The 121,896-nt window shown below is 38.9% G+C and overlaps 1 protein-coding gene and 2 long non-coding RNA genes across 3 annotated transcripts; 2 read left to right on the forward strand and 1 right to left on the reverse strand.

Moving 5' to 3' along the window:
- Positions 1-22,391: 22,391 nt before the first annotated feature.
- LOC124173943 (vegetative cell wall protein gp1-like) lies at positions 22,392-23,318 on the forward strand. Its single transcript, XM_046553108.1, has one exon. It carries the CDS (start codon positions 22,392-22,394, stop codon positions 23,316-23,318), a length of 927 nt encoding a protein of 308 aa, XP_046409064.1.
- Positions 23,319-23,741: 423 nt separating this feature from the next.
- LOC124153317 lies at positions 23,742-81,327 on the reverse strand. Its single transcript, XR_006863617.1, has 3 exons — positions 81,019-81,327; positions 61,215-61,310; positions 23,742-24,738 (listed from the first exon to the last, which is right to left on the reverse strand). It is a non-coding gene; the product is annotated as an uncharacterized LOC124153317 (long non-coding RNA).
- A 17,221-nt stretch (positions 81,328-98,548) lies between these two features.
- Positions 98,549-100,384, forward strand: LOC124153318. The gene is made up of 2 exons (XR_006863618.1): positions 98,549-99,432; positions 99,931-100,384. It is a non-coding gene; the product is annotated as an uncharacterized LOC124153318 (long non-coding RNA).
- Positions 100,385-121,896: the final 21,512 nt, after the last annotated feature.

Genomic DNA, 121,896 nt, shown 5'->3' on the forward strand with positions numbered 1-121,896 from the left:
TGAAACGCACGGATTGCCTGGCCGATAGTAAGTGACGCAGAATCCGCGTCAAGTCTCCCGATCCGCTCGGAAAGGGAGACTCAGAAACACCCTGATGGGCCCTGATTTTATCACGGCTACTTGGTTTTTGTAAACTGTGGATGATTCTTCTGTCAGATAATTACGAGTATTTTAAAAAGGTGAAAATTATGGCTACTTGTTTGTTCTTTCCTTGGATCTGGAGCACTTGACTCTTTACAGGAGAATGAAGCCAAATCCTAAGATCCTAGTATCATTATTCCTCTTCTGTAACTCTCATGGTAATACAAAAAACTGCACAAACACCACAAGATGCTTCCACACGCACACCATCCAACATACTTAACAATATATCACGCAATGAACCAGTGATTTCCAAATTCAGGTATTTACGTACTCCACACAAACCAATGCACTTCACAGTGCCTAACGAACGATTTGGATGCTTTAGATGCACACACTGCTTCCTTCTTGTAATTGGGAATTAGAAATAATCACTTCACAAGATGGAAAAAGCACACCACTCAGGAATGAATTCCAACACCATCGTCACATGGTTACCTAGCAACTGAACTATTTTCTGAGTGGCTTCGCACCGATCCGAAATTTTCTCCACCATCAAATCTGAACTGAGTCATGCTGAAGGCCTAAAGACACGACCTCTTTCTACGGATAAGGCAGTACACAACCTTTTTAGTCCCTAAGCAAGAAATCAAATACTGGCAATCCTTTTGAGCAGGAGTAATGCGTCGTCTTAACCGCACGAGTAAATGTTAGCGATTATTCATGATGGTTTCGCACGGAATCCAGGGTAATTCTTCCCTTCGAGAGCATTTCCAATTATAATATGGAGCGAGGGATGAAAGACCAGCGCTCACCGCGGCATGCGATAGAGTGAACTCAAAATTGAAGGCATACGGTGAAACGGGGACTCATCGCCATTAGGTGAATCAGAGTCACCTATGAGACGTAAAGTAAGGGAGGCAGTGCACCAGCTGTTGTTCCACGTAAAATAAAGGAAAGACAGGAATTTAACCACGCGCGCAAATGCGATTACTCATCAAGCTTTATTCGTAGCCCCTCCATAACTGACTTCTTCTTGACCTAGGGTGGGCATACAAAGACACTTGGTTAGATAGTAAAAAACGAAAGTATGGAGCTTACGGGATAGAGTTTGCTCTGATTATCGATAGGACGTGGCCCATCTTTCTCAAGGGAGTCGCTAGAGAAGGTTTTCCTCTAGCAGCTACACGTCTGCTGAGATGACCACTAGCCCAGAGGCAACCATCCCCTGACCCTCCATTTTTCGGCATTAAGAGACATTCCATAATGTCGGCCAGTAGCCTATGATGAAATTAACTTTAAGTATTATTCAGGCGCAACTCACAGCCGATTTATTGAAATTTTTTCTTTCCCAAATGGCGCGAATTGACCACAAAATAACAATACATGCAACACGCATGCCTCACCGGTATCCCAAGGCATATTTTTTGAAAAATTAATCCGCGCTCTAGTTTCATATGAATTTAGAACAGAATATATTTTTTTAAACAGTGTGATTAATATAGTTCGTTATGATTCTGGAAAAAAGTGATCAAGAAGTGCCTCTATTTTACTATCATCGCATTCCTCCCTACATTATCAGTGCCAAATCATAATTTGTGACATATATTTAATGAATCACTCTTTCTCTCCCCTTCGTATTTTTCTATCGATGCTAATTTTTATTTAGATCGCGAATCGTAAAGCATCGAATTACATATAAATGTGAATAGAATCTGTATTTTTTCATCACTGGTAATCTATGAAAGAACTACGTAAAAGATAAAATGTTCTTCGACTGGTTTTTACGTACGATCAATTTTTATTTGGCCTCTACCCTCAACTTTTTTTTGTCCGACATTCTAGGACTAGGTGTCCTATATGCTTCGCTGAAATTGGGCATTCAATATCATCGAAAAATATTGGACACGATGCAATTCCTCCAATGACTATCAATCAATGAGCGATGGTGCTAACTTGTATTTTTTCTCAATTTTGGTTATCGCAAATATTTCAATATATAACTGGGGTTGGAATCAAAGTTTAAATGAACTCGTGGGCTTAAGTTTTCGCTGCAAATGCCAACCGTAGATTTTTTTAAATAAGACTCACTATATAAATTTACAGAGGTAATTTTGAGTAAATCTTCCTATTTCAGGTTCAAAATTTTTGCGATGAAATGTAATAAAATTCCCCTTTGGTAAAATCCTTTTATATCTATCTCATAAATGTAGCTAAAGGTGCTGTTGCTGCTTGAGTCCCGTAAGACTAGACAGAAATGACTGCCGACGTATTTCATACACTGGCCAACTGCACAGCAATCAGTCTTTCCGAGAAAAAATTCTTGCTCGTTGCTCCGATGCCAGCATTAGTAATTTATAATTCCTGCAATAGTTTTAGCTCTAGGATAGTTTGAGTCGGAATAGACAAAATAGGCTGAAAATGTACACACTTACTGTAATAATCAGTACTAGCTATGTGCATGCATTTCTTGGCGTGTTATAACTCATGCATGAATCAGATAACATGCTAAATTTTCCTTTTTCTATGATTAACTCATAATTTTGTTTGCACGGTAGCGTGTTCTTATCCTTGGCATTATCCTAGTTTCTGAGCTAATCACATCTCATTCTCTTGTGTGTGCTTGGCCAGTGTCCGGTGAGAGAAGGCGTGTCTGATTGGTGTCTAGGATGAGTGCTGATTGCCAATTAGTGTGGAATCACCCCGTCCCACTCACCCTGGTGGTGCCTTAAACGGTATTTCGTAAATTCAGGAGGCATGTATAATGGCAGAGTGATGGGAATAGATAAGTGTACTTCAAGATATGGCAGTGAATGCTATGAATAGAGTGTTTTAAGATATGGCAGCCATCTATCTGAAATAAATGGGCGTTTGGGGTAATGAGAATCCTCCAGGGAGTGTTGAGCCTTTTCACCTGGTGATCCAAATCGACTGAGGGATCTTACACTCAGAATAAAAATTCACAATAAGAATTCGGTAAATAGAGGGGAAAGATAGGTTGCCTCTTAAAAAATCTCTCCCATTCCCGATTTTATCATCACCCCCTAACACAGAACGACCACATATGAAAAACCTTTTTCTGTTGTCGGAGCGCGATTATGGAACAGTTATCCAAAAGTTGTGAGGGATTCTGTCTCTCTCTGTCTGTTTCTGAGCAAAGATGTTTTTCACCACATAAAAATCCGCGAAAGTGTATAACTTGTGTTGTTTCTTCTTCTCTTTTATAGCATCATTTTATTTTCACTTATAATGTATCCGCCGATCCATATATTTCCCATATACATTTTTGTTAGTTGTTTAGGGCAATATCCGCGGATATTTGGATCCGAGGTATCCGATCCGACCACCCCTAGTGCTTAGTATCTCACCATTGGAGGAGTTCCTTTGAATTACTCTTAACATGCCTCAACGTAAACGACAATACCTGATTATCTCCTTAATATCCCCCAAGGAAAACCACAGAAATATTTCCACTGAGAGAGAAAGACAGTCGACTAGCAGATTCGATGGTTTTAAGCATTTGAATACAGTTGAGCTTGAAAACATATTTAGCCTTATGACTGACGAGCCCATTATCAGAATAGTATTTAATTTGCATTGAGAAGGATATCAGTCCTTTCTTTGAGAGATTCGGTTGACTAACAAGGGGAGTGTCACAGAAGTGGGTCTTGGATTTCAATCAGACTTTGTAGTGTCGCATTCCATCGGGAGCTGACCACGGATCATCCCCCATATGAAGTTATGTAACCAATAGTTTAAACAATAAACAAGGTTAAGCATTAACAGGTTTATAATTTTCCCTCAGAAATGCGGGCTCAATAACGTAAATGAAACTAGGCTACCGATTGAAAAAATGGGAGAATATCTGATGCTACCACATTGCAGAAAGAGATTTCAACTCATAAAAATAAAATTTTCATTGAAAATCATGGAAATAATGATGAACAGCAGCCTTTTGTAAAATGAAAGGTAGAAAAAAATTATGCCGCGGCTAAGAATCAAACATAGGATCTCCGGGTAGGAGTCAAGTACCGTAACCGCCGCTCCTAGTTGTTGAGACCGTATTTCTGAGGGAATAAAACCAACCTGTAAATGTCTAACCTCGTTCTTGTTAAAACTATCGGTTATATAACCCCATATGGGGGATGATTCGTGCTCAGCTCCCGATGGACTACGACACTACTAAGTTAGATCGAAATCTGAGACCCTCACTTCGCCACTTTCCTTGTTAGACAAGAGGAGGAAGTACTAGGCTAATATATTGAGGCAGGATTAACATATGGAAAGTCGCGGTGGGTCTAACTAACCGGAAAGGTTTTTTAAATGAATAAAAGATACTGTCATACATATATTATTTAATTTTGGAGAGTTTTTGCTTATTTGTAATAAACCATTGCAAGCATATTTAAACTAAGAGTGAGAAAAGTATATAAATTCTTTTCTAAGTAATTTTACCAATGCATTCTTGGTTTAATCTTAACAACAAATACTTTTACGGTTCATGAAAACACTTTTGATTAAAAAAAAGAGGTTCTCATTTATAAAATGACATACTAGAGCAATTATCAATAAAAATAAGTATTAAACCACTGGATCATATGGAAAAACAATATGATAACTTCTTTTTACTATCGCCAGCTGTCTTATAACTATCACGCCTTTTTATTACTAAAACCCAGATTTTTTCCAATCATGTGAGCATCATTACTCGTTTAAATTCTCGACCAATACGACCCGACGCGAGTAGTTACGTAACTTATTCTTGCACGACTACTTAAGGGTTGACATCAGCTGAAATTTCCTGGAAAATGGATTCAAGCGGAAGTGGCGTGTGGAAACTGATTGGAAAATTGGAGAGGAGGATGGGGACTAATATTGGAGAAGAAATCACGTGACATCGGATTTGCAAACAAATAACTAAGTGACGCATGAGAAATAATTGCATTAATATTTATCTTGTTCAATGCGGAGTGTCCTTTGGTAGCATATTTACTTCGCAACCGCACTTGAAGAGTATTTATCTACATCAGAACAAAAATTGCACCCGTTTGTTTCAATGGGTTCAAGCGAAACACAAACTTTGGTAACCCGTAACTCGGAAAACGTCATTTAATTGTGACCCAACTTTAGCATTAACTAAGTGCTTATCTTGGCAATGCACGGTTCGAGCTTCAATGACATGTCTGATGCAGACAAAGAGATAAGATCAATTTAGTAAAATGCGGGCATAACGGACAAGAGGTGTCGTATAATTTCGCTCTTAGCGTCTTTGTACTCCAAATCTCACAATTTAAGATAATAATTTACAATTGGTAGTTAATTTATCAAGTATTCATCCTTGGCATTTAATTTGACCAAATTGAGTGCTTTAAACAGGTGATTGGTAAAGCTGTGGACATAATCGGCGACGCCAAAAACTACGAAATTATAACCGTAAATTCTTGAAACGGCTGAAGTAATTTTCCACGCCGATTCGCCTTTCAGTATCAAGACTCGCAAAGTAATATCAAGACCTGTTCTCTTAAGAGCTTACTACAGCTATTTGTATTTTATTATAATGAGTTTCCACAAAGTGAACTAGTCAAAAATCGATATGAATTATTTGCTGGGGGACCATAACTTATGTTATTAATAAATGAGTTATTGCTTTCAGGGTTCTTGTAGTAAAAAATATCTTCTAAAATTCAGTTAAGGAAAGCGCAAGAATTTTATGTTTATATTTGCAAAAAAAACAATACTGCAACAATACTTTATTGAATTTATTATTTAGTGAATATTTTTATGCGCAAGTAACAAGGTGAAATGATGACAATGACACTATGATGGTTTTTGCTGTATTCAAAATATTCTTCATCCTTGCTAATGCTCGAAGAAACTGATTACTATCGCTACTATCTGTCAACGAACTTTCAGAAACGAGAGAGCTGAGGAGTGGGGTTGGGCCAGGAGCGCATTCAAGCATTCTTACGAGTGGAAGAGTTAAAATCATCGAAAGTGAAAAGGAGAGAGATGAGGAAGTCTAATAGAACGTCAGTTTTACAGTAAAAGGCTATCGAATGCAGCACAGCCAGCACGAATGAAGCTTGAAGCGGGTGGGCGGGGCATACTCCCTCACAACGTTGGTGGCTCGAGGAAGACCTCATTTGAATTTCCATCATCTCGCTCCTCAGAAACACATGTCGAACTGTGCAGGGAGGTCATCACATTACTTCCAACGCCATCGCAGGGCACATTGCTAAACAGGCAACAGACAAACAACAGAAATCATTAATTTTTATCGTACTAAGAGGGCCATTAACTTTTCTGTCCTCAAATATTGTTTCATGGAAAGAACTTACAGTTATTACCCGCTATCAGGAATAAACAACATATTTTTCTATGCTCAAGTTTATAACTATCGTAACTTATACAAAAAACTGCAATTAATTAAGTGTATTTACTTTTGATTTGAGATAGAAAAGAGAAATTGAGAATGAGCGTTTTTTAGCGTTGCGTTTTCTTTTTCTGATCAGTATACTTTTTGAACTGTCAGTGAAAAAAGTTTTTGCGTGAGCTAGAAGCTCTTTTACTGCAATAGAACACTATTGAATAATATTTAATGTTCCTCCGACGTCAAAAAGTATAGCGTAAGCCAAGAAAACCCTTCAATTTCAGCGAAGTCCCCTAGTATGTCTTGTTAGCACTTACCCTTTTCGACCCTTGATAGTGAAAGAATAACACTGGTTGGCATTAAAATCCTCCCACGAGGGTGAAAGGGTGTACCGGATAGATTTCGAGATGCTGATTACGAATATCTCATTAAGAAAGTTCCAGCACATAAAGTTTTTTTTTTTGACAGGTTGACGTGTTTCCATAATCAATTGGAAATTTTTTTGACAGATGTATTTTTGGTATTTAATTCGTGTTTTCCGTCTTTTGAGTGCATAATTCTCAATTTTTATTTTAATCCAAGAAATGTTACTTGGCTACATCCCAGGAACATTCTTTTCTATAGCTCAAGACCCCCGGAAACGTACCCCTACCCTTGGGTTGCATAGATTTATTGTCATTCTACACTGCACACACTAAAAGCTAGGCGTTATTGACGGATAAAGGTTTCGTATTCTACTTTCATTCATTCGTCGGCTCCCTTTCGTATAATTGACTGACAAGTGAAAAAAGGCCCCAGGATGTACACCACATTGTCGCGTGAAACAAATGTTTCAGTTTCGTGTTGATCATGGTGTTACAATGTGGTGTTATGCTGTGTCGTACACCACGCCACGTCGTATATTGTGTTAAACGAACATGCAGAGAGTTTGCAACAATTCGATAGATTCATTCTGCTATATATGTGGGGAATTGGTTTTCAAGGGATGAAGTAGGCCATTGCCTACGACGAATTGTCCATTTATCATTACATCCAATCGGAAAATTCAAAATGAACGAACTCCACATGTCTTTACGCGTATGCTTCAAAACAGTCCGTATTTAGTGGTATGTAAAACAATTGAACCGCGGCGATTCCACTTCATATGTTATTTTGAGGCAATCTAAACAACTTTTAATTGATTTATCCTCAACATTAACTATATTTCCATTATGATCGTTAGATCACTGAATAATTCCAATCCAATTTTCATTATTTTGCAGCATATTAATTTTGAAATATGCGAAAAATAGAAGGGAAAAGTTATTGGTTTGATATCATTCGTCAATAGAATTATAAAAATTTGGCTAGCAGCCCTAATTATGGCTCACTTTTCCGTGAAATTCAGACCAGATTGCTCGTGAGCGACGCGAGTGGCAAATTCTTAAACCAAGTTTAATATGGGGTGGATGATGAGAAATCTAGAGGGCGCTTTGATGGTCCTCTACTGAAATATTCGCGAGCAAATTTATTGCATAGGCATTTGGAAAGAATCAACTAACCATTTCACGACATGAACATCACCTAACCGCAGAGCAATGCTTTTCGTGCCGTCCCTCGGGAGACGGAGAACCCAGCGAAGCACAAACAAAAGAATACTGAAGAATACCACGGATAGACCCTCCTGAGAAAGGAGTGAATTGGCAAAACTATCTCTTTAAGAGAGCTTTAGTCGATACCCGTAACATATTCGAGAGCAGCGCCTAATGCTATTAACACAGTACTCGTATTGGCCAAGACAAGATGAATTATTTCAAGGGACAATGCCTGGGGGGGAGAGGGTGTTATTTACGAATGAAAATTATCGCATTCTGAGAGCTGTTAGTTATTAAAGTGAAACGCTGGATGAGTCATTCATTTCACGAGGTATGGTACGATTGTGACATTGAAATGAACCGTTCCCGAGAAAAAAAAGCCTTAAAAATGAGCCGTTACTCGCGCGGAGTAAAAAAAAAATAATTACTAAAAGCAAAGGATCACACGCCAATACAAATGCCTCACATAAACAGTTATATTGCGCTCCTAATAAAATGATAGAGAATGGGCAATGGATTTTCATGATCGAGCTTAAACTACTACATCTTAACTTTATACCTGATACGTTCAAAATAAAGTTCAATAAAAAATAGGCTTGGGAGACTATTTCTAACAATCCCAAAAATTTCGAATCGCGAAGTGGAACATGAGATTAAAAGTGGCAGTATCTTTTCAATCTCTGATTAATAATGAAATAATAAAAACAATATGGTTCATTCCGATTGTTAGGCTGTCACTTATTGATCTTCCAAACAATGAATGTATTAGATAACACTGACGTTATCCCACTTCGATCCCAAATCCGCAAGCACAGAATAAGCCTCCTCAAACACTGCGCGGGACTTGTCGAGTTACAGACTGCAAGGAATACGTCGCATCGGAATATACTCCCAATTCGGCAACTTTTGAATTATCCGTAAGAATGAAGCTGCAAGCATTTGAATTTTTTCCAGTCGCGAGTAACTAAAACGGAACCTAAGAAAAACTCCCAAACGATATTTCACGTCCACAATACGATCTAAGTGCTAACTGGAATTGCAGTCTTCGACTCTCAAAAAGGATAAGTTGCCATTAATCCTCTGGGCTACTAAGACTATCACTGAAAGAGAGACCGCACTTACCGGCAATCGCCTCGATGGCATGGTTCAGTTGAGTCATTCCGCGATGTAAAAAGAGTATGGCTGTACTCAGTTGGGGGGTCAGGAGGGGACAACTGCCCCCCCACCAGAAGCGAAAATTAATGTAATTCAAAACGAAAGTTAGGAACAAATTTTATTTTGAAGAAAAATGGTTTGAGCATTAAACGTGTACTTAAAGAAATAATTTGTTCAAGCAAAATATTTAGAAAATGAACGACTACGGCTTGCCCCCTTCCCTAGTTGTGATCCAGGGTAGACCCTTGTCTCGGTGGTCTAGGGATGACTACTGTCACTATGTCTAAACATAGGACATAATACTGAATGCGGGTGAGGTGACGCCAAGATGCTGGTAAAAGAAGAATTTATTTAAATTTATTTTAATAGATTCTTCACTCTCAGCAGTAACGGAAATGAATATCTTAAAAATTTATAAAAACGTGATACTGTCAATAACTCGAGATTTTAAGATCGAGCAGTCTATATCCGTCCAATAGCTCTGCATTTTTTATGGTTCCTTTATTGAAAAATAGAGTGATCGCCATTTAGGCAAATTGCAGTCGCCTATCTGCCCTTCAACATGTCGCTGGGGTGTTTGGCATGGGGGGACAACAAGGCTTCAGCTTTCAGCATGCGACATGATCCCCGGTTAGTTGTACGTAAGCGGTGTCTTAATATTGGGCTAGGTTAGGCGATCTGTCGTAGACGTTAAATAGTGGAATCCTGGCAGGCAGTGTGAATCACTCTAAGACAATAGCAACTTTTCCCAGCCAAATGGTTGTTTCCTGGGAATTTCAGGTACACTTACATAGTTATAAGAATATATAATTCACTTTATTCCGTCATGTCATAGATGGAGGGTTTGAAAGAGGGTGGGGGTTAATTAGGGTTAGGAAGGACGCATTTTGGCAGTTGGTGTTTGTGTTGGTGTCCGGATGGTACCCAGAGGCGGTCTGGCCAGTTCGGCTGTACGGCGATCGCTCTCACAACGCTCGCTTCTATTGTGAGGTGTATATGAAGAGCGTAATTAGAAATGAAGCAGATTACTTGAACTTCAGTTTTATTCCGATATTAAATTATAAGTTTCCATTAGTTACTTCAATATAAGAACTTACATGGGTGAGTCTCCAGGGCGCGAGGGAGGTTAAACGTCCCTAACTGGCTGCACTTGCAACTGACTACGTATGCACCACCCGTGCACCCCAAGCACCAACTGCCAAAATGCGTCCTTCTCACCCCCCTACCCCTAATTAAACCCCAACCCCTTTTAAACCCTCCATCTATGTCATGACGGAGTAAAGCGATTTATATATTTTCAAAACCACCTGTACCTGAAATTCCCAGGAGACAGCCATCTGGCAGGGAAAATTTTCTATCGTCTCAAAGTGATGCATAACATTGTTTGCCAGAATTCCGCTTTTCAACGTCTTCGACAGATTACCTCACTTAGTCCAACAGTATGACACCGCGTACCTACGACTAACCAGGGATCATGTTGCATGCTGAAATCCGATGTCTTGTCACCCCCTGCCAAACACCCTTCTGACGTCTCGAACCTTTTTCCATTGAAAAACCGTGAGCAATGCAGAGCTATTAGAAGGTAATGGACTGCCCGATCATAAAACCTGGAAATATCGCAGATATTCAATAAATTATATATGTTAAGTTCTCACCGCGCACTCCCTGCCCCGCTCGCTTCTTCCTTCCCTCCCCTTGCATCCAAGATCGTTTTCAATAATGCGTAGACACCCACGAGACCCACTTAACTGAAGGGGTCAGGTAAGTGAAAAATGGGACGCATGAAGCAAGCCTTCTTTCGCTGCACCAACTACCGAAGAGGACGGAAGCGGACGCGACTGAGTTGCCGACGCTGGAGTCAAATTCCAGGAGCAAAAACCCAATCCCATTTAATATTAGCGGATGGAATGCATTGAGGTAACCCACGTCCACATTCACGTTGGGCCTAGACAGGTTTTTCTTTCGGGCTCCTTCGCGAGGTTCATCCTCTCCGCAGATTTTATTGCAGACTAATTTTTGAAGCGAAAACTTCCCATTGCGCGTCACGCACTTTGTTTCAGAGGGGTAAAAAAAAAAAACTCGGAACTCTCGTGATCGTCACCTCAAAACCGTCATCGCCTCGCTGTCAACGAAGGAGAGGGAAATAAAGAGATAAAGATTTTTGAATTTGATCGTTCCACAAGCCTGAAAATATATTCTAAAGCAAAAAGGGTCGCTACGTTTAGTGTTGGCAATATTTGGTCGATTTCGTTCATAACAATTTAAATTAAGCTCAATTTAAAATTAGATTAGGACATCATATATTGATAAAATAAATTAAATCTATACCCTAGTGACCACTATTAAGGGTTAATTGGGTATCACTAAACTTGTTATTTATCTCTCATACTCCATCTCAGAAGTCGAGTTATCTTTTCATTTGAATGAATACATACCAATCCAAAAATAAATTTAAAGTAGAAACTCATTTATGCATGTGGGAAAAAATTTAAACATTCACATTTTTCTCACGCACATCTCTTGGGCTCCCCTTTATAAATACATACATGAGGGTAATAAATACAACTTTTATGCAATGAGGCTCATGAATTCAAGTAAATTAGTAAATCTATTAATTGCTTCAGACCTGAGTAATCTTCTATATTATTTCTACTGTATAGATACCTTTTTCTCAAATTATACGCAACCAAACTCGACAAATGAGGAACCAAAATGTACAGAATTTCTCAGAGAACATGCGACGGCATATCTTACTTCCGGGGATCGGGTTGGTGTGGTAGCTAGAGTGTTGGCTTCCCACCCGGCGGGCTCGATTTCAAATCCCGGCAGTGGCAGGGAATTTTAAAAGATTGCCCGATCCCTGCTCGAGTGCTGTGTGGAGGACATTTCAAGTGCAACACTCCGTCCGTCGGATGGGACTTTAAGCCGTGGTCCCCTTGGCGCCTTTCGTTAAGAGCAGGCGAATGCCGACGCCGGGTTTCTCTCCACCCTTCCTTACCTACCCTACCCTCATGGCGCAAATGACTTCAGCTGCCAGTCCAAATGCCATATCTTACTTCCTAAATATTGCTATTGTTTCATAAAATTGTTTTTAAGTAGTAAAAAAACGGTAAATATTCCTGACGTTAACGGTGCACAAACTGATACATTTGTTCATTTCCAACAATATCTCGCATTCTTTAAATAACTTTTATCAAAATGCGGCTGATTCCACATTTAAGTCTCCTGTTGATACGTAAGTATGAGTTATCATGTGCGTTTAACAGACAATAGTGTAATTACTTCCAGAGCTGTGATTAAAGAGGTCCTCTGACCTCAATTTGAAAATGAACATTCCAATTAAATTTGCATATAAGACCCTGCCTTTTTTTCTACATTTTAAAATTAGAAACGCGCCTATCTCTTGTGGACCTGCATTGAAATGAGCGGGGAGCGGGCGCATCACGCTCGTATAACTTATTACCATAGAGTAAGTATATTCTAGAGGGCTCACGGCATAGGAAGAAATCGTATCGACAGTTTTAATTCTCAAAAAGCAGGAAGATGGCACGATAGTAGCTAGCCAGAGGCGAGAGGGTCTTTTTCTTCAAGGTCACCTCGCCTATCCCCTTTCCTTCCCGCTCCCCGTCTTCCAAATTCTGTCAGTCCCCCAAGCATCGAAGGAAGGGAAGACGACGATGTTTACATCGGCCTGAGAGAGCGCCCGGATCGCGAAAAAGTTTGACCAAAATCAGATTTTCGTTGGATGTCTTTGAAAATTGCTCTCTACACGTTTTTTGGCATGCTACTTTCATTTCTGCAGTTGTTTTTGCGAAAAAATATTATTTTAGGCGATACGTGGAACTTTAACTTATTACATGTATATGGCTAATTGTAACGCTGACTGCATAGACGAACGCAAATCATGATAAAACATGAAAATAAATGATAATTAGTTATGAATTATGAGTTATGATCTTTGAAATTAGTCAATAAACATAAAAGGCTAAAAAGAGGGTTGTTGGGTTCATTGACTTACGTTAAAGAGGTGCGATTTCCATATTTCGTGAGGTTCTTCTGTATGGACTAATAGTAATTTTTAAATAAATGTCAAAACAGTATTTAAGTGACTCTTCTATTCTCATATAAGCATGGTTAATGATTTATAACTTTACGGATTATGTATTATAATTATTCATCATCAGATTCTTCCCAATCCCACCCATCCCTTTCTTCACATTCGCTCGCAGAATTTTGAGACTCTAGCAAGACCAAGAGATCACGAACCTCCTGCGAAAGATCTTTAAGGCCCCGAAATTTGTTCAGTCGGTTCCTAATGTGCTAATAAAAGGGTTCGATGTCAGGATCAGTCACCGGAAAATATCCTCATTCGTATGAATTCGAGATATTTTTCTCGCGTAATGCTCGCGGTATTTTCTAATATCTTTATTGCGAGATTCCTGGGCCTCCTCCGATAGTTCTTCAATAGGAAGAAGAGCCGACTCGATGAAATCTGCACCATTTATGCACTTTGTGCTCCGTGGGTGGCATGTAAAACCATCCATAATGTCTCACAAAATTTTACGCTGTATCTAAGCAGAACTTCTTAAATTTTACCGGATCAATCAAAAATCCGCAAGACAGAGATCTCAAAATTGTTGAGAATTGAAAGATTAACTCTTCTTCAACTCCTGCAAATTACTTGACTTCAAGCAGCTTCGTTTTCCTAATTTTGGAGCGCGTAGTAACGTCAGTGAATTGTTTACTTGGCCTACCCCTTTGTATATCGGATGTACCCTGTTAAAAAATGAGACTACTAGAACAATATCCCAGGGGACCCCATGTCACCATTAAAATACTAGGAAAATACGAACCCGGGGTGCTTGGAAGGTTGCGAAATACATCAGGGAAATCAACCAGTCCAACCAGTTGCCATTTCTCTAAAAAAAGAGATTGATCGTGAACTAGCTCGCCATCTTCTCTCGTCGGAATAAAAAAATTTCATGTTCAAAAAATTAATAAGCTCAAGTTTTGCCTTTCATCTCCGTGTAATCTGAAACAACCCCCTAGATATGCATTCAAATTCCTTTTTCGAGCAACTATGGTTTTCTCTTTTTTCTCCAGCATTTTTCCGTGCAGTTCTCGCCGCGTAAATGTCCATGAAATTTTTGACAGTCAACAATAATTACACAGGTTTGTAAAAAGCTACACAACAGTCCTCTTTCTACAAAGTTTAAATATAAAATAGAAGGGAAAATATGAAAAATAGTGCGTGCCTCGTCTCAGACCAATTTAAAAAAACGGAAACTAGAAACGGAAATAAATGAAACATTGTATACCTGCTCAATAATCCTTATTTATGTGGTTGTCAGGAACTAATAAATTACTGAATCACATTTTTTAGTTATCACAGCACTATAACTTCTTTGTGAGATCACTGTTAAACACAAAAACTGTGGCCAAAATAGGACTTCTCAATTAGTAATGGGTATGCGTTCAAATCGACAGAAAAGGAGAAACTGAAGGGTACCAAAATGTTTTTTTGACCGTCTTAACGGGGTATGTCCACGGGAACATCTAATATCTAATAAGAATATTTGTATAAATTTGTACTATTTCAAACTGCTCTAAAACATCAAGCCTTGTGCCGTTACTGAAGGGGTGGAGAAAATTCTGGTTGAAAATGACAAGAATGAAAAGTCTGTACCAAATGTTTGGCGATAAGTGACGTTTCATCCCAGTTTCCTGCACCTTCTATGTTCTTTCATTCTCATAATAAAACTTCTGCCTGTTCGACCAATGAAACTCAAGTGGCATGATTCACAATTAACTTTGTAAATGCCGGATTGATGGATGGGTTCTATTTTGTCTTTGTTACGACGCAGAACTTCACCGAGAGTGCAAGGGTTGTAAAATGAAACATTGAATTTATTTTTGGGGAATTTGTTTGCAAGCCTGTTGGAAAGGTCTCCCACAAAAAATGACCGGCACCAAGTTTTAGAATTCTCTGTGATGGGGGAAGGGAGCAAAGCTGTGAAATAGCTCGCGTTTTCAACTTTCTCTGAAGGATTTTAGTTTAAGTATTACAGCTGTAGCCATTTGAAATTGCAATTGATTTCATTGTGGAAAGTTCACAATTGAAGTTGACTCCATTTAAAGGTTTATTGACCAATCTATGTAACATAGAATGGAAGGATGATAACTTTTGGGAGGTCGGATGGCATCAGTAACTCGGAATGATTGTATCACCATAACAAGGGTTTCTGTATAAACCAAATTCATGTTTGTCATCAACTATGGATATGGAGAGATCGAGAAAGTTTAGGTGCTTTTTGGATTCTATTTCTGCTACGAAGGTAATATTAGGATGTCGAGGATTTAAAAGATTCAGAAAATTACCTAATTGTCTGATAATTCCGGTCCAGCGGCAAATGATGTAGTCAACATACTTAGCGGTACCAGAAGATGTTAGATGAGATAGAATGCCCGAATCAAATAATTGGCGTTTTGAATTGTCCGTAAATATTTCGGCTATTACAGGTGAAAGGGAATACCACATCGCAAGGCCGTCTGTTTTGTGATAAATGTTCTTATTGTACAAAAAATAATTTTGGCTGGCACTCTGTTCCATTAGACAATGAAGTTCACAAGACACACTGATTTTAATATTGTGGTCTCTCAATAAGTAACAAAGTTGTTTGTACAGGTACAGAAGTAAATAGATTTTTTAGGTCAAATGAAACTAGCTTGGAGTTGGATGGTGACGTATGAGGTGTTGAAGTTTCTGTGGCAAAATGATGGGGCTATTAATATTATATTTTGGTGAAAAACCAGACAATTGCCTAAAGATGATATTTAATTTAGGGGCTAATTTATAAAATTACAGCAGGAAGATAAAGCTTTTTTAACACTTTTTTGGAATCTATCCGTTGGATCACGGGGGAGAATCACGAATGAGGTGTCCTCCAACACATCATCACATTTGGCGATGCATGAGACCTTATTACGGATTAGCACACTGTTCCTTTTTACTGCTTTGGAAATAATAAAATCTTCTTCGTTTACCTTTTAATTGATTGATCAAAATCAACTTGGTTGTGATTAACTTTCATACGGTGAGATGTACTTGGATTAGCAAAGGTAATATAATTATATATATTGCACAATTTTATTTTCCTACATTCTCGCGCCGGAGGGCTACTTGTACGTCGACTCCGTCGAAATGTTTTTACATCAGATGGAAGTTTTTTAACCTTCTATAAACACATCACTAGTTTTTACTCGTTTTACTCGTCGGGACATAAGTCCCCAACAATGGAGGAAAATGAGGGTTACACCTCGGGAAAATCATTGATAGATGACATTTCAGCCACTCAGAGGAAGTAGTCAACAGGTCGGTTGCAGTTCGAAGTTTTGACTTACAACTTTATGTTGCATGATCTCTGCCTTCTCTTCGTGTTTCCACCGCGTCCGTTGCCTTTTGGCGAGAACAGTTTCGACAAAAGCCAACGGACGCGGTGGAAACCCGAAGAGAATGCAGAGATAATCTGATCAACGCCGCGAAAATCTTCGAACCTACTTTATGCTGCATGATTATAACAAATCCTGTATTATTGTTGAAAATCTGTATTTAAATGAATAACTTGGTATCAAAGACAAAAAATAGGTTTTGGACTGTTAAAATGTGTACGAAAAGCAATCAATATCTAAAGACATAGAATCAAATGTTTTATAACAATTAATGAATGGATAACTCAAGATTCTAACGCGATAACATATTTTAGACTACGAATTAGGATTCCCCATGAGGCCTACGAAGCAAATTTTGCTTGCAGTTTCGATACGCAAAACTGCATAATAGGAGGTTTAATTCCGAAAAGGGGGAGGGCGGATAGTTTTGAATCGCCTTATTTTTCTAGTGCCGCAGCAACTTACAATTAGAATAGGTATGCCGAAAATACTCCATTCGATATTGCTATATAAATGCTCACCGCGTAAAATGTATCTTTGGATATTTAGTTTTTCGGCCCCTGGGAGAAGGGATTCATTCATATAATGAGGCAAGAATTTAAGCAATGAGTGAACCCGGGCCCAATTCCAGCCGCTATTTGTTTTATTTTTAAGAACCTCAACTAAATGCTAACGCTTAAAACAAAACTTTCCTCAAACGACAATGCGTCTTGTTATTGACGAGACGACGATTATCACAACTATGATCAGAATAAGGTCTCAAGGAAAGACAAAAACATGCATTAGATGATCCCCGGCCCCATACGTAAGACCTGAAGTAGAAAACTGGTACAGCCGAAAGAAACCTTTCCATTTTCGACGTGGTAACAGAATGGGCCATTACTCATCCCGCTATCGAGCAAACAAATCAAGGTCACCGACCACCCCTATTCCCAAAAATGCTACTGCTGATCCATACCTCTTTGTGTTCGTTTGAAGCTGCGCGCTTAAGAATTCATTACCAAATACTTTTAAGCTTTAGTTACCAACTGTGGTGAAGAGGCTATGACCGTTAGCGAAAGGCAAACAGTGCATTGTTGTTCAGTGTAGAGATCCAATCTCGCATTCCCTTTTTATTGTAATATTCCGGCACTTGGTGTTGTAAATAGCATTTACACTTCACCAAAGTGAGGTATTTCCTATCTGAAGTTCTGAAGCACACTACGCGAAATGTATTTCATTCGATATGTTGATCGTTCAACGATGCGATGACCATCAATAAGATTTATATTGTCTCTTGAAGCGAAAAGATCTTCCCTCACGGAAAATCTCTTCCTCGTCAAAACAAAACCCTCGCCTCGCCAACCTATCTGATGGCAAAACGAACTCCTTAGGAGGCGGGAGCTTTCTGCGTAGACCCAGGCCAGTAAGGAAAGCCTGACGAGGTGCGGCCATTAAAAATGCATAACTCCCTTTGTAATTGAGATAAAGTTACAATTCTTTCACCAAAAATAAATTTATAGTTTTGTCCAAATTTCATACGCAGCATATATGGACCTATATCGTAAGATACGAAAGTTAGCAGGCGATTGATTTTTACCCTGCAAAATTCCAAATTTTTCGTCCGAAAGATATGTAAACACACATAACAACGTTGAAACTGAGTTATGAACAAATTAAAGTTTACTAGTATGGAAAAAATGTGCTATGAACATTTCCTGCAAGTTTCAACTTTATACTAAGAACAGTCTACCGGAAAATGGATTAGGAATATAAACTCGGAAAAGTCAAGTAACTAGCCGAAATTCGAGAAAATATTTTTTATAAAAATTGTTATAAACAAAATCGAATAACTAATGTCTCCACTTAATGTAGCAACTCTTTCTGCTTCAGAATATATTTTTAAACTTGTGGAACGAGCAAATTAAAAAAATTGCCAAAATTCTTCTAGTGACATCTGGTTAATCGCTCTAGAACTACACCAAAAACGTATACGATTTTTGTACGTGTGGTGAGCTCTCTATATATACTTACTCTATGTTATTACGTACGTATAATTATTACGTATTACTTAAATTTCAACTGTCAACACCTTCAATTTGTGTTACTTTCATCATTAATAAATCATTTTGACTAAATGTATGGAAAAGCTGGACTGAATAGTTATCTTAACATTCCATTGCGAAACATGAAACATGACTCGGGTTTCAACAATATATCATCTTCAGGTGCTCCTACGGTCCCGCAGCTCTCTTATATACATATTCCTTGTCAGGAGTGGGGAAGAAATTAATATTGAGGAAAGTAGAATCGTCATACTCACTGTATCTCTGCACCCAGATGTCGTAGAGAAATGAATTTTTAGCTCATATGAAAATTAGGACTTCGATAAGATATCAATTAATTTTATTTTGCTCCGTTTTCTATCACTGTTAAGTTTCAAATTTCACAAATATTATCAGTAATCTTTTATCGAATGCTCTCCCTCGTAATCGCTATTTAATTTTATTTCAATAAGGACATGTTTAACATATTGTAGCGGAGGAATCATCCATGACAACGGGGATTATTTATTTTAACGACGGAGAGATTTGAGTAAATAGAGGATTGAGGAGATTGTGTTTTGAGAACGAGGTGAGAGTTAATGTGTACGACTTCTACTGAAATAAAGGTGTTAAGTGTTCCGGAAATAAGAATAGTTGTTTTTTTTATTGGAACCCTCGCACGTAACAATATCATTCCAAATGCGTTCATCGACCGACTGAACTCAGCAAATTTGATGAGGCAGAGGACAGTTATATCATCGTTTGCCAAGTTGACTCCAGAATGAATTATATTCTTTAAATAATTTTATTTTCCAATGGATTCAGCTCCCTGGAGTTACAAATGTAGAATTTTCCTTATGGAAATCATGGTTACAGATATTTAAACGTAAGGAAAAATACTTTTGTTGCCAGCGTTTTTAAATGACCTTAAAATTTTCCTGTATTTGATTAAGAATTTTTATTGTCATTTTTTCCGTCATAGACACTAGTCGAGGAAATGAAGCTCAAAAAAGTGCAAAACCTAGCAATTTTTTCAAACTGAATCGATTTGCATAACAATTTGGGACTAGGCTAATCTTACCCTCTACTTCGAAATCTTTATCATGCCTATGGGCGCTTTTTACTTTTTTAGGGGTGAAAACTACCCCTAAATGCCAAAAGTTTAAAAACTACACTTTAAAACTTTCATACACTAAAATGTAGGTTGCATTAGCTGATTAATGATTGCTTTATGCTTTTTGGACATTACTTCATGATATTTAAACCCTTAAAAATCAACCCTCATTCGGGGTTAAGGAAAAAAAAATATTTACCACAAAAATTACATTTTTCGTCAAAGTGTCCTAATTTAAGAACGATGCCGATTAAAATATGTACTTATTTCATTTTGCAATTTTTCAACCCTCAAAAACTACCCCTTACAACATTTAAATGCTTATAAACTACTTAAAATAGGTATAAGTTGGAAAAAAGTAAATTTACACACAAACTATTATTTAACCAGAATTACATTATATATTTACTTGCGTAGAGATATATATATGTATATATACATATAAAAATAAATATTTTAATCATCTTCACCTTATACAATTACCTTGGTCCTCGACGTCATCCTTGCAGGAATAGAAGGATCAACAACTTTGCCATTTCCACGTAGTAATATATTATTAATTAAATATACTTATTACTTACTATTTTTATTAAATATAAATTACTGTATGGAAATAGCAAAGTTGTTGATCCTTCCATTCCTGGCATTATGGATTTCCACAAAGTTACGCCCTCTAATTATATTGACGTCGTCCTTGTCTTCTTTTATACTGGACAATCCTCACCAAAGCACCCAGAGCAAATCGAATTGCAATATAAATCCACTTTTCTACGACCACATGAAATGACGCACCCTTTCTTGTGATTATAGAAAATCGTTTTTAGAAGTTCTTCCCTAGCAGGCGGTCTGTTCATTTTAAAAGGGTGAAATGGTAAATAATTAAATGTATTCACATGTGCATATTACATATAACACAATCTAACGGATACTGCATGGCTTCCAGTATTCCTTCTACACGGATGCGGACACGATACACGCGTGCGAGCGTACACATGTGTATGTACACATGTAATGGGTATGCGCGTTTATTTTGGAGTACATTTGAGTGCATACGTCAGTTCCGAACGTGTAGCAAAGAAAGTACACATCGGTTTTGTAGATTATGATAGCAATCTGAATTGCGCTGTTCGAATTTTTCGAAAAAAATTAATTAATTTAACTTTCAAACATATCTCCTTCGTTTGCTTTGTTGTTGTTAAATTGTTCATTTAAAATATTTTTTAGGTTCTTTTAAGGGCTACTAGTTACTCTTTTTAAGGTCCTTTTAATTCCTTAATTTTAAAGGGGTTAGTTTAAAGGGTTTAAATAAGATGGGGCTCGCTTGTAAATAGAGACATAAAACGGCCATATCTCAATAAATATTTATCGTTAAAAACATTCGCTTAAAGCAAAATCTGTGAAATTGCATTTGCTACAATTTGTTACGCCAACTTTTCTCGTATTTCCCGTATTTTATGTCTTCCATTATTCCCCAGGTGAATGTTTGTCCTGGTATCCTCCTTTTGCTGAATATCTTATTTTTTATTGATTTTAACTAACATTTGGCCATTTCCATTCCGTTTATATCGTTCGTCTTTACATCCCTCGCTGTCTCGGCTATGACTACTGCTGTGGGAAAATCCAAAGGTATAGGTATTAATCCTTTCTCGATGGATATTGCCTTAGAAAGCATTCTTGGATTTAATTGATGGCCCTCTCGATATAAAAGCCACATTGAACCAGTTTTTTCTAGACATGTGCCTTCATGCTTATGGTCCTAAAATCTTAATACTTCTCTGCTCTCTTATTTTTGAGAATAGGAATACATTTCTCCTCTATAAATTACTAGCTATACCGTAGAATGGGGTGACTGTGTGATAGGGGGTTTACTTTGTCCTTTTTTGCATTTTACATCTTGCGTCGCGACCCCTCGTCTCGCTAAAGACATTCACTGCGCATTTCATTTGTCAGACATGCCGCGCCATGTTGTAATAGCCTTCTTAGCACGTGTAGTTAGAGGTGGAAAGATTATTTGCTTCTTTTTTCTCAAAAAATATCTTTAAAAAGCTATTTTTCTAAAACATGGTTTTTAAGGAATAAAAATGGAGTCCGGCAAGGTGTAGGTACCGTAAATGTTCATATACGTTCATTTTTTCTGCTTTAAGATTTAATATTCATTGAAACACTTTGTGGCTTATATCCAAGACGATGAAAGGTTGCGCCATCGTAGATTCAGCTTTGCCAAAGCATAAAATGCTTGTAAACTAAGCAAATATAGCTTTTGATTGGTAAATTGTTACATTTTTTACTATACTTTCTAGCCAAAAAATATGCCACAAGGTAAGGTACGTGTAAACATGCAAAATTGTTAATAAATCACCCCATTATACGGTATTCATTATAAATACAGATTTTTACTGATTAGAGTGAAGTGAAGTTCATTCAAACAGAAAAGGGAATTCCCTTGTAAGTGAATTTTTCATTTATTGTAAGTGTGAATGCGATTTCAATACATTTGCGAATGTTAGTAGTGATAAGTAATATTTTCGAACGTTAATGGCGACAAGATGGCAGATGGGGGATGGGAGAGGGGAGGGGATTTGAATGCGAAAGGGGAAGGATCGGGTTACAATAGGTGATCAAAGATGGAGGGGGAATCCCATCCCCCGTCCCGTCCCCCGTCCCGTCGCCTCTCCCGTCCCTCTCCCGTATGCCCTTCCGTCCCCCCTCCCGCCCACCGTGACGTCCCCCCTCCCGCAACGTCCCCAATACCGTCCCGTCCCCCTTCCCGTCCCGTCCCCCTTCCCGTCCCGTCCCCCTTCCCGTCCCCCGTCCACCCTCCCGTCCCCATTCCTCCCTCCCATCCACCGCCCCGTCCCCCTTTCTGCCCCGTCTCCCGTCCCGTCTCCCGACCCTCCTCCCGGATCCCCTCCCGCCCCCCGTCCCGTCCCCCGTCCACCCTCCCGTACCCCCTCCTGCGCCGTCCCCAGTCCCGTCCCGTACCCTTATCGTCCCCCTTCCCGTCCCGTCTCCCTTCCGTACCCTGTCCCGTCCACCGTCCCGTCCCCACTGCTGCCCCGTCCCCGTCCACCCTCCTGCCCCGTCCCCCGTCCCGTCCCCTTCCCGTCCCGTCTCCCTTCCCGTACCCTATACCAACCGCCGTCCCGTCCACCCTCCTGCCCCGTCCCCCGTCCCGTCCCGTCCCCTTCCCGTCCCCCGTCCCGTCTCCCTTCCCGAACCCCGTCACGTCCCCCGTCCACCATCCCGTCCTCCCTCCTGCCCCGTACCCGTCCCGTCTCCCGACACTCCTCCCGTCTTCCCTCCCGTACCCCGCTCCGTCCCGCCCCCCGCCCCGTCCCGTCCCACATCCCGTCCCACCTACCGTCCCCTGTCCCGTCCCGTCCTCCTTCCCATACCCCTTCCCGTACCCCTTCCCGTACCCCTTCCCGTCCCCCGTCCCGTCCACCCTCCCTCCCGTCCCCCATCCAGTCCCCCGTCCCGTCTCCGACCCCCCTCCCTTCTCCCCTCCTGTCTCCTCTCCAGTCCCCCGTCTCCCCTCCCGTCCCCCGTGAAAAAAAACATGAATAAAAATTTTAAAAACTGATTTTCGATGCAGTGCTTGGATGAGCAATAATAAAAACAATGCAAGAAGACAATGCAATGGCCATGATGCATCAGGATTATGCAAAGAGGTGAGATTAAATGAATGTATCTAAACTTGTTTGGAAAAACTGAAAGACGTTGACTTCATTTTTCATTAGTATAAATTAGGCTAAAAAAGCAAGAAATCCTTAATGGCAGAATATGCATCATGAATTAAAAAAATAAACCCATGTGGATATCGTTTTAAAAAATTGAATTGAATGTAGAAGAAATTATTGATTAAATGAAATTAATATGAAAAATTAAATTGAAAGTAATATTGATTGGTTGTCCTTAAAAGTTTATTTCAATGTAATACAAATTTTGGACTGTTATTCATACTTAAGCAGAGTTGGTTTACACAGAAGAAAGATAAAGGTACTCAGGACAATATTTGTGGAGAAATTTACCTTAGTGAATCTATCAAACGTTTCTACATCATCCTGATAATGCAATTAAATTGTTGTCACCTTCCTTCTTCTTCGTATTGACATGTTTCTTCTCCTTTCAGTTGTCTGATGGTATCTCTTGCAATGCCTACATTCCTTAGGCCTCCGGAATGTCTGAGCCTAGGGAGAGAGTGGGTTAGTTCATGCAAGGTAAATAAATGATCCTTCCTCCAAGACATAGCACACTGCAATGCAACATATGGAAAGTCACTGTGGGAAAGGAGGAAATTAACCGTTTCACATTCAAGTGAGATAGTTTCTAACCCATGCACTGCAATGGTATGCTGTGAATGCCAAACCTTGTTTCAACATAAAATTCTAGATAACGCTCTTTAAAATCCTAGCCTTACTCGACGCAATAATTCAAAACCCTGAGGGCCAAAACTAAGCTAGGTGTGAAACTGGGATCCTCTTGTCTTGAGCCTATGGAGAGAGTACATGCAAGGTAAATACCTATCCCCCAAGGAATTGCATAAGCTCCATTGCAGTATAAAAGTCACTGTGGAACAAGGAGGAAGTTACTACTTTTTCATCCAAATGACAGTTTCTATTCCATAACCCTGCAATGGTATACAGCCCATGTCAAACCTCAGTTTGACAAAAAGTATAATTGACTCACATGAAATAACCTAGTCTTACTTGGCACAATGATTCATGGTCCTAAGGGCCCAATCTAAGCTAAGTCACTCGCATTCTTCTTCCTGGAGTGGTCTTCTTGTCCTGGAGTCTCTCTCTTCTCCTAAATTTGGAGGACTCGGGAATCACACCCATCCTTTTGTTTCTGTACAATCAAAAGGCTCAAAATTTTTCCTCAATCAAACCCATCAGAGGTTCACACACTTATTGCTTTTTTTCTTCTATCTTCTAACTCTCATGATTTTGCTTCATCCTCCACGCAATCCTAGAAGAGAGTGGGTAAATGACATGAATGAAAAATACCAAACTGTAAGTTATCCAAATATGTATCATAAAATCGAAGAAATTATAATACATAGTATACATAAATTTCATCAATATGGTACCTTTATGCCAGTTCCCTATGTTAGCTTAATATATGTATACCATTTGTGAATGCATATTGTAACCGTTGAAATTTGGCAGGTTACATAAATTGGTTTGAATGGATGTGTTTGAGGGAAGGAGAGCTTCATTTATTTGTCTTATATAAGTTTGACCGTGTGTGTGTGTGTGTGGGTAGTTCAGTGTGAATGGACTTGTGTGTAATGCATTTCACCTCCCCCCCAATTCCCCACCTCCAGATTTTGGGGTTTTCCCATCACCTGACTGTGTATGAGCTGGAATCAAATAGAGAAGAGTGCACTCCTCCTCACCCACCCACACCCACCGAGGAGTGATGGTGCAAGGCTGCCTACGACCACCTGATTCTCCTTCACCTATACATTCCCCCTCTACCCCAAAATAGATAAAACATACTTTAACTCCCCCCATGGTGACTTACCTCTAGAAATAGGCCTCTTTCTCATTTTCTCCCCACCCTCCTCACCCCCTGAAAACCAACCCTCTTTGAGGCATGAAACCTAAGGAGCCACCAGCTGTAAGAGATACATCAATCCTGGCCTTATCATGCTGCCGGAGGCTCTGCCATTTTGTCAGGGCAAGCGGCTCATTACATGAGTGGTCTATGGAGAGAGAGGGAGAACCTGGAGGCAATGGAGTTTGGACCGGAAAGGAGGAAATGAGCCGAAAAAGGAAACAGGAGAATAAATGGTAGATTTCCATCATCAATAAGAAGAAGGTCAACCCATGTCATCCCACTGAGTATTCTCTCAGCCCAGGGTGTTTAGATGGTTCAGCGATGAGATATGAAGTGAAACACTTTGCAATTTCCACATAAAAATTTATTAAACTACAGTCGATATATTTTGTGGGAGTCTTGATAATTCTGTAGTGCAGCGAAACATGTCGACTGTAGTTTAATACACTTTTATGTGGAAAGTGCAAAGTGTTTCACTTCATATCTCATAATGGATCTCCACAAAGTATCTGCCTCATCCATACAATTTAGGCTCAGCGATTCCCGAAAAGGAGCCATTTGAGGACGTCATCCCTCAGCCGTGAACAGGACAGGAAAACTTGATAAGCCGAACCACAATCCGGAATTGTATCCCCAAGTAAAGAAGAACCTTCACTCAAAACCCTGATCTAATGTTGTTGAGGAAACCCAGATTCACCCTCCTCCCCAGAAACGAAGAAAGAAGATGCCGGAACCTATGTTGAAGAGCCTTTGCCATTGAGTTTTTTTAATTGCATTTATGATTCTATCCTCTTTTCCCCTCCCCCCTTCCTTGAGTGATTGCGTGCACTAAAGTTTTTTAGGACAGGGTGTACTTTTCTATCTATAAGTATGCTTAAGGTTAATGTTTTCTTTTTGTTAACTAATTTTTGGGTGTTCATGTCTTGGTGAGAAACCAGGCCAAAGACTGATTGGAAGGAAACTTCCTCTTTTCTTTTTGTTAAGTGGTCTTTGTTTTGTTGATTTAATCATTTTGGTAATATCCACTGGCCAGTTTGATGTTCAAAGCAGAGAAAGATATTGAACAATTTCATGTGTTCTATGTGTACCTTTCCCTTTTTTCTGCATTAAATATTCTGTTGAACTCAGAATCTATGTTATAAGCTCTCATTTTTTGTGTACCCCAATCATCGCAACGAGCCTCCCCACATATTAAGAGTGTAGTTTTCTTCATCAAAGAAAACACAAGGCATGGATTCCAATTCGTTACCCATGATTAGTGCATTCATAATATAGAAATTATTTTGTTTTAGAAATTCCAGTTTAGACGAATGGCAATGGTCAATTTTAACCTCATTTGAAAAATGTCACATTGGTGCCCATGCAATGCCACTCGATGTGACGTCACCTAGTTTCTATACGAGTAAATAGGAGTTTTACATCGTCTGAGATTACCAATGCATGCATGAGGCACAGAGCTCAGGGAAACATCTCTTAATAATCAAGTATTTAAACTTCCTGTGGCCTGAAAGTTTCCCTTGTTTGATAGGGTATTAATAATCCTTATTTAAGCCGAGCGATACCTGCTAGCAGGATAGTCCGCTTCCTGCATCACAGCAGCGCACATATCCTCAACAAAAGGTCACCTCACACGTCGACAGCGGGAACCATAATGACGTCACACGGGGTTTTCCCAGCATTCATACTTAGCCGTCGCCTTTTCGCGCGCTTGAAATTTCTCACTTTTCATTTAATCGCGAAAAATATATATAGTAATTTAAAAATCTAAAAGGGTGAAACACGTACTCCAGGAGTGATAACCTTTCGATTTAGGCAATAAAAAATAATAGGAAACCACCCTATTGTCATACATACCCTTCCCCTCTTTTCCTCCCTTCTCTTTCTCCCCTCTTTCCAATAAACCAACCAACCCCCACCTCCTCATGTCACAATATGTATTTAGTATGCATGCATGCTATTTTATTCCATTGATCGTTGAGCAACTATGTACATAGTTCATCAGAGCTATCTTAAAAAGACCCAATTATCATTGAGTCAGTAAGCCTTTACTTTTCACCATCTCCTTAGAAGTGAGTATGTCAGGATTATCACAAAAAGACTCATTTGAGGACAATGATTTCTTATTCTTCCCTGCCAAGGAACTCATGCAGTAAGTTCATTGCTCAAGAATTATTCTCGAAGAAATTGACAATTTAACACGAAGAGATTTGCTACTTGGTGACCTTATGACACTCCTTTTTGTGTAAAAGATGACAAATAAACATATAGCATTGTTTTCCGGATAATCCTCCGATAATTTATCTTACAATATTGTATTCAAGATATATTTCCAATATGGCTAGCAGGCCACTTGGAGTTGCTCGTGAAGGATAGTTACCATAGAAGTGGGAAACTTTGAACTCGGAATTCATGGTGACTAGGAAGGAAGAAGCGATGTACAAAGTGATGGTATTCATATGTAACAGCAACCAATGGAAAGAACAATTTCCGTATACTACAGCCAGTAGCGTGCAGGGGGTCCACACCCCCCACTCGAAATATAAAAACACTATTATTTTCCTTCATAAAAGAGAACAAAATATTGAAAAATCATGAATTTACAATAGATTTCTTTGACAAATGAAGTTTTTTCGATTATGAAAAATGTCAAAAATTAGTCAAAAACCCTCTTATTAGGACCCTGTTTTTAAAAAATTTTCCCCTTGGTTTTGGAGCCCTTCTGAACGAAATTCCTCGCTATGCCACTGACTACAGCTTTTACCCTGCTCGACAACATTGATCTTTATGTGTACCCTAATGTGTTTTAGACCAAAAGCATCGTGTGAATGCATACCTCAGCAAAAAGGTTTGCATGGAGAGGAGATAGTTAAGTGTTGAATCATATGAGCTATATTTGGCATTTAGAGTAACAAAAGGTGTGCCTACCCGGCAGGATGTCCAACCACAGAAGTTCTATACCGTGACATAACAAAGTGTAATGAGAAAACGATGTAAAGGACGCGTCGGGCACAACCCGAGGTGGCACTACGCACTTTGGGAGCATGAGATGCACCAACGTACAAACTTTGGTTGCAATCCGTGGAGTCGTATGGAAATGTATAGTGGATAGACAAACAGACATCCTGCCTTTTTAAGGGGTTATTCGAAAAGGTTATTACGGAGGTATTTTTAGATTCCAGTGCAGTTTCATGGAATGGATTCACTAAATAGATAATAGAACCATAACACATTATTAAATTGCATAAGCTTTGAAATGTTCACTTTTCATAGTATTTTCTCTCACGAAATATTTATTTTCATTAACTATTATCTAGTTTTTAAGAGCCAGAAAAGCGACAAAATGCATTTCCCGGTATGCAGTTTCTGAAAATTTTCCGGGGTTGGACCCCCGCATTCTCCCATGATACGGACCCTATATCATGAGCCCCAGCCTAGCTAGGATCGGGTGCCGTAGGGCAGCCGATCACCTCAGCCCGCCCAGAACTTTTTCCTCTCCTCCTTATCACACTGCCACAAATGGGGCATCAGAATATCAAGTGAAACCTTTTAAAAATAACATAAAAAGTATTATTAATACAATAGCACCTGAAAGTATTGAATTTCCTCGTTCAAAGCGGCATATGCTTTTATCAGCATAATAATATAACATTATTTACTTCAGCATAATCTATGCAGACGACTCAAGAAAAAGTTGATACTGAATTTTTTTAAACGACTAAAAGTTATTAAACCGAACGTAGTCTAGGCTACGAGTAGCTAGGGGAGACTGGGGCACAGTGGGACACGGGGTACAGTGGGACAATTGATTTATTTAAACAATTTACTCGGTCAAAGAGCAAATGTACTAAAATTAAGGATGTCTTGTCACGGGAAATAATGCACAAAAACTTTATTTCATAATGTTAAGTAGCTTCGCATAAATGTTATAAAATGTGTTTTTGCTATAATTTTCGCAACTTTCATGTTGTGAATATTTATGCAATTTTCCTAATTTTAACAAGCTTCATGCAAAATGACTTGTCGAATACATAATTTAGAGACTGTATAATATTAAAAAAAATATATTTTCCGAAAGTAACATGTTTAAAATTTTTGCTGACAATTATAAGACTTCAGGACATGCGGGGCACAGTGGGACACCTCAAATTGGGGCACAGTGGGACAACTTGAATTGGGGCACAGTGGGACAACTCGGATTGGGTCATAGTTGGACGCCGACTTACAGCCCAGATGCTTCGAACTATCAATCTCCGTAATCTAAAAGCACTCTAATTTCATGTCATGGTGACTTTGTAGTGTTTTGGCTCCATATTGGTGCTTTAGGATTTGAAGCAGTACATTTCAATGCAACAAAGTGAGGACAAATGTATAGAATGGCATCAGCAATGCACGTAAGAAGAGTAAAGCCGAAGTGAATAATTTAAGTGAACCCCGATCGTATGCGACAATTTGTCTAAATTTCTTGAATTACACAATTGTTACGTAGATAATGCTCTTAATACGGAACAGTTCAGTCCAGGCCATAAGCGAGCTTTAGGTAGTGAGGAGAGAGTCTCATAAATATTAGTTGCTGCGACATTTCTCCTTTTTATAGGCCTGCTCAGGGAACATTCAGAGATTTGCGTGAAAGCAAGAATAACAGGCAATTAAAATTTAGTTTTAAAGAGAATTTTGGGGCAAGAGTGTTTGTTACGTATTATCTATTTAATTGAAATTATTTATAAATTGAAATTTTGCGATTCATAGCTTACAAAATTAATTACCACCATAGTAAACTGTGGGTAACAACTGCAGCACGACTTCACCACAGATCTTTTCCCTTGCACACGAAAAAATTAGCAAATGAGTTTGCTCAGAACAATGGAAAGAAATAATCACCATCCTGCAATCAGAAAGAAATCGCTGATGATGATTTATTTTATGGTTTTATGAAGCGGAATCCTTCGATTAACCATCGGAAACTTCACTGATAAAAGCCATGGTCCTCTACAGGACGGTTGTGAGTGCATTTTTTCCGATCTGTCAGATCTTTAGGTGAAATACGCATTCTCTGCTGGAAGTGTATACAATCATAAACTCGATTGTTTCTGGCTTTACTTTGTGAAAATCTATTCTGATTCTGATTTAAATCGTGTGGAAAAGTACAATAACGTTTTATTAGTCAGTATACAATCATGATGAAAGTGGTTCCACTACCGTTCAACTCCAAGGAAAAGTGATAGCCCCAAAGGTGAAATACAAGTAGGTGAAGTTACCTCCTTTGAAAGAGGCTCCTCGATGACATTTTGCAATATTATAAATGCTCAGGTTAATAAAATTCCTCCATTTTTTTGTTATCTAGAGTGAAATTCTTCCCAAAAATACTGTTTAACTTATGAGATCAGTAGGTGCCTCAAACCCATCTGGATGGATAACTATCAATTTAATTTTACTGGTTTTAAAGCATTTCATCGATGATGCAAAGTGTTCTCAAGATAATAATCCATTACTAATTTTACACAACCATGAATTGCAAATTTCTGTTGATGCTATTGAGTTAGTAAAAATGAATGTAGTGGTAATGTTTACTTTGCCACCTCACTGGAGTCACAAACCGCAGCCATTAGATAACTGTGTTCGGCCCTTTGAAAAAAATATTAAAATGACTGCGTATGCCCTATAAACAACTCAGGAGAATATTACTAATTGCAACTTGGTAGAGTTAGTGGGTACAGCATATAAAAAAGAATTTACATCTAATAATATTATTTCTACGTTTAGTTCAACCGGGGTATGCCCTGTTAACCCAAGGATTTTTTATGACTAACACCTTGCACAAGCAAATGTCGAAGATCAATAAGAATTTCTTTTCGAACCCGAGGAGAATCTCGAAAGCCCAGGACATCCCGGACTGAAACTTCGTTTTAGAGGGCAAAGTTTTTAGAGGGCAAAGTTGTCACCCCTGAGGAAATACGTCCGTCTACCATGCTAATATCTAAAAATACTAGACAGAAGAAAAGACAAGAGATCCCTACGGATAGGCTAGTTAAAAAGACACTGGAAAATTAATATAATCAAAGGAAAGGGAGAAAAAAACAGCCTGCTTATAAGAAAATATTAAAAAATAAGCGATAAAAATGTAAAGAAAATTAAAGATTTTCATATGAGAGGACTACAAAAGGGGATTGGAAATGGAAGAAATAGCAACAATGTTAGAATAAAGTCTCTAAATTTACCATAAAGAACAGTTGACAGTACTTAAGCCATTAAAATAATTAAATTTTGATGAAAAACATTGCAAGCAGTGATTTAAAAGTTATACTAACATGACTAAATATTTTTTACCCGCTCATGTGTCTTGAATAATAATTTTCTTGATTAATATGTTCACTCGCATATATATTTCACATATTAATGTAAATGAATTCATTTGTACCCTCAATTAATTTAAAATTTGTATTTTATTGACTAATGCAAGCCTGTCCCACTCTGCCCCGTGCACTGTCCCACTCTGCCCCAGGCTGGGGCAGAGTGGGACACTTTTCATCGAAGAAGAAACTTAAGAATTTCAACTATTTTAGGCTAATTGTATTACCTGCTGATTTTTTTATACGATTTAGAATATATTTTCCAAGCGATGGTACCTCCATTTTCCATTTACCATTAATTCTGTGGGAAATAAAAATTAAATGCTAAAACTGTCCCACTGTGCCCCAGTCTCCCCTACGAGTTAAAATGATTTTGCGAGACTGCTCTCATCAAAGTAAACTAAGATGCGGTGATGCCGGAAAATAAATAATGAACATTCCAAAATGCGTACTCCTCAGGGAAAAAATTGAACCAAATGTAAAAAGCACTTCTAAAGTAAAAAATACACAAAAGCGTGTAAAAGATCAAACCGAAAGTCAATCTACAAAATATGTCATTAACTTGGTCATAGTTAATTGCAATTGCGTTAAAAATAAGAGCGCTAAAATCGAGCACATAGTTCAGGATGTAGCAGTTTTTCAGTAATCGCACGGGTTCCGTTTTTTTTAAGTTCAAAGATTAAGTCCTTCTGCACAATGTCCCATATGCTAGGTGTGATCGGATGAGTGCGAAATAGCACCTCTCTTTTACTTTCTCGCCCGAAAATATTTTCGCAATGCGCTTGACGAATGCTAACTTCTTCAATTCACTACCATAAATATTTTTATGTAACTCAAGGGTTACTTCTCTTGTGCCTTAGTGGTATATTCTCTTCCCTAGTGCCTCTCTGTTTAACCCCCAAATATACCAAGAAATAATTATCCGTTTTGATTTTACAGATGACTCTATTCCAATTTTTAAGGCTGCAAATATTACTTGGTGATCACATATACCGTCCACGATATCGACTTGATTTATCACCTTATTACAGCTCTCTGCTTAAAAGTCTAATAGTTTATTTCCCCTCGTGAACATGTCAACTACTTGTGCAATTGAGTAATTTCCGTTTACTAAGATCTCGCAGATTTCTCTATTCCTTGAATACGGTTTTATAGAGAGCAAAAATCCAAATTTATGCGTGGGAGATAGAAATCTCACAGAATAATTATAACACTTCTACTGTGTCTCAAATAAAATGCAGATTTTTTATTTTCTAATAGGAAAATAATATCAAATCGCTGTCTGATTGTACACCATACCCTTCCTATTTCAATGTCTGTTAATTCATGGGAGGCGATGTATAAATGTGATTTGACTGCTAGAAAAACTCCGCCACCTTCCCCATCGCAATAGTAGATTTTAAATAGTGGAGGAAAAACTTCGCTGTCTCATATATCCTTCGTAAGTCGATTCTCTGTCACTATGACCATAACCGCGTCTCGAAATTTGTACTCGATTTTAACTCTCTTGTTTATAACGCAATAGTATGAATTGCGACAAAGTTAATGTCATATTTTGAAGGTTGAATTTCGGATGGTCCTTATCTACGCTAATGTGGTTAAGGTGGGCAAATTACACTGGAAGTGCTTATAAAATTTCATATAATTTCCCTGGGTTAATTGTTATGGATTTTTCCTTAGTTTCCGGCATTAATACTCTTAAATTTACTTCACGTGATGTGAAGATTTGCACAATGTGGATTACCTCTGAGGATAACCTTACTCATTACTAATATTTAGTATAGAATTTTTCTCCCCGAATAACCCGCATAGATTATGTTGATGGTAAGAGTGCGTCTTTTAAAAAATGAGAAGAAGTATGATTATTGTGGACTAGATCCCTCCCATGAATCTACCGCCACTACCGCGCACAGCATAAACCTACTCACCCATGAAGGCACGCACTAGGAAAAGGTATACGGTGAGTTCAAATATAACTCCAAAGATAGGAAAAAAAACCTCGTCCCGGAGCCCGAAAGTAAACACTCCAACGGCCCGACGCCTGCGGGGACGTGAATTACCTTAGTGCATTCCATCCGCTAATATTAATTTCGATTATTTGCTCCTGGAGTTACACTCCAGCAGGGTTATTCCTCTAATCGTATGGCCGGGCAATAAGTCAAAATCGACCATAACTACGGCCTCGGGACATACGTATGTCTTCGAGCGATTAGTACGTAGAATTTTAATTTTTAGAAGAGCTGATTTTGATGGGTTCAAGGGTCATCTGAAAAACGCTCCTGGAGTTTGACTCAAGGTCCGGTAACTCGGTCGCGTCCGCGTTCGCCGTCGTCGGCTCTTGGTGCCGCGAAGGAAGAGGATGCAGGTTGATTCATTTGCCTACCTTCAAATTCTTTCACCGACCCGAGCCCATCAATTAAGGGTGTATCGTGAGTGTCTACATATTATTGAAAACGATAGAACATTTATGTAATACGAAAAAGGACTTGATGGAGAAGAATACCTGACTGAAATATTTTCCTCCGACAAACTTCCCTCCCACAGATACCATAGAAAGTGCTGAAACTAGTTTCCAAACTGCGGTTAAAGTGGCATCGCTTCATTCTTTGTAATAATTAATCCCACTGTACCTTCTATAGATTGGGAGACGCATAGATTCATTCCTGGTGGGAGGGATAAAGTGATTTCCGAGGCGTTTGTACACACTTTTACATCAGATTCATTGTTTCAAATAGCATCCGCACCAAATAGAGGAGAAAGTATTCTTGGAATAATATCGACAAATATACCTCATCAGGTAATAAACGTGAGTACCGTCGAATGAATTAGTGACCATAGGTTAGTAACTGCAAAATCTTCTTTGAATACCGCTGAAATTTTTAGGGGGCCTAAACTCTTAATTTTTAAAAGAGCTGATTTTGATGGGTTTAGGATTCTTCTGAAAAATGCTACACCTGCGTTTCAAGAATCATTATCAAAGTCAAATGTAGGTGGTACTTGGAAAGCTTTTCTTTCGCTCGTATCCTCGGAAGTGAACAGCTACATCCCTAGTGAAAAAAAAGAAGATAGCGACCGAGATGGTATGACGCGGACATGAGAAAATAATTGAGGCAACAAAGAGCGTGACATACTAAAATGAACTGCCACCACGCTAATGAACGCGTGGTATAATTAAAAAATAGTTTTTTTAATTCCGCCACGAAGGAAGCGTTCAGGAATGCATTCCGCAATTTTCAAAGGAAAAACACAAGTAGATCAGTTAAGGGATATCCCAAAAAGATTATGGTCTCATTTTAAGGAAGTTCAAGGTAAAATATCTACCGTATAATCGTTGAGAAACGATAATGGAGATAAGTTGACAAGTTCCGATAAAGAAAATTCATTATATTCCTACTTCAAGAGCGTGGTCACCGAAACTTCTGATAACTCATCCTAGACAGTGGTCAATCTCTGCATAGGAAAGATGCCGCCTATTGACATTAGTACACACGGAATAGGAAATATATTGAAATCGCTCAGTCTACATCTACATCACCTGAACCCGACGAAATCCATTCTCGCGTGTACAAAGAACTTTCCTCAGATATCGGTTCCATATTTGCAGTTAATATTCAGTAAATCCATCGAGCAACACAAAGTACTTAATGACTGGAAAATTTCTAATGTAACGCCAATATTCAAAAGTGGAGGCAAGGAAGAGCCATCTAAATTCGGACCGATATCTTTAACGTCCATCTCATGCAAAGTCCTTCGGCATATCGTAGAAAGCTCAGCAATGAAACACCTAGATGCGCAAAAGTGTTAATGAGAACTCAACATGAATTCAGGAAAAGTAGACCATGCGAAACCCAGTGAGTGCTTTTCGCCCAAGATACTTTAGTCTCCGAAGAGGACAACATTCAATTAGACGCGATCTATCTTGATTCCAAAGAAGCATTTGATAATGAACCCCACGGAAAAATGATAATGAAACTGAAGCCTTACGGCCTAGATGAAGATGTCATTTCCTGGATAAGAGAACTTTTGAGCGACCGCTTGCAGAGAGTAAGTAGTATTGGACGGTGAAGTCTCCAACGAGGTTGGAGTCACTTCTGGCGTCCCTCAGGGTAGTGCCATAGGCCCACTCCTATTCCTTCTTCATGTGAAAGACACTGGTGAAATAGTCCACAGTAAGCTACGATTATTTGCAGAGGAGGCTGTAGTTTACAGAGAAATCCGTTCCAGCAAAGACAAAGATGAACGGTTAAAGTGCGTTTGGTGGGGACATGAAGCAGGTAGTCCCAGGTTGGGCGTGGCCACCCTCGGAAGGGTCGCTAATCCTCGACCCTTTCCTCGACGAACTCACCTTCGCTGGCCCACGCCTTCCACCCTACCAGCGGGGGGCCTCCCTCCCTAAAAGTGACCGTTCCCACTGCAATTTGAAAATCAATCAATCGATCCAATAATCAAAAAATAAATGTTTTCATCGTACTCCTGTCAAGCGTGTGATCAAGTACGTCTTTGAACCGTGTTTCTGCGATGAAAAATAACGATTTTGTTAACTTTGCTGAAAACGTGGTTTCGGACCACCGGAAAATGGCAACAGCGGTTTGAAATGGGCAAGGTAGCGGGCTGTTTGAATGAGTTACGAGCGTGAGTTTGGCCATGTGGTACCGTTCAGTAGCACGCCAAGGCTTCAGTTAATTTACCAGAGTATTTTCTTACTCACCAGCTACTGATACTAAGTTCGCAGGCTTTCAAAATGTCAATCTTCCATCGTACTGCAAATGATAGCAACGGTATCTCAATAAGTAGATCATTACGTTACTCGCTATGATGACTACCCTAGAGGTGCCTAAGCTGTGTGAGTTTTAGACAGTGACTGCGAATATTTCGGAGTGCGTACATACCTCACGGTTCGTCTACGTCTACATAAAATCCCGCAAGCCGCCTAAAAGGCGTGTGGCAGGGGGCGTTAGGACACCCCCTTAAAGATATCCATTCTAAATTCTTTACGTTAGTCTTGTTAGTGCTAATACCTCATTGATGAACTCGAATGGAAATCTCTATCAGACCGCAGGCTGAAAAATAAACTGAACCAATTAGATAAATTCAAGAGGAGTGTATTTTCAGACGAAGGTAGACATATGTTACCAACCAACGCCATTGTACCACGGTAGATCAAATCATATAAATAATATCAGAGAGATAGACTGTAGAACAGACAGATTCATCGTCTTTTTTCCCACGATTTATGAGACTGTACCGACAGCATTTCCACGATAGATCATTATTGAGGTTTCGCATGATCTACTTTTCCTGAATACATATTGTGCTCTCATTAACAAGTTTTGCGCGTCTAGGTGTTCTACATCTACATTTTAACAATACCCCGCGAGCAACCTCTAGGGTGTTTGGCAGGGGGTGACAAATCACCAACATGCAGCATGCAAGAGGACCGCCACATGCACACCGCACGGTCATATAAATATTACGCATACTAGTAAAATATACATGCTTGTCCATAAAAAAACTTGCTAATGGTTATTTATTCGTAGAGCAAATACATACAAGGTTAGAACTATGAAAAAAACATGCAATGAGTGATCCTAGCGAGCGACGCTATTAATCCTATCAATTGAGACGACGTTGCTATCCTTAATAGAACGAGGGAAGAATGACATTTTAAATCTCTCTGTTCTGCAGTTTATTTATTTTATTTTATTCTCATGATCACGTCTACTATAGTACGATGGTAAACGAAGGATATGATTCTCGTCGTCTGAGAAAATATCTTTTTTTTCCTATCCCTTTTCTAAATCCGTGCTGTTCTTTTACTGAAAGATTTTGGCAATCTAAGTAGAGGTTCGAGGTTATCGTAACTCCCAGGTAGTTCACTTAGTATGTTGCCTTTATGTTAATACCATCCACAGATTAAATATGGCTATAATTGGACGAATTTCGCCAGAAATGTACCGACATGCATTTGCTCAGATAAGATCGAGTCCCCACTCTTGGCTCCACAAATGAACGTTGTTTAACGCCGATGATAGAATTTCATAGTCAGAGTGGTCCATAATTTCGCGATAGATGACAGCGTTGTGACCAAATAAACGAATTTTACTGGTATGCGGGAGCAGAGATCATTAATGTATACAATGAACAACAGGGGGCCGATTACCGAATTCAATGAATCAAACAAGAATTTGGCTTCTACTTTCCCCAAATTATTTGTTTGTAGTGTAATTACAAACAGTGGCGCCGACTCGCTGGGGCTTGAGGGGGCCCGACTCCCCTCAAAAATTCATTATGGGTGTGAGGAAAAAATGTCAGGCTTGTCGATTTTCCCCGGATTGTCTACATATCGACATTCGAGTTATCACGTTTCTAATGTTGATCATATGACTCTTCTAAAATGCTTATAAGCTTAAAACTCACTAATTATAAAATTTCCCAGTGCAAGATCCCCCCCCAATATGTTTTTAAGTCGGCATCCCTGATTACACATCGGAGGGAAAGGACTTGGTACTCTTCTGGATGAAGTCAACGGAGGCCACCCCCTGCCAAACACCCAAGATGTGGCTCCCACGGTATTGTATAGTACGTACTTGGGGATAGACACAGGTAAAATGATGCTGCATGTGCCACTTTATTTCATCATTTCATAGCCAAGTTGTTAAGTTATAGAACGAATGATTCATTCTAGAATGTAGAGGAGACAGCAAAATATTGTTGATATCTATAATTTTCTCTACCCACCATCTCCATCGCGTTTGGTTGGCATCTAGCTGGGTGACACTGATGATTATTAACAAGTCTGCTACCACTATGAAATTGATTTGCCAAAAAATGCAAAGCAAAGCAAAAAAATATAGGTAGCAGCCCTGAAAAGAGCTTTGTTATGATGAATAGATGCAGCCATAAGCGTTGTCAGTTCCTTTACATACTACTTCTAAACATCTGTGTAAAAGCACTTGTGCGCTTTCACCAAATCACGAAATAGGTCCTCCGTCGTTGAGAGCCTGGATCGCCAAACAAATTCTGTGAGGAACGATTCCAGATTTCCCACACGTAATCTGCCGGTCCTCCTCCTCAAGTCCCGTTTCATTACTGACCACACGCTTTCGATGTTTTGCGTGTGGGTGCTTCTATCTCCGGGACGAACAAAATTCTGAGAGTGGTTGACGGTATCATGGATGTACCCCAAACTCTCCAGACCGGCGTACCCTCGCCACATATCTGTTTTAATCGTCGTTCCCATTCTTACGTATTTTGTTATTGCCTCGTTGAGAGTGGCGGCATCCCTTTTCTCCACGACGCAGAGAAAGGTCTCCCTGGTCTCCCGGTCAACACCACCAAGGACCCACTTCGTTTGGCAGAGACGACCGCGGTTATATTTTCGACGCCCGAATGCGCTCTCGTCGATCTCGACCACGTGCCCCGGACCGCCGATTTCTACACTCGTTTCCTGGAGCCAGGTGAAGACCATCTCTTGGAAGGCCCCGATGATGCTGGAAACCGTCCTCCGCTGGATGCCTATCTCCTTAGAAATTACACAGACTGGATAGCGATTAATCCAGCCTATGACTACGGCAAGGACGTCCTCCGGTCTAGTGGCAAACCATTGAAAAATGGTTCCCACTGTGATGGAGGAACATCTCCGGCATGTAGCCAACGGGCATCTAAATACAGGCAGCCTCCCCTTCCCCTTCGAGAGGGTAGTTCTCATGCTCCCACAGACGCACCAAGCCCCAAAGCACCAAGAATTGCACTATACCCACCACCCTAATATGGGCCTTAAACGCAGATATGCTCTTACAGAACTCCATGTCACTGGTTTGGCAGTTCAGTAGAGAGTAAAACTTTGCACGTAAAACCCTCTTTTTATAAGGAGCCATGCGAGTGTTGGAAAGTGAATGCGAGCACCTTAACGTATTTTCGCAAGAATATTTTCTTAAGAATTCGTCAATTGTCGTAATGACAAGTATTCTTTGAATTTCGCCAGACGTCAGTGACATATAAATGCATTTATCTACCACTCAGTCCTATTTCAGCCATTGCGGCGAAGTTCTTTGTAGATAAGGACTCTAGAACGCTAACAAAAATGCACCCCATGAAAGACCATCCAGATTAGTCGTGCAATTTGCATTGTACAGGGAGGGTCGTGGGAATGAAGTCGAGGACGGAAATTCCGATCTGGACTCTCAGCCTAATGACGGTCGGTCAGGACTAGCTTGGGTTTCGAACAGGTAACAAAAAATTAGCTGGTGCAAACGATAACTCAAAAGCTTTCATAATTTTTCCATGGGCATATGAGACAGCAATTTTTTGAAAATTTTAAAGAAGAACGTAGTTTTCATTTTTAAAAGAGCTGATTTAGATCGGTAAATTTCATGTCATCGATTCATATGTAAAATGCTTTACCCGCGTTTCAATAATCACGTAGTTTTCATTTTTAAAAGAGCTGATTTAGATCGGTTTAAGATTCATCTACATCTACATCCACATCTACATCTACATAATACCCTGCGAGCCACCTCTAGGGTGTTTGGCAGGGGGTGATCAATCACCAGCATGCAGCAGGCATTTGGACTCCCACATGCACACCACACCGTCCAAAAAACGTCCTGTATAATAACAAACTATACTACTATATGCTGTTAGAAATAGAATATAGAATAGAAATTCAGAAACATGCATTAAGTTTTACATAGGTTAGTAGGCTACACTACAAGTCATGCAATCTATTTACGAGTTCTCGTCAATCTATTTACAAGGCATCGCGTGCAAAGAAGAGCTGCCAGGTATGTGAAAGGTCGTTACGATAGTCTTGTTAGTGTAACTGACCTCTTAGATAAACTCGGATGGGAATCTCTGTCGGACCGTAGATTGAAAAACAGACTAAACCTTTTAGATAAATTCAAGAGCAGTGTCTTTTCTGACGAAGTTAACCATATCTTGCGGACGCCAACGTACTACGGAAGATCAGATCATATAAATAAAATAAGAGCGATAGATTGCAGAACAGACAGATTCCGAATGTCATTTTTTCCACGATCAATAAGAGATTATAACGGCAGCAATAGAACTCGTAAATAGCATGATCTACCTTTTCTGAATCCGTGCTGACAGTCATGGAGGAAGTTACGTCTGTCCAAGAAAGTCATGATATTGCTAACGACGATATGCTCAAGTATCTTGCCTATGATCGATGTTATTGAAATTGGACGGTAGTTGCCTGGGTCATGTTTGTTTCCCTTTTTAAATATGGGTGTAACGCTTGCAATGTTCCAGTCTAGCGATAACTTTCCTTCTGATAGTGACTTCTAGATATTATCTCTTAGTAAGGAGTGATCTGTGGAGCTAACTCCTTAGTTATTGAGCGTTGTGGAGCGTAATTTTCTTTAGCTTCAAGTTCCTTCAATTTATTACATGACGTAATGTACTTTCTGTACACGTTGTATGAATTGCTCTGCTTCCTAAGTTCCCTTCTGAAATCGTTGTTGAATTTATTATTTAATAAATGTATTTGTGATTTTGAATTTAGGTGTGCAATTAAAAATATGAATAGTTTCTTTTGCTCTCCCGAAAGGTTGCTATTTTTGAGATAATTGTTTGCTGGTAGCTCCTCTTTGCACGCGTTCTAACTCTTTTTTAAGCCTATTTCACGAGGATCCCAAACACTGACAGCGTATTCTACATGGAGTCTAATGAGGGAGAAGTAGCTAATTTCTCTCGCAAAAATGAAAAAGACACGTGTAGATCTTTTTTGTGTGAAAATAAAATAAATGCGGGACAATTATTAAAATCGAAAAATGATACAAAGGAAGCTCTTCTGGGGGCATCGAATGAATTCAAACGAAAAATAATGGGCAAATATGGCCATTATTTTAGCCCTAAGGCTTTTTGATTATTCGTAAGAGAGGTGCAGGTAAATAGCGCTTTATAATAACGCTATAGCAAATAATTGTCACATGCCAAACACCCTAGAGGTGGTTAGGCCGCGTGAGTTTTAGACGGTGATTGCGAGGCCCTTTATATATTCTCCCCAGAGAAAGGAAAGAAAATTTTTTAAGAATACTTTAACTATCGCACTGACAGGTATTCTTTGAATTTATCACACATAAATGCTCACATATACTACTCACTACTAAGTCCTCTTTCAGCCATTGCAGCACAAGTTTTTTTTGTAGATATGGACTCTTAAAGCGCTAAAAAAATGCACCCCATTAATGACCATCCAAAATGTCGTGCAATTTGTATTATACAGGAAGGGTTGCAGGAATGAAGGCGATGTCGGAAATTCCGATCTGGACTCTCAGCCTAATGAAAGTCGGTCAAGACTAGCTTGGGTTTCGAGCAGGTAGCAAAAAATTAGCTAGTCTAAAGGATAACTCCAAAACAAACATATTTTTCCATGGGCATATGAGACAGCAATTCATACAATGAAATTAATCCGTCTTTGCCGAAATTCTGAGCATTAATCGGAACAGTACTGTTGCACCTTCGGCATGTCAACATAAATAAACTGTTTTTAGATTTAAAAATGGACTGTATTTATTTGTTTGATTTCGTCGTTACAAAGTGTTTTTGAAACTTTCGTATGCTGTGGAACAAGCACCTTCCACCGACCGTCGCTCTCTTGTGACTGCCTGCGCAGTCGTTTCTTTCATCACTGTCTCCTCTCCCTTCCCCTCCCGGGGCACTCCTTACAATACAATCCCCTGCCCGGGCACCCCAAACGGGGTCCATCCCCTTCTGGGGGACCACTCAGTCACTCATGTCCATTTTCCTCCATTTCATTGCCGTAACATACCCCCCACTGTAAACAAATGGTTTACCAAAAAATAATTGAATACATAGCACAATACTGAGATAACTGAGACAATTAACTGAGATAGCAGAATAAATTGAATGAAAGTTAAAAATACAAAAAACAACAGTAACTTATTTGTCCATTGGCAAACACACACACTTTCGTTACTGGACGTTTGAAAACTCCTGAATTTGTTCGCACTGATACTACTCGCACAACACCATCAGTTCCACGAGTCCTATCTTCCACTGAAGAGGTGGAACGTTGCCTTCCTTCAGGAGTACCACTGCCCCGGGTTGTATGTTGCAGTGGCGGTGGCTCCATTCCCCACGCTGCTGTAATTGGCATAAATAGTCATAAGACCATCGATGCCAAAAATGTTGGAGTTGCTGCTGCAAATGATGCCATCTGGAAGTCAAGCTTACTTTCTTAAATGTTAAGTCTGGCTCAGGAATGGCTGTTAAAGGTTCTCCTATGAGGAAATGGCCTGGGGAGAGATAGGTTAAGTCAGAGGGATCATTTGAGAGGGAAAGGAGTGGTCTTGAGTTGAGGCACGCTTCTATCTGTGTTAACAGAGTATACAGTTCTTCGAACGTAAGACAAGAGTTTCCCATAATGCGGCGAAGGTGATACTTCATTGACTTCACTCCCGCTTCCCACAATCCTCCAAAATGCGGGGCACTTGGGGGTATAAAGTGCCATTTGATGCCTCTTTTGGATGTTTCGCTGCCGACCACTTCTTTGAATTGTTCGGACTTTATGAGATATTTAATTTCGCGTGCAGCTCCAATAAAGTTTGTTCCGTTGTCTGACCAGATCTCAGAGCAAAGCCCTCTTCTGGCTATAAACCTTTTAAGTGAAGCTATGAATGCATCAGCCGTTAGATCACTCACTAATTCTAAATGAATGGCTTTAGTTGCCAAACAAATGAAAATACATATATATCCCTTCACCTTCGTTTTACTTCTTCTTGAGCCATGCTTTATGTAGATTGGTCCTGCATAATCTACTCCACTATTAAGAAATGGGCGAGAAGGTTTGACTCTTGCTTGAGGTAGCTGTCCCATCAACTGATGCGTTGCTTCTGCCTTTAGCTTATAGCAAGTAATGCAACGGTGAATTATTTTCCTTACTGCACTCTTGGCGTTGACTACCCAAAATTTTTCCCTAAGAGATGCAAGAAGTAGCTGGCTATTGGCATGTAACAGTCTTTCATGTTCATTTTTTATTATTAGATGAGTTAAATGGTTCCCATTTGGTAGGATGATTGGATGACGTTTTTCAAATGACATGAGTGAATTCTGAAGTCTTCCTCCCACCCTGATTAACTTGTGACCACAGATGAATGGGCTGAGATTTTTTAATTTGCTTCCCTTCTTAACTTCTCCGGAGGTCTCTAATTGATGATACTCATCAGGATACTCTTTCTGCTGAATCATCCTTATTAAACAGTGAAGGGAATCCCTTCTCTCAATAGGAGTTAAAGTTCCTATGTTACGCTTTGATTTGCAACATCTGGTATTGGATATGAAACGAAGACAGAATTCAACTGTTCCTTGCAGGCGCGACAACGTGGAGTAGTTTTCGATCGTTACAAATGGGTTCATCTTTGTGGTGGTTAATGTGGTAATGTGATGAGTCAACCTTGATTTTCTTTCTTCAGGAATGTCCTTATTGCTGCAAACTTCAGGCGATAATGACGGCCACGAGGATGTTGGTTTTGATAGCCAAACTGGTCCATTCCACCACAAGCTAATGTCCTTCAGTTCATCTGCTCCACATCCCCTTGATATCAGATCTGCAGGATTATCTGAAGACCTTACATGCCTCCATTGATGCATACATGTAATGTCCTGAATTTCTGAAACGCGATTCGCAACAAATGTTTTCCATTTTGTCGGGGTACTACGAAGCCAATCCAATACAACTGTAGAATCACTCCACAGATGTATGCTATCCACCTTCATATTAAGTGCCTCTAGAGTTTTCTTTGTCAATTTGGCCAATAGTAGAGCACCACATAACTCTAGACGTGGTATAGAAATTTGTTTTAATGGTGCCACTTTAGATTTGGAACACAAAAGGTTAACGGAAATGGTTCCCCTTTCATTACAACATCTTAGGTAAAGACATGCCCCATATGCTGCCTCTGATGCATCACAGAATCCATGAAGTTGAACACCAGAGACGACTCCGTCGCAAATTGCCAGCCTCTTTATTTCTATCATGGAGATAAAATGAAAATTATTTTGCAATTTTGACCATTGCTGCAGGACATCCGTTGGTACAGTTTCATCCCACTCCAGCTTTAATAACCACAACCTCTGCATAAGTATCTTGTAACTTACAATGATGGGTCCAAGAAGACCTAGTGGATCAAATATTGTGAATATAACTGACAGTATGCCACGTTTCGTCGATTGAGGAATCCTTTGACGCTCCCGGATGGGAAACTTAAATACGTCCAATGATGGATCCCATGACAATCCCAGTGTTTTAATGAAGTTGTCGCCTTCAATTTGAAATGGAAGATGAATTTCCCTGTCAGCTGGTGGCACGGACGTCAGCAATTTATGGTGATTAGAGCACCACTTCCTCAGATGGAAGCCTCCACGTTGAAGTAGGTTGATCAGATCCCTTTGAAGATTAAGAGCTTGGTTGACTGTTTGTGCTCCACTCATAAGGTCATCTACATAAAAATCTCGCATTAATATTTCGGCTGCAGCTGGATAGTTGTGTTTTTCATTTGCAGCAAGTTCCCTCAATGTGCGAGTGGCAAGAAATGGAGCTGATGCCGTTCCATACGTTACTGTAGTTAACTGATAATGGTTAAGGGTTTCTTGTGGGTGTGTTCTCCATAAAATTCGCTGCAGGTTTAAGTCATCTGGGTGGATTTGAATTTGTCTATACATCTGCTGGATGTCTGCTGTGAATGCAACACTATGGGTTCGAAACCTCATTACTATAGAATAAAGGTCTTGCTGCATATTTGAACCTACCATCAGAATGTCGTTTAGAGAGACATTATTTGAAGTTTTTGCAGAGGCATCGAAGACCACTCTTAGTTTAGTGGTACTTGATTCTTTGAACACAGGATGATGAGGTAAATAGTTACTTGGCTGGGGGGATGCGATTTCATCTACCGTCAGTTTTTTCATATGACCTAAGGATTCATACTCGGACATGAAAGTATTGTATTGCTGTCGCAGATCAAATTGTTTTTCTAGTCGCCTTTCGAGTTGCAGAAAGCGATGAAGAGTGTTTTTATAGGACTCGCCTAGTTGCTGAGGATTGGTCCTTAAAGGAAATTTCACCATATAATTTCCTGATGGATTTCTAATCGTATTCACTTGATAGTGTTCCTCGCATTGCCTTTCCTCCAGAGACATTAGTGTGGAAGGTAATTCCTCCAATTCCCAAAATCTTTTAAGTTGTTCCTCCAGACCTTCTTCCTTTCTCACCACAAATGTTTGCCGTGTTGTTTTGGTAGAGTCGACCACTGGAGTTGGTCCTGATAGAATCCAACCTAACGCCGTTTCCTGAAGAACGGGATAATTTCCTACTCTTGTTCTTTTTCCTGGTCGCATAAGATGGAAGAAAACTTCAGCACCTATTAATAAGTCTACTGGCCCTGGTGTGTGAAAATTGATGTCAGCGAGTTGAATATCGGTCGGAATACCCCAATCATAGTTCTTGATATGTACTGAAGGAATATTTCCAGTGATTCTTGGAAGAATTGACAAAGTTAGATCGAACTTGTAATCATTTGTACAAGACAAAACTTCTACATTAGTGGCATATTTAGTCTCTGAATTTGATGAACTAATTCCTTGAATCGATATGTGATTGCGAAACTTCTTTAATCCTAATCGCTGAACCAATGCTTCAGTCATAAAACTTGATTGTGATCCTGAATCTAGCAATGCTCTGCAATTTTGATACCTTCCATATCTGTCACGTATCCTCACCATGGCAGTGGAAAGAAGGACTTGAGTATCTGGTTGAACCTTCAATGAGCAGTAGGTTTTGACGTTCTCTGAGGACGAAGAATCTGATGATCTTTTGTAGCTAACCTCCTTTGGTTGCATGCCACACTGATGATCTAGAGTATTATTTGTACCTTCTTCTTCCTGATTCCTGATGAAAACTCTGTGAAGAAGCGTATGATGCCTCATATTGCATTTCTGGCAATGTTTGGAAGTACACTGACTAAGATTGTGACCTGGACGTAAGCAGTTGAAGCACAATCTATTCCTTTTTACCATATCTGTTCTCCGTTGGACATTAAGGGTGCGAAACATGGGACATTGGTACAAAGAATGTTCATTACCGCATGCCACACATTTATTATTCGTAGCAATGTACGCCTGCTTATGAGACCAATGCTTTACTTGAGTGGGGGCTGATCTCGTTTGCTTTGTGTGAGTCGAATCCACAATTTCTAATTCTTGGCACCTGTTTTCGATGAAAGAAATTAAGTCAGTTAATCTTGAGAATGTATGGGTGTCCGTTTGAACTACGCATGCGTTTCTCGAAGAGTGGTCCAACCTTTCCAACACTATTTGCGAAATTAGTATTTCATGAATAGGTGTCTCTAAATTCAGCGCTTCTATGGCGTTCGTGTTGCTCACTTGTTGATTGAGAAGGTGTCTTAATTCACGTACAGATTCCTTCCCAATGTGAGGTAAGTTAAGTAATGACCTAACATGATTTATAGCAATTAGCCTGGGGTTATTGTACCTTTTGCAAATGAGTTCCCAAGCTATGCTGAAGTTGTTACTTGTCACGGGTAGATTTTCTATAAGCGCCTTTGCCTCTGCTGTAAGCGAACTTAGAAGATAGTGAAATCGTTGGATGTTGTCCAGGCATTCGTTTTTTATTATTAAACTTTGAAATGTGTCGTGGAAATGCATGAACTCAGTCACTAGACCCGAAAAGGTGGGGATTTTAATGGTTGGCAGCCGTGATAAGTTGGCAACTGCCGCAGACGTCGCTTCGCTTCTATCTGATGCAACGTGTGACGATGGTGGTGTCGGTGGATTTAAATTGTCAATTAATGACAAACACTTTGCTTGTATTTCGTAGTAAGATTCCTCGACAGCTTCTCTATCACCACTGTGATCTTCGTCGTCGTTCAATTCCAATTTACGTTGAATCTCATCGTATTCTTCCCATATTTTTGGAAGACGTTCTAATCTTACACGCACTGAATTCAGATTGGATGACTGATCAAATGAATTGATGAATGTGCGAATTCTTGTTAAACTTGCCTTGACAATTCCTCTTTGTTTAATGAGGTTATTACGTTCAGAACTATCCATTATTAAAGAAAGATGCGTGCAAAGGAATGGTTGAGGAAATGATTGTTCAAGAAAGGAAAAAGGAATAAATGAGCCAGACTCACTCTACTGCCAAGTGATGTCCGTCGCCAGGCCGTCTCGCCGCTGCAGAAGGAAGCTGCCGAGATGATGCAATCCTTATCCCGGGTTGAGTCTGTACGGCGTCGTCGCAGCGCGCGTTGAAAAATGCAAACGAAAAACTTTCTAGTTGATCTCAATCCGGCCCGAAGGACCAATTTTATGTTGCACCTTCGGCATGTCAACATAAATAAACTGTTTTTAGATTTAAAAATGGACTGTATTTATTTGTTTGATTTCGTCGTTACAAAGTGTTTTTGAAACTTTCGTATGCTGTGGAACAAGCACCTTCCACCGACCGTCGCTCTCTTGTGACTGCCTGCGCAGTCGTTTCTTTCATCACTGTCTCCTCTCCCTTCCCCTCCCGGGGCACTCCTTACAATACAATCCCCTGCCCGGGCACCCCAAACGGGGTCCATCCCCTTCTGGGGGACCACTCAGTCACTCATGTCCATTTTCCTCCATTTCATTGCCGTAACAGTACAATAGTATCAATACTGTACATTGATACTAACCAATGTTTCCCGGATCTTGGTAAGATTTCGATCGAATAAAAATCTAGCTGGAGGAATCGAGCTGGAGGTGGAGTATTTATAGCTGTAAAGAATTCAATCGTCAGCCAAGCGGTAACCGTAACAGAGACCAGGGTTGAATCTTGAATCGTTGAGTTAATAAATGAACAATATAGTTGTCCCAAGCCGCCACGAAGGAAGCGTTCAGGAATGCATTCACGAATTTTAAAAGAAAAACACTAGTAGAGCAGTTACGGAATAACTCAAGAGCATCATGGTCTTATGTCCGGGAAGTTGAAGGTAAAACGATCGATTTTTTCCACGGTCAATAAGAAATTATAACGGTAGCGATAGACGCATAAGTAGATTAAATGACTTTTAGTGTAACCTACTAACCTTTGTAAAACTTAATGCGTGCTGCATGCTGGTGATTTATCACCCCCTGCCAAACACCCTAGAGGGGGCTCGCAGGGTATTATGTAGATGTAGATGAACACACCGTATTCAGCTTATTAATTAAACACCTAGACGCGCAAAACTTTAATGAGAGGTCAACATGGATTCAGGAAGCGCAGATCATTTGAAACCTCAAAAATCATCTATCGTGGAATAAAATATATTCGGGAAATAACAGGTATTAAGTAAATTGGGTTTTGTAAAAAAATACTAGGAAAGGGCGACGACAAAGTGAGATACGACGGCCATTCAGTAAGTATTTAGAAAAGGTAATAAAATCAAATTTAACTGGGTCAATTGTTTTACATTGTTCATTATAGTCTTCTTTTATCAATACAAATTTGTCAAGCATTTTTTCAAGCATTATGAGCCGTCGTGAAAATTTAGAAACATGCATTAATGTTTAAGTAAGTTGTAAGCTACAATATAACTCATGTAATCTATTTGTGAGTTCTAATGCTGTCTGTACAGTCTCTTATAAATTGTGGAAAAAATTCTGAATCTGTCTGTTCCACAGTCTATCTCTCATATATTTTTTTTATGATTCGATCTACGTGGTATGCTGGCGTTGGTAAGATATGACTACCTTCGCCAGAAAATACATGTCTCTTGAATTTATCAATTAGGCTAAGTTTATTTTTCAGTCTGCGGTCTTATAGAGATTTCCATTCGAGTTTATCGATGAGGTATTAACACTAACAAGATTAACAAGAAGTAAAGAATTTTACCGTACCTGGCAGCGCCTCTTTGAATGAATGATCATTAATGGGGTGCATTTTTGTCAGCAGTTAAGATTCCTTGTATACAAAGAACTTTGCCGCAATTTTATTTCATTTCTCTGGAGAAAATACGTAAAGGGACTCGCAGTCACCGTCTAAAAATCACGCAACCTATCCACCTTTCGGGTGTTTTTTGACTTTTTGAAGTAGTTCGACTGCTTTAACCCTTCAATATCCGACTTAGGGAATAATTGACCCTTTATCTCGACGCAGGTTATCTAATCGGAGCCTATGTGGAACTGAAGGCAAATTAACTGAAGCCTTGGCGTGCAAATGAGCGGTACCAGATGGCAAAATCATGCTCGTAACTCATTCAAACAGCCCACTACTTTGCCCATTCCAAAGCGCTGTTGCCATTTTCCGGTGGTCCACAGCCACGTGTTTAGCAAAGTTAACAAAATCGTTATTTTTCATCGCAGAATCACGCTTCAAAGACGTACTTGATCGCATGATTGACATGAGTACTATGCAAACAGTCATTTTTTGATTATTGGATTGATTGATTGATTTCCAAATTGCAGTCATAGGGTCACTTTTCGGGAGGGAAGCCCCCCCCCTGGGAGGGTCCAAGACACGGGCCAGCGAGGCCGAACGCGTCGAGGAAAGGGTTGAGGATTAAGGACCCTACGGAAGGTGTACCACGCCCATCTTCGGACTACCTGCTCCATGTCCCCACCAAACGCACCTTAACCAGATGAACTAACGAATGACCTAGCTGCTATCCAAGCATGATACGATGCATGGCAGTTTGAATTAAATTAGAAAAATCATAGGATTCGTAGTAGTTTGGGAGGGCCAAGATCCAGCCAGGTATACTGGACCCAAACAATGGTCGAGCGCGACCCTTTTTCGAACCCTTTCCTCTGTCACCCAGAGGTTATCCGGGACCTCGGGAGACGGCTTTAACAGCACGAGCTCACCCCTACAGATATCACCTGTTGTAGTAAATTTTTTGCTTTTTTAATTCCAATACTTAGCGGTAAATAAAGGCGCTAATCATATTCCTCGCGGTTGAGCGATTAAATTCGTCTTTTGATCGAGATTCTACGATGAAAAATAAGTATTTTATGAAAAGTGATAAAATTAATGCCGATTGCCTCCAGAGATTTGCAACGCCGAAATTTTGTGATGGGAGGGGAAAAGTAAAATAATCCTTTCTCTTCCCCCACTCCACTTTTTAGCTTGACCACGTGTATGAGCGTATCCGAAATTCTGGTGGAGACCGCAAATGTGTTTGGCAGAGTGAGAGTTTTAACTATCGTACACTATTTTTTTTAATATCGTAAAAAACCCTAGGTTGGGAAGAATCATAGAACACACTAAAAAAAGGATAAAAAACATTCACAGTTAGTACTAAATTTTCGGTGGCGTATTAGCACCTTCCTCAGAGTTAGGTAAGACACTGTAGGTAAAGGATAGCTGAGGGAAGGGGAAATAGTGGGGAGGTAGGGTCCAAAGAGGGGGGAAAGAGTGTGTTGAGGCAATTTAGGGATTATCGATTGATATTTAAGCCAGGAGGAAGAAATGCTTTGAATAGCCATATGTACGTCAATTCAATGGAATTAAGTTTGAGTGGGTGGTCTGTGGGGGGGAAGGGAGGCCAAAACTGATAGGTACATTGTAGCAATCATTGAATTGACGCCGATGAGTGGCCGCATGTTTCGCCACCGGGAGGGACGCAAAGAGAGAGGAAGTGCACGATGCCCTGTGGTTATTGATTTTTAGGTTAAGGTGGGTTGAGGATTTACCTATATAAAAGGAAGGACAGTGTTGGCATTGAATGAGGTAAACTGCATTCTTGGAAGTACAGGAGGCCGCAAGGGGTGGTGGTAGGTAGGAGACGAGATGACTGGGGATAGAAGGAGGGGCAAAAATTGGGGAGGTCTTGCATCTAGGACGACCACAGGGCGAAGTAGTGGGTGACTTCTGTAAGGGGTTAGTTGAGCGGAATAAATTTGAAAGGTTTGCAGGTCGTCTGAATGTGACAGTAGGAGGTTTGGGAAAAAGATTGGCTGTCAACTAATTATTTTTTAGAATAGGGAAGAGGTCTTTGAGGATAGATTGCAGGGATTGTATTCCAGGAAAGTAAGTGGTGCAGAGGGTATGGTCACGTGGTTTGTTTCTATTGCATGGTTCAGCGGGGCAATTTGCTTGGGGGAGGGGGGGTGTTTGAGAATTTTTTTATACAGGAGGGACTCTGGGTAGCCTCTCTGGAGGAGGGAACGGTGAAGGTTGTGAAGAAAATTATTCAGGGCATCAGGATTATTACAAATACGGTGGCCTCGAATGGAAAGGGAATAGGGAAGGGAGCGTTTAGGGTAGGAAGGATGACAACTGCTAAAATGAAGGTACTGCTGCTTATTCGTGGGTTTTACATGGACAGAGGTGAGAAATTTGTTATTGACAAGAGAGATATTGACATCAAGGATGGTAATCTGCGAAGTAGAAATGGTTGATTTTAATTAAATAGTTTTATTTTTTTATTAGATAGTTTTATTTAATATTGTACTTGCGGATCTGCATCTACATAACTCAGTGAGGGAAATTCAAACAAGGCAAACCATTTCCTTTCTCCGCCGTCCAAATACGCACCGATCACCGAGTCTCCCCAAGCCAGAGTATGACTCGCGATGATCTCCGTAGCATGGAGGCGCATTCGACGGCATCATGTGCGCACATTGGGAACGCTACTCTGAATTTTCCTTCGCCTATCTCAACGAAACGGCAAAAATCACTATGGGCTATACCAAGGTTTCTTTTAAGGTATACAAGACAGTAAAGAGATGATTCGAAGGGCCACTTATTTGATTGCAGTTGATTTTGAAGAAGTTTTTCCGGAATGACTGACGAGCACATTGCCAGAACGCGTTTTTCTTTCGATCGAGAATGATATGTTCCTTAGGGTGGGCCGAAAATAGGTTTTTTTCCCTGATAAAATTTTCCCTATGCGGGAAAGTTGCGAAATGATGTAAGGATCTCGCACACCAAATTTTTTTCAAATCGGATAATGTTAACCACTGCCGCCCGAGCTGTAAAGTTTAAAATTTTGCGAAAAATCAGGCTGATTTCAGAATCAAACGGCTATGAAGACGAGGTTGGCAAAAATGAGTTGTGTTGTGCGGGTGGTCTATACTATAATTTTGTTGTTAATTCATAGACATTTTTTTAATCATAGATTTTGTCAAAAAAACTTCAAATTTCATTTTAATAAACAATAAAAATGTATCCACTCTTTGATATAATCCGTTATCCCATATTTTCATAAAATTCGTCTTCATAGCCGTTTGATTCTGAAATCAGCCTGATTTTTCGCAAAATTTTAAACTTTAGAGCTCGGTCGGCAGTGGTTAATATTATCCGATTTGAAAAAAAAATTGGTGTGCGAGATCCTTAATTCATTTCGCAACTTTCCCGCATAGGGCAAATTTGATCAGGAAAAAAAACCTATTTTCGGCCCACCCTAAATTGTTCCTATCTTGATTTAAGATGCCTTTGTTAGCAGGCGAAAGGGGGAAAAGAAGTCAGCTTGTGTGAGGCAGGCTTATTCGTAGTGGAAACGTAGCGAAAGATGAATAAAAATTGAAGCATCGTGTACTACTCTGAGAAACGCAACAGAGGCATTGAAAAATCGTAGAAGACATCCACCTGAGAAGTGACCGATTAGGACCTAGGTGTACAACCTGAGATGTTTTTGCTTGCGGATAATAAATCGAAATGCTGCTGAGATTTCAAATTTAATAAAAGGAGAGATATTGTCCCAAGTGAAGTGTGAATTCAATGGAGTATATTTTTCGTTCTTCATTTTTTTCCGCATTAACTAAGATATTTTATTTGACCCTTAAATACTGTCAAAAATAATTTGACATCAATATGTCAAGCATTGATTTAATGTTACGAAATTGGTTTTCAAAAAATTGGAAGGAAAGTGAGGTATCAAATTGCAGAAAATAAAAGTTTTTTTTGCCACTAGCCAGGAATAAATAAAATGTTAATTTTGTTTTACGAGTTATGGAATTTACCTCGAAAAATTTTATGTCGTCAATCAAATTTGTAGCAATCATTGAGGAAATTTTCAGCCACAATTGACGCACTAAAACCTTTTAAAGTGATAATTGTTTAGGTATCACTGGTCAACGTAGATATTTTTCTAGAGACGTTGTTGCGTGATCTAAGACGTATTTTTCACGCTGATTCCGAATCTATGATTGGATTCTTTATATCACATCTAGTTTCTTTAGGACAGCTTAATGTATGCTTTTTCTTTTACGAAAGTGGTACCTTTATTCATTTATATATCGTGATAACATGAGCTAGTGAAAATAAAACTTTCCTGCCAAAATATGTTGTCCTACGACGTTATGCCTTCCTATCCTGTCAAAATATGTTTATAATTGCTTTATCTTATCGGTTTCTTCTAAGCAATGCTGACTAAGCTGCCTCTTCACATCAGCAAGTGACGAGCTGTTGGCGCGTGAAGACGTTCGTTTTCTCTGAAGATAGTTTGAGAATGTTGTTTCTCACAGGAAATTACAGTATTACAATGTAATCGCATAGAAGTGGCTTAGCTTTTATCAGGCTTAGATAGTGCTTAAAACATCCTGATGACTTTTGTTATTTATACGGTGAAATTACTTTTAAGTCTCAGAGGCGGAAAATTACTCCCTTTTTCAGAGTGTTATAAGCTTCATGTTGACTGCCTGTTGGGTGGCCAAGTTTAAGGATGGGCTCCCTATGTGTTGTGTGGCCCCATTGTAGAGCTTTTTACTGGTTGCACTAAGGGAAAACGAAATAAGGAATTTTTCGTCTCCAGGAATTGGCAGTTCATTTTTCATACTGCTATTTTTGTTAAAAAAATGAAAGGAATTACACCGAAGTCAAAACGCAGTAAAATATCCAGACAAATTTGAATCAGCGATACTACCGTTCCCTCACTCCGAAAATGTACAACTGCCGGAATCAATGGAATAAGTTAATATAAGCGAAGATTCAGAAAGTAATCAAGAACGTGATAATAAGTATTGGGAAACTCGAAGAACCTAAATTTTGGACCGAGTACATCTGATGGACCTCATTGTACAACGCAAGAGGATGTAAATGATCAAGTGCACGATAAAAATTTTATCCAAAAAGGAAGGTGAAATATTAGGACCACTATTAAAGTGTTAGAATTTGCCGGATCCAAATACAATACTTTTGATGTCGTGATCTCGACATGACGAATTTGATTTGATTTTTTTCTCCAGAAAACCGTTTGCTTTTTGAAATGATGTCCTCTCTGTTACGGATACTCTTAATTTCGAATTCAGCACAGATAATTAGCGTTTGTACATTTATTCCCCCTAGGTTATTTTCAAGGCTAATATATTACATAATGGCAATGAGAACCCATTTATACTGTTAACTCATGAAACTGAAATGAAAGAATCTTACGATAATATGTAGTTGCTTAAAAACAATCACTACCAAAAATAAAAATGGAAAATTTGTGGCCACTTAACAGCGATTGCAATTTTACTAGGCTTACAGCTTGGCTTTACCAAATGTTGTTGCTTCAACTGCGAGTGGAATATCAGAGACAGAAAAAATTTCACTTGAAAAAAATTGCACGGAACGTTAAGAACTCTTTCCTGGATCCAAAAATGTCCTTTGTCAGCCTTTGGTCGATCCAAAAAATATTCTTTTTCCACTTCTGCATACTTAATAAGGACTTAATAGTAATTTTGTGAAATCTATGGACAATAATAGCGCTGGTTTTACTTATTTCAAACAAAAAGTCCTTCAATTAAGCGTGGCAAAGATCAGAGAAGGAATTTGTATAGGGCAACAGATTAGGGAACGCTGAAGGATTCGGAATTTTAACAGCAATTGAGGTAAACGGGAAGAAGCGCGTGGAGCGCATTCAGAAATGTATGTGAACATTTTTTGGAAATATCATGGATCAAAATTATCACGATCTGGTGGCTTATCTACTTAAATCGTACCAAAAAATGGGCTGCGATATGAATTTAAAAATTTATTTTCCCCACCCACACCTTGCCTTTTTCCACCAAACCTTATCGCTGTTAGAGATGAACACAGTGAGCGTTGCGATCAGGTAATTTAACATTTTGAGAAAAATTGTTCCAAGGAAATTTCAGCAACACGTAAGATGATTACTGAGGGACACTGAATAGGAACCTACCAGACCTACCTGCTAAATATACGAGAAAATCCTACGAAAGTCCCTATTTTTTTACATTTTTTAAATCGCTGTTTATTTGCTTAAGTATCCTTGAACCCTTATTTAATGTGGTTGTCCTAAAGAAACTAAACGCGATAGAAAACATCTGAGCCCAGATTTGGAATCAGGACGAAAAGCACCTCAGGGGTCACCCAACAGCATCTCTAAAGGCCTGTTTACACGGTACATTAACTCGTACTGGTTAATGTCTAAATGTATGAACGCGAGAATGAACGCCAAAATGCACCGTGTAACCACTCAACTTGTGCGAATGCATGCACAGAAAATAGAACCTGTTCTAATTTGGTTCATGCATTCGTACATGTTCCGTTCCGGTCCACAAAAATCATTCATGCAAGCGTACATTAACTCGTACGTGTTATTGTATCGTGTAAACATGCCTTAAGACAGAAAAATAAGTTTTTTTGTTGCCCAGTGTATGTAGAGTAATTCCTGATGCTCAAAATCGCTCCTCGCTGTTGCTGCCTCGCAGATTACGTCTTACGAATATTGAACCCGTAAATTTTCAGAGACGAGAAAATACGGAAGAGGAGATGGGCTTTAGGTGAATTTTATTACGAGTGCCAAAGCAGGTGCGAGGAAGGAACGGAAAGGAGAGTTAGAGGGAGATAGAGGGTAAAAGGAAGGCGCAAATCCTAAGGATATCAATTGCGCCAACATTCTAGAGAGGAGTACGAAATACGTTCGAGCCTCGGTGCGAGGCAGGCAAATTCACCGTCACGACATTGGTGGCTGAAAAAAGGAGAATCGGAAGCCGTTAGAAAGGGAATCCATTCTCCTGCGAAGCGATGGCGGGGGCACAAACTTTATTGGGATACTTTTTCCCCCATGGTACTAACACCTACACATTAAAATGAAAAAGACACATGCGGGACTTACTTATGAGGAAACACAAGAAATGCGTGAAAATTATAAAAAAAATAAAATAAGAGACAGAAAACGCTTAAGATGGCGTTGAGTGAATTCAAAACAAAAATATTGGGCGAATATTAAGATGATAACTCATAAGGCTTTCTGCTCATTTGCTAGGGAAGTACAAGGAAATAAAGCTACAACCTCTTCACTCATAAATGGCGGTAGTGACGAATAATTTAGATTAAGCTAATCTCTTAAATAACGTTTCCCATAGTGCTTCACTCATTCACGACGAATATACCATACAATAATATCTTTACCTCGTCTCTGCCAATAACAAATGCCATCCATATGTATTTCAAGCAGTGGTTTAGAGAAACGACTCAGCTCTATTAATCCGAAGAAATCGATAGGCACCGATCTCATTCCAGTTCGAGGTTATAAGGAATCAGCATCAGAGATAGCTCCTTACTTGAAGATAGTGTTCGTAACAATTTCTAGCAGCCCCTAAAGATTGGAAAAAAGCAAAAGAGCAATTTATTTTCAGACAAAGGTAGGCATACCTCACTTGCGTGCTGCGTGTTGGTGATTGATCACCACCTGCCAAACACCTCTGTAGGTGGTTTGCAGATTAATATAGGTATAGTGGTAGATATTAGCTTCATTCTGTTTTCTCTCTAGTCCATAGGAGAGCCTCGATAATAGCGTCAATGTTAGACACCTTCTTTTATTAATTAATTCAGATATATAATGGCCTATTTAAGTCTCTATTACAGTAGAATATCTTTGCTATCTACCATGTGATTTCTTTAGCTACTGGAAGGGGCTACTGCGCTTAAGTCTTAGCTGAATATCCTTTCACCAATACTAAAGATACAACATTTTTTTGGAATGAGCACTGTGCTGAGATATTGAAACAAATGAATGTCCACGTATATTTTGTTATTGTAATTAAAGCAACATTTTATGGCCATGTGGTATACATATTGCGCTCATCAAACACGCTGAATGTTGGAGATTGATCACCCCGTGCTAAGCACCCTGGAGGTAGCTCGCAGGGTATTATGTAGATATAGATTGCATGCTTTTATTTTTCCATCCTGGTCATTGGTCACCCTCTGTGTTACTCTGTGCTCATACACGTGGTCAAGCTAAAAAGTGGAGTGGGGGAAGAGAAAGGATTTTTTTTTCTCTACCTCTACCCTCACAAAATTTCGGCGTTGCAAATCTCTGGAGGCAATCGGCGTTAATTTTATCACTTTTCCTAAAATACTTATTTTTCATCGTAGAATCTCGATCAAAAGACGAATTTAATCGCTCAACCGCGAGGAATATGATTAGCGCCTTTATTCGCCGCTAAGTATTGGAATTAAAAAAGGTTTACTACAACAGGTGATATCTGTAGGGGTGAGCTCGTGCTGTTTTGGCAGTCTCCCGAGGTCCCGGATAACCTCTGGGTGACCGAGGAAAGGGTTCGCAAAAGAGTCACTCTCGACCATTGCCAAGCGTAGTAATGAATTGTACTCAATCATGATCTATCGTGGAATAAACATATTCGGGAAATAACAGGTCAAGCTAATCGTAAAATCGTAAAAGGACATTAGGAAAGTATGTCGACAAAGTTAGAGAAATTAGCTACCTCTCCCTCGTTTAGAATACGCTGCCAGTGTTTTGGACCCTCATGGAAAAGGTTTAATAACAGAGTTAGAACGCGTGCAAAGAAGTGCTGCCAGGTACGTGAAAGGTCGTTATGATAGTCTCGTTAGAGTAACTGACCTTTCAGATAAACTCGGATGGGAATCTCTGTCAGACCGCAGATTGAAAAATAGACAAAACCTTCAATATAAATTGTAGAGGAATTAGATGACTTGTAATGTGGCCTGGGAAATAATGTCCGTTGGAGTCGATTTCTATCTGATATTGCCTTCATAGTAACGGGGATGAACTATGAGGATTTACGGCGATTTGGAATACAAACCTAAAGAAAAGCAACCATAAATATACTACTTTTAATACTAGAATTTAAAAGATGCATTTTGACATCATTATTAATAGGGTTAAATACTTAATTACAATCACGAGAGGAAAGTTCATCATGGAACATTACAACATTTAAGTCTTCCTCATTCCGAAACGAGAAAGAAGGTAACGGCAAATGCGGATATTTAAAGTGAAAGGTTTGGTACGGCAATCAAATCGTAGGCAAAAAGGAATGAGGTTTGGGAATTATTTTCTCAGGGTCGTCAACAAAAAAGTCAATAGTGGTAATATCCGAAATGTGGTGCTACCGAAGAATGATGAAAAGAAAGTGTTTCGCTCGAGTAAGAAATTAGGAATTGGTAAGAAGAGCTTGGGAAAAGAAAAATATTTTTAAATCATCCGAAGAAGATGGAACAACAAGATCTGTCTCGTTATTACGTCATGACATCTACGTCATGCAGTGCTCTCAAGCCAATAACCTACTAGAGAATAATATCATCTGTTACACTGAGGCCAAAGGTCTGACATCGTTAGCAAAGAAACCCTTTCAATTAAAGAAAGTCTCTTCGTAAAGTTAAGAGTTAATGGTACTTTTTTCGGTTCCTAGAAGGAGGAGAGTCACGAGAAATGGGTGGACTGACCGAAAATTAATTGAGAAATCACCGCAAGAAGCCCAATAGAAAAAATAACTAACGCAAAAAATCAGAATATGAAAGCAACACTAGTCGGTTACTTACTCATGCAACGCAACTTCAAATAGAATATTGCAAAAGGGAAAATTCCTTGCAAAAGACAAATGACGGCAGAAAACTTCATGTGGATAAGTAATAGCGATGGACATGGGAATCATATTTAACGATGACATGAAATGTGTAGAAAGAAAAGATAAAAAATGTAGTAATGTTGTAAGTTGTAGCTGCAGCAACGAGGAACAACATATCCATGTTATAATATGTACGACTTATGGTAATTTTTAATACTTAATATAAACTCCAATACCTATCTACCACGTAATGCTAGTAAGGCAGTTAAGGCTAAGTTCTATTTTAAACTCTCTATAAAATTTCACCTAGCCAATCTCAACACTTACTTTAATTACAAGTGCTTTAGTTAGAAGTACGTCGATCTATCCTTTAAATCACCCTCTAGGCAGATGAGTTTAACATTAAAGTGTTGAAATTACGATTTGTAGTTTATATTTTCTCATGGATGTATCGAATTTCAACCAAGTAAAGCGTGGAACGATCACATACGAGGTACAATATCTCCAGAAAAAAAATTATGCAACATCTACAGAAATATCTGCCTTGCATTCTTCCATTTCTGTATGAACACTAACGGTTGTCCAGGTTTCGCCGAAAAGCACGCCCCTCTTGGCCTTGGAGTAAGCGTGTACCCTCCCCTTCCTAATCCCCTCCTAATCACCATCCCGCGCGAGAGTTCAGCGCTTAGAATGCCACAGGGATATAATGCGCCGCTGCTCAAAGGGTACCGGCCGTTGAGAATTCGATTAGAGCAACGAGGGAAACTTTCGAAACAAGATGTACCTAAACAAACCCGTCTTTCGAACTGCCAAAGCATTTTCAGAGGACTAAATAACCACGTCAATAACTCTGATGGACAACTTATCTCTTCCGCAAAATTCAGGAATCAAACGTGTGTGCTAGCAAGTTACAATTATTTAATCCTATTTTCAATAAAAATTTTCAGAAAAAAAACCGTTTAAATATCTTTGGAAAAAAATTAAGTGCTATAAACGCAATACGAAGTGTTTTAAACTTTAAGAACAGGCGGATATGTTATTTAGCTGTAACATGCAAATACCTATAGCAAGGATCTCTTAAATATAAAGAATTCTCAACTGATTTCAATCTAGATGCATTCGGAAGAATTGAATGATTAAGTTAGGTGCCATAGCCATAAGTTTAACCATAGTGTAGATACTAACGCGAGGAAATATCAAAACCTGTTGGCATTGCAAAGAATGGAGCTCATTTCAGTATATTTTCCGTCAGTTTCTACTAGACAACACTATCAATATTAATTATTACATTTAAATGTTGTCGAAAGCCAATAAAAAGTAGCATCTGGGCATAAACGTCTTAATGTTCCAAGAGAACCCATCTTCTAATTCACCCAGTGCCAACATACTCAAAGAATCACTCGTCAAGCGTATTCAGAAGGCGTTGATATCCATAACAAATATACAAGTGTAGTTAAATTTTAGTCGTTGCCTTTATATTAATAAATTAAGAACACCAAGAAACCTAAACGCACAAATTTCCACGCACCTTTTACGGTATTTTTTCTGGAATTTGAAATTTTAAAAAACTCCATGCTGGGTGGAGCAAGCCAAAATAATTGTTTATCCCTACACTTAAGTATATGACGAAGTGAAAAATCTCTTATTTCAAGTATTTGCGAAGTATCAACAATTGCAACAATTTGGCGCATAACATAATAAAATGTTGTGTTATAATGAAAATTGAAATTAGCTTACCATTTATTCCTCAGGATCGCTCTCCGATGTACAAGAATTCCAAGAAATATCATTCGTATGACTGACACACCACAAATTTCACATGGAATGGATGCACTGAAAATAATCAAAGAAAGACACACAATAACATAATGCTGATAGTTTACACGAACAGAGAGTACGAAAAGCATAAAATTTGAATTCTGAAATATTATCGCAGCACCATACGACTATTACGATGATGGAAAATTTTAGGTAAGAAACAAAGTTGGTGAACAATGATAGTTAATACACTAATTTATTCGATAATCCTCCCTTTATGATTGCTAAGGTGGTGGAAGTCAACATTCGGTGAGAGAGAATTTAAGAAAAAAACCGAAAGGTTGGAAAGGCTGGTAAAATTCCGAGTGAATTCCCGAGTATTTGCGGTGAAGTTAAACAATTACCAGCACTTGCTGACTTCATCAAAGGAGAGGCGTATATTTCAACTTTAAAAACGAAATATCAAGGAATATACCTTGAAGGATCTCCGAAAAATACCATGCCACTGATAACTGCAAGGTTAGGCAATCTGCGGTTAAATTGCACAGTCATACAAATATTGGAAGGAACGAATAAATCATACAAATCACTGGCGAAGATATCACGGAAACACCTCCTTCAAATCTTGAGGTTCTCCGCTAAGTGTTACTCATGTTCTTAAGCGAAATAAAGCAAGTAGCTCGCGTATATTTATCGGCATTAATCACAGCAAATTCACATATGTATTAAACACTAAAATAAAAAAGTAATGGCGTAAATGTGGCATATGGAATCGGTAACTTAAACATGGCTTCGTTACTTACCTCTTAACTCGAAGACGACTATCACCAAACTGAGTCAGGTCGAGGCTCCCGAAGATTCGGAGATTGAGTAGGCACGTGATTGGATATCACCAATGACGTCACGAAAATAAAGCCGATATATTTTCGCAAAAATATTAAAAGAGACTTTCAGTTTCAAATAAACAAATAGTATATCATTGAAATTAATTTTCAAATGCAATATTTTATATAAAGTCATTTAAAATAATTGAGTTTTCCTAAAAACTAGTATCCTTTCCTCAAGTTGCGTAATAAGTTCGATAGTTTGAGTGCTTTTGACTCTCCAACGGTTTCAGTGCTCTATTCAACCAGACGTCGCTTAATTCCATTATCGATCCTCCCCACTCCCTAACTTTAGAGGAATTTCTTGCCTCGTTAACCGTCACAAGACTATGACTCATTCTCCTGTGTCATTTCCAAAACTACTTCTGCGCTGTCAGTGTTGCAGTGTCTACACCAACGGACCATTGTCTCTGACTTCATCAACATCGGCGTACACAAAGGGCACGCTTGAGAAATTGGAAAGGAGTGAAAAAAATGTGAGGCCAGAGTATTATGATAACCTGTTGCAAACGGTGGCTTGCTGGGAAGAAATTCTCGTGATTAACAGTGACTTAGTGAGTGAGTAAATTATTATCATTTTGTGGGCTTTTACTGCTATCATTATCTGTATTCCATTTATTAGTGCCCCAGTTGCCGGCAAATCGCTGCCATAATTAAAAAAATGTGGTTGATTTTTAGCATTTTAAGATTCAATTGCATTCGTTAGCTTATCCGCTCAACAACTCCTCAAGCAGTGATACTGGTATGACTGATATTATTTCAAACACTAATATTCTCCGCTAGATTCTCATCGTCAGGAAAAAACCGTTCAAGTATTTTTTGAATCTCTCTCTTATTTTTTTTTGTATCAATCTTTAATTCTCTTTATCGTATGTGCATTATGGCAGCATTCTGTTTTACTGTTTACAGAGAATGTGAGTACGGAGTGATGGGAAATTTTGATACGGAAGTGCTTGAGGAGCAGAAATATACGAGAGAGATCACGATTACGTGAAAGTTGTTTTGCCGTCATCATAGACCAGATATCCGAAGGTGGGTTTGACGCAGCTCTCCACTCAGTTCTCCTATGATCTATCAATTTCATATTTACGTCTATCCGAAGCAACCTTCGCTCTGAGGCATTGAGTGAGTGATGATATTAATTAAATTTTTGGACACCCCCACGTATATACTTCTATACCCTATCCCAAATGTTCAATGGCAAACTACACGCCGTCAACATAGTAATGGGCAACTCGGATTAATATTCCCTTAATTTATCAGGTTGCATTGGATGGACTATCTGCATTGTTTTTCACTGTTCGGCACCTAAAGTGTTTTTAGTATTTCTTAGATTTCTCGGGTTAACTCCCTTTTTCTCTGAAAGATTCAATTAACATCTAACAAATGTGGTCAGTATTAAACATTCTCAGTCGCCGTTTTTTGTATTTAAGAATCTCATCATCAGTGATGCAGATAAAGATGATACTTAAACCTAAATAATTTATCCAAACCATATCATTCATACCATAATTATCTGATATACCACCTTCCATAAACTTTTCTCATGTCGTTTCTTTTGTGTAATTTTGCAGTAACGCTGAACAAAGCGTTTTCTGACTATTAATCCTAGTGTTCGTCGGAGCTGCTGTCACAGACATGGGCGTGAAGTGAGAAGAAATTTGGTGCGAGAAGAACATTTTGTTACGAGCACGCCGGTGGAGCAGAAAGTTATTGGAATGATCCTGAATAAGTGAGTGAAAAAAATAATTTATATTTACATTCAAGTGAAATTGGAGTCTATACAGGGCCACCAATCCCCTCTTAGGCTCTGCGTCGTCACACTTTCACAAAACTGAAGACTGAATTCTCGAAAAAATGATGATTCACCTCCTGTCCCGTAACTTTTCATTCTTATCTCAATAGCCCACTATTTCTCGCTGGCGACACTCTACACCCATAATTAGTGATATTTTCGGCAGCATTTCACAGTGTTTGGCGATTATTCTAAAATTAGTGGGGACCGCTGAATAGCTCAGTAGTTGAAGACAACATTGGGTATAGGGTAACTCTGTACAAGCATCCCTGCAGTAGGTTCCTTCTTGGGGAGTAAAACTATTCTTAATTTAAGTCTAGTTATGACTTGATTTATTTCCATTGCTAACATTCGCTATTTCCCGCATTAGTACCTGGGTTGGGGTTTCAATTTTGACATGAAACTGGGCATCTCACGTATACAATGGAGGAAAAAAAATGAAATTTTGATTATATTCACTTTAACACATTTTCTCCACCGATGCAATCCATGGAAGTAAGAAGCGACGATAAGACCGATTCTACTCCTTCCGCGATCTTCAATAGAGTATGTGCACTCGGGAGGAATACGATTGAAATGCAGTTTATTCGATAAAGTGTATCGTAAATATCATTACTTTCGATTAACAGCATTCATTGTTGCTTAGTTTGTTTAATAATTACTATTTAATATGCATTGTTTTCGAAACGATATTAGGCAGACGAAAACGCTCATCAATTGGCTCCTCGGTATGTGACGTCATTCTGGTCTATCTCATCAGCGTGCAAGGTGTTTATCGTGTTATGATCGTGTTTATGATTCAATAAACTACGTGTGCATTGGAAAAAGTTGGTGGATCTGATCTGTGTAAAGGGAAATACGTTTAAGTGCTTATCATGGAATCAGGTTTCGTGAGGGTTTCTTCAAATAATATCCCGAAGGTGGATGCTTCAATGATTGACCGTGCTGATTATGTTGGACTATACCTACATGCCTCGGCACGAGGTTGTAATGTTGAACTGGAGCTTTTTTGTTGTCTTGTCTCATTCATAATAAAGAGAAATGGACGAAAAACCTCATCGGAAATTAGGTCTAACATAAGTGAATTAAGTAAGATTGTTTACAGTAGGTAATTGGCCAAAAGTTTGTTAGCACGATTCGAAGGTTTACGGAAGTAAAAGTGCCGGTAGGTAGATAACTATCGATATTTGTATTATTGTCATTTCAAATACCGATCATAATTTAATTTAACTATTTTCTATTCTATTATTATTTAACCTACTGACTCGCGAAAAATAATTTTTCATATTCAGTTATGGCCCGTGGTGACTGGATGAATATCCATAGTTAATTATTAAATTGCCGTTACTGAGCTGGGTTCTTCTTCTTCTGGGCTATTTAAGGTTTTAAACGTAAGCACAAATAACTGAAGTTACATTTTGGTCCAGTTTAAGCAGTAATCTGATCTTAATTTCTAAAAAAAAACGCAATTTTAGTCGACGTATTTGTTCTTTCGTAGAATTAATGTATTCAAAAGCAGAGTTCTGATTATCTCAATGTTTCTACAAGTTATTTTCAGTTCGCTAACATAGATATGTCAGTCAGATGTACATTTGCTTGGTTGAGGTTTATGAATAGCATTTGTGAGGTATATCTAAAAATTGGTTATTGAAAACTTGGTCCGGATGAATGACGGAAATCTCTCGGGCTGGAAATCAAATGTTTGATAGTTAGATCAGACGATTACTTTTCATTCATTCGGTTTCAATATGCTTCTCGAAGCATTTGTTAGCACAATTTAATAATTGGTTCATTTTATATTTCTTCACAGCATTAGTTTATTGGTTTTCAAGGTACAAGTGTCTTGTTATGACCGGTTATGACTATCCAGTATCCATTAATCGAGGAATCCCTGCGCGCGGTGCATTTCCAAAAAGTAGTCCCGACTTGTGATACTTAATAATGAGCTTATTTCACATCCGATTTGGAAAATATTAGCATCACTGTGTTTGAAATTAAATTACAAACATTTTGAATACCCAAACTATTACTTTTAATCGAAAATTAATTTTCCGTTTTTTAGTTAGTAGTACGGGTACAGTTACTAAGTTAGTTACTAATTAGTGACTTAGTTTTCACGAATTAAGTCGTACTATTTTCAAGGATCATCACTGTTTAAGTTTCTCTTAATTTTAATGTCACTATAAATCTGCAAACGAACGCAAATGCGAGAACCGAGGAGTAAGAAATACGATTAGGTAGTTCGAGGTAGAGAAGTTGATAGAGTCTTGTCGTCAGCGTAACCGAGAAACAAATGAACTAAAAGATGTAGATGATGGCATGTACACACTTTAAATCTAGTTCATAAGGCATTCCATGGCTTCTTTCCAAACTCAGTATACGCTGTAGAGGGGCTCACCCTAAAGAACAAAGAATGCCTGAGAACACGTCGAACAAAATTACGTCACAGCCTTGAGAATATGGCCGACTGGTGTTTCAGCGCATCATTAATTTTGCTAATTTTAATAATTAATATCTCGCTTAAAAAGTACCTCTCTATTCTCAGACTCGGAATTTAGCCTAATTGAGGTGTAAATTCTTTTTTAAGATCACTTCCCAAAAATGCGCACATACTCTATTCTCAGCACATTTATGAGGAACCGTTGGAGCCCCCACCTCCAAACTCCTTCCTCAAGCCTACCTCGAACTTTCAATGAATGGCCTTGTCTCCAACTGAAATTCCCCAACCCCCGTTTCTTTCCAGCTGATTGCGTAGTACAATAGAGCGTCGCTATATAATCAGAATAGGGGTGTTAACCTCAAACGAAATTACCCATTTAAGTAGATGCTAACGGTGAGTTTTGGCTAATAATTCACATTGGTGAAAAAAATTCTGCAATAGGTGCATTATATTTTCTTTTGTGCTCCGTTGAAATTTGTGCGCCTTTGAAATGGCCAGTTTCGGCGAGAAGTTAGGCTCGAATGGCTCTGACGTCACACACAGCTACTTCGCTGACTGCACGCTTTCGGTGAACGCTGTTATCCGAGCTGTGCTTTTGAATGCCGAGGTAAGAAATGCCTTCGGATTGTGATTTTGTGAGGGCTAATTCTGTGCCTAATATGAGTGCTTTGATGCTCATTTTTCATCATTAATAAATAGAGGTCAAGGCAAGAAAAAATCTAAATACGCAGAAAATAAATCTAATAATGACATTTTTAGCGCTCTGAAAATTCAAGGAGTCAAGCGGGCAAGGTAAGAGTTAATGCATATTAACTATGATAACACTAAAATGTGTTAATTGTACTTATGAGTATATTTTGTATCAAATACTTAATTTTGTTACGATTTACTCGGCCTTGGCTGGCTTCCATTTTTATTCGAATTATCCCCTGTTAAACGCTGAAATGGTCCTCGAGGGATGCATTTCATATTATATTAACAATCCCTGTCACACAACACTAGTTTTTTTTCAAGTTTTAAAGGCTTTTGATCATTTATAGCCTATGGTGACTAAAGGGAACTAATATCGTAAAATAATCAATTTTGTTCGTCTCAGATTCGTCTTCATCGTAACATAGAATTGCGAATTGTTGTCAGTATTTATTCTTGTGAAGATTACTGAAAGACCTCTTGCACACGCACCGATTTTGGATAGCCAGTAATATACCGGCCGATATTTTACCGGTGAAGCGCTGCTTGCACACACGCCGGATTTTTACAGGTCAAAAGATAAGTTACTTGGTTGTTGAGCCGGCTCCGGAGATCCGTAGTGGCAATGATCAGTAGCTAACCGACTTTTTACCGGTGCCGATGCGCGGTCGGTCAGTGTGCAAGCTTCCATGCCCTTCCATTGTTCACTATTGGAATGTGGACGGCCGTCCAATTTCGGCGTGTGCTAAGGGTCTAAGAGTTGAAAACTATTTCAGCGCTGCTAGAGAAGAATACGGCGATTCAGCAGTTTGTTATATCCAACTTAAAAGAGAATAATCTATACACTATGAAAAGAATAGTTTGACCCGAGCACAAAATAAGAAAGAACTACAGGAAAAAAAATTTTGTCACTTATTCTTCCGCCATACCCAGAAGGAAACAAAATTTACAAATTCATTTTGTTCAAAAGGTACTAAATATTTGATGGCATTACATTTTGTATACTCACTCCACGCCAAAGCTTGTTTTATTGGTTCAGAGGGCTTTTGAATTAGAAATTCAAAACATTCAATTGTATTCTGTACATTGCTGTAATTGGCTTGAAAATACAAAGGTAGATCAAATTTGTTATGCTTCGGAAAAAATATTAGATTTTTTAAGTAATTTGAAACAAGAGATAAAGTTATGTGGATAGTAGAAGAAACTCTTGTCTTACTGATTTGGAATTGGTTTCTCCAAGCTGCAATTTGATTTTAATTTTGATGATGGTGATAAAAATGTCTCTGGTGGCAAACTTAAATATTCTTATGAGCAAATCAATGACGTACATTGGATCTTTAGGTATTCCTAAGTACCTCTTGCGGTATATTCATTATTAAGTCAATTATATTATTGTTTCCACCAACTCCAAAACTGCCAGCTGAGTATGTGCTCGAGAATATTTCATCAACAAAAATTATGTTTGGCGGCTGTATGGCAATCTCTGGTGTACTAAATCTAAGACTAAGTTGGCATCAATTAACTTCGGTGATCATTGAATAGTAGTGTAAACATTATTCTTAAGCTTTCGTAAATTATTTTCCTTCAAATGATTCAATAAAAATTGTTTTCGATCGAAATCCGTTCGACTTATTTAGGAAGACCGCAAGTAAAACAGTATATCACATTAACTGACGTTATAATTCTAATATATAAAAATGGAATTTAACATACATTTAAAACTAACATTAAAATGATATTCACAGCAATAATACGATGTTTTTCCGCTGATTTTTGGTCATCTCGCCTTGCTGCAGTAAATCATTTCCTTCGCATACGAGAATTAAGGGGCATTGCATTGAAACGTTCTCTCGGATTTCTCATTGTGGTCGATTTACAAAGCGGTAGAAAGCAATATATATATATATATATATATATATATATATATGCATATAAATTCACAGGTAAGGAAAGAAAGGGAAAGGAACATGGAATAGAAAAAGGACAAGGACAACGGTGCTGTGGTAGATGGAAAAAGCCAGAAATCAGAGGGTAAAAATGCGGCCTGACTGGGACTCGAACCCAGAACCTCCTGGTTGCCGGCCAGGTGCTCTACCAGTTGCGCTACCAGGACGCTTAGATTTACCATGATTTCGGCGGGGGTTTATATACAGTAAACTCCCTTTGCTTTGGCCCACAAGAATAACCAATAGATGGCACTGGGGCAGCTCACCACTCACCAGCAGAAGGAATGGACGAGGACACAAGGATGAAAGGAAAGATACACTCTCACACGATAGCAGGAAAGAGACAGGAACATGCGTTTCAGGGCACGCTGAGCCCAAGTGAAATAAGCCAATATGGCCGATACACTACTTCATTCATTCACACGACGCCTTAAGCGCAAATATGCATATAAATTCACAGGTAAGGAAAGAAAGGGAAAGGAACATGGAATAGAAAAAGGACAAGGACAACGGTGCTGTGGTAGATGGAAAAAGCCAATATATATATATATATATATATATATATAGAGATAGAAGGCGTATATCTATATATATATATATATATATATCTATATATATATATATATATATATATAGATAGAAGGCGTATATCTATATATATATATACGCCTTCTTCCTAATTCCCTCCATTTTCACCCTCGTTATTTTTTCGCAGACGAAGGATCACAGGTTTGTTGACGGGGTTAACTGGTTCCGCGAGAAGTTCGCTGTGTGTGACGTCAGCATGCCTTCGGCAACCATCGTGCGCTCTCGGAGCCTTTGAGTCGACCCTCGTATTCCACACTTTTCGCTTAGCCTTTTAAGGTTTAAATTTTTGAATAAAAAAGCGCTGAAACTGCCGCCAGTATCCCCTCGGTGTGTACTTTCATTTAAGACAGCAAAAAATATTGGTGAGCAACCCTATTGTTAGCCGCGTCCGGCATTCCATACTGTCAGGGGCTGCCGCGGGCTGCGCACGCGGCAAAACATCGATTTTTATTTCGCGTGATACTAACGGTAGTTGTTGATTTTTTTTGGATGGACACTCTTAAACGTTTGATGTAATTTTAACTTAAATATCTCGAGGTAACTCGGAGATCCTTCTTTTTATAATCGTACGTGAACACAAAATTTCGACGAAAAACAGAGTCCTCCAATTTGTCAATTTGTATCGAATCAACTATAAATATCGCAAGACGGCGAAGAAATTAGGTTATAAGAAATGTAAAATAAATATGACCCTAAATAAATTATATCTTATACGCAATTCACTTGCTAAAACATTCACTTCCCAACGTCCGTCGAGCACGGTAATCCCCGTGGCCTGCTGCAAGCACCGAACTGTGCCGCACGTTAGAAATATCGATCTTTATTTCGGCGTCGCAGGTGGTCGCAATTCTCCTTTTGGTATCGTACTCTATGGGTTTTGTTGTATATGTGGTGTCAATATCTCGGGGTATCTCGGTGATACTTTTTTGTAATTGCACATGAACACCAAATTTCGACAGAAAACAGGGTCCACCATTTTGTATCATATCGACGATAAATATCGCAAGAAAGTGAAGAAATAAGGTTGTATGAAATGGAAATGAAATGTGGTACCAATATAATATAGTTTGTAGACAATTAATCTAATTTAAAAGATTAAAGGTCCAACATCTGTCGATCACGATATTCCCCGTGGCCAACAGCGAGCTGCGAACTGTGCCGAACGTTCGAAAAACCGATTTTAATTTCGGCGTCGCAGGTGGTCGCAATTCTACTTTTGTTATCATACTCTACAGGTTTTTGTTGGATATGTGGTGTAAATATCTCGCGGTAACTCGGTGATCCTTTTTTTTATAATCCTAAACGAACACAAAATTTCGACAAAAAACAGGGTCCACTATTTTGTATCGTATCGGCCACAAATAATACAACTGAGTCGTAAAATTTGCCAAGAATTAACAACAATAAATCACATAATAATATTATAAGTTTTTGTTTGTATTGAATCACTACAGAAGGTGTGGCATTAGTTTTAACATTCTGAATTTCGAAAAATATTCAATGAGGTCAATTTTTGCGAAATTTGTTCAAATTTGAGGCCAAGTAATTTGTTTAAAAATTTATCTAAATGTCTAGTTTGTTTAAATTTAAATTTATCTAGTTTGCGTCAAAAATGCACTTATGTGTTGACAACAACAGTGTAAAGTTTCAAATTCCGCATTCAAAAAAATCGATTTTCAGGTTTTGTCCAGCTTTTTTTTCGATTTCAGCCCACTGCATGATCGTCTTCAAGGATTCCTGAGCTGAGATTCCCTTTCAGACGACAATGAGCTTTGCGTTAATTTTTCCGCCTCTATACTAAGGGGGGGGGGGAGAAGGAAGTATCCCAACAAAGTTCGCGCCACCACTATCGCTCAACGGGAGAGTATGTTTCCTTTCCAATGGGTTGTTATTCTCTGGTCAGTGAAGGAAATTCAAACAAGGCAAATCATTTCCTTCCTTCGTCGTCCAAATACGCGACCGACTGCTGAGTCTCCCGCAACCCACAGCATGACTCGCGATGAACTCCGTAGAATTGAGGCGCATTCGATGGCATCACGCGCGCACGTACGGAAAGCTACTCTGAATTTTCCTTCCCATTTCTCAACGAAACGACAAAAATCACTACAGGCCATAGCAAGGTTTCACTTGAGATAAACAAGACAGTCAACTCGCAGATTAGAGGGGCCACGCATTTGAATGCAGTTGACTTTGAAGAAGTTTTAGCTTTTCTGGAATAACTGACGAGCACATCACCAGAACGCATTTTTCTTTGGATCAAGAAGGATATGCTTCCTATCTTGCTTTGAGATACCTTTGTAAACAGGCGAGAAGGGAGAAGTAGTCGGTATGTTGGCGGCAGTAGCGGTAGCTAGCTTAACGTTAGCGGAAGCATATCGAAAGACTAATAGAAATAGAAGTACTGTGTACTACTGGGAGAAACGCAAACTAGCGAAACTGCTGACGCTAATATGTAATACATCGAAATGCTGTCAAGATTTCGAATTTAATTAAAGGAAGAGATATAGTCCCAAGTGAAGTGTTTATTCATTAGAGTATGTTTTTCGTGCATTGATTTTTATGCCCACATTAATTTAGATATTTTCTTTGGCTCTTAAATATTGCCAAAATTAATTTGACAGCAATAAACGTCATGAATTGTTTCAATTTAAAAAAAATTGGTTTGCAGAGCAATTTAAAAGAAAGCGATGTATCAAACCAAAGAAAAATAAAGTCCTTTTTGTTTGTTTTGGCCACTCCCTAAGACAAAATAAAATTTTATTTTATACGATTTATGAAATTTACTTTGGAAAATTGTGTTTCGTCATTTAAATGTGTAGCAAATGTGAGTAGGAAACATTTTAAGTCGCAATTAACGTAAGTTACTAAAACATTTTAAAGTGATGATTTGTTTAGGTGTTTAGAGAAATTCATGGGGCTCAAAATCGCACATCACCATTGCTGCCTTGCAGATTACGTCTGGCGAATATTCACGCCGTAAATTATCATAGACGAGGAAATTCTATCTAACTGGTTTGGTAATTGTTACCGAACTGACCACAGTAGTAAAAAATTACCAAAATGAAAATGATAATAAAAACGACGTAGCGTGCACATATGAGAGATTTTCCACCCAGAAAAGCATTTTTCTGATTAAAAATCATAAAATTTATAGTATAACGTAAGTTTCTGCAAAATAAATACAAAAAAAATTGGAGAAAAAAATACGCTTGCACACAGCATTGAACGTGGCCCCCCCGCGTGGTAGAAACGAGCTTTAACAACTAGGCTTAATTGGTTGCCATAATAACATCTTACACAAACATCGTTGCAGTATTGTAAATATTTAATAAGTTAAACTATTATTGAATATAATCAACCTTTGTTTTGAAATGTGAATAAGGTGTGACTACAGTTTCCGTTTGTAATCTTAAGCCGAATACTTGATGCACACAATTGCATTACGTAGGTACTCCGTAACAATATCTAGTGCATATGCGCAAGAAAACTTCATTTGCAGGCTTTTTACATCGATGTAGAGATGACTTTAACGTGTTGGGTGATATCCTTAGCATGGATTGTGTCTAGCTTAACGACTTTTGTCACATGTTATTGAACATGATCGCGAATGATTATACCTCATGAATACCTCAAATTAACGTTTTAATGTGTCTAAATACACAAACATCTCCTTACAGCTTTAATATCCATGATAATAGGCTATTCAATCATTATCTTTGATGCACCAGCCTACGTATAACATTGCAATTTAAAGCAGAAATAAACAGAAAAATGAACGCAAACAAAATTAAAACATTCGCCATCACACTTAATGAAAATAAAATCATTTCAACCAACCTTTCTTTTATGCTAGGCCTGATTAAGAACCTTTCAACTGCAAAGGTGTATTGGTATAAACAAAAGAGGAACGAGAGACCGTTCGATAGATTACGAAACGTCTATCGAATCAAATTTGCATAACAAATTAGAGTTTGATAATTTTTACCAAACACGCAGGAAAATCCGTAAAATTAATCATAACTTCGATAAAAGTTACCTAACTCTGAATTGCATTGAATTAATTAAGTTATTTTACCAAACTCTCTCGTGCAACTGACCAAATTATGAAATATCAAAATGTTTGATGAAATATATCAAGAGCGTTTGGTAAAATAAATCAAGAGCTTAATAATTTACACCAAAGTTTAAGTATATTTAACAAAAATACTCCCTATCAAACCTGTTTAATAGTCTTAATCAATTTTTTTCCGTGTGCACAGCGCTCAATAACCAAGAAAGCAATGCGAAATGAAATTCGAAATTTCAAGAAAAAAGTACCTACTCGATGAATTACTAGGAGACAATGCGAAATCTTTTTGGTCGTATGCGAAAGAGCTTCCGGGAAAATCTTCAACCGTAGATTCGTTATTTGATAAAGATGGGAAACTTGTCACCGAAAATATTGAAAATGCTAAAACGTTAAATTCCCACTTCGAAAGCATATAAACTACAGAAGATACCTAATTCAATTTATACGTCCCATGTACTGAGGAATCGATGAAAGAAATCTCTGTACCACGTGATGGGATAACTAAATAACTAAAATCAATAAAGAATAGTATATCTCCGGGTACGGAGAGAATACCGGCGCGTGTCGTCAAGGAGTTTGCTCCACAAATCGCACCTCAATTAGAGATAATATATTCAAGAAGTCTATGAAGATTGGAATCTGAAGGAAAGTTACCGCTAAACTGGAAAATGCAAGCGTAACAACGATATCCAAAAATGGAAACAAACATGACCCAGGCACCTATCAACCATTTTCATTAACAACGATTATAGGATAGATACTTGAGCATATCGTCGTTAGCAACATCATGACTTTCGTGGGCAGTCGTAACTTCCTCCATGGCTGTCAGCACGGATCCCGAAAAGGCAGATCATGCGAAACACAGCTCGAGCTCTTTATACACGACGTTCTTAAATCTGGTGAATCGAAAACATAAGTCGATGCATTGATTTTAAGAAAGCTTTCGACATGGACCATCACAACAAACTGTAATGCAAATCACAGTCATGCGGATTAAACGAAACAGTGATAAACTGGATACGCATCAGCCTTCGACGCGACATCTTTCAGAATGATCGTAAACAAAAAGTAGTTCCTGACGGAATTAGCTCTGATGTAATGAGAATGACATCAGGTGCTCCATAAGAAAGAGTAATCGGCCCTCTTTTGTACATTTTATACATTAATGACCTCTGCTCCCGAATTAGCAAAAAACTACGTTTCAAAAAAGGCCATTCGGGCTTCCAGCCGGGCTTCCATTCTGGCAGAATGAAGGGGTTGAATCTTTTTTTAATATATTCGCCGGGAAAGCATCGGATTTTACTTCAAAAACGTTTATTTGCTGACGGAGCTGTCTTCTATCGCAAAATTAGTGATTACTCTATGAAATTCTATCATTGGAATTAAACAGCGTTCATTTATGGAGCCAAGAGAGGGGACTCGAATTTAATCTGAGCATATGCATGCCGGTACATTTTTTGCAGAGTTCATCCAACTATAACCATGCTTATGCTGTGAATGGTATTAACATAAAGGCAACAGAGGAAGTGGAGTACCTTCGAGTTACGATAACCTCGAAGCTCTCGTGGGGAACAAATATAAGGGATATTTGCGGCACAGCCCCGAAGAAATTAGTATTCGTCAAGCGTATTGTGTAAATATTTTCGAATGAGAAAGTAAAAGAAAGGTGCTATTTCGCGCTCGTCCGACCGCACCTTGAATATACAGCGAGTGTATGGGATCAGCTACAGAAAGACAATACGTGAACTGAAAAAATTCCAAGGAAGGCTTCGCGGTTCGCCAAAAACTACAACGGGCGTACAGACAGTGTTACCCAGATATTACGCGAATTAGGCTGGGAGCCGCTGGAAACTCGGAGGCTGCGCGCTAGGCTTAGATTGCTTGAACAACAGAAGATGGATATCTTTAAGAGCAACACGTATAGCCTTACTACATTCACAGGTCCGACAGAAGCGATAAATTCAGAGAGATATTTCGTCGAACGGAAGGATATGGGAATTCGTTTTTCCCCCGAACCATAAAGAACTTTAATAAATGATAGTCGTAATTTCGTTAGAGCATTTCGTTTTTATGCGCAAATGGCTGGTGCTCTAAACCCCCTGCCACACGCCTTTTAGACGGCTTGCGTGGTAGTATGTAGATGTAGACTTAGAAATAGAAGTCTTATTCTTAATATAAGTTAAAAACCATCTATCTGCGACATTTGGTTGCGGATATCTAGTGAATTGCTTGATTCTGATTCCCTTAATCTTATTTCCGCCTTTGTCCAAGACAATTTTTCACTAATTTTAAGAATCCCTGGCGCATCCCCAATGCATCGCCCATAACTCCCTTAACCAATTTCTTGTCTTCCCTCTCCCTTGACAATGAATATACATTTAAGAGAGCTACGCTACCGAGCACCAGTACATAATATACTATACTATTATACTATGTAACATATACTATGAAGTCCAGCTCTTGCATAAATTTCTTCAAAGTGATTTATTAATGATGGAATTAACAATAGATGGTGTCGTTGATAGTATTTAATTGTAGCTTTTGGTCATATTACTGAGGTCTGAAGCAATCAATAAATTCATCCACTAGTTTTTTAAAAGTCTTCTGTATGTGTTTGCAATGGAGAGAGTACAAAGCAAGAAAGATGAGAATGTTAAAATATTATCCAAAATGCATTCATGAGTTTACGTTGAAAATTTTCTTTAAGAAGGCGTGGTTGGTATTCCTTAATCACCATGAAAAGTCGAATTCCGAGATTTAGTATCCGAGATACGTCATAAGATTCGGGAAAATTAAATAGAGAAATGTGATTGGGAATGGAACCAAACACATTAAATTGATATCGAATGTCTACATAAAGGCTTAAATACAAATTCAGCTAAGAACCATCTCCCTGAACGGAATGTCCAAAATGCATGTCAAAACCTTCCTGCAGAAAAAGCTAGCAATGGTCAGGATAGAGACAAAAACGTTAGATATCGTATCGGTACAAGTTTACACACCAACTTCAGTCAGTGAAAATGAAGTGGTAGAACTCGTAAGCGATGAAATAGCGGGAGATATCAAACAGATTAGAGCGTAAGATAATCTTATTATTATATGGATTTGGAATTGTGGGAGAATGTTAGATTAACGGAAAAATACGGATCGATAAAACGAAATTAAGGACGAGAAATGCTCCTGGAATTCTGCACGGAACACAAGTAAGTGGTTGCCAACCCACCGTTTAAGAATCGCATGCAAAAAATATATTCTTCGATAATACGTAAGCAATATTTAGTTCAGAAATAAGATTTCATGCATTGCGCACTTTCGCGAAGCATAAGTTTAGAAATTAGAAGGACTACAGAAGCTGACGTAGCACAGAAGTCGACCGTGAACATAACGGAATGAGGATGAAAATCCATCTAATTTTATGACAACAACAAAAGGAAGAAGAAAATCGAGGCTCAGATGGAAAGAAATGTAGCCGAGAAAATTAATGGTTCTCAGATGAAGTCTTGGACTTCATGGGAGACGGAAGAAAACTCAGGAGTGTGAAAACGGAAGGGCAAAAGTACTACTCCAGGAGAATAATGAACGAGAACTGTCGAAAACCGAGGAAAGGTACATAAACATGGATGAAGAACCATTGCGATGAAAATGAAAATAACCTCTCCCATGGAAAAGTGGGAGCTGCCTACAGAATTCTGAGGAACCATTTCAAGGTAAAATGCAAGTTTGTAAGTGGCACGAAATAATGTGTGCTGATTGTAATGGAAGACCGAACTTTGAGATGGAAAGAATACCTGGAAAAGTGATACAAAGGAAGAGAAATAATGATCGAAGACGAATGCGATACAGAAAAGAATGAAATGAGAGCTAGCATCTTATGATAGGAATTTGGTGCAGTAATGTCAGACCTGAGAAAGAATAATACTTCGTACATGGACGATATGCCCACAGAGCTAATTGAAAATCCAAAAAGTGAGACTTTAAACTAGCTCTATAAACCATATGCAAAATATATACATCAGGGGATATACACAGTGACATCAGGGAGAACATCATTATTCCTCTTCCGAAAAACAAGGGAGCAGAGTAGTGCGAGGATCAAAATAATGAAATATTCGTTAAAGATATCGAAGAAAATCATTTACAGGAGAATAAAACGAAGAATGGAATGATTCCTAGAAGTGGACCAAGTCATATTAAAAAATTATAAGGTCCCAGGAAAATCAAAGTTGTTAATTAGACTGAAAATAAACAAAAGAATTAAAAGAACAGACCAAAGTTCATGGCATTTGTCAGCTTGGAGAGGCCTTTTGACAGCATGAATTTGAATTTAATTGTCATAGTTCTCAAAGAAATTTTTTTTCCGTACAATGATCGAAGAATTCCTCACAGTCTATTTAAAAGCCAAGTATCCGTGATGGAATGTGAACCAAACCGTGCAGAACATAATATCGAAAGGAACGAGACAAGTTGCGAACCTTTTCTCGAAATATTTCATGTGAAATCGAGGAAACGGTCAAATAAATCACAGGGAAGGCTACAGGAGACGACATCCGTGACGAAATAATTAGCATGAATGAGCGATTTGCTGACGAAAAACGACACATAGAAGAGAAGAACATGACAAATATGAAAAGGGTAATACACAGCCGAACATCCACGAAAAAATCTCAAATATTAGCGTCAAAAGAGAGGAGACTCGGAAAATTGTTTAACCAATAAAACAAAAGCTTTAAGATGAGAAAGAATTTACTACCCAGGAAATCAGAGAAAGAAGCGAAGGACGAAGACAAACAAGAGACAGTCAGTACAGTAACTTAAGGAAAGGAGGTATTCTGCGCAAAGAATAATCTACGCACAGTTTAGAATGCAAGCTTAATCGTAAGAAAATACGTTTTCACATGCTACGTATGGAGTACGTTTCTTAATGAGAGTTAAGCATCGACAACGAAAGCGGTAGAAAAGTCATGAGTCAAAGGATTCGTATGGTGGTGTTGACGAAAACTAATGAAAATAAAGAGGTTCGCTTCAATAAGTAATAAATAAGGGGTAATAAGAGTAGAAGCAAAGAGAAGTTCAAAAACCATTAGAAGAAGACGGAGCAACTTTAATTTGCCACATCTCAGGAATGATGGACCGATGAACATAATCGAAAATTTACTGTAGTCATTTTAACTCCGTTATTTTTACTCTTAAAGATAAAGTAAATTATAATTTCATTTCATAAAAATGCTACACAGTTGTTAGCGTTCTTCAAAGACATTTAACAAATATCAATATTCAGATATTCCTTGTATGAACAGTCAATTTTTGGGTAAGATTGAGTTCTTCGTGAAATTCCAAAGGTGAAGAAAGCGGAAAAAACTCACGCTTTGTAATGATGAAAAATGAAAACATCAGATTCAATAATCTGCGATAAAGGTTTACGAAGATTTTTTTAAAATCGTAGGATCCTCCAGTGGAAGATCATTAAGCAATGTGTAGCTCACCATATTGCTTCCAAGGCCATCGCATACCAAAGGCAACAGGCACACAGCAAGAAATATTCATTGTTATCATGCCAAGAGGGCCATTACCTCTTTTGCCCTCAATCAAATATTGTTTCATAGAATGAACGAATTGTTTTTTCACTCAGTGTGGAATTTATCAGTTTTAAGTTTGAGAAAGATAATTTAAATTTAGAGCCATTCTTTTTTGCTAGCACTTCCCCACTTCAACCCTTGATAATCAAACCTTACGTTACGCGAAGGGCTAGAAGTAGCGAACGAAAAAGCTATTCGATTATTGAACGGGAGGACATAATTTATCATTAGCAATAAAATTCCATCCATTTTTTATCGCCCCGTTTAAATAAACTTTGAGAATATACCTTGTGAACTTTTGAAAATGCCAAAAAACATCACTATTCAGTATTCGATTTACAGGGAGAGATGCACTGAAGGATGATAAAAAATTATATTGTGATGTCAAAAAAGTATAGTGTTAGCTAATAAAATCGTTCAATTTAAGAAGGCTCCCATTAAATATCAGTTTAAGTATTGAGACTAGTCAGAAATTTAGTGCGATGACACAGGGATGTGAGACATGAACACTAAGGAAGAAGGTGATCAAACTTGAGAAAAGCAGACATGAGGTTAGAAGGAGGAGTATAAGAACATTGTGGACACAATTCTAATTGGGCACGCACCAAATGAAGTCCATCCAGAAAAATAACAAATGGTAAAAAGAAGGAATATAAGAAACTTGAGGTCATCGGACAGTTATCCAAGCAGCACAACTTCAAACGGAATCTCATAAAAGTAAATATTCTTTGGAAAATAAAGAAAGAACGACCGAGACCTTGATGCATTTAAGTTTTAGCGTTGGAAATGGGATGCAACAACAACAACGACATGAAAAGGATGGCCGAAGATAGAGATTGTTGAAGTCATGACCGCAGAAGTGAGGGCAACTTTTAAAAGAGGAAGGACCTTAAGAAAAAAATGTAATCGGAACAGTCAAAGATTTGCGAAAGACTAAAATTAATTTCAACTACTCTAATGATAAACGCCTCCCTTCCGCAAAATTCAGCGAGCAGAGTTCAGGAGTAAGCAAATATGTTACAATTATTCGATCGTATTTTCAACCGTATGTTTCATAAAATTTTGTTTTCTTGTTTTATTGCGGAGGAAAATACTCCAATGGAAATGGGCGACTGAAAAATACCCACATAAACAACGTTGGAAAACGATAAAAGGACTGTGATAGGTGTGCCTAAGAGTAAAAAAACGGCAGGATAGGTTATTCAAGCGTTACACGGGAGTATCTATAGCAAGGAATTCGTAATTACACAGAATCCTTAACTGGCTTTATAACTGAATGATATTGAGACGTAAACGTGTTAATATTACATGAAAACCAATCTAGTGCCTCAAAAAAAATGACTGCTGCGAAATGAATCAGGTCAACTATACACCAAGTGTCAATGTAATGAGAAGATAAATTGTCAAGTGTATTCAGAAGACGCTAATATTCATAACGAAGTGCAGGTAATATCGAAGATACCTCTAATTGTAAGATGTCTAATGATACGTTTAGCCAAACAAATAAACTATGAATGGGATCATAAGTACAAGAATCCGTCTGCTCCATCTCGAGAACAGCTTATAAAAAACGCGAACCCAAAAATCACCTCGTATCTTATCTGGTATTTGAATGTTATTAAGAAATCACGGAGGAAGAAGCCAAACAAAAGTTAAATTGTGAGTTACTGCGCTTAAGTATATCACGCCCGTCATAAAAAAACTTCTATTTCTAGTAAACACTGAAGATCAGCATACCAATGGCAAAGTTTTGGCATATAACATAATAAAATGTTGAAAGAAGAAAATTGCTTACCTTTCATTCCTCACGATGAGGAAGGATTCCAAGAAATATCACTTGTAAAATAGCACACCACTACTTTCACACGGCTCGATTTTCTGAAAATAATAAGAAAAAAGACACATATTAACAAAGCGCTGTTATCATGCACGAATCGGGAGTACAAAATGAATAAAATCTGAATATATTGTACTATGGCAGCATAATCAGGCTACCAAGGCGACGGAAAATTTTCAACGAGAAATTAAATTAGCGAGAAATGATAGTAAATCCACTTACTTATTCAATCGTCTTTACTTATTGATTGCTCAGGCCAGGTAAGTCGACGGACAAGGAGAGAAAATAAAAGACGAGAACTGAAAGTTCTTGGTTGTATTCGGAGGAAACTCCCGAATAATTGAGATAAATTTAAGGAATGACAACCACTAGGCGAGTACACTAAAGAGAGGCGTCTATTTCAACTCAGAGCACGAAATATTAAGAACTCAGTCCCGTAGGCTCCGATTAATACTACGTGACTGATAACATCAATGCAAGGCAGTCTGCAGTCAAATGGGACAGTCCTACACAACTCAATCTTCTTGATGACAAGCCACCGGTATATCTTCCAAAATTTTCTTGCGGCGATTAGGTGAAAACTCGATCACAATAGTTTTTAGCCAACGATGGGAGACAAATCATAACATTTTGAGTGTTCTCAAATCCTTAAGAAATCAACCAAGTAGCACACACGAATGACCTTGGGTAAAGCACTTCGTCAACGATCCAAAAACACACAAATCAGGTAAAATTAATCAGAGTCCACCGAAGTGACAAGATGAACACGATAGCATCAATGGAAAATCTACCACTATCTGAAACGTGTGACATGAAATTGACATTTCCGAACCTACATTACGAGGCATCGCACTTAATGATGAACAATCCAGACGAATCGCGTCTCACCCGTGAAAAAGAATAAGCGGCAATAACAATGGACGGATTGGAAAAAATATTCTCGCTATTCGCGTATTGGCAGGAACAATGAAAATTATATCACCTACTAAGTATTACAAAGGCACACTCCCTTCAAGCCTTGTCGTACTTTGCAAACGGTAAAATATTATCGTAGGCGAAATAAAGCAGTGTAATCGAAAATAATTATCGGCATTAATCGCACCAAATATAATGATATCATAAACTCCAACACGAAACAGTAATGGCACACATATAAAAAGGAACCGATAACTTTAAGATAGCTTGCTTACTTACCTCTTCACTCCAAGCCGGCTAACATCAAACTGATGAATCGAAGCGCTTCAGAATGAATAGCGCCAGAGGATGGTTACCTGATTGGACAACGAATGTTACGTCACGAGAAAGTCAGATATATTTTCGCAAAAAAACTATAAAATGGATTGTTATAATATATTAATGAATAGGATTTATTTGAATTAATTATTAAAAGGTAATACTTCATATCAATTCGTGTAAAATAGTTAATTTTTCCGAAATCTAATTTTTATGGAGAGTAAATATTGGTACGTCTTATGCTGTTCGCCTATGGCGAAAATTGATTGTCTTTTGTTTTCTTGTGACGTCTTTCCCAATAAGTTCGCTAGTCTCGGTGCCCGGCCGCTTTTGACTCTCCGACGGTCTCAATGCCCTATTCATTCATGTCCCACTATATTCCATTCCTTTCCCTTGGGCTACAACCTTGTCGCGGTGGAAAGGCTTGCGCGCTCCTATGACCCCTAGAGCTGCATTGGCGGGATTAATTCTAAATTATTCCCGGTAGGGCCACCCATGCCAGATAGGTCGAAGGGTAGGAGCCAGACGAAAGGTAGTCCGCGTGATGGTGTCACGTAAAAAAACACTGTTGGAATGGAAGTGGGAAACCCTACCAACTATCTCTTCCCTGAACACATGGAGTACAACCAAATGAGCCTCGGAATCTCATCGCCCGGGACCCGTCCGCAAAGGGCGGGTGTCGGGCACGGCAACGAGGTCGGCAAGGTCCTCAGGGTCGCCATCATGCGAAATCCTTGCAGAGAATTATCATCATCAACATCAGTGGCAGCAGCAATGAAGAAAGAAGAAAAGAATACCAAGAAGATGGAGAAGAAGAAGTCTGCTATAAATGTGGGGACGTGGAATGTGAGGACTATGATGAGGGCGGGAAAGTTAGAAAATATCAAAAGGGAAATGGATAAAGGGAGGATAGATATATTAGGATTATGCGAGGTGAGGTGGAGGGATGGGGGGGACTATTGGAGTGATGGGTATAGGGTTATATATAGTGGAGGGGAAGAAAGCCAGCGAGGGGTAGCTTTAGTATTAAACGGGAAGATGGGTAAGCGTGTGGTAGGTATAGACCAGGTAAGCGATAGGATTCTGGTGGTAGAAATTGAGGCGCGGCCCACCAACCTTGTGGTGGTCCAGGTTTACATGCCCACTAGCAATATTAGGGAGGAAGACGTAGACGAGGTGTATGAACAGCTCGAGGAAATAATTAGAGACACACCGGGTAAGAAAAATCTGGTAGTGATGGGGGACTGGAACGCCTCAGTCGGGGAAGGGAGGGATGGAAACGAAATAGGAGATTTTGGTCTAGGAATACGGAACGACAGGGGAGAGAAAGCAGCAGAATTTTGTAGGAGAAACAAATTATTCATCACAAACACGTGGTTCAATCATCATAAAGGGCGAGGGTACACGTGGAAAAGTCCAGGGGATGCGGGGAGATATCAAATAGACTACATCATGGTAAGACAGAGGTTTAGGAACAGTGTGAAAAACTCGCGCAGCTTCCCTGCAGCGGATGCGGATTCGGACCACAATCTAGTGCTCATGAAATGCAACGTAAGATTCAAAAGACTTATGAAAGTTAGGAAGGCGAAGAAATGGAACGTAGAAGCCCTGAAGGGGAGTATGAGGAGAGAATATCAGGAGCTAGTGGACATTAGTATACGGGAGATTGAAAGTACCAAGACGGTAGAGGAAAGATGGGATAATATAAAAACGGGAATTGTCAAAGCAGCGGAGAAGTCAATTGGTTACGTTGACAGTAGAAGGATAAAGAAGCCGTGGATAATGGAGGCAATGGTAAATGAAATGGAGGAGAGGAGGAAGTGGAAGAACGTGGACACAGAACAGGGCAAAAGAATGTATAGGGAATTGAATAATCGATTACGACGTGAAACTTATAGGGCAAGGGAGGCTTGGTGGAAAAGACAGTGCGAGGAAATGGAAAAGTTCCAGAAGGATGGAGAAGTAGGCGCGTTGTACGCCAAAGTTAAGTCGCTATCGGGCGGCAAAAGAGGACAAGCCATGTCTAAAATTAAGGCTAAAGATGGGAGGATGCTAACCGAGCGAGAAGAGGTACAGGGTAGGTGGAAGGAATACGTGGAGGACCTGTATGACGGAACGAACAGACCAGAGAGATTGACGCTAGAGGAGGAAAGTGCAGTGGAGGAGGATAATCTTGGGCCAGAGATATTACATTCAGAAACAGAGAGAGCACTCGGTGATATGAAGGCTACGAAAGCAGTAGGCGTGGACAACATCCCGTGTGAGCTTCTGAAGAATCTAGGGAAGGAAGGTAAGAAAAGGTTTTTCGAACTAGTGCGCAAGATCTATGAGGAGGGATGTTGGCCGGAGGATTTCGTGAAGACGGTTTTAATTCCGCTTCCGAAAAAGAAGAAAGCTGTGGAATGCGGAGATTATAGGACTATCAGCCTAATATCCCATGCGGCTAAAGTAGTGCTGAGGATATTGAACAGACGAATGGAGGCGAGGGCAAAAGAGTATTTGGGCGAAGATCAGTTTGGTTTCAGAAAAGGGAAGTCAACTCGTGATGCAATAGCAATAATGAGGGCCCTCGTGGAGAGGAACCTAGAATATGGGCAGGATGTATATGTGTGTTTCGTGGATTTTGAAAAAGCGTTTGATAGGGTGAACTGGGTAAAGTTAATGGATATTCTCAAGAGAATAGGTGTAGACTGGAGGGATAGACGACTGATTTGTAATCTGTATATGGCCCAGACTGCGCAAGTGAGGATAGCGGACGGAGAATCTGGGTGGGCAAGCATTGGCCGAGGTGTGAGGCAAGGCTGTCCTCTATCGCCACTGCTCTTTAACGTGTACGCTGAAGAGATGGTAAGGGAAGCGTGGGATGAGTTAGAAGCTGGGATAAAAGTGGGAGGAATGATGTTCAAATCAGTGAGATTCGCGGATGACCAGGCGTTGATCAGTCAGTCAGCAAGGGGGCTTTAGGCCCTAGTGGATGCGTTATACGAACGTTGCGAGGAGTTTGGGATGAGGATTGATCACAAGAAAACTAAGGTAATGCGGTTTTGTAAAGCATCACGAGCGAGGAATGTGAGACTCAAGATAAATGTGGGTGGTGAAAAACTTGAGCAGGTTGAGCAATTCAACTATTTAGGCAGTACGTTAGAGGAAAACGGATACAGTAGTAAGGACATCAGGAAGAGAATAGCATTAGCGAAGGAGGCGTTATTATTAATCGGGACTGTCGGGGGCACTTTCACTTTCCCTCCCCCTCCTCCCCCACCCACTCCCCACGGGACTGTTGGGGGCACCTTCCCTCCCCCCTTCCCCTCCCCTCCCACGGGACTGTCCAGGGCACTTCCCCTCCCTCAGGACAGTTGAGGGCGCTTCCCCTTCCTCAGGGGTTCATTCACCCCCTAATTTTGGCACCCCCATGCCACTACGTCACTCTCGGGGTGATAATTAGGTAAATTGCAACACCACCCCCAGAACTTCCTCAGGGGTTCATTCTCCCCCTAATTTTGGCACTCCCTGCCACTACCCCTGCTAATAGGTATATTGCAAGACATAGTCCACGTCCTTCCGCCACCCGCCCACCTGTCGCCACCCCGTCATCGTCTTCCCCCTATTGTCGAATAAATTTTGATATTAGAATAGAATGACTTGTAGTGGCCTCGAACTCGGGCCTCATCGGTTGGCGAACCCCACGGCTGCTAAATCTCTTGGGTGAGGAAAATTATGAGGTTGGTATGGGGAATCTCAATGAAAATAATATACTTAATATTTATGTCTTTGCCACTTTTCACATTGATTTTTCGTATACAGAGTCACTATTTTGTCTTATTGTCTCTTGAAGAATATCCTTTCCGTCTCGACTATTTAGGATAGATTTAATTTCTTCCGAGAGTGCTTGCACATTCAAGGAAGGTGGCGTACTGCCAAGCTCCCTGAGGTCTATTAGGGCACTGTTTACATGTTCCCACGGTACACATTCAATTTCACCAGCTTCACATTCACGTTCGTATGCAAGGATCACAGAATTCAGGTAGAGATTCAAAAGTTTTCGCGCACACGAGGACCACTCACTTCGCTCTTCCCAGCGGAGACGAATGCATTCGGCATAGTTCAAAAGTCCGAACCACGAAGATTCAGCTAGATACACGCAGGGTGGGTCACTTTTATGATTCACTTCCTCCAGCATCACTGACTTGACGCCGTATATAGTTTTGAATTTAAGAATGCACTTGCCAATGGGGATGCTATGTGGTACGACGTCGTTCCAAAAATATGATGAAATCAGTTTTTCACTTTTCACTAGTTCGCACCAATCTACGTATTCCAGTTTCACACATGACCCACCGACCTTGCCAATTGTGATGAAAGGGAGACAACTATTTCTCACATCCACTCCGACTGTAATTCTTTTCGTGTTACTGGGGTTCACTTTGAATATGCATTCAACGATGGCAAGGGGACCAGGGTGAGATCCATGCGATGGTTGAGCCGTAGGTTTGTCTTCTTCTTCAGCGGTGCGTTCGACGGAGGGTTCGTATGCCGGGCGACGATATCTACCACTGGTCGGCGGTCGGGTTGAATACGGCCGTGTCGTGGCTGACTTGCCGCCGGTCCTTTTGTCGGTTCTCCTCGAGGTCCGAAAGTCCTTTCCTTTCACTTCCATGGCTGTTGATGTGGTACTGGCGGCGTGAAGAGGAGCGCTTTTAAATGCTTTCCCAAAATTGGTACCAAATTCCAGATGGAGACCAGATTTACAGGAATTATTGCATAGGAAAACTTAGTTAAGGGATTACTTGCTTCTTTCTATGAAAATAATTCTGTAATTCAAAATTATTTTTCGTAATATTGGGCTCAGGAATTTATCACATGTTACGCACACATCTACATTCAGGGTAATCCAGGAGTCTGGTTTTATCGCACTCAAACGTATCCGAGAAATTTTGATTTATTTCGGCATTGTCACCGAGAGCATCACACGTAATATTCCTAGCACAATTATTACAGAGACTACACTCACACAGTTATCACTGGGAAATGATTCTGAAAGCTCAAATGAGGGTAGAAGACTAGCTAGGCTGCCGGCACTCATTCCGAGAAAAATGCCTCAGCTCATGGAGCAGTGCTGACAATTTCTGTTTCCGCCGCACAGTTGATATCCTCCGTAATAGTTGGAATCATAAGCCCTTCGTGATCCTGTGACCAGAAGCCAGATGGAAATTCCCTGCCTGCCATACCGGGCGTTAACCAATGTACCTCATTTTTAGCTGGGGGTATTAAATCGCCATATCCAAGTTGTCATTATCCCTGCGATAACGGTCGACTATCAGAATCTGAAATGAAGGCACATAAATTTTAAACTCAGGACTTGCGGGAGTGAATGAACATCAGAAACGAAGATTTAGGAGAAACACTGATTGGAAGAAAAGAAACGACAGAATGCTAACCTCACGTTACTTCTCCGCAAAGGGGTAAGTCTCTGATTGGCTTCTATTCTTTGCAGTAAATGGTGATCTTTGTGTGTCATAGATGGATATTTTCCGACCAGCGAGCGAGCGTCAAGTGAGACGTGTCCCATTGTCCATTCTCCAGAGGAAGGGGAGGGCGTACCAAAACACGATAGTGGGGGAAATAAAACTGAGGGGCATCGCCATATGACGAGTGATCATTCATTAGTGACCAAGACCTACCAGCCTTGCAAACGCTTTGCAAACACGGGAGGGGTAGGGTAAGGTTTCGTCTCGTCGCAGTAGTGAGAAAAGATTATTGTTTCGCTCTACCGCTCGGAATTCGCATGTCTCTCCCAAGCAGCGTAAAACGACTGAGGATAATACGTAGTGCACTTCGCCATGGAAAATCGTACGCAATGGATTGAAACGCTAGGAATGCGAACGAGTAAATATCGCACCACTATGGAGATGTTTGATTTCACACCACCACGATTTGAATTCATAATGGGGGAATGTATGAAATCCACGATTAGTGGCGGTAGTATAATTCTTCTTAGCGAGAAGCTACTATAATTTCTGCATTGCTATTTTCTGTTAGAGATTTACGAGTATCTTTGAGACGGTAATGGCTAACGTAAACAATTTTGTGTTACATTAGTGTGTCATAATATTGAAAAATGGGAAAATATCGATTACAAGTATAACAATGTATTAAAATGGCTCATTCGAGGAATTTTTTATCATCTTTAAAGTCACTACTACCTGACGTAATATTACTGACTACTAATACCCCCTCCATCTCACCCTCGGTTCTCTGGATTTAAATAGGCGGAGTCATTATTTCCGCTAAATATTAGGTGCATTGACATTACAATTTTGTCAAGTTCCGGCCTTTTAGCACTATTCCATCAAAACTTATTCCTCAATATTTATTTACGTGTTTATCAATTCAAAACTCTTCCCTTTCTCCTCGTCTCTCCGTTCAAAATTCGCGATTATCGGTTGGTGAGGTAATTTTGTCGCCTCAACTTCGCTTCTCTGCGCCTCCCCCTTCATGGGACTGCAGTCAAGCTATTATAAGACGTCGGTCCTCCGCTAATGAGGCAACGGTAGACCCTCTTCAAGTCTCTTTCATACCCGATGGTCAAACTCGGGTGGTTTCACCATGTGCTGGTTCTCTGCTGCCAATACGTGTTGTCAACCTTAGCGTCTCAAGGTGTATTCGCAATAATCCTGTAACTCATGTTTTCGGCGCCCTCATCCTACTCTTGGTCAATGCGACAAGTTCGCTTACACGCTACACTTTTTTTCCCGTAAACACTTTTCGTTTTCTGCTAGAAACTTTCGTGGCATCGTAACAGTGCGATGTGTATACGTAGCCGTTAACTGTATGCAGTGTTTCCTCGGGAGCAGAAATAAGCATGTTAATCGGAAAAATTCCTCACTTGTGTGGCTTGGTTCCACTTAACGCGAAAATAGCGCGCGTTTTTCGCCAACCGAAACGAAGTTTAACGCTTATTCGCAAATTATAAATTCGATAACCTTAATATGATCCCAAAATTCTGCCTCGCGGTAGCGGGTAAGAAGATTTTTTTTATTTGCGTCACTTCACCGACGACTTTTGGTTTCAATGGCGTTCAGCAATTTGTTACTGAAAGGATTCATAAGTAAAGTATAAAGTAAGCACCACTTCCTAAATCCAAAGTTTTCAACGGAGGAATACATGATAGATTCATCGAATCACTTGAGCATACATTTCTGCCTTGTGTTTCCAGAATTTAGCAAATGATGACGTAGATTCAGTTGAGTTCAAAAGGCATCAAATCGTTCTATCAGCATCAACAAATTTCATTGAGGATATGGCCCGGCGCCATCGAAGTTATTATTAATGCATATTTTATGCGACGTCTCACAGTCTCTATTAAACACTGAGTATCCATCTAATTTCAAAATAGTGATGCGCTTTTTCTTTTCTCCTTTTGAACACGGATTTATTTTACGAGACGTGTATGATTATTGTTACTCACCATGCCAATGATTTCTTTTACTAGCTAATAGTTTTATTCACATGGTAGCACGTTCGTGTCCTTAGCATTCTCATAGTTTCTGGTCTGACCGTGTGCCGTTGTCCTATGTGCTTGGCCTGTGCTCGGCAAGCGAACGCGTTTCTGATTAAGGCTAGATGGAGTGCTGCGTGCCTGGTGTGGAATCACCCGTTCTACGCACCCTGATGGCGACTTGCAGACACCTCGTATAGATAGACGTTTGAATAACTTCTGATATATTAATACGCAGTCATCATCATTTACTCGGTTCGTAATTGTGATTTAGAGAGGTCTTATATAGTGAAAATTTCGTGTTTTCGTGCCAAGTTTCTATGTCAAGTGAAATTTTTGAAGTGTGAGATACCGAAAATTCTTGATGTCAAAGGGAAGTATGTATAATGACTTCTAATTTTTTGTGCTCATCAATGGAATTTCGTTTTTAACTAAACTCGAGAGGGATCTTATTTTTAGTGGAAATATCGTGCTTTTCCATGCGACGGTTCTATGCTGAATGAACTTTTTGAGCCGTACATCATTGAAATTCTCTGAAACTCTCACGGGAAGAAAGTTCAAGTAACTTCAAATATATTACGTGCTCTTAATTGAAAAATGGTGAGCTGGTATATTTTAGAGAGTTCTAACTTCGGTGGAAATTACTTGTGTTTGTTGTGCGTTGGTTGAGTATTAGCGAAAGTTGTGAAGAATGAGATTATGAAAACTCGTTGAAGAATGTTTGAATAACTTTTATTATATTACGTGGTCATCAAGGAAATTTGTGTGCACTTAAAATGTGGAGGTGTGATTTCGGAGGAAGCAGTGTTTTTCCCTGCAAGGTAGAATGCCAAGCGAAATTCTTGAAGATCGAAATTATTGAAAACGAAGATTTCAAAGCGAATGATGTTTCAGTAATTTACGGCATATTAAGTGCTCATCAAAGAAATTTCTCGTGTAATTTTAATTTAATGAACTCTTACTTCTCTGGATTTTTTCGTGCTTTTCTCACGCGTAGGATTATTGCTAAGCGACAGTTTTCAAATATGAGTTCATTTAATTTACTATTGATTTCCTCAGGAGTAATTTTCTTAGCACTTCAAGCATATTACGTGCTCATCCATGAAATTTTGTAATTATAATGTGCAGAGTTTTCACTACAGTGGAAACACTGTGTTTCCATGCGTAGGTTCTATGCTAAGAAAAATTGTTGAAACGTGAGATTATTTAAATTTAAATATTTTTTAACGCTTTTAATGGGAAGGATGCTTGAATGAATTATTTGTATTTATTGTTATTGTATTATGTGTATTTATTACTATTATTGTATTATGTGTAATAGTCATTTCAAATTTGGTAACTCTAATTTAGAGAGTTCTGACTTCCGTGGAATTTTTCTGTTTCTGTGCGAAGGTTCGACGTTCAGTGGCATTTTGAAGCATGAGATTACAATTTCTTATATTTAAAATAACTCAAATCAAATATACGGGCTCACTAACAAAATCTGGTGTGTAATAATAATTCTTAGTTCTTATTTCGGTGGGAAAAATCTTGCATTCCCGTTGGAACGTACTATGTTAAGTAAAATTGTTGAAGCGTGGGATTGTTAAATATTTTCATTTCCACGGGAATAATGTTAGATTAACTCTTAGCATGTAACGTTGTTATAAATTATTTTTATGCAATCGTAATCTAGGTTGTTTTAAGTTCGGTAGAAAGTTCGTGTTTATAGCACAAACGTTTATGCCAAATAAAATTTGTGAGGGGTGAGATTGTTAAAATTCCTGATTCTACGATTAAAGTGTTTAAAAAATTATAACATGCTTTGTGCAAACCAATGAAAACTGCCGTTAATAAGATTTTAGTGAAAGAGATATTCTAACGCTGGTTGAAAATTCTATCGATCTCTTACGATTTCTTGGTGCTAATTATTACTATTATTTTTTTTTATGCGGGAGTTATAAAAATTCTTATTGCCCCCGAATGTTGAATACTGCAAGAACTTCTAACATATCAAATTCTCCTCAACGAAATTTCGCGTTTGACCAAGGCCTAGAGTGTTCATAACCAACCATCGAATCAGCCACAGGGTATTGTATACCGGTGCTTTATGCATTCCCTTATCCTTATCAAGTTTATAGGATTTTACTGTTGAATAATGATATCATCAACTGAAATTTGATCGCAGAACCGTTCCCTCAACAGCCAGGCACTGATCCTAAATAAAACAATACGGGGGGGAGAGTGCCTGGATGATGGCGGAATGTTCCTACGATCATATTTCAGTTGATGATATCATTATTCAACAACAAAATCCTTCAAAAAAAGTCAAACGCGAAATTTCGTTGAGGAGAATTTGATATGTTAGAAGTTCTTGCAGTATTCAACATGCGGGGGCAATAAGAATTTTTATAACTCCCGCATAAAAAAAAATAATAGTAATAATTAGCACCAAGAAATCGTAAGAGATCGATAGAATTTTCAACCAGCGTTAGAATATCTCTTTCACTAAAATCTTATTAACGGCAGTTTTCATTGGTTTGCACAAAGCATGTTATAATTTTTTAAACACTTTAATCGTAGAATCAGGAATTTTAACAATCTCACCCCTCACAAATTTTATTTGGCATAAACGTTTGTGCTATAAACACGAACTTTCTACCGAACTTAAAACAACCTAGATTACGATTGCATAAAAATAATTTATAACAACGTTACATGCTAAGAGTTAATCTAACATTATTCCCGTGGAAATGAAAATATTTAACAATCCCACGCTTCAACAATTTTACTTAACATAGTACGTTCCAACGGGAATGCAAGATTTTTCCCACCGAAATAAGAACTAAGAATTATTATTACACACCAGATTTTGTTAGTGAGCCCGTATATTTGATTTGAGTTATTTTAAATATAAGAAATTGTAATCTCATGCTTCAAAATGCCACTGAACGTCGAACCTTCGCACAGAAACAGAAAAATTCCACGGAAGTCAGAACTCTCTAAATTAGAGTTACCAAATTTGAAATGACTATTACACATAATACAATAATAGTAATAAATACACATAATACAATAACAATAAATACAAATAATTCATTCAAGCATCCTTCCCATTAAAAGCGTTAAAAAATATTTAAATTTAAATAATCTCACGTTTCAACAATTTTTCTTAGCATAGAACCTACGCATGGAAACACGGTGTTTCCACTGTAGTGAAAACTCTGCACATTATAATTACAAAATTTCATGGATGAGCACGTAATATGCTTGAAGTGCTAAGAAAATTACTCCTGAGGAAATCAATAGTAAATTAAATGAACTCATATTTGAAAACTGTCGCTTAGCAATAATCCTACGCGTGAGAAAAGCACGAAAAAATCCAGAGAAGTAAGAGTTCATTAAATTAAAATTACACGAGAAATTTCTTTGATGAGCACTTAATATGCCGTAAATTACTGAAACATCATTCGCTTTGAAATCTTCGTTTTCAATAATTTCGATCTTCAAGAATTTCGCTTGGCATTCTACCTTGCAGGGAAAAACACTGCTTCCTCCGAAATCACACCTCCACATTTTAAGTGCACACAAATTTCCTTGATGACCACGTAATATAATAAAAGTTATTCAAACATTCTTCAACGAGTTTTCATAATCTCATTCTTCACAACTTTCGCTAATACTCAACCAACGCACAACAAACACAAGTAATTTCCACCGAAGTTAGAACTCTCTAAAATATACCAGCTCACCATTTTTCAATTAAGAGCACGTAATATATTTGAAGTTACTTGAACTTTCTTCCCGTGAGAGTTTCAGAGAATTTCAATGATGTACGGCTCAAAAAGTTCATTCAGCATAGAACCGTCGCATGGAAAAGCACGATATTTCCACTAAAAATAAGATCCCTCTCGAGTTTAGTTAAAAACGAAATTCCATTGATGAGCACAAAAAATTAGAAGTCATTATACATACTTCCCTTTGACATCAAGAATTTTCGGTATCTCACACTTCAAAAATTTCACTTGACATAGAAACTTGGCACGAAAACACGAAATTTTCACTATATAAGACCTCTCTAAATCACAATTACGAACCGAGTAAATGATGGTGACTGCGTATTAATATATCAGAAGTTATTCAAACGTCTATCTATACGAGGTGTCTGCAAGTCGCCATCAGGGTGCGTAGAACGGGTGATTCCACACCAGGCACGCAGCACTCCATCTAGCCTTAATCAGAAACGCGTTCGCTTGCCGAGCACAGGCCAAGCACATAGGACAACGGCACACGGTCAGACCAGAAACTATGAGAATGCTAAGGACACGAACGTGCTACCATGTGAATAAAACTATTAGCTAGTAAAAGAAATCATTGGCATGGTGAGTAACAATAATCATACACGTCTCGTAAAATAAATCCGTGTTCAAAAGGAGAAAAGAAAAAGCGCATCACTATTTTGAAATTAGATGGATACTCAGTGTTTAATAGAGACTGTGAGACGTCGCATAAAATATGCATTAATAATAACTTCGATGGCGCCGGGCCATATCCTCAATGAAATTTGTTGATGCTGATAGAACGATTTGATGCCTTTTGAACTCTACTGAATCTACGTCATCATTTGCTAAATTCTGGAAACACAAGGCAGAAATGTATGCTCAAGTGATTCGATGAATCTATCATGTATTCCTCCGTTGAAAACTTTGGATTTAGGAAGTGGTGCTTACTTTATACTTTACTTATGAATCCTTTCAGTAACAAATTGCTGAACGCCATTGAAACCAAAAGTCGTCGGTGAAGTGACGCAAATAAAAAAAATCTTCTTACCCGCTACCGCGAGGCAGAATTTTGGGATCATATTAAGGTTATCGAATTTATAATTTGCGAATAAGCGTTAAACTTCGTTTCGGTTGGCGAAAAACGCGCGCTATTTTCGCGTTAAGTGGAACCAAGCCACACAAGTGAGGAATTTTTCCGATTAACATGCTTATTTCTGCTCCCGAGGAAACACTGCATACAGTTAACGGCTACGTATACACATCGCACTGTTACGATGCCACGAAAGTTTCTAGCAGAAAACGAAAAGTGTTTACGGGAAAAAAAGTGTAGCGTGTAAGCGAACTTGTCGCATTGACCAAGAGTAGGATGAGGGCGCCGAAAACATGAGTTACAGGATTATTGCGAATACACCTTGAGACGCTAAGGTTGACAACACGTATTGGCAGCAGAGAACCAGCACATGGTGAAACCACCCGAGTTTGACCATCGGGTATGAAAGAGACTTGAAGAGGGTCTACCGTTGCCTCATTAGCGGAGGACCGACGTCTTATAATAGCTTGACTGCAGTCCCATGAAGGGGGAGGCGCAGAGAAGCGAAGTTGAGGCGACAAAATTACCTCACCAACCGATAATCGCGAATTTTGAACGGAGAGACGAGGAGAAAGGGAAGAGTTTTGAATTGATAAACACGTAAATAAATATTGAGGAATAAGTTTTGATGGAATAGTGCTAAAAGGCCGGAACTTGACAAAATTGTAATGTCAATGCACCTAATATTTAGCGGAAATAATGACTCCGCCTATTTAAATCCAGAGAACCGAGGGTGAGATGGAGGGGGTATTAGTAGTCAGTAATATTACGTCAGGTAGTAGTGACTTTAAAGATGATAAAAAATTCCTCGAATGAGCCATTTTAATACATTGTTATACTTGTAATCGATATTTTCCCATTTTTCAATATTATGACACACTAATGTAACACAAAATTGTTTACGTTAGCCATTACCGTCTCAAAGATACTCGTAAATCTCTAACAGAAAATAGCAATGCAGAAATTATAGTAGCTTCTCGCTAAGAAGAATTATACTACCGCCACTAATCGTGGATTTCATACATTCCCCCATTATGAATTCAAATCGTGGTGGTGTGAAATCAAACATCTCCATAGTGGTGCGATATTTACTCGTTCGCATTCCTAGCGTTTCAATCCATTGCGTACGATTTTCCATGGCGAAGTGCACTACGTATTATCCTCAGTCGTTTTACGCTGCTTGGGAGAGACATGCGAATTCCGAGCGGTAGAGCGAAACAATAATCTTTTCTCACTACTGCGACGAGACGAAACCTTACCCTACCCCTCCCGTGTTTGCAAAGCGTTTGCAAGGCTGGTAGGTCTTGGTCACTAATGAATGATCACTCGTCATATGGCGATGCCCCTCAGTTTTATTTCCCCCACTATCGTGTTTTGGTACGCCCTCCCCTTCCTCTGGAGAATGGACAATGGGACACGTCTCACTTGACGCTCGCTCGCTGGTCGGAAAATATCCATCTATGACACACAAAGATCACCATTTACTGCAAAGAATAGAAGCCAATCAGAGACTTACCCCTTTGCGGAGAAGTAACGTGAGGTTAGCATTCTGTCGTTTCTTTTCTTCCAATCAGTGTTTCTCCTAAATCTTCGTTTCTGATGTTCATTCACTCCCGCAAGTCCTGAGTTTAAAATTTATGTGCCTTCATTTCAGATTCTGATAGTCGACCGTTATCGCAGGGATAATGACAACTTGGATATGGCGATTTAATACCCCCAGCTAAAAATGAGGTACATTGGTTAACGCCCGGTATGGCAGGCAGGGAATTTCCATCTGGCTTCTGGTCACAGGATCACGAAGGGCTTATGATTCCAACTATTACGGAGGATATCAACTGTGCGGCGGAAACAGAAATTGTCAGCACTGCTCCATGAGCTGAGGCATTTTTCTCGGAATGAGTGCCGGCAGCCTAGCTAGTCTTCTACCCTCATTTGAGCTTTCAGAATCATTTCCCAGTGATAACTGTGTGAGTGTAGTCTCTGTAATAATTGTGCTAGGAATATTACGTGTGATGCTCTCGGTGACAATGCCGAAATAAATCAAAATTTCTCGGATACGTTTGAGTGCGATAAAACCAGACTCCTGGATTACCCTGAATGTAGATGTGTGCGTAACATGTGATAAATTCCTGAGCCCAATATTACGAAAAATAATTTTGAATTACAGAATTATTTTCATAGAAAGAAGCAAGTAATCCCTTAACTAAGTTTTCCTATGCAATAATTCCTGTAAATCTGGTCTCCATCTGGAATTTGGTACCAATTTTGGGAAAGCATTTAAAAGCGCTCCTCTTCACGCCGCCAGTACCACATCAACAGCCATGGAAGTGAAAGGAAAGGACTTTCGGACCTCGAGGAGAACCGACAAAAGGACCGGCGGCAAGTCAGCCACGACACGGCCGTATTCAACCCGACCGCCGACCAGTGGTAGATATCGTCGCCCGGCATACGAACCCTCCGTCGAACGCACCGCTGAAGAAGAAGACAAACCTACGGCTCAACCATCGCATGGATCTCACCCTGGTCCCCTTGCCATCGTTGAATGCATATTCAAAGTGAACCCCAGTAACACGAAAAGAATTACAGTCGGAGTGGATGTGAGAAATAGTTGTCTCCCTTTCATCACAATTGGCAAGGTCGGTGGGTCATGTGTGAAACTGGAATACGTAGATTGGTGCGAACTAGTGAAAAGTGAAAAACTGATTTCATCATATTTTTGGAACGACGTCGTACCACATAGCATCCCCATTGGCAAGTGCATTCTTAAATTCAAAACTATATACGGCGTCAAGTCAGTGATGCTGGAGGAAGTGAATCATAAAAGTGACCCACCCTGCGTGTATCTAGCTGAATCTTCGTGGTTCGGACTTTTGAACTATGCCGAATGCATTCGTCTCCGCTGGGAAGAGCGAAGTGAGTGGTCCTCGTGTGCGCGAAAACTTTTGAATCTCTACCTGAATTCTGTGATCCTTGCATACGAACGTGAATGTGAAGCTGGTGAAATTGAATGTGTACCGTGGGAACATGTAAACAGTGCCCTAATAGACCTCAGGGAGCTTGGCAGTACGCCACCTTCCTTGAATGTGCAAGCACTCTCGGAAGAAATTAAATCTATCCTAAATAGTCGAGACGGAAAGGATATTCTTCAAGAGACAATAAGACAAAATAGTGACTCTGTATACGAAAAATCAATGTGAAAAGTGGCAAAGACATAAATATTAAGTATATTATTTTCATTGAGATTCCCCATACCAACCTCATAATTTTCCTCACCCAAGAGATTTAGCAGCCGTGGGGTTCGCCAACCGATGAGGCCCGAGTTCGAGGCCACTACAAGTCATTCTATTCTAATATCAAAATTTATTCGACAATAGGGGGAAGACGATGACGGGGTGGCGACAGGTGGGCGGGTGGCGGAAGGACGTGGACTATGTCTTGCAATATACCTATTAGCAGGGGTAGTGGCAGGGAGTGCCAAAATTAGGGGGAGAATGAACCCCTGAGGAAGTTCTGGGGGTGGTGTTGCAATTTACCTAATTATCACCCCGAGAGTGACGTAGTGGCATGGGGGTGCCAAAATTAGGGGGTGAATGAACCCCTGAGGAAGGGGAAGCGCCCTCAACTGTCCTGAGGGAGGGGAAGTGCCCTGGACAGTCCCGTGGGAGGGGAGGGGAAGGGGGGAGGGAAGGTGCCCCCAACAGTCCCGTGGGGAGTGGGTGGGGGAGGAGGGGGAGGGAAAGTGAAAGTGCCCCCGACAGTCCCGATTAATAATAACGCCTCCTTCGCTAATGCTATTCTCTTCCTGATGTCCTTACTACTGTATCCGTTTTCCTCTAACGTACTGCCTAAATAGTTGAATTGCTCAACCTGCTCAAGTTTGGCGAATGAAAGGCAGGAGATGATGAAGAGTGGTGGCGGACCAATGACATCCACCAGTAAGGAAGATTTGCCACCAGAGATGGAAATAGCCTCGCCGTCCGTCTCCTACTCTCCGGCGAATGCTGGGGACTCTGATGCGTTGGCGGTCCCTAGCGTTTCCCCGGTGGGTAGGGATGGGACCTTGGATTGTTTGCTTCCTCTCAACATTTCTGAGATATCTGGCAAGTTGATTAAAAAAACGGATATGTTCCTATCATTATTAAAGGGAATTCCTTAGTGTTGCACTGAGATTATTATCAAGTAAAATATTATCATGTTGCATCTGTCAGTCAAAAAATATAAAATGTGTACAGTACCATGATTGTGCTTAAAGGAATACAGCTTCGTTAAAGAGAAATTGACCTGCATCATACTAGCCTTTGTGTATTGTGTGGTTATTTTTCTGTGACCTTTATAAAATGTCATTGCATATCCAATATAATCATCATGGTTGAAGTTAAGTTGAGTTACTTGATGCTATTTCCAGGAATTATGTAACATGATTTTCATTAATCAACGTTATACTTTCTTATTTTTCCTCTGAGTTAAATGACCACCATCGAGAGGAAGCATACACTCCGAGGATGCAATCTGCAGGGACTTCTTGCAGTACAAAAAGGGCATAATTAATCAGGGAAGCGGCCATTGAGAAGGAGATGGAGGCTAGGCTGGGACTCATGGCATCTTACAATGAAAAGTAGGATGCCATCCAGCGGATCCGGAAGAGGGAAGCGGAGATTGCTTGTGCTATTAAGGAGCAGGAACTTGCCATTGCCAAGGCTGCTGGAAACATCATCCATATGGAGGAGGAATTTAAGAAGTGTATCCAAGGCATACAGCTTCAAACAGAGGAGGCGAAGTTGAAGCGTGTGGTATTTGTTATGATATATTTTGCTTGGTGTTGCTTGTGCTTTCATTTTAAAATTCTCCATTATCTTGATGTTTTTAAAGTCATTAACAAATGATTATCTGCCAAAGGTTATTCAGGGAAAATATATTCATTGCAATTACCTAATTTTAGGGATAATGAAAACAAAATAAATGTAGTTAGAAGTTTGATGCACGTTTCAGTTTGAGCCTCTGCAGAATAGGCAAATTAGTGATGGGAATTCAAACTTAAAATACTGGTACTAGCCTTAGGCTCAGTTTATGGAGGCTTTCAATTTTGAAACCCAGTGTGATAAAATTGAATCCATGCAATGCTCTCTGAAATGAATTATTAGAAATGAAGATATTAAAAGCATGTGAATGATCATTGTGTTTGCATATGGATATTAAGGTATAATGCATGCTTTGAGAGACCTAATTATGCCTGTATTATTGCATGGAGTTTATATGTATCATATGCTTATATGCCACTTCTTTGCAAGCTTTCAGATACTCCTCTATGAATTCCTCCTCTTCCTTGACATTGGTCAGCTCCTGCTCCTGCTTCTCTCTCCTGGGCTGCTGGATACCTCGATGTCATGAAAGATGCCATAACTCTGCTGCCTGCTTCTATGCCTTAACCTGAACCATTTCCTGTGGTGATGGTGCCCTCTCTGTAACTGGAATGAGAACTTCTGCACCTGCATGGCTTTTCCCCGCCTTCACTACTCTTGCCTTTCATAAGCCATATCCCATCTCTTCCTCATCTAATTCTGCACATCCAACTAGCAATTTTGCCTTTTTTGCATTAGATTTTGCATCGTCTTCTTGCTATCGGAAATGTGTTTTGTGATTTTAATTTCAGTGCCAGCCAACAACTTTGTTCTTCCTTAGTAAATTTCTCTTGTTTTTGTAAATGTGTTTAATTTTCATTTAATAAAGCTAAATTCAATTGAACCTGTATAATGTTATTTAGCTGCATTTCCCAATCCCTATATATGTTTATCTTTCTTTCAATCTTTTCAGGTAAAATGGTGACATAGGTAAAGGCAAGATGTAATGTAGTATGCATTCTTTTCATACAGTGAGTGGTCAACATCAAACGTGCAGTATGAGGTTCAAAATGAAGCAATTTTTTGGATAATTTTAACATGTTGGTGAAGGTAACACGAACTAATGGTTGGAAAAACTTTCGTTTAGCAAATTAAGTGAGTAATATTTATGTTAACGTGTAAGTTCCCAGTCAGCACAAAAGATAATTTAGACGGAAATTTTTCTGGTAATTTGGGGCAAATTTACCCCAGTACCCTTCTTTACCACGCTATTACTCGCGTGCAGAATTGCCAACAGCGAAGTGTAAAAAATATAAAGTGAGTAATTTATTTCATTGTATGAGGTTGAGAAAAGTTTAAAGAAGAAAAGTAAAGTTCAATATAACCACAGCGACGCTGTAGTGATACTTTTCAAACTATTTTAGATTTATTTTCGCAAATAGTTTCACTTCATATGCCTACACGCTATCGATGAAAGGCTATGGTCATTAACAAAAATTCAATTACTTAAAAATTACCTGATTATTTTCGTAGATAGATAGAGGAGAGTACCTACTAATTTTCATCGGATAATTATTTTCGTTTAAATTTTATGAAAGGTCGAGTTCAAATCTTGACAGTTGGCTATATTGGATCCTCAACTGCGATTTGCGACTAGTGGACTAACGTACGAGTGAACAAGTAAACAATGAAGGAGGAACGCGACTACAAGTGCCGAAGTAAAGTGCCTGGTAATTATAATTTCTATCTATTTCTGGAGCATGAAGTAAACTAAACTAAGTTGCCTGATACAATGCTGAAAATAGTTGAATATAATTCAGTTGAAAATTTAGCCAGAGAGTTGCATCACTTTTTGTTGAGACGCCATGGTGAGGCAATATACTTTTTAATAACCAATATTGTTGGATATATGTGTGGTACATCTATATTGCGCAAAACTGTTGATGCGCATACGCACGTTGGTGTACGCACGTTGGTGTGCGCACGTTGGTGAGCGCACGTTGGTTACGCACGTTAGTTGGCGGGAGAGCCAGTCCAGTCAGTCTCTCGCAGTCACTCAGTAAGTTGGTATGTGAGCCTGGTGTGTTACCATGGGCCCAGGGGGCCATGGTGTGTAGCAAGGGAATGTATTTTCTTTGTTGGCAATAGAGCCCAATTACTTAATCAATTAAGTTTTACTCAAATCTGTTAACCCGAGAAACCTGAACAAATATAACTGAAATTTGGTTCCCTCAACCTCTGCTAAAGTATAGAGCTCTTTATTTATAGTGATTTCATTGAAAATTTCAGGTGAAAAACTTTGGAGAAGCAGTTTTTAGGATTCTCGTTTGGGTGAATTGTTTCCTCGTAAGCATGCCATATAGGAGTTCGGCGTGGAAGCTGTTGTCACCAAGTGCTTAACGGAAGGATTTTAGTTAAAAGTTTAACATTGTTTCTATTTTAAAAGAAATCAAATTGGCAATTCCTCTCATAACATAACTGTTATTTCTTTCAGTCATCTCTCTTTCTTCGAGTACGTATGTCCTCATGAATGTGGGTTTAATTTTTGGTACTATTTCTCTTTCACCAAGTGGTTATTTCCTAATATATGTCGTGTTTGTATATTTAGTTACTTTTCTTCATTCAATAAACAGTTATTTTACAATATCAATGTCGATTTCGTTCATTTATCGTGCATATGAAAGCCTACAACGCATTGAAATTAGGTACTGTTAGTTCACAATAGCACCGATAGAGGGAGTATCGTCATGTTTACTTTGAAGCTCCACAGATGGCTCTAATGTCGCATCGGGAAGTTTTACCCGGAAAAAGTACGAATTTTACCCGTGTTTTACCATGAAATTACCCGAATATTACCACTTTAATTTACAGATATTTTACCCATCACCATGCAGGTTACCCATCTTTTACCACAATTTTACCCGTGTAAAATTAGGGTAATAATGGGGTAAAATATCTTTTGTGCTGACTGGGTTATTACTGGCTCCAGGTCAATCATTGCTGCTTTATCAATTTTATAGTTGCTTTCATGTAAAATTGTAAAAGACGTTTATTCATACCACCCATGAGTGAAAATAATTTAGTACTAATCAAGTAGTATGCTTGAACAATTCCACTAATTAGTCATTTCACTGCTTACTCAAGGCATTACTGCCTTTAAAGGATCAAAGTTTTTAAAAATTCCATTTTATATTTTAAGTAGTATCAGTCACATATGTCAATCGTCACTGAATATGAAGGTTGATTGAGTCCCAACTAGCACAGATTTTGCCTTATCCCTAAATACGAGGATATTATACATATATGCCGCGACGAAACCTATCTGAAAGCAGAGATAAAGTATGAATAATCCACGCCGTTTTTTGGGATAAATCGGAGATGCACTTCCGCATTTTTGGAGATATGCCTATCCTTACGCCGTATAATTGCCGCTTGGTGGCAGCTGTTTCGCGTACGATCGCTGCGCTGCCACGCGAGATTCATGAGAACTACGTGAAAATAATGTAATAACCGTAATAACATAAATTGGCTTTCGATGAGGAAAGATTCAATGCATTATTTTTCATCATTGTATTTTATTATATTACGGTATCCCATATAGCATCAAATATGCCAGAGACATCTCACGAGGCATATATGACCACTCTGTCTATGAGGTCTGTATGCCTATGAGATCATATCTCGTGAGATTCCTCTGAGATATTTGATGCTACATGGGATACTGCAATACAATACTGTATAATAACATACATGATGAAATATAATGCACTGAATCATTCACCATCGAAAGCCATTACCGCACTAGTCTCCACAATGAGGTTTTTTTTCACTATGTTACACATTCACGCAAGTTTAGGAACATCCCAAAAAATCCGTTAGAAGAAGGTGGAAAATAAACAAAATTATTGCTCTAAAAACGATATATTTAATGAATGATTCATCTTGAAACGATATACAATACACTAGAACGCGGAGCAGTCTTTATACCTTCATCGGTAAACCATAAATCTTACTGTTCAATTCCGTACATCACATTATAGAGGAGACTGGTGAATTACCTTACGTAGTATGGTTTCTAAAAGCACAAATTCGAAATCCATTACCGTTATACCCAAGAATTTGGCAATTACGATCACTAATACCTCGCATTTGTTAACAAATCACAGCACTGTCGATGATTCCTTCATTAATATCCACGGCAATCCGGGATGTTTTGATGTGTCGCCACAACAGGGAACTTGCATATATTTCAGATATAATCAATAGCCCCAAAATTATATAAAAATATATGTTTGCATACCTCGGTGAAAGTTTTTTTATTATTTTATGACGTGGTTTGCGATATTTAATGCATCAAAGTTCACGAGAATTTTCAAATGCAAGTGAGAAGCGAAAACGCCCGATGATTGGCTGGTAGAAAAGTGACGTCATAGTTCAGTACGAGGCACGGCGGCACGGCCATAGTATAGGTTGCATACTTGAATACATGCGACGGCGTGGTTATGATTCATTTATTGAAGTGCAGACGTATCGGAGTTGTTCATTGTGACTTCAGGGCTATTATTTGATCTATTTCTCCTCCATTGAAAGCGATAGATTGCGTAAAGATGAAGGCATATGGTTATTCTTAGGCTGATCCTAGCAAGCTTCCTGTTACTGATTCTATCATGATAACAGGGTATTTTAGTGAAACTGTAGACTTCGTCGGCTCGGAAAGTCGATGCCGAGAAATGGAAAGGTAGCTGATGTGCATCTGTAATGTTTAATAGTTCATAACAAAGTGAGACTTGCGTATAATACTGGCGAAAGCGTATACTCATGTGAAATGTGTATTCTTTTGGCAGTCCGGTAGAGTCTTATGGTGAACTTATTTCCACCTCGAAGCTGTCGATGATACTTTCAACTTAAAAATACCTTGCCTGGAGGGCGACAGGATGCTCTGAGGAAGCCAGACTATTAATGTTTTCAATTTAGTAGCGATAATATAGACGAACTTCCAACAAAATCTACCATCTTGTGACTCAAAACCCCGAAGCCACTTCCTATTCTGCAGAAAGAATCGGTCATCGCACTTCGATCAATTAAACACAACGTCTTCAGGTGTTAATAAGTTACTTTTGAAATGAAATACTTCCTAAATTAGCATTAAAATGTGCATGTTTTCCAAACAGAGTCTTTAATACATTTTGGGAGCTTTTCTCACGATATATCTGAAACCTTCTCTAAAGGCGAGCTCATCGTCATTGCGATCGGTTGTCACTTAAAAATTCCGTATCGGAAATCCTAGAGGGATGACTTTCGACGATGACCGTGATCACCTGCACTCTCACTATCACTGGAACCCGTGGTGAAAATATCATCCCAATCCAATATCTATTTGCTTTTAACTGGGGAAAGAGCAACATAGAACTGCACATTCTTTGGGCAACTTTGGGTTTGACTTTCCCTCAAACACACCATTTCCCCTGTGGTGCACATCAGTCCTATCTTTATACGATGGCCTGACAACCTTTAAATGGATCCTTGGTTTATCCTGACAACCAACTAAATGGAAATTGCTAATCCACACATGTCCATTCTTATCTCCATAATTTCCAAATCAAAGGCCGCGGAACATTCCTCTTGTGACTCAACTTTTTTTTGAAAAGCAAGCAACGGCGCAGAATAAAATCAAAGAATGCTGCGATTCATTTTTTGTGACCACCTCTGGATTCCATTTTTTTCCATCTACAACTTCCTTTATCTTTCGGGGTAAACTATGGGACAATATAATGTTTAAATATTTTCATTAATTTATTACAAAATAAAAGTTCTAAAAGCCATTTTATTAATCCGCACTGATGAGTGTAAATTAATGTGGAAGATGAATGCTGTAGACGTAGTAGTTTTCCTTAGGTTGAGTTGCAAAGTTCATGAAGTTGACAGAACGGCTAATTTTTCGGTGCGCGGAGTCATTTATTGCACTGACCGTGTCTACATTTTTCAATTTTTTTGTAATAAAATAAATCAGAATTTAGGATGAAATTTCCTTTAAAATGGCGTATAGTTCATTTTTATAGCATGTAGTGAAGCCAGGATATAAATTTGCAAAGTACAGCGGCACATCATTTTGACGCCGACAGAAGAAAACGCTGTCTTCTTGGCTGGCACTCGAATGCATGAGGATCAACGTTGCTCTATATTTTCATATTTCCTCCCTTGATTTTAAACATGGAATTTTCTATGTCCTTCCGTAACTGAAATTGAACAAGTGCCTTAATAATTTGAGTCCATCGTAACCATCGAGAAACACCTATCTCGATTTTTGTTCGGAAGTTGAATTTTTATTCTACGGCGGCCGAATTATCAAAAAATCTCAGTTTCAAGTTATTCAGCCAATGAAATATGGAAATATTATTTATATTAAAGTTATCTTCGCTCACATAGCACACGGGTTTATCATTCCGTTTATTATACTCTTATTTTTCCGTAACGCTCATCCCGACAGACGGCTTGCATCGAGGCTTTTCTTCTAATTTCCTCCGTGGGAATGCAGACGAAAATTTTTTCTGGGGTGTTATTGCACAGAGAAACAATGCACCACTTGTAATTTTTCCTTATTTCACCCACGTTCTCCTTTAAACGCAACGTGGCTCCTCCAAACCTGCAGTTACTGGGCTTGGATCTTGGACTCGTACTGAACTATGACGTCACAGCCAAAGATTAGTGGGGGCGGTATTTTTTAGCCCGCGAAACTCGGGCGACTTTTGGGAGTCATTTTCTAGGGTATAAACTGAATTTTAAGCGGAAAAAAGTATATTGCGGTACTAAGTGTTTACTGTAGTACATCAGCATACTGTTTATAAAAAGTATGCAATTTCCCTACTGTACGTACCGGCGTAGCCCACATCGAACTCAGGCACACAAAAACGATGCTTAGGTCGCATTATCACTTTAACTATTATTGTATACACAAAATAATCAACGATTTTTACTCACAAACACCACTATACACAACACCAAAAATGTAAACACGAAGCCACTATAATGGCTTTAACGGTAATGGAGGACTTCAGCGCTACTCTGCGGCCAATTTTGGCAATATGGTACCATGACATCCCCTCCCCAAACGCTTGAAATCGTGGAAAAAAGGGATATTACATATGGAGGATAAGCTTATCCCCACAATATCTGATTTCTCCAAGGATAAGTTCAAATCTGTGCTGGCTGGGGTATGCCTGCGGACTTGATTCTCCTATGTACTATAGTGTTCCATTGCTGACATAGAATTCCTTATTTACATTCTTGATTACTTGCTCCATGTTGTAAGATATTAATAGCCAATTCAGAATATGAATAACAGGGGTAGGCCTTCCATTACCTTACTCTGTAATTCCTTCCTTCTATCAGCCCTTCCATCAGACAGTCATGTTTCATTATCTGGCTGATTACCACTCCATTTTTTAATTAAAAGTGATTCTGCTAAGGTTAGTTCAAATATTTATAATTTTAAAACAGAACTGTTTAATTTTATTTATTTCTTGAAATTACATTGCTAAAATCCAATTTTTTGGCATAATTATTTTTATCACCCATGCATTATTAATGATTATTTATGCATACCATTGTATGTATGTCCCTACAAATATGAAATGGGTACTTTGAAAGGGCCTAACATAATGAGATAGAACATTAAATTAGGAGAATGAAGTACCCGTGACAAGAGATAACTCTACCTATCTTCATGTTGTTAACTGTATTTATACATTGTAAGGGACATGCAAAGGAAGTGGGAGTCTTGGGCAGGAAAGGAAAATGAAGGAACTACCTATATGGATTTTCATTGGAATAATATAATTTTATTCAAGACTAAACTAGACCCATTACAATGGAACAGTACAGTATATGGAGGTGTGTTTCGGAAGAGCTTTATGTATCAGTTAGAAAAATACACTAAAGGGATAAGCAGAATCCCATTTATTAAGAAGTAGAATTACTCAGCAACCACGGTTTGCCTCAGCTTGATATTTTCAAACCATAATATGCCTTGAGATGAAGCTGCCAATTTCAACATAAGATACGTTGTGATAAACTTGGTAAATAAACATTTAACTTACATACCTTTACGTTTAATGAAAACCATATGATCTATTCCGGTTTCCGTACAATTAGCCTAACTCTCCCCCGAACTCACAGTCGGAACATGGTGCAGTCGATACCACCCAATACGTATACTCTAGGAAATCAACCTTTGTCATAAAAAGATGTCTTACATCTAGCAGTATTTTCCTCTGAAATTGGCAACTTATGTTTACATTTGTAACGAGGTATCAATGCCACCAGGTCATTACTGATGCTCTGTAACGGTTACCAAATATTTTGAACTCAATACCTTATAACACTTCCCCTCCAAATGGAAAATTTTCATTCATACAATTTCCAAACTAAGGAGAAATCATACCTTAATTATTCTCAACACCGTCCCCTGAGCAACTCCGGGTAGATCGCCACAAACGAGATTTAATACTGTGTTACATAATCAAAGCGATAATATAAATCTTGCGTAAAAATACCAAATACCTGGAATGACCCGGAGGCATAAAACCTAAAGGCAATTAGCAGTTTTAACATATACGGAATCGTCAGAACACGATTGCTTAAATGTTCACTCCATTCAGAGGGTAAAATAACGTCTGTTACGGTTCATATTGTGAAGCGATACCTCTGGAGAAATTCCTTTCTGAATAGTAGTACTCAATGATATTCTACCAGCTATCCCTTAAGTGTATTCGTCCAACATAAATATACGACTCTTTCAACACATACCTTGAAAATTCAGCATCCATTTCATAACAACGGTTGTTTACTTACAGACTTAACGCTTTTTTCGTTCTTTTTATACGTTTCCTCATAACAGGCATATATTATGAAACAAATAAATATCATCACGTTAAAAAGCGTAATTTTTATGGAATTTTGATCGCATACTGCAAAATGTGTCCGGAAAAAAATGACAAAATCCGGAGGTTAACAACGCATTCCGCCATATTAGGCCTTGAAACAGTTCCTACAATTTAGAAGGGTGGTCTGATCCATGCTCAAAATAGTAGGGAGAAATTCGGTAAGCTTGTAGATGGAGTTGATTCTACTAAGAAGGAGGTACGTTTAAAAAACGCTTGGAGGTTGATTTCCCCCTAGTAACACGTCACACAGGAAGAGTCGTTCCTCTAGGAACGTCTTAAAATACGGCCCTAACAGTTATCGGGAAATACATAGTTACAAATTACCTTAGTGATAATCGTGGAATACAAAAAATATTAAACCGTAACTTGCTTCTCCATAATGTATTATTTACTAGACGCTCATCCGAAGTACAGGTACCTGGCAGCCGGTGCAACATTTACTGACCTGCATTACAGCAACACAATGAGAATAAGTACAATCAGTAGATCTGTATGTTTGGTATGCAATACCCGATGGGATGCACTAAAATCTGAATTTTTGCCTCAACCAACAGAAGAGAAATAGCAAATGGATTCAAAAAGGCTGTTCACTTCCCCAACTGTCTGGGTGTGGTCAATGGGAAGCACGTACAAGGGAAGAAGTCTCCTCACAGTGGCTCAATGAACCTTAACTGCAAGGGCTACTTTTCTATTGTGTTAATGGCAGTTGTCGATTCAGATTTACGTGTATTGATGTAGGGGCCTATGGAAAAGACTTCATCCATTTTTCAATAAACCACTTTTTTATGATGGTCAGCAAGAAATTGAATATCCCACCCCTGTGCCCCTTAAATGCCACTAGTAGTGAATGGGAGATGAAGCATTTTTGCTGTCTGAATACTTGATGCGACCACATGCAGGAGACAACCTTATGGAAAAAAGTGGGTACATGTTCAAATACCATTTATGCCAAGCAAGAAGATACGTTGAATGTGCATTCGATATTTTGTGCAATAAATGGAGAATTTTTCGTAGAGCCTCAAATGTGTCAAAACAATTAACCAAAGACATTGTGAAAGCATGCGTGATTCTTCATCATGTAGTGCAACTGAAAAATAGGTTCAGATCTGAAGAAATATACGTGAAGCAAATAGATTTCCATGTTGTCCACCGACAAGTACAGCAATCAACATAAGAGATCGTTTATCAGAATACATACTTTGTTGGCCTTGATGGGGCATTGTCATCGAAAATAAATAAAATAAATATATATGGCATGAATATTATTTAAGTAATAAAGTACTGCCTTATCAATTTTGCATTTTTCTTTCTTATCCATAAAAAAAATAGTCTTCTAAAAATTGCTTAACTTCTCTCCATGCTCTTTGCTTTCCCACCCTGTCTTTGAAACAATCTGCAGCCTTGTCCCACAAGCAAGCTCTCCACTAGTTCCATTAGGGTTGCTGTATCGTACTTAAAACTGCCCATTTTCGGGAATGAAATAGAGCCACAAATGAGTGATTACCACAAGAGCAACGACACGAATGAAAACAATCACCTCTCTGGCACCAGCAAAATAGACCTCCGTGGGCAAGTATAGGAAAAGAAACATTCTAACTGACAACTGGTACTGGTGCAGGCTTCTGACTTCCTGAGGTCATTGCTGGCTGCACTAGCAGTTGCTGGCGATCGCACCGGCAATGATGCCGGACCAGACTACGTGTGTAGGCTTCCATTTGATTACTTAAGTTGCAAATTTGCACCTGCCGGGTGCCGGGTGCAAATTTGCACCCGGCATCGGTGCCCCTAATGGCTCTGGCTTTGCCAGTGCATGTGAAAACGGCCTAACACATACTATATCCTTTAAGTCAATTAAAATGCAATTAACTGAAGTTCACTGTATTTGCAGTTTCAATATCAGACAAAAATCATACTTTTCAATAGTTCTCCTTTGCCACTCCTAAAAATCATGGAAAAGCAGATTAGGAACATAATTCAAAAAAATTTTTTGGAATACTTGAAAACCACTCTGGATTAGTGTAGTTTCCATCATCAAAGAAAAAACTAAAGGCATTGATTGCGATTCGTTACCCACCATTAGTGTATTCATAAGATGAATACACATTAGTTGGTTTTAGAAATCCCAGTGAAGACAAATGTTAATGGTTAATTTTAAACTCATTTGAAAAAGGCCAGATTGGCGGCCATGCGAAACCACTCCATGTGACGTCACAGGGACCTAGTTTCTAAACGAGTAGATAGGAATTTTACATCGTCTGAGATTACCAATGCATGCATGAGGCACAGACTTCAGGGAAACACTTGTAGCAGGAGTCCGTGTAGGCTGCTAACAATGAAGATTCGATGGAATGGTTTGGACGATGTTTATTGAATTGTGTACAATTCTACACTGAACTGCCGGCCGAAAGGCCGCAATATTTATTCAGTTTGCCAACTTCCAGTATGTTCTATCTTACTGTTCTTGAACATTAGAGAAACTTCTATAAGGGAATTCTAGAAGGCCAGAAAAATTAAGTAACAAAACTTTCCGGCACGGAGAATCGAACCCGGGCCGCCCGCTTGGGAGGCGACCGCGCTACCGCTGGGCTATCTGGACTGTTGGAAGGAAGCGATGACGGAGCGCGCTTTAACTTGCCTCCGGGCAAGCGGTGTGGCGGCGAGGCAGGAGGTGCGGCCGCCACACACTTCTTAATAATCACCTATTAAAACTGCCAGTTGTCAGAAAGTTTCCTTCGTTTGAAAAGGCATTAATAATCCTTATTTAAGCCAAGAGCTATCTGCTAGCAGCCTGCATCACAGCGGCTCACAATATCCTCGCCCCAAGGTCACCTCACACGGCAACAGCTGGAACCAGAATGATGTCATACGGGCTTGAAACATCATAACATCATTCATACTTATAGCTGTCTCGTTTTTGTGCAGTTGAAAATTTTCACTTTTCAATTAATTGCGAAAAATAGATACAGTCATTTAAAAATCTATAAACATGAAATGCATACTCCAGGAGTGTGATCAATTTAGGCAATAAAAAAATAATAGGAAACCACCCTATTAGAGGAAGCATTGGGTAGATTAGGAGGAAGCATTAGAGATGTTTTGGGTACCCAACCCAAACTAAAACCAGCACTTTCTCCTATTTTCATTGCTCTCAAGTGAGCTATGCAAGTGACAATCTGTTTCCTGGTATTTCTTGAGTTTTTCGACTGACAAATGGAGCACTAATCATCACGTGCTCCACTAACCACTCAATTAGTGGGTTAAAAAACTGAAAAAATTTCAGCCACTCAAACACACTATTTTGCAATTTTTTTGAGTTATAAATCAATAAAAACACATTAATGAAAAAAATCGAGATAATATTCCTCATTTCTACCATTTGCTATAGAATAAATTTAACATTTTGCACTTTTCCTGGCATTTGCTGCTTCCCACAATAAAAGTAATCCTGGACAACAGTAACTGATCACCCTAAAGAGAATACATGCCTATCAATTTCAAAATTCCACTCATTGGATACCTTCAGCCATGATGACTTATTTCCACTACGCTCACAATTAAGATTGGCAATCTTTCCAGGCAGAGGAGAAATAACATTAATGTGGTGTATATGTATATGTAACTTACTTTATTTCATGAGTCTTTCACGGAAGTACAAAAATGAGTTCTTTCCTAAAATCCCACTCAAGTAATTACATAAGCAAAATCAATGAAAATACACACACACAGGTTAAAACTGTTAGTATAAAAATATGCAATTTCCAATTCCAACATCCAAACAGTTCTGCAAATACCAGCATTTACTCAATAGAGCAAATAAAGTCAACAGCACATTGAAAGTGAAACAGTCTTATATGAATATATACAAGTTGCCATCTCATCAAAATGCATCTAACGCCAAGATAAATGGCTGAAAAAAAATGTGCATCAAATACTTGGAGGCTAACAACAGGAGGAGCAGTTAGCATAAAAAGGCAGCAACCTAATTTGCATTAATTTACATGGTGCTGGTGGCAGATCTAATAGGCAATAACAGGTATGCTAGGCACTTCTATATTTTAGTAGCTCTCACTCGGCCTGCCCAGATTCGTGATCGGCATAACAAGGGATTCCAAGCCATTTCCTCACGGATGAGTCCATGAGGTGATGGACACCATGGTCAATTGGCGAGACAATGAGGGGAATGCAAGCAATACCTATACGGCCGTCTCAGTCCATTTGCGAGTGATTTTGGGCCATTTTGTAGTCTTCTTGAGCAGGTACAAGGTGCCAGCACATACCCTATTGATGGTAAAGCCAGGAATTATAACCGACACAAGTCTTTGCCTCACCACTGTGCTCACAGCAATTTTTGCCACCTCAGATGATCTAATACTGTCATCAGAAAATGGACGCTGAAAAAAAGCAATAATTCAGGCCTAAATTCTTTAGAATGAAGTAAATAAATATTTCTCATATAACAATATTGATCTTCAATACAAAACTAATCATTTGAAGTTGACATAAATTACAGGAAACCATCCATCAACATGACACGCACTCCGAAAAAATTGAAGCCCTTTCATACATAGGTAGTAGGCAAATTATATTCATCACACGGCCAGGACAGAAACAGAGAAAAATGGAATAGGCTATAAGAAATGACTTACAATAAATTTCCTATCAACACAGCTCATTAGCTCTGAACCCATAAAAGTTTCAGATGCTACAGCCACGCAACTGTAATTTACAGAAATTGCATGGCATTTAAGTGTTTCAGGTTTTAATTTTTTGTTCAGCATGGCACCTAAAATATCAAACAGAAATTCCAAACAAACTCTCAACTTTACTTCAACCTTTTCTCTGACCATTTCATCATATACTGTAGGAATATTAAAGTCATTGGCGAATTACGGTATTGGTAATAACAACAGAAGGACTGCAAGCACCATATTGGCACATTTGACTTTTTTTGTTTTTTTACCCCTCATATTTCAAGACTGTTGTCAAGACCTCAAGAAGAGGCTGTTTAAAATGGGTTGGATAAAGATGATTTGAGGAACGCATTAGCCAAAGAAAATATGCTTTAATTAGGTAAATATAACTTAATGATTGGGTGAGGCCTGTAACCAGGGATACAAAACTCTGTTAAATACATCTTGCCAGTGCTGAGGGTGAGGAAGCTAGGACTAAAATGAACAGGGAAGATGAGCCCGCCGACCAAATATTGGAGGGATACAAGGCTAAGAGATGGCATCCCAAGTTTATGTCCAACCCTGGAATATAAAACCATTCTAGATCGAATTCTGTTTCAGGTGTCACAAAACGGGACCCACTGTGAGAGAATGCCCTAAAGCACTAAATGCTAATGTGAGAGGTACTATTCTGTGCTACACTTCTTGTGGAGGAGACGGATATTCACCATCCGGGTGCATCAAGACTGATGAAAGGGCGCATAACAATGGACTGCTTCAAGTATCACTTTGAGAATGAACAAACCTGGCGACGGTGACTTCATGAAATATTTGCAGAAATCCAAGAACAGTGATGCTAGAGTAGAAACGAACAATGACGAATGTGAGAACAGCGTGAAACTGGGCAGCAGGGCATGAGAGTGAGCAATAGAGAAGAGCAATAGTAGAAGCCTTGGAAAGGGCTCAGTCTTGTATGGTCGGAGTGTGTAGAGATAATGCAAATGGGTGGTGCATGGACAGAGGTTGTAATGTCCCAAAGAGAGAGAGAGTTGTTAGAGAACTTTATAGGCCAGCTGAAGGGACAGTGGAGGTTGGCAAAAGGTAAAAAATATCAAGGGAATGGAGTGGGATCCGTGACAATGAAACTGAGGGATGAATTAGGTGGGTGGACGGAGCATTTAAAGAAGGTATATTGGATACTAGATGCAAGTGGTAATCTAATACATATCAGCATTAAAAATAGACAAGAAAGGGATGGAATTTATTATTGGCAACAGGAGTTTCTGTGCATTTGATACAACTAATGAAAATCAAGAGATTTAAATTTAGTACCACGACGTGTACGCTTTTTTTGTAGACTGTTACAAACCAGAGGAGTCATTTGAGAATTTGAGAGGCCATCGTCAATCAGTAAGGGGGCACTCCAGAGAGGCTAATCAATTTTTTTCTCGTAACCAACAGTTTCCATTGGGCGATCAGATTTATATTTTTTGATGAATTTACGTCTACAAATAATTCCAGATGTCCTTGCAATAGAAAATGCTCAGGGGTCAGCGCATCTAGATCAACAGGATTGGAGCTGATTGGTTTTATAAGTCGAGAATTAAGAGTAGCTCCGACCTGTGCAAGTACAGGATAGAATTCTTCGTATGTTAAAATCTGATGACCAACATTGCGGTTTATAATTCCTTTGTACAAATAATCCCAGTAAGACGACCCTTGGGCTTTTGAAAATTGAATGCAAATCTCAAGCATAATGCTGTTGTTCTCCTTAGTTTCGAATTTGACGAAAATTTGGTCAGCAAATCGTCCTCCCTATCGACCATTCGAGAAATTAAAACTGCTACTTCTACTTCTTCTTCCAGCTGCAAGATCTGACATTGGGTGTCTCTAATTACATTTCTCGACAGCCACTCTGACTCCGCCAAGCAAAATGAATCTGTATTTTTGGCAGCTTGATTCACCTCTCCCACAAAGCAATATCCCCACAGTGTCTTGATGGCACTCTGAGTACCCCAGTAGCGGATACAGAAAGAACTCAAGGGGGGACGCAAAAGATATCTTGAGTTACTTTTACTTTTATAGTAACAAAAAATAATCAAGTCACATAGTGTAATAAAATTTGAATTTAAGAAATACATACATATGGCAGTGAGGACATTTATCGGAAAGGGAAAGGATTGGTTGAGAGGGCCGAGGGTGGGGGTTAAGCACGGAATGGAATGGGGGCAGCCTTGATTTGGGACGAGGGTTTTTTCTGTGAGGATAGGTATCTGTTAGGACAGTGCGGGGTTAAAGTGGGTGAGGAGACGAGAGCTAACGAAGGTAGCTGTGTTGAGGAAGAAAGAGAGGATTAGCGGGGTACATTGAGTTTTCCTAATCACAATAGTCTATGGTAGTCATTGAGTCCGGCTGTGTATGGGATAATGATTTCCCCGAAGGACATGGCATGGGTCACTGGGGGAATTTTGGTAGTACCCTTTCTTGGAAATTTTAACGGCACACAGGTGGAGAGGCACTTTTAAATTTAAAGGTTGTCACTGTAGGAGTTCACTGATGGGGAAGGAAATAAGAGGGAAGTAGGGGGGAGCACTTGTTCGTTTGCAAGGGGGGTGTTGTTCTTTAAATGTTGAATTATCTCCACCGTTTCCAGGGCATCGAGTCTCCTCCTGTTTCCTTCTGGGTGAAGGATGTCTGTCTTGAAATCACTTTTGTGTTTGCAATCTAATAAATGATTGGCCAAGTTGGATTGTTCTTTTTTCTTCTTGAAACAGTTGTGATGCTCTCTTACTCTGATCTTAACACTTCTCTCTATTCTGCCGATGAATTTCATACCACAATCATCACACTTTAGGCAGTATATTCCACTTCTTTTTTCTGGTGGGAAACGATCTTTGCAGTTGGGTAACAATGTTTTGAGAGTTGAGGGGGTGTAATATGCAATTCTGTATTTTTCTTTCGAGAAGCAGGAGGTAACAGAATGAGAAATATTTCCTAGGGGAATCCTGCACCAATTTTTTGGAGTGTTGATAGGGGAGAGCGAGGATAACACCATTGATAAGGCCTGTTTCTTCCGGACTTTATTGAGGACGTTATCAATTATTGCTGGTTGATAGCCATTAACCTTTGCAATGTGCTGAATGATTTTCCATTACTTATTGTAATTCTGTACACTGAGAGAAATTTTTATGAGCCTATTGATTAAAGAATGAGACGCTGCTGTCTTGTGGTGTCTTGAGGTGTGTGTGGTGTCTTGAAGGGGTGGCATGTTCCGTGGGAATGATAAACTCGGTGGAGGTGAGTTTGTGGTAAATATCAAAGAGATGTATTCCTTCATTTAGTTGAATGTTTAAATCTAAATAATTAATTGATTTATTTCCTACTTCCATGGTAAATTTAATAATGCTGTTCTGAGAATTAATAAAAGTGAAAAATCGTTCTAACTGCCTAGTGGTTCCAGTCCAACAGTCCACATATGTGCACCAATAGTGAACATGTTTAGTTAGAACGTGATTGGAATGAAATAATTTTGACTCAAAATTATCCAGAAACATTTCTGCGAGCAGGGGTGAAAGGGGTGATCCCATGGCAAGTCCTTCTAATTGTTGATAGTAATTATTATCTTAAAGGAAGTAGTTTTGATTGAGGCATGTGTTAGTAAGTTCCAATATCTCTTCAATTACTATGAGATTGACATGGTTATTTTGTAGGTGGTCTTTAATGGTTGGTGGCACTCACGGTCTTAGTGGCACTTCATTTATTGGGCCATTCAAGAATAAACTGTTGTCATCAAAGGAGATCAGTTTGGCATTGTGTGGTGCCTTTACATCCCTGATTCTCTCAATTTAGTGTAATGAATTTTTTATGCCATACTTTGGGATGAATTTCGTGTAATCTTTAATCAGGTGGTTCAGTTTTGCTGCTAGTTTATGTGTAGGTGAAGGAGTGCTTGAGATCACTGGCCGCATTTGGAAGTTAGCTTTGTGTAATTTGATCAAATCATACAACCAGGGTGGGAGGGTTTTTTTTTTGCAATTACCAGCTCTTTTTTTTGTAAATGTGCAGTTTGTGCCGTGGCTGCTGGGGGTAAGTACTCAGCTTCTCTAAAATTAAATTCAGACAAATTTAAGCAGTCAAATTTGTACAGAACACTTTATTAATATAAGTATGTAATATCTATTCCTTGTAATTTCAGGATGGCAGTCAAAGATGCAAATGAATTGAGCAGCCATTCATTACCAAGACTTTCTGGTCATTTTTATGGTTATAATCATGAGTATATTTCTATTTAATAATTTTCTTTTCTTTTCATATCTTATTGTCATTTATTGTGATCCATGGCATTAGGACTTAAGCTTCATCAACAAAAACAAGGTGGGCATACGTGTGGCAACTAGACAAATAGCACTGAAGCAAATTTTGGTGGTTTTATGTTAAGTGCCCATTGATGTGCAGAATAGGATTTGTCAATTTTTCTCATAGAACCTATAAGTGCTTCGATATCAATTTTTTTAGTACTACCATCAACTTTGTTTACATTAAGGAAATGGAACGTAACAAATTCAGTAAGTGTCTGTTAGTAATATGGTCTATCTTTCCTTAGAGTAGTCAACATTGGAATTAGTGTAGTTGTTTTGGCCACTGTTATATCTCTGGCGTTTTCAGGTTGGATCAGTCAACAAATCTTCACAAACACTTAAAAAGGGAACTATGTATATATCTTTGCTAATTGGCCTGTTTTGATTTTGTTTAAACTTATATTTGGTGGTGCCCAGACCATAACTAAACACATAGGTTCAAGACAATTGGGAATAGAACAAGTATGTGGCAATAACACGAACGATCTCTGGAAACTTCTCAAACCGCCATCTTTATTCGGCGTACCACTTGTACCACCTTAACCAAATTACATATTCATACATAACCAATGACACACCTCCCTCCGAAATCTTTCACACCTTTAGATTTCTTTTTGAACAGTACAATATAATTACAGGATGAACAATTATAGATTAATTCTTTGCACTGGTTTAACCATTCTTCCACTCCTAGTAAGTACAACATTCTTATTAGTTGCTCCGCTCTCATGAGCCATACAGTTAACATTTTCATGCATTTTTCCACTAACATTTGGTACATTGACATGTTCAGGAATTATAAAATTTTCCTTTACAGTATCACTCCCCATATGGTTTAAGTTAGAAACATCTTCATACAATGGAAATAGACATCTCTCATCACTTGAGGTTTTTGACTTTTTCAATTGATAACTATTACGTCTAACCACTGATCCAGTTCTATCTACCTTAATCCAATATGATTTTGGTTCATCTGCCTTTTTTGTGATAGTTGCTTTTTCCCAACAATTGTCTTTTGAACTTCTAACCACTACCTTCTCCCCCTTAAAAAATTCCTCCTCCTTCCTGTGAGCTTGCTTGTTATACCATCCTTCCATCTTACTTTGTCTTGTACACAGTTTTTCATACACATCCATTTGTATTTCGGGTTCTAACTGGCATAGAGATATTGGCAACCTAGACCTCATAATGCGACTATTTAGTACTTGAGATGGTGAGGCTCCTAAGCTAATGATTAGACTGTTATTATACTCCATTAGAGCTTCATGAAAATTAGAACCATCTTCAAAACACTTTTTTAACAACTTTTTGCCAACACTCACTCCTTGCTCAGCTCTACCATTACTTTGATGATAATGAGGGGTACTTGTTCTAAGAGTAATATCTCTTTCTTGGAAATAACTTTGACACAATTGTGACATGAAAGGTACATTGTCAGCTATAACAGTCTTTGGAAAACCTGTCCATTTGAATATTTGTTGCATAGCATTTATTACTGAATGTGCTGACTTATCTGGGATAATAGATACTTCTAACCATTGTGAAAAATAATCAACAATGACTAAAAAAGACTTGTTCCCAAATTGAAATAAATCTGCTTCTACCTTTTCAAATCTAAATTTCGGCACAGAGTGAGGGGTCAATTTCTCTTTGGTTTTAAATGGCCTAAACTTTTCACAGGGTCTGCATTTCTGAATATACTCAGCAATCTGACTTGACATGCCAGGCCACCAAAATAATTGGTTTGCTTTGGCAATACTTTTATTTACCCCTGTATGTCCCTTGTGTACAATATCCAATACATATTGCCTCATTGATTTAGGAACAATGATTTTATCACCAAGATAGAGCATTCCTGCTTCTACAAATATATCACATTGTTTGTTGTAATAAGGTTTACACTCATTACCAACCTTCTCATTTTTGGGCCAACCCTCCCGGCAATATTTAGAGATCAACATTAACGTTGGATCTTTGGACGTAGCTAGTCGAAATGAACGTTGACGTTCATCTGACATTGGAAGGTGTTTGCTAATTGAATGAACCATTTCAAACATTTCAGGGTCAATTTCAGGTTTGTCATGAGTAGCTCGTGATAACATATCTGCAAAGTGCAAATATTTCCCCGGAACATAGGTTAATTCAAGATCATATTTCAGTAACTTCAGCCTGAGTCTTTGTAACCTTACTGAACCGATCTTACAAATTGGTTTTTTCATCACAGATAACAAAGGTTTATGATCTGTTTGAACCGTAACATGTAGACCATAAATGAATTCATGGAATTTCTTTACTCCATAATAAATACTAAGTAATTCCTTTTCACATTGACTGTAATTCACTTCACAGTCACTCATTGTTCTTGAAACACATGCTACTAATTTATTCTCATTTCCACATTTAATAAAGAGACAACATCCTAGTCCATCCTTAGATGCATCACATTGCATAATTATTGGCTTACATGGATCAAAGGGAACTAAGGATGATGCTTGTGAAATTTTATCTTTAAGATTGTCAAGGACCTTATCATGATTAGGCAACCATTTAAATTCAACATTCTCCTTCAATAAATGAAATAATGGTTTCATGACCTGATTCATATCTGGTACATACCGTCTTACATAATTAAATGAGCCTAAAAGTCTTTGCAACTCTTTCTTATTTTTTGGACTCTTAAGTGACTTTAGGGCATCTACTCTTTGAGGATCAATTTGCATCCCTTGTTCAGAAATTATTTGTCCCATAAATTTGACCTTAGATTTCTTAAATTGCATTTTGTCTCCATTAAATTTGGCATTAACCATTTTGGCAGTATTGATCACATTTTGTAGGGCTTGATCATGTTCCTCATCAGACCTTCCCATGATAAGCAAATCATCTCTACACACAATGACATTAGGTATGCTACCAAAATATTTCAACACTTTCTCATCAAATAAATCACCTGAGTTACTTAACCCATAAGGTAACACTTTGTAACGATAAACACCAAACGGTGTAGCAAAACAACATAACCAAGATGATTCAACATCTAATAGTAATTGATGAAACCCTTCTGACAGATCAAGGGTTGTAAAAAAATTTTTCCCTCTACATTTCATGCAAATATCCTCCAATTTGTATGGAATCAAAGGTTTTCTAACAATAATTTTATTTAGATCTGACGGATCCAAACACAGTCTCAACTTCTTGTTTGATTTCTCAATCAAGACAATTCTATTAACAAATGCATTATCACTCATGTTCTCAACTTTGCATATAGCACCTCTTTTTTCCAATCGATCCAATTCACACTTAAACTGATCCATGAGGGCATGCGGGACTCTGGATGGAGGATACAATATTTCTCCTACCTTGTCTCTGATACTTAGTGAACACTTGTCCGGAAATTGCCCATGACCTTGGAATACTTCTTTGTTCTCTGAAATAAATTTACTTTCAGCACTAAAATTTAACATATCTGGCACTTTTGCTTTCTGAGCTTTGATTTGGTGCACTTTTTCATTAGTTTGAGTAACCCTTTGAACAAGATTTAACGCACAACACCCTGGTAAACCCAATAAAACTTTACATTTCCACTCAACAATCATAAAATCAAGACATGACTGATTGTTAGTTGATTTGCAACATAAATTTACAACACCCAAAGGTTTTTTCTTACTACCATCAAAACCTTCTAACTGGACATTTGTTTTACGTAAGCTTACTGGTTTATCAAGTTTCTCCAAAATACACAAAGGCATTACATTTACTTCCGATCCTGGGTCTAGCTTCATCTTCACTTTCTTACCTTCCACATTTAGTATAGCAAACCACTCGGTAACATTTTGAGTAATACTTTCAACACTTTTCACACTTTGATCACCCTTTGTCACATTATAAACAACATTCACATTTTCACAAAATAATAGAGACGAATCAGATTCATTCTCATCGTCTTTTTCTACACTTTTCACAGCTTTTACCTTACACGAGACGGCAAAGTGATTTTTCAACCCACACTTTCGACATGTCTTCCCGTAAGCTGGACATTGACGAATACCATGTTCTGTTTGACATCGTGTACACTTAAATATTTTCTTCTGAAACACTTTACCTTGGGGTTTTGAATTGCTTTGCCTGTGTCTGGTTTTTACAGCATCCACTACTGTACCTGCTGTGTCGCCTATTTCTTCCATCTTGTTTGCCTGTTGTCTGCTCCGTTCCGTCGCTCGACAATAAGTTTCTGCCTTCCTCAATGTTAAGTTATCAACTCTTAACAGACCTTCACGGATAACTTTATCCCTAATACCATGCACTATTTTATCCCTCAAAATTTTCTCCTCAACTGTTTCTTCATCCGTTGTATCGTTATAATTGCAAGATTTAATTAACTTCCTGCATGCTGTCATAAACTGGCCAAAAGTCTCACCTTCATTTTGCTTCCGATCCATAAACAAGTAT

This window comes from Ischnura elegans, chromosome 2 (genome assembly GCF_921293095.1).
Source record: "Ischnura elegans chromosome 2, ioIscEleg1.1, whole genome shotgun sequence".
In the NCBI taxonomy this organism is placed as follows: domain Eukaryota; kingdom Metazoa; phylum Arthropoda; class Insecta; order Odonata; family Coenagrionidae; genus Ischnura; species Ischnura elegans.

Excerpts from the sequence above, each read along its gene's own strand:
- LOC124173943 (XM_046553108.1), top strand. The coding sequence starts at position 22,392 with ATGGAGGGGGAATCCCATCCCCCGTCCCGTCCCCCGTCCCGTCGCCTC.